Below are 106,461 nucleotides of genomic sequence, written 5' to 3' on the forward strand. Positions count from 1 at the left end.
TTACTCCAAAAACAAGTGTTATGTTTTATTTTGTATTATTCATTTTTTAAGTATAAGGTAAAATTATAAGTCTCGGAGTGTCAGTTAATGCTGCAAAAGATGTATAAGGCCTACTCTTTTGCAGCACTATCCAGCTACCGCGGCGAGGACGCCCTCCGAGAAGGTAGCCATATCAAAACTAAAAACAAAAAATTCCACTTAGATTACTGGTGGATCCAAGGGGCATAATTATCGAGAGCCAAATTTGTAATTTGTAACATAAACATGCCCTTTTTACCCAAGCATGCCCCTTGAAAGTGAGGATATATATATATATATATATATATATATATATATATATATATATATATATATATTTATATATATATATATATATATAGGCCCTATTTTTTTTGCTTGTCAATTTTTATGGACGAAATGACTTTGAATTTTTGGTAAAAACATTTTGTAATGCTTATGAAATTTGCATCGGGAAAATGTGCCCTCCATAGGCCCTGTCCCCCCTAAATCTGAGGTTGGGACCATTGGCAACGGAAAGCAAAAATTTAGGGGAGGGGGACCACCAAAATTTTGTGACAAGCCCCCCCCCAAAAAAAAAGGTTTATCAACCAAATTTTAGGGGAGACCCCATGAAATTTTTAGGGGGGTCCACTGAAATTTAGGGGGCACGCAGGAAAAAAAATTGACAAGCAAAAAAAAAAGGTTATCGACAAAAAAATTAGGAGGGGGGGGGGCGATTGTCCCCCACCTCAAATTTAGGGGAGACACGACTCCCCCCCCCCGCTGCCTATTTTTTTTTTTTCGGTCCCCCCTTTGATAACCTTTTTTTGTCAAAAATGTTGGTGCCCCCCCCTAAATTTTTTTGATTGCCGCCGCTAATAGTGCCCTCCCCCCTTTGGAAAATCCTGGACCCTCCCTTGCCTAGATATAGATGTTTAAAGAATTAATTATTTTGAAAGTCAGTGCCCCCGCCCCCCATGCTTTAGTTATCATGGCATAAAACTTATGTCATATCTAATCCTTATATCAGCAAGAGGTCAGAGCATACTATCCGTCACCAAACGACTACATTTGAGCCATTTTTTTTTCTCTTTTCTATTCTTTCTATTTTTTGTTGTTATTTAATCATTGTTTATTTGGATAAGCTTGGATCCGAGACTAACTGGGACGGTGAACGCACTTTCGTTCGAGTTGTGTATTTGGGTAACAATAGGCCGAGGCGAGAAAGGACACGCCCACAATCCCTCGTTCAGTGCCGAGCTCTGTGCATACGTGTCGACGAAATTTCAAAATGAAATTTGTACACAAATCTGTCACAATTCGGACCCACTTTAGCCTCAGATTAACAGATATTTAGATCTCTTTGGAACACTAAAAGTCATTCACTTGGGGTTTTTGAATATGCTGATTCAGGTGAGGCACTTTTCAATACTTTTAAACATAGATTTAAAAAATTAGATTTTCCTTTTAACATCCCTACTAGTATTCAACCCGTTTGGAGAGTTTCCTCAAATATATAGAAATATAGAATTTACCTGAATTTCAGACCCGTCTTATTTCCAAGAGCAAATGCTGGTTATTCTTTTTCCGTTATTTTTTTCTTCAACCAGTTGACTGTGTGCGCGGGCGATCGAATTATACGGCGACGGATTTTGGTACTAGTATTCAACCCGTCGGCACTAGTATTCAACCTAGCGATGAAAGATGGCCCTGTCTCTCAATCTGCCCTTGTCCCATCCGACTATGGACTAGACCATTTGAGATGAGACCAAACAGGGAATTAATCAAAGCCAGAGACTTACATAGATCTAGACCTAATTTAGCAATCTAAACCCTTTTGAGATTTGCTATCAATCCTCACTAGGTTGAATACTAGTACCATTCAGTGCAAAAGGCCATCGCCGCATAATTCGATCCTCCGCGCATACAGTCGACAGATTGACAAAGAAAATATTGACAACAGATTACCCTGGAAATAACAAAGGTGTGAAATTAAGATAAATTCCCTATTTCTAAATATTTTGGGGAATATGTCAAAATCTTTGAATTATGCCGGGTTGAATACTAGTACCCATACGGTATACTTCTTCATCATTGACGTCTTGACACTCTCTCCATAGTCTCATAAGCGACGGTCCAAAACAAAGATGGATTTCCCTAGGAAATCCATCTTTTAAAACATAAATGAATTTAAATTTATGAATTTTATTGATTTTTACACTTTATTTTATCAATAAAAAATTGATATAATACTGCTAATTATTTATAATCACGTAATAAATTTTAGTATTTGTAAAATAATATTTTTCATCTATAAATTGTTATTCAAAACGGCATTGCGTATCGGAAGTACGTAATACATAAGCGGTTCAAGGGTCGTCGCCATTGTATTTGCGTTGTTTACATGTGGATCGAGGGGTCTACTCGACATCAGTCTGGTAAGAAACCTTAATTTTTTATACTTTTCTAGTAAAAATTTTTAAAACCTTCCTACGCATTAGGCGTAGGAAGGTGTAAAAATCAATAAAATTCATAAATTTAAATTCATTTATGTTTTAAAAGATGGATTTCCTAGGGAAATCCTTTGTTTTGGACCGTCGCTTATGAGACTATGGAGAGAGTGTCAAGACGTCAATGATGAAGAAGTATATATCATTATTAATAAAAGTCATCATCATTGCGTCCTCGAGACTAGGCATGGCCTGGGACTGTTGCACGACGAGATCGAGATGAGCGATACGTAGGAACGGCCTAGCCTAGGACCATTCTTCCGAGATAGGACGATCGAAGATTGGCGACAAATCAGTGTTTTCCGTTTCATGAAGGCAATTTGTTTGGTCTTCCAAGACAAGTCAGAGACATTGTTTAATATCGATAGTAATTTAGTATGGGAAAAATATTTAGTCTTCATCGCCACCTGAACCTTTTTTATTTCGGAATGACGACTTCATAAAATCATATATTTCAATATTAAAATGGAGATCAAATAATGTTTTATTTATTACCAATTGTAGAATTGATGTATGGAGCTTACTTTATGAGAAAAAAAATTAAAGATTCAAAAACATAACTGGATAAAATCAAAATTTCATTATTTCCCTAATCTAGAACACGGTGTCCTTTTAGAGTCACCTTTCATCGATATTTCAACGAAAGAGACCCTTGTCCGACATAAAAATTTAATTAAGTAATTTCGACATTATTAGTTCAATATTCTGATTTTTTTATAGAATACTTATTTTCAAATTATGCGTTAAATGTTATTTGATGAGGTAAAAATAGGATTTGAATGGAGTAAACAAAATCAACGTGTCTGATTGTACGAGACTAAAAAGGAAAATATGAGAGGCTGCTTGTGAAAAATCTAATTTATTTATTTGTCAGATATAACAGGTGAGGTAAATGGGTACCGGTAGGAAGTAATTCCTTATAAAGCTGTGTGCGCTATGAACGCCTAGCTTAGCCGGGTAATATAGGAGCGCCTTGAGCACCTAACAAGGTGGATATGTGCGCAATATAAATACCCTATATTATTATTATTATTATAACGCAAGAAATACATATGTCAAATGTGAGTGTTTAGAGTATAAACATACCTTTGCATGACGAGTAACCGAATCAAGCAAAATATGAAAATTGCTGCAAACATGTCCAAGTGGGTAAAGCAGTGCTTTGCAATAGAAAAATGTGTAAAATAAATCTGCAATGGAAAAAATACTATTTAAAGAAATAATACTAAAAATGACAACGATCATACACGTTGGTCATATTTAAATGATAACTTTATGGAAGTTTATATAAGAATATAAGCTTTAAGAATAAAAAAAAAATATATGTTCAACATTTTAAAGGAGTCGAGATTATTTGCTTTAACATGACATAGGGGCCGATAACGGACTTTCCATAATCTTATTGCACTTGTGATGGGTTCGTAAGCTATATCTTAAATTCAATTAGCTATTTTGTTACTGCAGATTTTTTTTTTCATTCATCATCTCAATTTAGCACAAATCCAACAATTAATTTTCATTGATTAAAATTAATCTCAGGATATAAAAAATTATAATGAAAACAAACTAAAAATAAATAAATGATTTAGCATGTTTAGTAACATCTTAGTTTTGTATCGTTTTTTTTTTTTTTTTTTTGCTGAACGTTATAAACGGGTTTTTTACCATACATAATTTTTTTTTTTAATGTTGATTATCCAATGAGAAAGCATGAGGGGTCAGAGAGATTGCCGCCCATTTCAATATTTCAAGTTTAATTGAAAAAAAAATGGAAAATTGGAGAAAAGACGGAGGGAGAATAAAAGAAAACATACTGAAAATTATTTGGGCCTATTACCCAGAGAAGTTTTATAATGACTATAATGACAATTGTTTGGTTAATGTATCTATCCTCTTCATGGTTGCAATCAAGTTTTCAGGTAAAAATATGACATTTTTCAACTGGCGCTTCGTGCTTGCATTTTTGGATAGGTGAAAATTTTATTATTTCACGGTTCACTGCGAAAAGTCTTCGACCTGAAATTGATGACAACTAGCCCCCATATATAACAAATACCTTGGCGCCATCCCAGATAAAATGCATCAGACTGCAATCGAAAGGAATGACCCCCAAAAATATTTAAAGGTGATATGTCAGTGGGGCCTGTTTCATGAAATGGTCTTTGGTAGAACCGCTCTACGTTAAAACGAGATATCGCTCAACTGTTCCACAAAGCCGATTTGGAGGTGTCTTTCCAAGGACCATTCTTCATATCGCCCAAAATTGGCTTTGTGAAACAGTTGAGCGATATCTCGTTCTAACGTAGAGCGGTTCTACCAAAGACCATTTCATGAAACAGGCCCCACTGACATATCACCTTTTAACATTTTTGGGGGGTCATTCCATTCGATTGCAGTCTGATGCAAGTCCAGACTAGTCCAGACTAGACCAAAAGCTTCAGTCTCTGAATTCGGTTGTTCCTAGCCAGGAGGCTCTTAGTCTTAGAGAGTTAAAATCATATTGCATTCATCTACACGTACCGCCAAAAAACCTCAAACCGCGCGATTTGCGTGCTGTCGCCAAGCGAAAGACAATGAAATCAAGATGGCGACATAAACACGGTGGCAAGTTTTCATTGTCTTTTCATAACATTTTTCTTGTTTTTTGAATGAATTCTTGTTTAAAAATGAAATCAATATCGTAGAAATGTCGGAAATGAAGTTGAATCCCATGTACATGATTTAGGGCTAGATCTTTTAAAAGGAAAGTAGAAATCTCGGGGGCGAAAGTTTGAGGTTTTTTGGCGGTTGTATATGTGCGTGCGTGCGCTCGCATTGCTTGGCCAGGATATCGAAATTTCTAATCTAAAAGCCTTGATAAAAGCATAACTCAATGAACGTAGAGGGCAGCAACACGCGGCTGCCATTTTTTCCTCTCTGGCAGAAAAATTCAAAAAATAAGGAATAAATCATCGATAACGTATATTTTCTATATTTTCTTGGAATATGCTTAGTATCGAAAGAAAGATTAGAGTCTAACGAAAATAGCAGGCCATCGTTCAAGATAATATAATGTCATTTAGAATTTAAAAAAAATTAAAATCTAGACCTAGTCAAAATCGAAATTGCCCGAATTAGGCTAAGTGATAACACATGCAGGCTCGCACTAACACACTACCGGCGGTGAATGGGGATGATAGTAAAATGTCAGAAATTGTTAAATAAATCCCCAGAAACGACGGTTATTCCTGTCTAAGTCCAGACATGCCTAGCCTGGAGGCTTCTGGAGAGTAAAAGTAGTTCTACTGACGTAGGCTTACTCTCCATGAAGCCTGGGTCGGCATACCATTGGCTTACACGCACCGACGAATTGGGCAACTATAATGTTGCGCAAAAAATCGAGTTATGTTTAGAATGTGAAGTCAACACTTATGTAAATGGGCTACAATATTGGTTGGCAACGTTTGGCCAAAAATTGTTAGTTTTTGTCATAAAATGACTCTATAATACATTAAAGTAATAAAAGTAGAAGAGCGTTTTACTTACAGATGTTATTGTCGCCATCTTGTCTTCTTTGTGATTGCATGATCCTAGCGACGCAACGCGTCTATAGAGGGCGGCAAAATCATGAGCAGTGCCAACTTAGATTTTTTTAAATACTTGCATCGGCCGATAAATTTTATGAATCGTAAAATCTTGCATCGGCCGATAAATATCATAATATACAATACATGATATTTATTGGCTGATGCAAGTATTTTACAATTCTTAATACGTGACACCTTCTGGTAATCATGTTATGGCTTTTGGCATTTACTTATGATACATTTCTTTTCCATCTGTATGAATCTGTATTGTATTTAATTTATTTATTTATAATGTTTACGTTATATTTTGTTATGTTTCTATTTGTACATGTAAACAATCACAGTCTTTGGCTGCTTGCGATTGTATTTTAATACTTTTTATTGCAATAAAATCCAATATAAACCCCCTCAGAAAAGTCCTGATATTTCCAAATTAAATGTGTATTTTTCACCATTGTTTTCAAATTCTGTTTTCCTTGTTTTAAAATCTTTAATTATAGTCCTGAAATTCATTGATATTCTCTTTTTTTTTGGCTCAGAAATTATAAGAATTCTGAATATGTTTTGAGCAATTTTATAGATTAGAAACAAAATTTGTCTTAATGGTAAGTTGATGTCATGAATAATTTGTATTGGTATGGAGATATAGTGTATTGTAGAAGTTCGATGGTCTATTTTTGACAGATGACGAAGAGACACATTGCATGTGTTATTATATTATGTGGGGACGTCATGGTCTGTGGTTATGACTCTCTTCTTTCAAATAAAGAGGCTTTAATAGGAGGTAATAATAATTTGTAAACAAATTTTTGGCATTACTCCTATGTGTTTAAGATCGCATGCTCGATCTGTAATTAAAATCATAAGTCAGAAAAAATTGGAACCAGTGGGATTCGAACCTGCCATCTACTGCTTGCCGGGCAGTGACTCAACCACCAGGCTATTCTGGTTCACGGCTAAGTCATGATGAACTGGAATACAAATACCCTCGATCCTCTTCTTTCTGACTCATTAATATGCAAATGCAGTCCACTGTGAACAATAGATAGTAAATAAAGAGGCTTTAATAGGAGGTAATAATAATTTGTAAACAAATTTTCGGCATTACTCCTATGTGTTTAAGATCGCATGCTCGATCTGTAATTAAAATCATAAGTAAAAAAAAATTGGAACCACTGGTATTTGTATTCCAGTTCACCGTGATACCGTGAACCAGAATAGCCTGGTGGTTGAGTCGCTGCCCGGCAAGCAGTAGATGGCAGGTTTGAATCCCACTGGTTCCAATTTTTTTCTGACTTATGATTTTAGTTACAGATCGAGCATGCAATCTTAAACACATCTATAGGAGTAATGCCGAAAATTTGTTTTAAAAAAATTATCTTTTTTCAATCTGAGGGGCCTGGGTTCGATTCCCTGCCATGGTGTGTTTTCCTTCATTATGAATTTTACCCACATTATGCTGCACTCAACCCAGGTGAGGTGAATGGGTACCGGGCTGGATTAATTCTTTGAATGCTTCAACGCCTGTATTGCAGCACAGCTAAAGCCGGGGTAATAATAGCAGCGCTTTGTTTCCTCAGGCAAAAGCGCTTTATAAATCCAGCTATTGTTACTATTATGATATCACACATGTACATGATTATTGATCTTTTCTACCAGATTTAAAATGAAGAAATTCAATTTGTTCAGAAAAAGTGTAATAAAGCAACACTATCTCTTTTTGTTTATTTGTAGGTCCGTGGTTTGATATGTACTTGGAATCCAGAGCATCAAATGTACTCAACTTTAATCCATACTTCTCCTACACGTTCGATGATTGACCAGAGTATAATGATCAGGTATAGTGTTAGATTTAATTTGATTTTAAGCTTTTAAAGAGGTTCTAGTAGGAATAGGGGTATAATGTCATTGCAGGAAATACAGAGGAGCAATGGGAAATATCACAATCAGGACAGCCCAAATCGCCTATAAAATCCCCCAAGTTCAATGCTTTCTGGTGACTTTTTCTTTAAGTCACCCAAGATCTTCGGCACACTATATTCATGAGTATTTAGAAAACAATGCCATTTGGTAGTTCCGGTCTGGGCGTGATCAGAGGAAGGTCATTTGTACTAAAGTGACATGGTGGTTTGAAATTTAATGAGATAAGCACCAAATTTGACGTCTTGATTATTAATGTATTCTTCTGAATTTGGCCTTCCATTAGCTCCACAATAAACAACAATACGTCCACTAGCGACTGGTATTTCATTTGACCAAATACATAGTTATAACAACATGCTAATGCATTTAAAGTAGAAATGCAACAGATACTTTCATAGAGTGTTCATTGGTGTGCTGTTCTTGTCACCTTGTCTATTCAATTTCTTCTCCTGCTATGTATTAAGGTATGCTTACATAATATCTTGTATTGAAATCTGCCTATCGTAATAAAAGGTCATTTGACAAAAATTGCCCATGAAGTTACTACAATACGGTCTATTATTCGGCATATGTCAGAAAAATGATATTTTCATTTACCTTATGAAATTGCTTGTTTTGAAAAAAGTAGTACTTCAAATTTAAAGAAATAACTCCCTCCAGTTTAGCAATTGTCCAAATGTGAAAATAGTCCCTAAAAATGAAAATTATTTCCTACCCTAATTTATCAGGGTTCCCAGCCCATCCAGGAAATCAGGGAAAATTATTTTACTTTTTTCCAGTCAGGGAAAAAATCAGGGAATTTTATTTTTAAAATACCTCAAATCAGGGAAAAATCATGGAATTTTTTTATCAGCCCAAAAGTCGACAGCACGGTAGTCAGTCAGACTCTGTTATATTTTTTTATATGCCAGTCCTAGACGGGACGTATTATGGTATCACGCTCAGTGTCCGTCCGTCCGTCTGTCTGTCCGTTAACATTTCCTTGTAAACGCGATAACTTCAGTTTGACTTAACCTAGGCTCATATAATTTGGTGTGTATGGTACTAGCATGGATCCCAGGAAGCCTATTGATTTTGAGGTCAAAGGTCAAGGACACAGTGACCTATTTTCATCTTACCCTTCTGCACTCCTTGTAAACGTGATTACTTTAGTTTAACTTAACCTAGGCTCATATAATTTGTTCAACAAATTATATGAGCCTAGGTTAAGTTAAACTGAAGTAATTTTTGTTGTGTATGTGACTAGCATGTATCCCAGGAAGCCTATTGATTTTGAGGTCAGAAGGTCAAAGGTCAAGGACACAGTGACATGTTTTCCTCTTACCCTTCTGCAGTCCTTGTAAACGCGATAACTTTAGTTTAACGTAACCTAGACTCATATGATTTGGTGTGTATGATACTAGCATAGATCCTAGCAATTCTTTTGATTTTGAGGTCAGAAGGTCAAAAGTGAAGTCGCCACCTTCCACTTTTCTTGCTTGACCAATAACTCAATTTTCCGCGTTACAGATGGGCGTATTATGTGCTCGCCTTAGCAAAACAACATCCATTGATTGAATGGTTATGGTGGTAATAATTAGTTTTACCTTCTTGTTTCTATACTGAAAATACATAAAATTCACTGCAACAACTTAAAAAACATGCAAAACTGGGAATGGGTTCAAATAATTATCAGGGAATTTTTAAACTTCATCAGGGAAAAGTCAGGGAATTTCAGGAAATTTCTTGAAAAGCTGGGAACCCTGTTTTACCTGTTTATGTAAAATTAATTAATTGAACAATTGAAGAGCAATACTTTGAGTGATGAAAACTACATGTATGGATACAGTGGCATATTTAGGATTAATATGCCAGTAAGGGTCCCGGGGGGGGGGGGGCTCTATAAAAATAAAAACAAAAGAAAAATCTCATTATTTTCCTGCAGGGGTGTGAGGACCCAGGACCTGTGCCCCCTGGATCTGATACTCTGCGAATGATTTGATTCTATGTTTGGTCAAAATTAAACTGCCACATTACTAATATTTTCTTTGGGGTGGGGTCTGTTAAAAAGATGTGTAATGTGTTCTATCAAATCTGATTTTGTTCCACTGATCTGGGTCCCGTTTTCATAAAGACTTGTTATAATAACAAATGCACAATTTCTATTACCAAATTTAATTTCAGCCAATCAGATTGGAAGATATCAGTAGCTTTTAACTGCTATTGCAAATTTGTTATTATAACCAGTTTTATGAAATGGGCCCCTGATCTTTTTTATTATACGCCCATCCTAGACAAGACGTATTATGGTATCACGCTCGGTGTCCGTCCGTCTGTCTGTCCGTCTGTTAACTTTTCCTTGTTAACACGATAACTTAAGTTTAACTTAACCTAGGCTCATATAATTAGGTGTGTATGATACTAGCATGGATCCCAGGAAGCCTATTGATTTTGTGGTCAAAGGTCAAAGGTCAAGATCACAGGGACATATTTTCATCTTACCCTTCTGAAGTCATTGTAAACGCAATAACTTTAGTTTAACTTAACCTAGGCTCATATAACTTGGTGTGTATGATACTAGCATGGATCCCAGGAAGCCTATCAATTTTGAGGTCAGAAAGTCAAAGGTGAAGTTGCCACCTTCTACTTTTCTTGTCTGACCAATAACTCCATTTTCCGCGTTACAGGCGGGCGTATAATGTGCTCGCCTTAGCGACACTCTTGTTGATGTTTGATGGACCTCATAGAATAGCTCTTAGAATCTAATTTAATTGCCCGTGAATTTTTTTTTTTCATAGTCAACCTGCCTTTCACAATTTGAAAGCTCATTATTTGTTTTATTATGACCGTACATGTGATTAACCTGATTGCCTGTCATCATTACGAAGCTCCTGGGTTCTTATCTGTTCGTCCACTAACGTGTATGGCGAGCATCTTTGTCATATTACATGAATCTCTTTTGTTATCGTGTTCATCTATTTACTAGTGTATACAACTAATTTGATGCATCTATTGTGTGTTTAAAAATCAGATGGACTGCGTAAATACGTGGCACAGACTTTTGTCAAGGTACCTTACCGTTGTTTTCCATACACAGATGGCGTACTACAGGATGACGGGCAAGGTTGGTGCCACGTATGAGTGCTGTAGCACAGCCGCCTTCTAGCACGGCAGGACGGAAACCCTTCGATCTGCCACAAAGGAAACCTTCATGTGCTCCCAGGTATTCCAGAAGGATTCCTCAGGAGGAGAAGAGGAGACTACTACAGGAGTGTTCGGATAAAGATAACATCCTCACCAAGGAGGCTGCTATGGGTAAGTTGGGATAGGTTTAATCCTTTGATTAAAGGGGGGTCCAACCCAAATTGGAAGTTTGTTTTTTTGAGAGGGAAAAGGGAAAATCAGACAAGTATATATGTGCAATTGTGAACCATATCAGACAAAAAATGAGAATTTTATGAATTTTTAAAGTTGTAAAAATTTGGTAGTCACTATATATATGGAGACTTCAAATTGCTGATATCATAGTTATGTAAGGCAAGGACTACTCGTCCTTTTGATCAGTACATACAATAGATAAAATTTTATTTTTAACCAAAAGTTTAACTTCAAATTATATTTATCTTTCATGAGGACAAAAAAATGCTACTATAGTATTATATTTTGATTACTGCCCCTGATCATTAAGTACATGGCCTATGGCAAAGTTGCCCCTACCACTTATCCTTATATGTTGCCAATTTGAAATTTAGTCATTGAGATCTCAATTTAAAACAGCTGTAACTTTCTGATATTGCTTGTCTGATTTCTTTCAAACTTCCACCTTTCTGTTTTCTTATTTTTTTCTCCTCTCTCACACAACATTTTATGTCCGAGGTTGGATTCCCCTGTAAAGATAAAATCTGGTAATGGTAACAACAGAACAAAACAGAATTGAACAAAACTTACACCTAATTATAAAAACTGTAAATAAATAGCATCTGCCATACCATTTTTCAAGAAAATGTGTAATTACAGATTAATGAGCATTGAATGGTCACACCCCTTATCATATCTCTGAATTGCTTTCCCTTGAAAATAAGCCAACACTAGTACTCAATTTGCGAAGTTCACGCCATGGATTTCTTCTGAAAATACCTTACACTAAAAGAAAACTCTTTTTGGATATATGTAGCTACTGGAAGCCCTGTAATCAAATTCCAATTGTAATAAGGAAGGCCCAGTCTGTTCTTGTTTTGAAATCATCTAGGCATTAGGGAAGCATTTGAGTTGAATGTTAAGATGCGGGTTTCTTAATAACCCTATCTAGGCCGTGGTATTTTGGGAGATCATAATGGCCGGGGAGGGGGGGTTACAGCGTAGTAGAGTATCTTTGTCTATTGTCTGCCAGGGATATAGATACACAGGGGCTCGAGGTGATTTCAATAATAATAATAATGGTATAAATAGCTGGATTTATATAGCGCTTTTTGCGTAAGGATACAAAGCACTTGCTATTGATACCTCAGCTTTAGCTCTGCCATCACTGGCATTCAAGGAATTATTCCTGCCAGGTACCCATTCACCTCACCTGGATCGAGTGCAGCACTGTGGATAAATTTTTTGCTGAAGGAAAGCATACCATGACCATTTTGCCCCTGAAATGCTCAAATGAACACTGGAAGATGAAAAAAAAAGAACCTCAGAAAATACCCATTCACTAAAATGTTAAAGCTTTATAGTCAATGTTGCAGATTTAGGCAGGATTTTGTGAAAAGTAGCCCCCGAAATAAAAACAGAAAAAAAAATCCCTGGTGTCTGCAGTGTACAAATTGATCATATTATTCTTTTCCTCCAGGACAAGGATGGGATAGACACCTCTTCACTCTGCGAACGCTCGCTGCAAAGGAAGGCAAGACCCCGGCCTACAGCTTCATCAACCATATCATCCTCTCCACCAGCACTCTAACTGCACCGGCTATCCTGATTGGGGGGTTTGCACCCGTCGTTCCCAACGGTCTCGGGATCGGTTACAACGCTTCCGACGATTCCGTGGGATGCCACGTCACATCGTATCCCGATTCTTTGACCGGGAGCGACTTCGTGTCGTGCGTGGCTGACTGTTGGAGAGACATTCGTAATGTCTTGAGTAAAACAAATAAGCAATAAAGATAGTTGTACATACACGTAGCAGTGCTTCCCAGAATAAACAAAATTACTAATTACAGTTGAGGCCGGAAGTTTACATACACCCAGGAAATTCAAAGAAAAGTTGACACTTGCCAAACATCATAAGATTTACTGTATCTTATAAAATATTTGTGCTATCATGACAAATTTGATATCAAACAAATGAGTATGTCATGACCCTTCATCACATTGCTTTGTCATCAGGAGCTGAAAAATATTTAGGTGTCATTTATCCCCCCAAAATCTTCATATTTTGGACAAATTACAAATAAATTTTTTTTTTTTTTTTTCATATTTGTTCGAGTTACTTCTCAACACAAACATTTCAGATTACACTTTTTTGTTCAGTGGTGACATATCATGACAGAAAATGTAATATAAATCAAAGATTTGACATTACCGGTAATATATTTCTATGTTCGAAAATATCTTAACAAATAAAATAATACATTTGGCATGAATATTACTTTTTTTTTCTTCACAGAAAATTCCATCTAAGATATACTTCAATCCCAACGGCATCCCGATCATGTGAAAGATCTTAATACGCTCTTTCATTTGATACCAAGTTCGTCATGGTAGTATTCATATTTCTGAAGAAATAGTAAATTTTACGATGTTTGGCAAGCGAACAAATTTCACTGAATTGCATGGGTGTATGTAAACTTTTGGCTTCAACTGTATATATTATAACTTATAACAGGTAGATGTGTTGTGGCTCAGTGGATAAGTCTCCAGACTTTGAACCACAAGGTCTGGCAGGACGGAATCCCACCGCAGCACTCGCGTCCTTTAGCAAGGCTTTTATCTACATTTGCCACTCTCCACCCAGGTGTAGTAAATGTGTACCCAGTAGGAAGAAATTCCTTGAATGCTTGAGCCATGCTAAAGCCAGGAAATAGTATGCAGCATTTATCAAGCTCTGTATTTATTATGCATGTCATTATTATTTATTATTTATCACAAAATATTCTTGTACAGAAGGTGTAGCTTTCAGCGGCCTGTTGGATTAAAGCATCATAACTCCATCTCGATGCAATCTCTATGGAAAGCCAAGCTTTTCAAAACAATGAATGGCTGAAAAGCAGATGCATGGACTTTGTACCGGGAAAGCACAATCTATTCATGAACGATTATTGTCTAGCTTGGCTTTCCGTAGAGATTGCTTCATGCTGGAGTTATGTCGCTTTCATGAAACGTGGCCCCAGTGTTGTATATTTGATATTTCTCAGGATTTTTTGGCTTGGATTCTCAGAAGAGTTTTCAATTGCACCATGGTACAAAACCATGAATTATGCAGATTTGTGGAAATAATAATTCTTATTTCATTGCGTTCACTAAGAAAAGTCCAATTATAAATGTACACTTCTGCCAAAAGGGTGCCTAATTTAAGCATGATGTTTTAAAGCTGCATAAACGTTGGTTTTGTACCATGGTACAATTGAAGCTTCTATTGAGAATATGGGCCAGTATCTCTGTTATTTTAATGAAATATTGTGCAGTGGATTCATTATTCACAGTGCTGCCCTGCAACACCAGTCCCATCTGTTGTTTTCTGAATTCTGTGGTTCATGTTGACCACTGTATCCATGGGGAATGACTGGATCCAGTAGGGAACGGCTTTACTAGAGTTCTCATGATGCATCATGGGAAAACTACAAAAGCAGTGCAAGTCTTTGTTGTTTCTCATCATTTTTAGTTGAGAGGATTTTGATATATTTCATAATCAGGGTGAAATTTTGTGTGGATTCCAGAAATATTCCACCTATTCTAAAAAATGCTGAAGATTTGATAACTGGACATTTTCTTGCTGTGTTTCCCTGGTTGGATACATATATGTGTATGCTCCAACCAACAAGTCACAAAAATTGTCCTGTGCAAGGGCTTGCCAATGGTAGCACTTTTGAGTTATGAATCCACTCTTGTATCAGGCTTTCAAAAAGTGTAGTGGGAATTATTGATCCAAGGATGGTCTGGCAATTTCTATTTTGAATTGAAATAATGATGCTGACAATCCAACCAAGGATTAATAATTCCTACTATGCTGTTTAAAAGAAATGCCTGATATATCTGTTTAACATCCCTTAATTTTAATAGCTAGCGGTTAATCTACAATACATGTGATTCCTGTCGATGTGTAACCAATCTGGACTGAGTGTAGACCAAATTGACCTAAATTGATATTCTAGACCTCTTGCCTGGAATGGATCATGCAATCTCTCAAATGCGCCTGTCAGTGAGCTTTCTCTCTCGGGCAAGACCTGTGATGCATCGGTTCAAATTCTGCTGAGCGCGAATGGCTTAGGGCAGTGAGTTCATGAGTTAAGCACAACCAGGCGATGAAAGCGCAGTGCGCGATCTAGATTATGGTCCAGATTAGGGATGATTCAACAAGGAAAGATTAAAAATAGGATACAATAACAAATATAAGATATATATATGTTTCTTTAGAAAGTAAAGAGGGAATTCTTTGTGCGAAGTGAGACTGGAAATTACTATTTTTACTGAGGGGCAAAAATAGTGATATTGCAGCTCCAAACGAAATCAAATAATTCCCTCTATACTTTCTCAAAACCTGCATTATTTTATGTTATTATATTTTAATGTACATGTTTATATGTTGGGGCAGGTCCAAGCTAAATAATATTCTTCTATTGGAGATCCAAATTCTGATATATGTAGGATATACATTTTATTAAGCCATGGTAGTTTTTTTTTTCTTATCTCTATTGTAATTTGGAAATATATATCTTCAACCAATAAGTACAATAATTAAGAAGTATAATATTAGCTACCATTGCTACGCTGACGACATTCAGCTATTTGTCTCTGTTCCTCCATCCTCAGATGCGATTTTTGATGCTTGGAAAATATTGAACTCACAAAATGAAGCGCTGGATGAATTCCAACAGTCTAAAGATAAATGAAAACAAGACTGAATTCATAATGTTGGGCTCCAAGAATTCCTTGATGAAAGCCAATCACAATCAATTGGTTCTGCACGTAGGTGATAAAGTCATTCTGCCTTCCTCAAGTGTACGGAACCTTGGTGTTATATTTGATAGCAACATGTCCTTTACTGAGCAAGTATCTAGCATTGCAAAGTCAGTAAGATATCAACTGCGAAATCTTGGATTCATACGTAGTTTCTTGACTAAAAAAGCATGTGAACAATAACTACATGCATTAATTTCATCACGCTTAGATTTTTGTAATTCTATTCTCTTTGGAATTCCTAAACAGCAGCAAAACAGATTACAATCTCTTCAAAACTCCAGTGCGAGACTTCTCACTTTCACACCTAGAATGTCCTCAATCACACCAATTTTACTTTCTCTTCACTGGTTGCCTGTTAACATAAGAATTAAGTTTAAACTCATGTTACTCGTCCACCGAGTCATTCATGGTATGTCGTCACAATATATTAAAGATACGCTACATCTGTACAATCCAACTCGTACTTTACGATCCTGAAGTGACAATTTACTTCTAATTCCTCGTACCCGACATTCTTGGGGGGGGGGATAGGTCCTTCTCACATGCTGCAGCCAAGTTGTGGAATCAACTACCTCAGTCACTCCGCTGCATTAAAGTGCTTGACACTTTTTAAGTGCATCTTAAGACCTGTTTCTTCAACCTTTAAAGTTTAATGCCTTCGACAACTCAATCCAAATTTATTAGAAATTGGTTTTGTTTACATGTAAAGTACACCCTAAATCTTGTTTTGTCATCACTCACTGGTCTGACTGGCTGGGGCTGGTGCCCTTATATGCTAGAGCTCCTGTGAGTTCTGAGCTGACCGGGCTTGCCCCTTAAATTGTCGGTGAACGGAGCAGCAAGTAGGAAGGCACCAGCCCCCACCAGGATCTAGCTAGGAATTCCGGTGGGTGATGCAAAACTTCTTTTTGAAATTATGTACTCGGTTGTATTTGTTAAGATCTCTTTTTTGTTTATATTTGTTGTTGTTTGTATATATATATATATATAAGAAGGAACTGTTGCTGGGCTAGCGCCATGAGCGTCTCTGGACAGTGTGTGCGCTCAATAAGATATCACAATCATTATTATTATTACAGTTTCTTGATTAAAGACCATATTTTGAAGTCTCATTTAATTTAGGCCTTGGTCTAACGCTGTACTAAAATCAGGGGAAGCTGAATATGTTAAAACTTTGTTTGCTTTCATCTTATGTACTCTGGTGTTACCTAATGCTCCAATAATGAAGAAAAATGTTGTAATTATCATTCCCAGATGATTACTAATATTTTAAGTACCAAATGTGCTGATAAAACAAGTCTCTACCATTTGAGATACATGAATGTGTCACATTTTTTAGTCCATAGTTAAATCAGAACTAAGGATCAGAATATGCCAAAGTAGTTGAGGGAAATTTCTTTTAAACATTCTATGACGGTATGCAATAGCGATTGATGGTATTCTAACATATACATACTATGTACGAGGCCCAGAAAGTTTTGTCAATTACAGTGAACCCATTATGACTTTTGAAGATTGTTTTGATATTTTACATACTGTTGGTAACTTGTCTAGTGGTACTTGTACTTGTACCCCCCATGTGTAGTTTGTATACCCCTTATAGGTATGTTGATATATATATGTAGCTTCCTTAGAAACAAATGTTTCATAGACTCAATAGATATCTTGTTATTCTTCAATTATTATTTGTGAAGATTTTGAGCCTGTTTCATAAAGAGTTACAACGATCATGATAACTCATCCATTATTGTAACTAACATTGGAACTTTGAATGTGACTGGCTGCTGAGCCCTGTTACCATAGTAATTGCAACTTTCACTTGGAGAGAATTTACAATAGTTTTAAGTCTTTGACCCCTTCACTGAAATAACTGAAAAGTTGATGTTTTTATGGGGGTTCTGCTAACTTTGTATTGTTATTGGTCATGTATTGATTTATTTTGTATATTTTATGATATGTTCACGATGGGTATGCTAACTTCTGTTGAATACTGTTCATGTAGTGATATATTTTGTATATCATATATGATATGTTTTTTTAGCTTATATGTAGCTGGGACCTGCCCTTAGGCTTACAAACATCTGATGTAATGGGTGATATCAAGTGTGGTGTTAAGACCTGGTGTTGGTGTTGTGTCAAAACAAGCACCAGCTGTAATCTGGTTTTTGGACTTGATATATATCAGTGTTTAGATGAATATAATTTGGTGTTGAGATTTAAAATGTGCTACAAATTTTCTACACCTAAACTCTATCATGAAGGAGCATAGCCACCTGGGGAGCATTTTATCAAAATTTGTCTCCTGAAAATTTGTCAGATCTGAAAAATTTCTCAGAAAGGTCCCCTCATTGTCCTATCAAACCAACACTAGCACCCAAGACCACTCTTGAAATTGCTGAGATGATATATGTACATGTTTGTATCAACAGTGTATAATTATATGTCTTAATTATCTATTTGTTTTGAATATATTTGAATGGCAGCCCAGAAGATTTATTCAAGTGGAACACACCAGAGCAACCGACCGATCGATCGACGGGATGGACTCTGGCCCTCATGGATATGGATTGCTGCCCGGTCTGAGCTGTGGTCTTCCTTTCAAAATCACCCATTTTATGGCTTCACTACCAAAGGAACCATTTTTCATGATGCACAGTGAGGAGTAGATGATTCCATCATGCATGGTGCACCCCAGGCCCTAAAGTGAGTGCTTCAATTGTGATTTTAATCATTTGCTTTGAGTATTTGAGACAATGCATTAAGATTCCTTAGCAGTGCAGTTGCTGAGGGTGACAATTACAATTGTGGAATAGAATTATCTCAATTTTTTAACTATTTCACATTCTCCAGCTTACAGAGCATATTTCAATGGTTAAGCTATGTGTATGTCATATTCTGATCTTAAGTTGGCAGTAGAATTTTGGTTAGCATTTATCGGTTGGCTTTTACATTATGACCAAACAAGTAACTTAGGGGGACATTTTGCACGTATGAACACATGCTCGGATAAAATTTCTTAAAATCTGTCCCTCAAATTCTTCATCATTCTCCTGTCTCTCGTGATCATAAACATGTAATACCCCACCAATTCTCTTTTCCATTACCATACCCTCTCTCCTCTGCATCCTCGTTCTTTCATCCTCTCATTGAATATTCGCTCCATCCGTCAATCCCTCTAACTCTTTTCGTACGACTTTCTCTCTCAAAATCCTCAATGCCCTTTTCACTTTTGTTACCTTGCCTTATCCACCGCTTCCACTTTTATTTTGTCTCTCTCTTCTCCATTTCTTAATCCATGGATTGCAATCTCTCTGCACCTTCCTGTGCTATTCACCAGAGCCCCTGATTAGAAGAGTTTGGCCAATCCAGTTCATATTGGGCACATCATGGTATATACACACTGTACCTGCCATGATGTGACTATAAAGCAACTGAGTTGACTGAACTCTGATAAGATGGCTCTGCCACCAACCCTCTCTGCCACTCTCCCCCTCCATGCCCTTTTAACATTAATCCATCATGACTGATCAAATGTTCTATGAAGTCAAGTTTTCATCATTCAGAAGAAAAAAAATGAGTATAAGATACCGTCTTGCTCATAATACACACTCTTTTGCAAACATGTTATGATTGTCTTCCTACGAATTCCAACAAAATACTTCCATCGGGATAACTTTAACCAAAACAAAACACTTGGTCCTTCGCTCATGTCTCAAGCAGGGTAATTTCAATGTTCGGAACTTCATCTTTCAAGTATCCTCATACTCTATAAGGGAGTAGGGAGTGAAGTTGTAAAACTAAGGCATTGGAACGTAAATACTCTCTAATTGCTAATTGTTAGTGTTTAGGGTCGACGCTCAATCTATATGGGCTTGTCTGTCAAAATTAAAAAAAATAAATAAATCTGGGTAATGCATTAGGCCTTATGAGCATTGAGTGCTTAAAATGAGATTCCCTAATTTGTAAAATCTGTAAAGTCAAATTGTACCCAGAACTCTTATTTGTGTAACACTTGGTGAAGTGCTATGTCATATATAGAAATTTCGCGCAAAGCTTGGAAGACTGGCTCTTCTGCAAATTTTCTTCTTTGCCGATTATCAGAACTTGAGCGCCATCCGATAGATATTTTCACCAAGATTGTCTTTGGAGCAATTCTTGGACCACACTTCCTGGGTGTCACTTTTTCTTCTATCCTTGCATCGCATTTGCTGTGGTGTAGTGGTTCCTTGTAATCAGAGGGTGTTGTAGTTGCAACCCACTGAGACGATCGTGTGTTTTGGCAAGGCATCAGTTCACACTTGGGTCGTTCTCCACCCAGGTGTAAAATGGGTACCTGGTAGGATGTTAAATGTCAATTTTGTTGGATTAGCAATTAGAGAAAACTGACTACTCATTGCTGGTATACTCCTCAGGGAATGGAGATCCATTTAATCTGTGAAGTACAAAGTATTCAGTACAAACTTGGATGTCGTCCATGGATGGACCTCTGAGCTGTTCTGGCCCAATATTTCATGCTGCCATTGTTCCGTTGCTTCTTGCAGAGTTCCTTGACTCAATGTACCGTCTAATTTTGTGCAATGCTAAATATTCTACAACCCTGAATGCTGTTGGTGTAGCATTTTGGCCCCACTTTGGCTTGGTATCCACCATCGTGACTCCCTTGAATCGATGCCTTGACTCTTTCAATGTCGAGTATAATCTGCCTCTCTGGGATCCCGTAAGAATGGTATTATTGATTCCAACTGTACCCAGAAAAATCCTGGACTAGAAGTATCTTTTACCATTCAGAGACTACTTTTCTTCGGTTCCTGTGGATGTGAAAATAATGGCCCTACACCAACACCTGATGTCAACACCTGGACCTGTTTCATTATGACTCGCAACCATTGTAAATTTGCCATTATTGCAAATTCCCTGGAAAACCTTTTTTTGTGATTGGCTACTGAGCCCTGTTACCATGGTAGTTGCCATAATTGCTAAGTTACAATATTTGTATCTCCTCATTAAACTGGTCCCTGCTTTGTTTAAGAACAGTCATTTGCCAAATATCTTCAAGTTCTTAGTCTTAGGTTGACCCTGTTGGGTATATTATGGATTCTTCAGTGTTTAGGGGGCATATGGTTATGGATTCTTTTGATACAAGGATAGGTATTCATTTTTACATCACAGTCACTGCCTTGGTTTGGCAGTGGTTTCCAGGCTTGCTGGCAGTCTGTGTGTGGGATTGGTTTCCGCAAGAAGATAGCAGATGACCTTGTTCTACCAGAGACATTACATGTTACTTGCATTGAAGGTCATTCAATTGCTGACATATGTCGTACATGATTTTCTTTCAAGAAATTTAGCAAATTTTTGAGTCAGTAAAATATTCCCTTTTATTGCCTGTCTTTCTCTAAGTCCCTCAGTGTCGTTTTTCAATTTTGGTCTCTACGGCGCTCAACTGAAGGATATGAGTTGTGGACTTTGGGAACAAGTTATTCGTTCTGTGAAAGACCACTTTGATCTCAGGCATCACTGTAGATGTATCTCTGCTTATTCCTTGACCCACTCTATGTGTTTAAAGGATGGTTGATGGAATCAGACTGATCCACCTCAGGTTGGTTGGACATTTATGCTAGGCATAAAATTGAGTCTGCCCATGAAACCTGTTTTGACTTAGCTATTCTTGTTGTTCAAAGAATTGGACATTTATGCTAAACATGAAGTTGAATCTGCCCTTGAAACCCGTTTCGACTTTGCTATTCTTGTTGTTGTTGTTCTAATTGGACATTTCTGCTCGGCATGAAGTTGAATCTGCCTGTGAAACCTGACCCGACTCAGAGGTTTGTTGTTGCTGTTGTTCTTTCAAATGTGTGGTGAATTAGGAAGTCTTGCACCATTTTCATGCTTAGGGTCTTCATTCTTCCAGAAGATATTTCTGTGAATGAACAATGTGTTTCAAGGGTATTGGTGTTTTTGTGCATCAGATACCAAGGATGAGGAAGGTGTCTAAGACAACACTAAAAAATAAAGTCTTGCCAGTTGCCTTCATGCTAGATGAATTCCCCCACAATGCTTTGCGCGAAATATGACATTGCACTTCACCGCTTGATACACGTACCATGCTTTATTAATTATTACTTATGGAATCTGTAGTGCTAATGCTCTGGACGAGCCTATGGGTGAGAGCTGTATTTATTGTTCCGGTGTTATATTCCTTATTATCTCCTTGAGTTACGGGGTGGGAATGAATCATGCTGTTCCATTGCACGATCATCGGGTTATCCTGCAATATACCAAATGAGTAAATGACCAAGAAGCAAAACCACACCAAAACAAAAGCACAGAAACAGTTGCTTATTCTTAAAAAAAAAAATTATGAATTTTAATAATCAATCCCAAGACAGGTCATCCATTGGAATTCTTATCAACATAATCATGACATGTATTAATAAAGAGTGTAGTGAAATGGGAAGATACATTTGGAGTTCATACTTCTCTGACAAACTTTGTCTTGAAGAGCAAAAAACAAAACAAAAAGACAAAACAAGAACAAAGCAAAAATGCTTTTTAGAACATATTATCAGTCATGATAGATTTGTGGAGGGACATGAAGGGGAGATATGAAGCAGAGATGGTTTGGTAGTATAGGAAGGTACAGAGGGAAAGCAATTCATGGATGTAGGAATGGATAAGGGTGAGATATTTGTGGAGGTGGGGTAACAAAAGAGAAGGGATTTAGAGGGTTATGGGAGAGAGGGTGGTGTAGATAGAGTGATAGAAGAGATTGACAGATGGAGGGACAATGGGAGGAATAATCAGAGGGATCAAGGTAATGGGAAGGAGAATGGATGGAACATAGAGAAGATGATGGGGGTGTTAAGAGGGGAAATCAATTAAAAATCATCGGGGGGGGGGGGGTGGTTGAGACCACCTGATCAGAATGTGACTTCATCAACCACTCAAATATGCTTTGGAGATCAGAGAATTTGACACATTGTAATTGTTGCCCCCAGTAACAACTATTGAAGGGTAATTTAATGCATTGTCTGTTATACTCTTAGCAACTATTGAATCACATTTGAAGCACTTGACTTTGGGGAGGGGGCACATCATGCATGGTGGGGTTATCTATACCTCACTGTACATTGTGGAAAATTGTTTCTTTTGGTAGCGATGTCATAAAATGGGTGATTTTGGAAGGGAGACTACAACTTGGACCGGGCAGCAAGCCTATCTGTGAGGGTCAGCAGCCATCCCAAGATCAAGGTCACTTGCTCTGGATAGTTTCACTTGAATAAATCTTCTGGGCTGCCATTTTTTTTTGGTTATTTTTATTTCATAGATTTTGTGAATTCTACAATTCAGCAATCTAATAAAATCGCATGTGATATTCTAATATTTTGTCCATTTGTTATAATTATGTTTGTGAACATGCAGTGTATGCCCCGTAATGTGGAGAATGCATATTATTTGTCTTGGTTTTAAAAAGGGGAAGTCCCATCCTGACATCAAGCAGGAATTTGAGAGAAACCTGGCCCTAATTCACCAGGTTTAAACCAAGAGGGGGTACTAAATCCAGTGGCAGCACCAGGATATTCAAGGGGGGGGGGGAACCAATATTATGCGAGGGGGATGGTAAGGTCAAATTGATCCAAATTTTCCCCTTCATTTTTCTTTTTTTGGGGGGAATGTCTGGTTCTGCCACTGACAAAACATGGACTGTGCCGTTTTCATGTAAAATTGCGCCCAATTCAGCTTGTGCACTCAGTAAAGCCCAATAATAAATGTTCCTTTTTACGTAGGGTGCTAAATATCTGCTGAATTAAACTCAATTATACATAAAATCTGCATAGTCCATGGTTTTGTAACCCCTCCTGATTTAAACATCCCTTTGTGAATATATGAGCCTCAGAAGGTTTGAATTATTCAAGTTTTGATTTTGTGACGTTGCATGTGAGCTCATCCAAATGCCATTAACATGTACATTTAGTATAAATTCCACAAATTCCCATTCATAATGTGAAGAAAAAAAAATGCGACGACTGTAAACAAATTTGATATTTGGTTGGGAAATTTACAATGGAATTAATTTACATGACAAAGTATGGAGCTGATATTCACATGTAGTCACAAAATCAAACTTATCTTCAAACCTTTTAATAAGGTTTCTCTCATTTATTTTCCTTTTATTAAAGGGGTAGTTCATCCTGATAATATGTTGGTGTTCATAAATTGGAGAACAATAAATTCATAAATATTTTTTGGGAGGGGATATCAAATGACACATCCACCACAAATAAAATCAAATTCAATTTTTCAGAATTTATTGAAACCAACTTATCTGGGTGAACTTCCCCTTTAAATCCAACTTGATGCTCGGATGAACTTCTTCCTTTAACATAAGCAATGGTCTGAATATTGTATTAAAATTATTCAAGGCCTACTGTGATATCAATTTTGGTATAGAATTCGTTTGAATTATTCAAAGCTGAAATGCCAATTTCAGTAGATTTTTAAGTAACCATTTGATAACTTAAATATTTACAAGCTGTATGTGAATGACAACCAATGTAATTTCACCATTAACCTAAGTCCCACACAAAAAGACTGCATGTCATTTCATGGGTTTTTTTCATCAAATCTGGCATGACTTTTAAGATCAAATTTGTGATGCAGTACCAACGTTATGCAATGTTTTAATGCCAAATAGTTGATAAAAAACATGATTTTGTGTAAAAATTCAATTTTAATTCTGTAAGTAGCCAAAATTCATGAATGAACCTGTGCAGATTCAAATAGCTTGGGAAATATAGGTTTAAAACAGGTAAAAAGAAAATTACAGCATAATTGCACTTTGGCTTTCCATAATTTTAAAATTGAGTCAGACCATGGCTTATCTCTAAAGGCAAAATAATATGCATTCTCCTTATCATTTCGGCAGGCGGTGAATCAATGATGGCGTTGAGATGGTAGTTTAGAAAGTAACTGGCAATTCAATGAGGGTAAAAAAATAAAATCTTGGGTATTTTTATTTCACTTTGGAAATGAAGAAAAACAATTGTATTGAAGCCAATAGAAAATTATGGGGTCTCTTTGCAAGTTATATTAGTAGATTTATGGGGGGAAAAAAGAGTAAAAAATTGGGATCAATTGCTCTTTGCCTGTACGGTATAGATTTTGGAGATTCAATGTATATTTTCAGAAATTAAATCATATTCATTTCTTTGCTCATTAAAGTGAACTCTGCCTCTTGGAATTGCTTTTTTTTTCTATAAAAAAATACAATAATAATAATAATAATGCTCAATTCTTGTATAGTGCATCACACATAGCATAGCATGTCCCTATGCGCTTAAAGAAGAAATAGTGTAAGGTAAGAATAAAGTAATCAAGATATTTATATTGGACCATTAGTTCAAAGTTGGTATTTTATGCATTGAATAGATATGTTTTAAGGGATACTACTATACTACTTCATATCAAGGCCACCACAAAATCACTGCATGTCCTGCAATTACATAATCATTACAAATGGAGATGAGGGAATCTAAATAGTTACCAAAGAGCTTAAAATGCTGGAGTCTAACTTAGCTCTTGTAAAAAATTGTTGGTTTTTTTTTCAAGTTTAATATGTTACCATACATTCTAGCCAAATTCCTTCACGCTATATCACTGATGTTTTCTTTACTTTCAAATTTCTACAACTCTCATTTTGCTCTTCAAATTTATATTAATAAAAATACCACATAAAAAAACTGACATATCACAGCTTTATCTTTTGACATGAAGAACATTGCGCATAAAAGATAACGACACACTGATGTGCATCTCGAAATCAATTGCCAATTTGAGACTCCAGCATTTTATAGATCCTTCTATCATAGGCTATTGAAATGGCATTGGAAAATGAGTTCTAAAAATTTGAATTGAAAAATGGCAAGCATAAGGTGAACATCTGTTTTGCTTTAAAATTGAGTAAACATTTTACTTCTTTTATTTAAAAAAGAATAATCTATGTCACTATGCACTTAAAATTGCTTTGTATGGTATAAACATTCTGTTCAACCCGAATAATTATCTGTAATTTCAATAGAGCAGATATATGATATATTCCATTCCAGTGATATTCATGATTTTGCTAGAAAGTTTTTTTCTGGAAGTACTTTTTTGAAGAATGGTTTGTTTGAGTATTGTAAACTGTTTCCATTTTCCCTTTTCTATTTCTCAGAAGTGTTTCATGGTGTTCACCTTATGCATGGCATGCAGGGGGGGGGGGGGGCAATAGAGTGGCAGAGAGGGAAGGAATGGAAAGGGTCAAGTTACTGATGGAGTAGAGAGGATTAATGAAGATGGTTTATGAGAAATGAGTGTCAAGAGAAAACACATCTCAGGAAAAAAAGAGGAAACGGGGTGGAGGTGGAGTTACTCAGTGGGGAAAAAATGAGAGCGGGAGATTAATATAATGGAGAAAAAAAGAAAGAGAGAAACATGAAATAGGTTGGGAGTGTGTAAAGTTGTCAAAGCATGGTAAAGGGTGGTGGCAATAGAAAGAGAAAGAGAGAGAGAGAAACAGACAGAAAGAAGGTGGGTGCTGGTGCATGTGAATGTAAGACTGGATCGGAAATAAGACGGCGCGTATGAAGTGCTAGAAAAGGATGAATAAGAACATTTTTTAAAATACATGTAACAAAAGGGCGAGGGGAGGGGAGAAAGAACAAATTGAAATAAATACAAGCACTCGCAAAAAAAAAACAAAAAAAAACACTGATGTCATTTACTTCAATGTGAAAAAAACACAGACATACATGTATATAGAGAGAGGAACTAAATTGTGACCAACAGAGCTCAATTCACTTAATGAACACCATAGACATACATGTACGTATAAAAAGAGGAGCTCCATAATAATGTCCGAAAAGAGCTACATACCAAAATAGTGCACAGGTTCTGACAAAAAAACATTTGTATTGTCAGATTCCATGCAGACTGTTATGGAAAGCTATATGCAGAAAATAAGAATGATCCATATTATGATCGTTTTGATAAAAATAATTTTGTTGCCAACAATACATTTTGTGACATCAAGGAACTTGGTAACTGACAAAAAATGGATTTGACCCTGATGGATTCAGTAGTCTGAAGTCTAAATCTAAAATTTGACTTTGAGGGCAATATGCCATAAAGTTTGCATGTTCGAACCATTTATGGAGGAATGACCAGTTTCTATTTTCTAATTCTTATATATGAAAAGTTGTAATGATCTCAAAATACAATGGCTTTGGCAGTTCATGAAGTTGAGTAAGGGAGAAAAATGGGAATCAGATGTACAAAAAGGTTGTTTTTTATGGGATTGCCCATGGTTAGCTAAATATGACAATTAACTCTTTGACTCTATCGGTAACATGTTGCTTGCAAATTTCTGTACGTGTGTATCATGCTCTAACGTTTTGACTCACAAATTATGATTCATATTTACTCTAAAAACAATCTATTGAAATTTAAACAGATACCATAAACACCACAGGGGCACTTAATTCATGTACTATTTAACAGATCTAGATTTTAGTAAAAACAAAATAAATTCTATTCCTCCAAATGACACTATATTTGTCATTTCGAAAAGATCTTTTATCATTTTAACAGAAATTTGAAATGCCCCTTTGATATTATAAGGTATATCTATATTTGAGTTGCCAGAACTTTTTCAAAAGTTTACACTTTTTATTGATACGCACTGTATATGCATTCTGCTTCTCATCTGTCCCTACTTATATGTCCCAAGACCTAATTTCAGAGATAATAAAATGTCGGGCCTTCAAAAGGTTTAATATAAAGGAGCTACCGGTGAGCGTTTACAGATATCAGCTACATGTAAGTAAATACTGTAGCCACTTGGCCTACACCCACTTTGACTATATAATGTCCATTTGGTCTCATCCTGCATGTCCTACGTCTAGTTCTTCTGCAACCAGTAATACCCACTGGCAATTTGGTCTAACTGCCATTTAGCCACTTTACTGTTTCGTGTAACATCCACTTCAATAGTCTAAATGAACTGTTTATGAAACAATCTTTCATTTGACAAAGTAAATTATAAGTAGACAAAGTGTCAGTATGACCAACTGGGTATTAGTCTAAATGATAGTTAGACCGAATGGTAATTCAACTATATTGATAGTATAGACCTGGTGGGGTTAGCCTTATGATGTCTTGCCTGTATAATGATGTATGCACATTCTCCACTCACTGGGAGGAATATATATGGTTACCATGGTAACTGTCAGATATAGACATCTTGCCAGTGTTGACAAATTGCATAAAACGGTAATCAGGACCACATCAAATCCTTGGGATACCACACGTTCGTCTCAGAGATCAAAGTCAAACGGCTCAAACTGTTCTCTAAACGTCGAGACTAATTTCATCTCCTCTTCCTCGCTGATGCTACAGTTTTTCCAGTCCACTCTCTCAGGCAAGCCAAGCAATTCTTCAGCTGCCATCACCTCCCTGAAATGAAGGATAAATAGAAAAAGGAGGTTTCACTTCAAAGGTGAGCGCTAAATTAATCTAATACAGTCCCCAAGCTGATAATTTTCTATTCACAGACTCTTTGTAGGATTCTGATCAAATGTACTTTAAAAAAATTTGTATCCCAATTATTTTTCTTTGGCATTTTATTTTTTTTTTCTTCTTTTGTATTTAAATATTTTTCAACTTTTTACTTTCATTGGTTTTTCAATGGAAATTGTTGGCGATATGATTCCAATAAAAAAAGACAAAATCATTAAAAGTAGAAACAATGATACAGTTACAAACTTTGGCTAAAAACAAATTTGACTTGGATATGTTCATGTACAATTCATGTTTTTGAGCAATTGTGGGTCTGACATACACTTACAAAATGTTGTGTAATTTCACTCCACATAATTACCTGAAGGTCGAAAATTTGTTCTCAAAAAGTGCATGATAAAAGAAAGCAAAAAGTCATAGAGATCGACACAGCCTCAGCTTTTCATTTTACAGATTTATCATATTTATCGCGGACATTTCTGGTTAATAAAACTTTCAAAATGCATAAAAGAAAGAGGACTAAATCTTAACATATTGTGACTTTTTCTAATAATATCTTTTATTTGGTTGTCAATAATGAATTATGAATTAAATGAACATTCAATGAGTCATTGGAGTTTTTTAATGCAAATTCTAAAATTTGCAATTTGTAAAATCTAAATCTCAAAACTCATTTCATATAAAGTTAGAATATTATTTTTTTTGAGAGGAACTTTAAAAAGAAACGAATGCAGCAAAATAGAATGAGAAAACGTTCCTGTTGCCAATTTATAGGAAAACAGCAAATCAAATGTTTCAAGTAAACTTATAGTCATGATTGGGTTATAGAAACATACATCTGAAAATAATATATGAACTGATCCTTGTCGCTATATATACCTGCCAAAGTATAGAGGAAAGAATTTCTTTATTCTGTGTAAGATCTTCTCTCTATCATTCAGCTCTGCATAAAGGTGACCCTACAGACAAAATCTGAAATGAAAATAGACATGACTTAAAAATTCCGAAGAAATCAGACAAAAACTTATTTAAGTTTTAGATTTGATTAAAGGTAAAAGAAAGTATAGTTGCAGCAAACAATTTTCTCAAGAGAAAGTCTCTTAAATCAAGGTTTATTGTCACCATATTATCAAATATCTAGATCCGGTACATTAATGTAAACTTATCTTTGTGAAATCATGGTATCTTAGGTCAAAACCTATAATCTGAAGTATATGTGGGACAGTGCATTACTATTGCTTTAAAATTCCCCTATATTTGATGGAATTCTGTGCTTATTTTGCTAATTTCTCATCAATTACCCAATTTCTTCAAGAGCCATTTGGTGCATACTTTTTATTTATACAAACACACATGGTAATTTTATTGGATTTTGTTCAAACTCATTTGGAGATCATTACCACAACTGGTATTTATCTTTAAACTGTATTTTGATGGATTAGGAGGCATTGCTAATCTAGATAAATGCAAAGGGGCCCTTATAAAACAAAAATAAAAATATTGCTGAGGTTGCTAGATATGAAGCAATGCAAAATTAAATTCAAACGGTTGCAAAAATCAAATGATTTAATGTCCAACAAACTTTCACACGATAGGAAAGTTAAATACTAAAATATAATTCACATAAGTGACCCTTTACGAAAGATTTAGCCGGACTTTACACACAAAAATACATTAACTCTTACACGGAAGATTGACCAATGAGATTACAAAATTCATCATCACTGAATTATAGAATGCTTTACAGTGAAATAATTTGATCCAACTTCGATCAATATATTATAAAGCTGCCGTGTTTCTATCTGTTTTAGATCTGTGTGTTGAGGTATTTCGGCTAAGTCTAGCTTGTGTTAATTCCTCAGCGATCCTGAAGAAAACCTCTTTGATGTCATCTGCCTTCGACTTATCAACGGGAATGACCTGTAGGATTGCAGGGAAAATACAGAAAACCAACATTGCTTGCAATACAAAACAATTGAAATACAGGGATACAATCTGAGTTTAATATTTGTGTGAACATATTTCTAAAGACAAATAGGTGATTAGAATTTGTTTCAAATCATACTATTTCAAATGATTTCCTTTGCTGTCAAAATTATGAACAGTATTATTCACAGCTTAATAGGGACATTCTGCTCTCAAGTTCCAACCAATTTACTCGTAAATCAAAGAGTATTGCTTGACTTTGACTGATCTACAGTATTTTGCATTATGTAAGTATCTGTCTATAATCTAAAGTATTCATACATTCACTCATCCTTTCAATTATTCATTCTTTAACTTATGTATTAACATATCCATCAATTTATCCATCTATCAATCCACCCATCTATCCATCCACCCACACATCCATCGATCCATCCACCCACCCACCCACCCACCCACCCACCCACCCATCCATCCATCCATCCACCCATCCATCCACCCATACATCCATCCATCCATCCATATTTAACGAAATACGTAACTTTGCATACTTATGCATCGCTCCTGGACATTTGACGGGATTGGCGTAGATTACACGCGACTCCCTCGCCTTGGTATCTAGAACCAGTCGTTTGCACCTGGTCCAATGGAGTTCCTTAACTCCCTCCAGATCCCTTAACTTCTGGTAATATGATCTGGCGACCGCGTCCTTGATACGGTTTTTCGATCAAACAATGTGGGTTCCCTTGTTGTTTCAACCCTTGTCCTTGTTTGCCAATCTCCAGACAATTCCCAACTCCGACCAGTCGTTTGTAACGTCGCGCGAGCCATTTGCGGCAGCTTCTCAGGACATCATTTCACGCTTGCATTGTTGAAACGATCAAGTAAGCTGGCGATGATGCTCTCCGGACACTAGGCCGAGGGCCCATGATACTAGAAGTATCGCTACTTCTTGGACTCTCTTCAATGGAGTCACCTTAGACATCTTGAGGGCCGCCTTTTGGTGCTCTCCTAATTCCTTCACTTCCTTTTACTTAAAGGACATTCCTTCGGGTGAGGCCCTTTGCCTCCTCTGCCCTTATAAGGCAGCGGCCTCCGTGTCTTCTATCTCCCTATTTGCGCACTTTCTTTTTATTCTAGACATGCCTCCCTTCACGTTGAGTCCATGCGGGTCTAGCAAATCAAATGAATATATCCCACTTATTGACAGTAAATTATGAAAATACTTACTGTTATTTTCATTTGAACCCTAGCTCCACCAGCCCCTCGCCTTTCATGGCAACATGTCTTGCGTTCAGGCTCATAAGAGGAAATATGGACGCCAATTTGCGCGATGATCTTGGGATAGCGCGTACGTAGGGAGATGCAGCGCACGCAGGAAAAATTGTGTACTTTTATTCGGCGTGCAAGTTAATTGTAATGAACTAGCAAATCAAATGAATATATTCAGTTATCTCGTTAATAAGAAATTAACAATAAGTTTTTTTATAATTATATGCATAAATTATAATTAATGAAAAATTAATCACCCAGTGATATTCTTGGCTTAGATTGAAACCACTTTCCAATGTCATATTGACTGCTCCATATATTGCTGATTTATCGCGAGATGCGGCATCAGATGCCTGATTGTTTAATCATTAAATATAACCCATCGATTGATAAAATGCATCATCTATACAATACATGTGTGGAGCGTTGTGGCCCAGTGGATTAGTCTTCAGACTTTGAAACAGAGGGTCATGGGTTCAAATCCCATGGCGTAATTTCCTTCGGCAAGAAATTTATCCACATTGTGCTGCACTCAACCCAGGTGAGGTAAATGGGTACCTGCCATGAATTTATTCCTTGAAATGCCACCGCGCTGTAAAAGGCTGCAGGGCTAAAGCCAGGGTAATAATATCCAATTAAGCGCATAGGGACGCATTTGGCAGTGATATGTGCTATATAAGCATGTTGATATTATTATTACAATTTCAGTGATGGTTGGTTTGAAGTAATGAAGTCTTACAATCTAGCTCAATTAGCCTTTACAACAGCAGTCCTGAACAACAACAGCAATACAAAAGGTGATCTTGTTATACCGAGGTTTTTTACCTGACTGCTAAGAAAGCACGAATGCTTGTGAGCAAGCAACCAGGGGACCAATGGCTTAAGGTCCTCTCCGAGGGACCTGGTAATGAGGATATTTGCCTTACCAAAGGGCACTAGTGCACCACATGGGAATCAAACCCGGGTCAACGGAATCCGAAACCCCCGCTCTACCGACTGAGCTATCGCACCTCCCCCATATTGCATAGACCCTTAAAATTTGGCCCATATAGGTCCCTTTAAAGAGCCCAGTATTATATAACATATTTGAATGCTGAAGAGGTGAACAAACTTGTAAACACAATAAATAAAATTCAAAGCATAATGTTAATCTTAATCATTAACCTTTGAAATTGAAAACAATTGAAATCAAGGATTAAGATAATCATGTTAAGTGTAAACAATTGCATTATGTGTTTGGGTGCCAGGATCTACCGTCTTTGATATCCCAGACTCCCAAGCAAAGCTCCAGACCTGGGGCCCACTTTGTACCAGTTTTTTGTTACCATAAGAGTGCAGTTAGGCAGAACATTTCGGAGATAACGATAAAGGAAATGAAGGCAAATATCATGTCTAGTATTATAAAGTATCTTTCTCGCTCTCTTTGCTAGGGTTACGAACAGTCCATTTTTATATGCAAAAAAATTGATGGATTCAGGTTACAGACAGTAACATGACATAAGCAATTGCTTTATAAATAATAGTTCATACCTCCAATAAATTTTCTCTTCCTCCAGTGAGTATGCACGAGTACATGTACATGGTATATAACTTAGTTTATGTAACATATCGTCGCCGAATCCACGAAGTGGCACACGCGACCATTGATGCGCGAAATCACTTTTCGAGATATACGCGATTAAAGATCTTTACATTTTCAATTGCCAGTTGCTATAGGATTGTGAAGTTTAACAGAATAATGAATGCACATACCACTATAGCCAGGTATTTACTCCTGCTTCCAATGTAAAAATTTTATCGAATGAACATAAAATCTTGACATAGCAGTGATTCAAACACAAGCATGACATGTGTCGTTTTGTGGAAAATATTACTTCAGCGTGCGTAGAAACGGTGGAATATTTTACAACGGATTTTGAGGCTAGTGTCGTTTTTTCACTTTAATTATCTCATTAATTACAGAGAATTTGGTTCTAAAATTTCGGTGAAATGATAGACCATAGCCAAGGCATACTAAAGCTGAAAGATACTTGAAATTGAATACTAAAACCGAAAGATACTCAAAATATACTTTTCACATGATTTTGGGACGTTGTGCCATTTCGTGGATTCAGCGACGATATGGTAGATGTGACTTTTTCTAAAATGGCTGAATAAAATGAGAAATTGCTTGAATATTTTGGGAAATACAACCTTGTACGATGCCTCCTCTTAAAAAATATTCATCCTGGCTGGCTATTGGAACAAATGACCACTAGCTGCCATCCTCGATAGTTTCACATCTCACGATATCATGCAGTCAATGTGTTTATTTTCATACAAGTGGAGCACCTAGGCTCTGGCAGTCTTGCCTACATTACGCAATTCTATGGAGCAGCAGAGCTGAAGTTGAGAACAACTGAGATGAATAAATTATTCACAAAATCTCCATTAATATCAAAATATTAATGGATAATAGTAATAACAGTAATAATAATACTAAGTTCATTGACCCTAAATGACCTTTAACCTTGGTCATGTGACCTAAAATTCACGCAAGATAATCAATGATACGTGATTACCCTTACGTCCGGGTAGGTCCAAATACTTTGTAAGTTATGAAAATATTTAAAAAACTTAATCTTGGTTAAGGTCTCAATGTTGACGCCGCTGCCGCCGTCTGAAAAGCGGTGCCTGTAGTCTCACTCTGCTATCCAGGTGAGACAGACAATGCACACACAAAGAATATCATGGGCGCCAAAATAAGATTTCTCAAATAAAAAGAGACTAGATAATCATATATATGATCAATCATTATATTAACCATTTATTGCTGGTGCAGAAAATTCAACAAGAGAATGTCAGATATATGAAAAATATGAGACCTTTATAATATGACAAGACAATGAATATTGATAAAATTTAAAGAATAGACCAAACCTAAGAGAATAAAAAAATCTTTTTAAAAATTCATCTTTTAGTACAAAATGAACTAAAATTATATTGAAAAAATAATAAATAAAGATCAAATACATCTCATTTCAAAATATAAATTAAATTTCAAATATTCCACCGAAAATTAAAATAGCTGCATCCAAGTACATGATAATCATATTGTTTCATTCTTTGCTAAAATAGTTTCTGGAGCAAAATGGAATGGAATGGAATTGAGTTTGACATGCATCATTTGGCACTGAATTAATGCGCTAATAGCATTGCCTTATATGAATATTGACAAATTTCTTCATCTGCAAAATATAGCTGCAAAATGAACTCTTCAATGATTCAATAATCCTTTTTTAAAATATGAACTTACATCAAATGTCGCATTTCCCATTCCAAGCAAAAATAATTTTGCATGGTTAAAATCATCAACTATATGATATGTTTATGGAATGCAATTAACGCTGTACACATTAGTATATGTGAATCACAATTAACCTGCAAGGTTCCTTCATTTTGTTATAATTTTTGTTACTGTATAAAAATATAATTAGAATATACGGCACTTCATTTAATGAAAATATAGAATAGAAATACAATATACGATAAAATATAAAATTTCACCAATCAACCACAGTACAATCAAGATAAGAATGTCGTATTTCATGATCAGAAATATCAAAATATTAAAGTTATTTTTTTAAGAGTAAGAAAAACTAGTTTTTCACAATCTCTGTTATGGTAAAATGTAACTATATACTCCTACTGAATACCAATGATAATAAGCCAAGATTTAAGACAGCCAGTATGTTCTTTTCAATAAATGTTAATTCACGATGTTATGATTATGCTTTTAATGGTCAAATGCTTTTTCAGGAGTACTTTTACAGAAGTAAATATTGATGTTCAAAATCGATATCAATTATCTTTATACCACAAGAGCATATTGTGTATATAATGCAAGATAACTTGTATTCAAAATCAAATTGTCCAAAATGTTTTTACTGATTTGTAATAAAATCATTATACATTATGCACATGTTGTGAGTCTGGGTGTAACTCAATAGTGAATGAAAAAAAAATCACAAATGAGTACTTTTGAATCAATTTATATAAAAAAAACTGTTTTTACCTCTAGGCTGGATCAATCAAATCGGTGTATGCACACACTGGCCCCAATTCTGAACTTGAATTTGATTCAGACTCTGGTCTAGAGTTGCGGTTCAACTATGGATAGCCAATTGTGACAGGTATCTCTAAAGAGGACAAGTTCACTCTGTCAGCTCATGTTGACACTCAAATCATTCGTAACTGACTGGAAATAATTACTGAAATAGTTCTCTTTATCATTTAAACATAAGTAAATAGCCAAGTAGAGATAGGAAACATAAAATATAAACACAACTTTGAAAGATTTCCCAAATTTTTAACACAGAATTAGACAGTAAATTGCCAAATGAAAGTAGACGAGTTGGTGATTGGATGAATTTGGCACTAGACTAATTGAAAAATAAACCAGTTAAACCATGGCCTAAGTTAAGGCGTAGTTCAGAATACAGGCCATTTAAGCTATTATTGTCACCTACAACTGCGACTGGACATCGTCCTTCCCTTCTGTTTCAACGATGAAGATGTCGGAGGTACAATCCCCACCAGGGTAGCGCATTTCATGAGCCAGGGCGGGGCCCTCGGGGTCATCTCCAAAGTCAACCAAGAAGTCTTTGTTGACCGTCAAACCTCCTTTCTCAGTGTCGACGTCGAGCATGAGAAGCGCAGACCCAGTACTGTCGAGGAATATGACAAATTTAGAATTATGAATTCTAAGTGAAGTGTTCAAGCTTTGGACTGCAAGAATTTTATACAGGGGGTCGGGGTGGGTCATCAAATCAAATCAATTTTAAGATCAGTTTTAAGATCAAACAAACAGTCCTGGTGGAACCAATCATATACTATATCATACAGAGACTTTGTAATAATTGATGAGAATTTTTTTTATATTCCAGGGCATGTTTCCTTAATTCAAACTGAAACTTCTATAAGAATAAATTTCAAGAATGAGTCAACGGTCTTGTAAGCTCAGTATACAACACACCAATTCACTACTCAATACATATTTTGCATTATTCCATTAATCATAAACAGAACAGAACAAAACTAGGTATATACAATTAAAGTTAACATTACATTACATGGAAAATTGTAAAACAATGCAATATTGATAAAATCTGGAAAACCTTTGAAAAAGAGTACATATGGCAATTAGAAAGGCAAAGCCATATTAGTGCTGCTACCTTCACATTCTTACCACATTATTTATGTTACCATGGTATACCTCCACAATTTACGTTTCCTATCAAAACATTTCAATTTTTATATAAAAATACAATTATAGGCTACTTTATTTTCTGTATTGTTAATATAGTTATCTCAAAAGTATTTTAACAGATAATTAATGAAAGACCACGATCAGTTCCCTTCCCCTTTAAATAAAAACTCACTTCATGAGATCAGGATAAAACTGTTGGTCCCACACACTGTAGAGTGACATGGTGACATACAGACGCTTGCCATCCAAGCTAAGCTGGATCATCTGAGTACTTCCTGTGACCTTACGACCTTTGACATACAGAGGGTCAGGTTGTTTCTCCAGCTCGGAGTCCTCCGTGACCTTGACCTTGCTATCCGAGGTGATGGACCCTCCAATGAATATCTTGCGGAGTGAAAAATAAATCACATTTCCGTAGAGTAAAAGAGTGAATAACGTTTCCAGAAATTCCTTGAATATCTATTAACTTCGAGAACAGAGAAATGCCCCCCCCCCCTTCTGCTCAAACATGAATCTGCCCCTGGTTAAAGCTAAAGTAATTCACAAACAATCCCTTATGCTATTAACATACTTTCACGTTTCCCTTTGATATTAATATACTATCAGGTAAACTTGTTAAAGTCAACCTTCCATTACGGTACACGTTCAACCGAGTCACAGCATCTTTCTTAAACAGATTACAAAAATAAAATCAATAACAATGTCATATTCTACCCAGGATAGCCACTTCAATTCCGAAAACTTCTATGCCAATCATATTTCTGTGGTACTAAGATATTTTATTTTACTTAGGTAAAGTTACCAGTATATAGTGTTCAAACAACACACAGCAACATCCTCCTCCTGAACCTGCCATTAACTCTTACAAAAATATGAGGATCGCAATAGTTCTACGGCAGCCATTGCATGCTCAGCTCTGACACTCATCTTGCTTTGTTGCCTCCCTTCCTGAAAGAGTCTTTGCTTGGCCTTTAGAGCAGTAAACTATCAAAATATCGTTTATTCCTTTGGTAATAATAATGATATGCAATATTTATATAGCACCTAATTTCGTAGGTAATAATAATGATATGCAATATTTATATAGCACCTAATTCCGTTGGTAATAATAATGATAATAATAACGATTTGCAAAATTTATATAGCACCTAATACAATGTTTTCTAAGCACTGCATACTATCACCCTGGTTTCAACAAGGCTACTCTGATAGGGTGCTTGAGCTTTCAAGAAAATTCTTCCTATCGGGTATACCTATTTACTACACCTGCTCCCCGTTGCATAACTTGAAAGTTACCATTATGGTAACTTTGCCATGCAATGGTAATTTGCATGGAATCCTTGATTTTGATTGGCTCTTGATCATTGGTGGCATGGTAGTTACCACCGGATGGGAAAGTTACTATAACAGTAACTTGGGGCCCTGGGTGGAGAGTGGGTAAATGCAGATAAACGCCTTGCTAATGGACACGAGAGCTGTGGTGGGATTTGAACCCTGGACCTTGTGGATCATCACTGCCATGCACCTACCTGTCCAACAAGTTTTGGGTGGCTGGTGTCTGTGATGTCATACTGGCGGAGATCACCATGAAGCCAGTTACTGAGATACAAGAAACGATCATCCATTGATATCAAGATATCTGTGATCAGACCTGAAAAAGGGAAAAAAACAGGATCAAACAAGTATTACTATATACATATCACTATAAGTAAAAATGAAAGATATAAAACTCTGAGTAGAGTCAGGATGTTTGAGTTCAAATCTTTAATCTTAAATTTGAATCTTCAGGAACTAAAGATATCCAGATTGAGTATGTACAAGATGTATATTGTACAAGAATGAAAATTTGTGTGATGTCACGTGTGAACAACTTGACCGAAATCAGTATAGTGCGTCCCAGAAAAAAGGAAACCGGGATTCCCATTTCTTTTTGCTTCAAAGGCAATTGAATTATGATATTTCATTTAAATCATATAATCTAATTATTTCTCTTTACTCAGATAGCTTATATGAGACAAACAAGTCACGCATTCATGAGCAAGACAAATTTGAAATTTTAATGTCAAAACCAGGTTGCGCAGAAAAATTGGATAGGATTAGTTTGTGATACGACGACCGTGCTTATTAATGACGATTGGCTCATTAGCATCTCTTTTGTATTCTTTGTTAACATCCTCTCACTGATCCCTGTAATGAGAGTGGATTCAGATTCACACGTGTGTTTCTGAGCAAATCGTTTCTGATAGGCCTCAATATTTATGGTTTGTTATCTGCCATGTGTGAACGATTTGCTAAGCTGTTGGTTTCAAAATTAGAGATGAGATTCCACTCTTGCCATGAGTATAAAATTTTTAGGACAAACATATCTAATAATTGTGAAATCTATCTCTGAAAACGGGTTTCCTTTTTTGTGGGACACACTGTATATTCAATTTGAATTGCACCTTTTATAGCTTTTACTTATCCCTAGATCAGGGTCCCATATAGTTGATATGAAAGTAACTCTTGCTGGAATGTCAACTACCATGACAACAGTGAAAATTTTTCTTCCTGGGCTCCATAACACAAAGATTAGCGATCAATCGATCGCTAAATGAACTGACCAATCAAGATCGACATTATACACGCACATTTGGCGCAAAATACTGACCAGTAACCAATCGGAAGTTTTCTCTCATGTTTGCTATTCATCGCTAATCTTTGTGTTACGGGGCCCTGATTGACTCTTTAAATTAAATGGGGCCCACGGATTCATTTTACAGGTCTCACAATATATGTAACAGAATGTATGGTAAGGTCCCCCCAAGTCTGCGCAGTCCCCCTTCTCCGCACACACGTGTGTCTGCACGATTCAAAAGGAGATATGCAACGACCACAAACTTTACACTTGCATTTGCAATACATAGAAAGATATTCTCTTTAAAAATCTGACTCAATTAAATGGTGGAAAAGTAATGAATTTCGGGCATTTCATGTGCCAGCCTCAAAATGGAGCCTAGTTTTCTCATCAAAATTCCTGAATCATGTGTAAAGTGAATGGGTGCGCAGATATGGGGCACCATGTTCAGTCTGAAAATGAATGGCCAAGGTTTTTTCCATGAAAATAATATATTTCTCTCATTTTTTTTATGCGACTTTGGGCACACTTACTCATAAGAATATAGGGAACAATATCAACTGAAAATTATTGTTAAATAAAAAAAAAAATCATGATTAATCTTAAGTTAGTTGTTTGGTGCGCAGACATGGGACCCACCATCATATCATAGAAAATAAGCAAAAAGGGAAAAATGGGGGGTTTTATAAAGCCTATTCAGTATCCAAATTAAGAGGGGTTGTTTGTGTGTGGAAACACATAAATTTGCCATTTCTTGTAAATATTGCATTATGTTGTGTTAAATAGACCATAGCCTTTAGTTTACATGATAAAGGTATTGGTGCCACCAACAATAGAATGCATGACCGTACTATATTCCATAAACATCGCCAGTTGATTTGTATCTTGTTATAGCGCCATCTGCGTCAGTTATGCGGCTACACGTTCGTCCGACTCTTGACTTGATTACGGTTAAATAAAGTATTGATCACAACTACAAAGTTGCTTCCGATTCCTCTTTATATTGTCGTGGTGGCCGCTTATGGGATTCACTCACGCCTGAATTTTTTCTTATTCCACATTTGAAGGACTTTGCTGAGAAGGAAAACAGCCGGTTGCACCGTAAAAGTAAGTTTACCGTGAACGAGTAGTTGGTTAGATCTAGCCGAAATTAGAGTCGGTCCCACAGCCTTACAATGGCGTGCAGTATGCCTAAAGTACCAAAGCAATGGTGCTTGGGTAAAGTCGAATCAATTACATCCTTTGAAGGATGGAGACAGAATCTTTTGTACACCTTGAATCTTGATCCTAACTTTGCTTTCTTCCTTTTTGAGTCGGTAACATGGGGTAAGAAAACAAAAGCTAACCCCACAAGGGGTTTCATAGATGACAATCCCTCTGTTCCTTCAGAGTTGCGCAAAACTGCTCAACAGAAAGCGAACCTACTTGATCTTATGCTCGGTCAGATTGCTAATTTTTGTCCCGTCATCGCTAGAAATTCTATTGTTCGCAATTCCACTTCTTTGAATGACATTTGGGCCACTATTAGACTTCACTATGGCTTCCAGGCAACAGGTGCCCATTTTTTGGATTTTTGCGAGATAAAGCTGGAATCTGATGAGCGACCAGAAGATTTATATCAGAGATTACTTGCCTTTGTCGAGGACAATTTGTTGACGGCTGGTGGTGGTATTACCCATCACGGTGATCCCATCCTGGATGATGAAGAACTTTCGCCTACAATTGAGAATTTCATTGTTCTGCAGTGGCTTCGCCTTTTGCACCCTGACCTTCCCCAGGTGGTGAAGCAGAGGTACGGCACAGAACTCCGTTCACGCACACTTGCATCCCTCAAACCTGAAATTTCTCAGGCCCTTACTAGTCTTTTGGAGTCAGTTGAATGTTCCAGGGCAATGCGTACAGCGGCTTTTCCGCCTCGTGGTCGTAGTCAGACTGCTCCCCGGCGTACTCAGTCTCGAACCCCAGCGAAGTTCCGTCCTAGGTCTTCCAAATCTTGTCCACTGTGCGTTCAGGCTGGCCGTCCTAGTGACCATTTTTTGAGTGTCTGTCCTTACCTTCCAGACTCCGATCGGCAGTACATGGCAAAGGCCAGGCAGGTTGCCAAGATTTTTGATGATGGAGGTTCTGATGATTTTGACTTTGATGTTGACCCCCAGGAGTCATGTGACGAGGCTTGTTTGTCACCAGACCCTGGCCGTAGAGGTACCTCTTCCACACTTCCACACATTTTATAATCATCATGCTGTTCGTATCACCCTCGACAGCAGTGCTACTGGGAACATGATGCGTGCTTCTACGGCCCGAGTATTAGGTTGTAACGTGTCCTCCACCACCCGGGTCAGCTCATCAGGCTGATGGGTCCTCTCCGCTGCAGGTTTGTGGTGAAACTCGTTTCACCGTTTGTCGTGGCAGTCATGAGTTCCACTTTGAAGGATTGGTCATTGAGAACCTTGATGTTGACGTTTTGGCTGGTACTCCATTTATGGAAAGGAATGATGTGGCCATCAGGCCAGCAAGGAGGGAGATTTCCTTGGCTGATGGTACTGTGTTTAGTTACGGTTCCTGTAGTAAGCCTAAGGCTGGTCATGCAGTGCGTCGCGCATTTGTCCTTCGTGCCCCTTCTCAAACTACCACCATTTGGCCAGGTGAATTCCTTGAGTTTTCCCTACCTCCTGAGTTTTCTGCTGATGAGACACTTGTCTTGGAGCCTCGCTCGGATTCCCCTCTTACACCAATGATCACAGAATTCTTTCCGGCTCCAGGTGTTGTCTCGAGTGTTGCTGGTAGGATCCGCATCCCAAATCTCTCTCGCAGTCCTTGTGTTATCCGTCGCAATGAACATCTTTGTCAGGTTTGTCCAGTGGTTGTCTCAGATGGCAGTCAGGTTGCGCAAATTCCTCCTAGTCAGACTGCCCTTCCCTCTGTGGTGCAGGGAGGGCCGACCTTATCACAGCCTTCTCAGTCTGTTATTGTGGATCCTGATAATATCCTCCCCCCAAAGGCAAGGGGAGATTTTCAGTCTCTTCATGCAGAACATGATTGTGTGTTTAGCCCTTTATTCAAGGGTTACAATGGTGCATCTGGTCCATTCAAGGCCGTTGTGAACATGGGTCCTGTGCAGCCCCCACAACGCAAGGGTCGCCTTCCCTTGTATTCCCAGGAGAAGCTTGTTGAATTGCAGGGAAAGTTTGATGACCTTGAGAAACTTGGCGTCTTTGCACGCCCTGAGGATATTGGTGTTACGGTTGAATATGTCAACCCGTCGTTTCTTGTGAAGAAGCCAAATGGCGGCTCTCGTCTTGTCACAGCCTTTGCTGATGTTGGGCGCTACTCTAAGCCACAGCCCTCAGTTTTGCCTGATGTTGATTCCACTCTGAGAAAGATAGGTCAGTGGAAGTACATTATTGCATCTGACCTTGCAAGTGCCTTTTATCAAATACCTCTCTCTCGTGATTCGATGAAGTATTGTGGTGTTGCTACCCCTTTCCGTGGCATTAGAGTTTACACCCGTTGTGCTATGGGTATGCCGGGATCAGAGACGGCATTGGAGGAGTTGATGTGTCGAGTGCTGGGAGATCTATTGTTTGAAGGTGTTGTTGTCAAACTTGCAGACGACTTGTACTGTGGTGCTGACACCTGGCAGGCCCTTTTGCATAACTGGTCCAGGGTGTTACATGCACTAGCCTCCAATGGTCTTCACCTTTCTCCATCTAAGACTACCGTCTGTCCAAAAACCACCACTATTTTAGGGTGGGTTTGGTCTGAAGGGAACCTCAAAGCAAGTCCTCATAGGATAACAACTTTGTCAACGTGCTCATGCCCTTCAACCGTGAAGGGAATGCGGTCTTTCATTGGAGCCTATAAGATGCTTGCTCGCGTTCTCCCGAATTGCGCATCCTATCTGGGCCCCCTGGATGAATCGATTGCAGGTATGAAATCTCAAGACCGCATCTGCTGGACAGATGAGTTTAATGATGCCTTCAACAAAGCCCAGTCCGGCATCAAGTCTACTCGTACGGTTACTCTACCCCGGCCATCTGATCAGCTATGGATTGTCACTGATGGATCCGTGAAGAACCATGGTCTCGGTGCTACCATGTACGTCACAAGAGACCGGACGCCTTTCGTCGCAGGTTTCTTCAGCGCGAAGCTCCGTGGTCGTCAAATCACATGGTTACCTTGTGAAGTAGAAGCACTGTCCATTGCTGCTGCCACCAAGCATTTCAGCCCGTACATCATCCAGTCTCACCACCCTGTCTGCATTCTTACTGACAGCAAACCTTGTGTTCAGGCTTATGAGAAATTGTGTCGTGGCGAGTTTTCTGCCAGTCCACGGGTTTCTACCTTTTTGGCAACCATTAGCAGATACCAGGTTTCCTTACGTCACCTGGCGGGCTCCGCTAATGTCCCATCTGACTTCGCGAGTAGGAATGCTCCCCCATGCCATGATGTTCGATGCCAGATCTGTACTTTCATTTCACGGATGGAAGACTCTGTTGTCCATCTTACGTCTGTTGCTGACATCCTCTCAGGGAAGATACGCCTCCCTTTCACATCTCGTCACGCGTGGGGTAAGATTCAGTCTGATTGTCCGGCCCTCCGCCGTGCCCATGCCCACCTTACTCAGGGTACTCGCCCATCGAAGAAGTTGACAGGTATCCGTGATGTGAAGCGATATCTCCAGGTTGCCACCATCGCCCGTGATGGCTTACTGGTCGTCCGCCGGGATCATGCATTCTTGCCACAGCAGGAGTGTCTCGTCATTCCTCGCAATGTGCTACAGGGGATTCTCACTGCCCTACATCTTCAACTTGGTCACCCCACATCACACCAACTCAAGCAGGTTGTCTCACGGTATTTCTATGCCCTGGATCTTGATGCAGCAATTCAACAGGTGACTGTCGGTTGTCACAGCTGTCTTTCCCTCCAGAATGTTCCTCGTGTTGCTACTCCCCGTCTACAGGTGACCCTCCATGTGTCATTGGTGCGTCTTTTGCTGCGGATGTCATCAAGCGTTCCCGCCAACTCGTTTTCATCCTCAGGGAGAGTGTAACTTCTTATACTGTAAGCGCTTTGATTCCAGATGAACGCAAGGAGACTCTCCGCACAGCCTCCTTCAGCTATGCGCACCTCTCAGGCCACTTGATGGCCCTCCATCTGTCGTCCGCACTGACCCTGCGCCAGGATTTTCTGCTCTCCAACACGATGAGTCTTTGCGCAGTCAGGGCATCACTTTGGAGATTGGCCGTGCCAAGAACATCAACAAGAATCCTGTCGCTGAGAAGGCTGTCCGTGAGCTGGAAGATGAGCTGCTTCGTGATGATCCCCGCGGTGGTCCTGTTACTCCACTTGCGCTTGCTCTGGCTACCGCACGTCTTAACAGCCGTATCCGTGGCGTTGGTCTTTCTGCTCGTGAGCTTTGGACCCAGCGTGACCAATTCACAAGTGAACAGATTCCGTTGCGTGACATGGACGTTATTACCAATCAACATGAGAAACGGCTCTCCAACCATGGCCCCAGTATGGAATCGAAGGCACCCAAACGCCTATCTTCGATGGGAGAGTCTCTTGTTCACGTTGGTGACCTTGTCTACCTGCGCTCGGACCGGACTAAGACCCAGGCCAGACCTCGCTACCTTGTCTGCAGTGTCGACAACGATTGGTGCAACATTCGCAAGTTTGTTGGGAGCCAACTACGTTCTACGTCATACCGTGTCCGGCGCTCGGATTGCTTGAAGGTCCCCCCAGGGATTCCTACCTCTCATCCTTCTCGACCGAGGGTTTCTGATGACGACGACGACCACCGTGATGAGGAGTTAACCAGTCCCACTCCAGCGGATGACTCACAATGCTTGCCTAATGCCTCTGACGTTACTGATGTGCCGGGTGTCCCTTGCCCCCCTCCTGACCCCCCTGATATTCCTCACGAACTTTCTCACCCTGATGTTAGTCCTTCCCTTTCACTTTCTGGTCAGTCAGATCCCCCAGGGCCTTTTGACGTCACTGCCCCCAATAATGGCCGGCGGTATCCCTTACGCCGTCGTGTCCCCCCTTCGTATTTTAGCGACGTTTGTGATTGACTTTGGCCTGCATTTATGCCCCCCCCCCATTGCCTGTGCCTTGTCCAGCTTGCCCTTTACTGATGGACTCTCGCTGATGGACACTGTTTTTTCATGTATATCTTTTGTTTTTTTTATGCATTTTCGTACGCTTTACCTTTATGAGTGTATCTATGTGTGCTAATGGGTTCCTTAATGCGTCTAGTTTTTTTTTGGCGAACAAACAGACAAAAACAACAAGCCAGCTCGATTTAAATGTTTTGATTCTAATTTGATAGTTTATTGCTTTCAGGATCCTCACCTTACCAAACGAATACCTCTTCTTACTCCAGCTAGTTCGCCTTTTACCAATTGCTGCGCATTTTTGCGCTTGTGATAAATTATGCTGCGCATTTAATTTTTTTGGTAATTATTTTGGGTTTTGTTTGAAGTCCCATTAGTGGGTATGTCTTCGCGTTAATGTTTGCGCATTTGCTTTGCAGTTGTTTGCGAGTTTACACCTTTATAATATGACAATACTTTTACAAAGTTTTTCGCTTTGGATCTTTGCAAAATTCTTTTCATTTACATAAGGAAAAAGTGATTACGCCAGTTGATTTGTATCTTGTTATAGCGCCATCTGCGTCAGTTATGCGGCTACACGTTCGTCCGACTCTTGACTTGATTACGGTTAAATAAAGTATTGATCACAACTACAAAGTTGCTTCCGATTCCTCTTTATTGTCGCATGGTATTCAAACTTGTGATAGATAGGCATGCATCAGCAGACCCCAGTGGCCTAGAACAGGACAATTGCTTAAAGGGATGGTGCGGGCTGAAAGTATTTATAGCTTAATAGATAGAGTAGAATTCACTGAGCAAAATGCCGAAAATTTCATCAAAATCGGATAACAAAGTTATTGAATTTTAAAGTTTAGCAATATTTTGTGAAAACAGTCGACATGAATATTCATTAGGTGGGCTGATGATGTCACATCCCCACTTGTTCTTTCGTATTTTATTATATGAAATTAGGTTTATTCAATTTTTTTCCTTCAAGAACGAGAAAAATTGGATTGAAAACTTATTTAGTGCATTAGATATTTATTGCTGCAACTTATTTCATTATAAGGGAGACATATTATTCACACAAGTATGAAATAATGAAAAAATTATGATTTTATGTAATAACATAAGAAAACAGAAAGTGGAGATGTGACATCATCAGCCCACCTAATGAATATTCATGACTGTTTTCACAAAATATTGCTAAACTTTAAACTTCAATAACTTTATTATTTGTTATCTGATTTTGATGAAATTTTCGGCATTTTGCTCAGTGAATTCCACTCTATGTATATTTTCAGCCCGGACCATCCCTTTAATATCTTGTTCATATTTTGCAAAATAAAATATTCAAATCGAGCAGAGCCAGAGTCTAGTCAGCAAAATGAAATTCATCAGTTTCCATGCCTTCAGATCTAGAACTTCCTTTTATGTTTGAAAATGAATGATTATTCAGGCAATTTCTCAAACACATGCAAAATAGTGCACATTAAGCAACATCTTACTCTTTGTCTTGAAATAAATAATAAAATATGTAAATTATTTGCTTAGATATAGGTAATTGTTTTATACATATAATATAATATCAAAGAGTAAATATTAAACAAAGATATTAGTACTCCAGTCAGCCTTGAACTTTGATACATAGAACGTGCACATCTCTAAAATTGACCTTCCATTCACTCTATTATATAAATACACATATATATTTCAGTTTTATTCCAAGACAATAATGCAATGTGAATTATACTCCACCCACTAAAATGTTGCTTCTTGATTAGTGACAAAATTGAGTCATGTGATAAGAAAGGAGAGGTTTTTCAAAGTCTCGCTGAACTCTAATACTTTGATATATATATAAAGTCACAACTAACCACTTGTGGATCCAGAGGGGGGGGGCACAGCCGGCCCATGTCCCCCCTTTTGAGAGGCACAATCAAAATTTGTAATGTAAAAAAGCCGTTAAAACAGAAGTGTGCTCCAACTTTTGAAAGTGACCTTTTCTTTTTTTTACTTGTCAAATTTTTACTCAGGAAAATGTGCCCCCCCCCCCTTTCCACAATTCCTGGATCCATCCCTGCAACTAACATTGTCATATGGAGATATTTCTTTACAGCAATTTAACAGTGTTATGATACACCATGCATGGCTTAAATTAATCAAAAGCCGATCGCCATGAAGCCCTATTGATTAGCTTAGGATACATTTTGGGATTTTTGTTTTATTTTATGCTGTTATACAAATAATGAGCCCTTTTGAAACAATATAGCAGGCTTGCCCAATAGAATTTCAAGGCCTGACCATGTAGGCCTATTTTTTGTGGGCATATGTTTCATCCTGGTCGAAAAGGACCACCCAAACTCAATGTCTCAGCAAGTATATGTTCTTGCCATCTCCTGTAGAATCTTTCTCAAAACAACAATAACTCGTGGAAATTACAAATGAAAGAGGAGCATGCACATGAATTTGAGACAGTCACCCGATATTTTTTTAGTGCTTTTAGACACAGCACATTCAGCAACAGGCATTGAGGCCAAGTTTAAGAAAACCTGAAATCAATTACATGTACAAAATCTAACTAGATTTAATAACAATATTTGTTTCCAGCCAATTGAATAATACTATTTCAATAGTGCATTAATCAATAATAAAACTGAACGTAACTGTAAGTCTCCTTTTCATTCCTATCTTGTTTATTTGCCAGTGTCAGTTACCTCAAACCCTACAAAATTGGATGAACAGCTAAGCGGAAGAAAAACTTGGTATATAATGAAACCTTGCCCCACATATCATTTCTCTGATTGTGACTCACCTGGCATGTCAGGCAAGGCCCAATTATCCACCTTCTTGGAAGGAATGGAGATGACTTTCTCTGCTGCCCAATTTCCATTCTGAATGTAAAAAGAAAAATAATCATTAATAAGATACCTTAAATAACATATCATACAAATTTGATTCCTTCAATAATAATATACATAATGATATATTATTTACAAAAAGTGTTTTATTTCATCACTTTCAAATCATATAACTGTGGCGCCCTGATATATATTTGGTAATTTATTTCCTTGAGGCTTGGTCAAAACAAGTTGGGTAAAGTCTTTTGAATTCAGATTGTAGTCAGAAATATAAACAAGCCTTTGTATTTCATTCATTGTAAAGATCTGTTACGTATGACTGCCAATAAATATAGAATTTTAATTTATGTTTGACAGTGACAAATGCATATATGGGGCACAAGAAAAGGATGATAATATTTCACTGTAATGATATACTGCTATACAAGGTCCTACACAATTATAGAAATAGAAATAAAGTCTGATTAAAGTCTGATAATAGTGGAGGAGCCATGGTGTAGTGGTTCTGACTCTCGCCTTCTAAACAGAGGGTCATGTGTTCGAATCCCACCACGGTCTGGCGTCCTTTGGCAAGGCGTTAATCCACACTTAGCCACTCTCGACCCAGGTGCTAAATGGGTACCCGGTAGGATGTGAAAGTCATTGTAGCTTGTCCAGTACTGTGTGCGCCTCACCAGCAACTGACTGGAATACTCCCCCAGGGAGTGGAGGATGTGCACACATTGTGTGCAGGAATGACGGATTGAAATCGATGACCGGGGTAATAATATATCTGTAAAAGTGCTCAGACACGTCATTCCGATGTATTGAGCGCTATATAAAAGCGGATTATTATTATTAATGCAGCCTATGGGGGCACAGGATAAGAATAACAGAACCTAAAGCCTGCAACACACTACACAATCCGTCTTTGATGCATTTTTTAACAAATTGAATTTTGCATTAGATATGAAATTTCCAAAAAGTAGAATTGTAAATATTTGAATTCTGGCATAATGCTGGAAATGCTGAATCAAAATCCTGTTTAATTCTGAACTGGGCCTTGTGGTCAGAGTAAAGTCCAAGTCGGCTTCAAGTCGCAGCCAATGACGACGTCTTAATGATTTAGAATTGGCTAAATGCTTTTAATTCCTACAGGGAGGCTTGAAATAGGCTAGAATTTCCATTTTTGTATTCATCCCAATGTTTTGAACGAAGGTTGTTAGGATTTTACAAATTGGAATGTTCGAATGCTCTTACAATTTCTTTGATAATCAGATCACAACCGAACGATCGTACAGTGTGCAGTAGGCTTAACGATCCCCTCATGATAGTATATGGTTTATTTCAATTGGTGTAATGCCAATTCGTCCAATTACCAACTCGTCTACTATCATTTGGTCTACCATCAGTTCCTCCACCATCAATTCAATTCATTTTATTAAATCATTTAAAAATCAATATACAAACCAAAATATATACAAAATCATACATGAATGTACAGTATAGTTTAAATGATTGGGGTGCCCCTAAAAGCAAAAGCTTGATGAGTGGGACACCCAATACACATGGTCTAATTGCCTTTTCGTCAACTTACCATTTTGTCTATAACCACTTGGTCCAATAGCCATTTAGTCCATATACCATTTGGTCTGATTGGACCAAGTGTTATTTGGGAGAAATGAATGAAAATGAAATTGATATTAGACCAACTGACTATGAGACAAAATGGACATAGATGAACTGGTGATTAGGTGAGTGATGATTGGACCAAATGGTTAATGGACCAAATGGTTGTCAGCTAGACGAAATGTTGATGGATGGAATGACATTGGACTAAAAGAAGGTAGACCATGTGATGAGTGGATGAGTTGGCAGTAGATGAATGGGCAATTTACTGATATTATTTGGGTACAGGTTGATGATTTCTGGGACCCACTTCATTAAGACTTGTAAAACTACTAGTATTGCAACTTCCACTGAAACCTTGATTTTAAATGGTTGCTGAAGCCTGTTACCCATCGTCATAATAGCAAATAGTTACAATAGATTTCACACTTTGTGAAATGGGGCCCCAGAAACAAATAGGCCGTGGTTTTCACTGACAATTTTACTCTGAGCCAATCAGATGCAAGAATTTCAGTAGTTTATAACACTTTTTTTAAAATGAAAACCACTGATCAATGTCACTATTTGATTCATGAAATGCTCATGGGAACTGCGTAAGTTCTTGGCAATTTCCTCATCGCTACTTCTTGCGTTTTTAGTTCCCTATTCCCTTCCCTTCAAAATAAGAGGTTAAATATGGTGTGATTTGATAAGCCAAAATATTTGGCTTTTCTTTCCAACACTACAGTTCACGGCTTCATTATAAAGCCATACACAAACACTGGCAGAAAGCTCTATTTTTGGTGCCTTCAATTCTCAGTATGGTATTACAAATCAGTTCCACACAGAGAAAATAAGACACAGATAATATGCATATCATCTTGAATCTGGACGTTTTTGCTGACACAGCTGAAAATCTTATAAGCAAAGACTAGCTAGAGGTGTGAACAATAAAATAGATGCAAAAAAAAGCCTAGCCTAACATAACAAAAGAAGATTAAATTGGCCAAAGTTCAATAAGCCAGTTCGTATAGTTCCACTCTGCGCATGTTCAGAAGATTCTGCCCATGATCAGAGGAAGGTCATTGGTGCTAAAGTGACATGGTGGTTTAAAATTTAATGAGATAAGCACCAACTTTGATGTCTTGATTATTTATATATTCTTTTGAATTGTGTTTTTCATTCATATCCACAAAAAGCAATGCATCCACGAATGACTGGTTTATTTCACAGTTTGCCAAGTACATTGTATAACATCCTCTAATATGCATTCAAAGTAGAAATGCAACAAATACCTTCATATAGTGTTCATTAATGTGCTATTCTAGTCACCTGGTCTATTCAATTTCTTCATCCCACTATGTAAGGCATGCATACGTAATATCTTGCTTTGAAATCTGCCTATCTTAATGAAAGAAATGAAAGGTCATTTGACAAAAATTGTCCAGAAGTAACTACGAACTGGTCTATACCCCAGGTATAGATCTGGGAGGGGGGGGTGCAAATCCACATCCCCTAAAGTTGCAAAAACAAAGGACGCACCCCATAAAATACCTTCAGTTGGGAAAATAATGAACCTTTTTTGGGGGAGGTAAGCTTTTCAAATTTTGGGCACGAAAAGCACCCCCTTCAATAGGAAATCCTAGATCCAAGATTGTACTCCCATTATGTCTCATCTAGGTTTTACAAGGGGCACCAAAATAAGTTTAAATAATGAATAATAAGCACATATTAATTGTCCACATATATGCTGAACCTGGAGGAGATAGTGTAGAGATCAGAGAAAAAACACAATTGGGTCAACTTCACCAATTTTTATACACGGGGGGGGGGGGGGGTTGCACCAGGAGAGGGGTTTGAACCTTCATGGTAAAGTAGTGTCTTAAAAAGTCATCCATGAAGTCAGAGCATGCTACATATCATGTTCAATAAATTGGACTTATATCACGTCACATGCAATCTGAAGAGTACTCAACATGCTTTTCAACAAATTTTAAAGGAAATTAAGAAGAATCAAGCACTGAGTTTTATAGGTGTTTTTCGTGAAATGTTTGGATGATAAGATTTTTTAAAATTTATTCAGGAAGGCTGAACTTCTTAGAGCACTATTATAGCTAGTGTGGACAGCAGTGGTCGGGCCGAACCAGCACAAAAGATTTCTGACCACCAGTAATCATGAAAAACACTGCTTCCATCCACCACTAATTTCAAATGAAAAGTGTTTAAGAACTAACTCCTTCCAAAATCGAATTGTACTAGCGTTCAATTCCATCTTTTATTTTGTTTTATTTGCATAATTTACATTAAACATGCTTATATTTGATAAATATAATTTCATTCTCAAAGTTTGCTAATGTCAGATTTTTATCAATTTGATGTTCCTTCACTTTTGGCTTCAAAACCACTCACTTGGCCTGAAAAAAACTTTGTAATGTCATGAAATAGTGACCACCACTAAAATGAGTCTAGCTAGAGCACCAACTTAGAGGATGATCAAGTGAACAAATGGTCATCCCCCCCCAGCTATAGATAGTTTGGGTGTCATAAGAGGACTGAAAATGGAGGAACTTTAAGGACCTTGTAGCACAGTATTTAAACACCACTGATCTCTGTTTGTCATCAACCTCTTTATTTCCAGAGAGGCATTTCGACATATCGAACTGTAAATATTGATGTTAGTTTTGATGACTATGCATAATGTACATTTCTAAGCAGGTTTATATACTGGTACTCTGGGCCTACAGGCTTCAAGCAGTGTAAGATGCATGCAGTGATTGAAACTTGTAAAACAAAAAAAAGATGAATTAACAGGGTAGATTGGTGAACATAGTAAAATATTATAACAGGATAAGGAGTATTGGCAGTCAAGGTTAAGAAAGGAACAAGGAATACATAAATTTCTAATTTACCAACACTGGATAACAATGCAAACACAAAATGAAATAGATGTGTCTGTGATATGACCGGTATATAACCCTCTTCCATTTGCCCAATACTTTATGAAAACACTGAAAACATTAAAATTCTTTCAAAGAAAGTTTTGATCGGCCATCGATCAGCATGGCTTCAAATTTCAAATAGTATGCTTGCTTCGTTTATCTGATTTCCTAAAACCCTACATTAACTAAAGTTATATGAAAAATAAAATTGAACATCAATAGGTCACAGTTCTTATTGTTATCATCATAACAAATTTGGCTTTTAAAATAGCATTAAGAAATAGGCAGCAAAAATTGTTTTACAAACGCACACACACACAAATAATTGTAACTTGTCACCAAAGATAGCTAATTTCTTTGATTAAGCCATTTGCATATTATTCATTACAAAAAATAAAAATATAAGAAAATAAATTCAAACACATAGAGTGGTATTCTGATAGCCATTAGCCATTTTTTGTCATTTGTTGTCATTTTATTCAGTGATTAAAAATCATCCCTTATCATGTTGCAAAAAGTTGTTAAAAATTAATTGAGTCATGAAATGGGAATACAAAACTACAAAAATTTAATGTCTTTTAATTTATGAATTTTAATGAATATGGAAGAAGTATTAACATGCATTCAATAGAAGTGTGGTTTAACATTTTAGTTTAGACTTGGGTTAAACCTAGGTTTAAATATCATAGACATTATCAAAATAATGAAAAACTGACCAATTAATTTGAGTTTTCATGCATGAACAATAGTTTTTGGAATACTTTCTCCTATAAATTCATGCAAAAGATTTTGGCATCAATCAATCAAATCAAATTATCTAATTTGTATAATTCAAAATTACAAGCTACAGGGAGTTCATTTTTCAGGAGGGAATTAAAGATTTTTGTGACACTCTACCGTTATCATTTTATATGATCAAAATTTCACATTGATCAGAGATAAATTTTGAAATGTCATAAACTTGTTATTTTACATCGGATATAGATAAAATTTCTAATGTTATGCTTGTTAGATTTTTCTCTATTTATCCAAGGTCATCTTGCAAATATAGCCCTTTCAAACACATGTTGCTCCTTTGACCTTGATATAACAATTATCAAACAATTGGTCATAAAGAAGGGAAATGTAAGATAAAAGAAAGCATTTATCAAAATAAACACATACATCATATTGATTATTCCATCTCAATATAAATATTGATCATCCACTAATCAGGCACTAGACATAACAATGAGACTTGGACTTTGGTTTGTGAAACGTGTCTCGGTCTAGTCCTATAAATGGGTCATTTTTCAAATCAGGAATCCAGTTTAAAGGGAAATCCAGCCTTGGCCATAAAATGTTGTGTTGGGAAGGAGAAAAATAAATTAAACAGAATGGTGAAAGTCTGAAAGAAATCGGACAAGCAATAAGAAAGTTATAGCTGCTTTAAAATTGAGATCACTAATACTATGTAGATTTCAAATTGGCAACTGGGTAAGTAAATTATGACAAGGGGCAAGGACAACTTTCCCATAGGCCATGTACTTTATTAGAAGGGATTTGTGGTTTTCTCCTAAGTACCCATTCCCCTGGGGCAGTAATCTAAATATAACCCAGGTAGTATATTGTTTTATGTCATCATGAAAGAAATCTATAATTTGAAATATAACTTTTAGGAAAAATGACATTTTAGCCATAATATGTATTGGAGTACATGGAAGAGTAGTCCTTGCCTTACATCACTATGACATCCCATATGCGGCCAATTTGAAGTCTCCATGGGTATAGTGATTACCAATATTTACAACTTTTAAAAATTCATAACTTTCTTGTTGTTTGTCCAATATTGTTCAAACTTTCACCTATCAACCTATCTGATTTTTCTTTTCCTTATAAAAACAAGTTTTTATTTGGGTTGGATTCCCCTTTAAGTGAACTAACTGAATACAGTGCCCTTACACAATTTTGAACTTGTGTCAATCTTGCTGATAGCTAGTAACTACAGTAGCAAACAGCTAGCTATAGTACTGACTAGCAAGTGGATAGCTTAAAGATAAATGCTAGTTTTGGTAACGATATCAAAATGAGTTCGTACAGAATCCAATGAAATGACCACCAAAGTGTCTGTTTGTATAAATAAAACGCATGTGCCAAAGGATTCTGGAAGAAATTGTGTAATTGCTGAGAAATCAGCAAATAAGCACAGGATTCGGGTAGAGCGTCGGGCCCGACGCTCAAAGCAATAATTATACACTGTCCCACGTGCGCTTATCTGTGTTGGGGAAGTTCAGTCTGAACATTTTTCAGCGTAGATTTCAAGATTTCACAAAGTTCGGTTTATGTAACTGTACCAGATCTAGATCCTCGATGATAAACTGACAATTAAGCCTGGTTTTACAGACTTTCTCATGAAATCAGTGTTTACTGCAACTACTGGAATTTCTCTTTAACATGTTGTAATAAGCAAGCAGAGACATTTTCAAGCAATCTTTTAGAAAGCATGGACTGTTTGCTAGCTAAATCAACTATCTAGCTAGCCAACAGCTTGCGGCATCCTTTAATTTATGTAACAGATAATACTTGAAAATTGAGATTTCCATTCAAATTGTTTTGACATACAAAGGTTATTGTATAATCCATATACATGAATATTATCTACAGAAGAGGTGTAAGCCTGGACACAGGTCCCCTATTATCGTAGTTGCAGTTCATTTCTCTGAAGTGTTAGGGTTAATTACCTTTTTAGTTCTGAATATTTTTATCTTTGAATTATCAACAGAATCATTTTTTAAAATTAAAACTTTTTACAAATTAAGAGTTATTTTAATGTTTAAGGATACCCACCCCGAAGTATAGTTGCTCATATTACATACACACACACACACACACACAGGGACTGCAAACTATTAGCTTAGCACTTCCTCCTTTTTCAAAAAATATTTATTCATAACAATATCTCAATATTAAACTGATTGCTTAGATAGAAATGAACCAATGAAACAAAATACTAAGAGAATATACATCCAATTTGAACAGATCAGATGTAAGATTTTGTTTCATTGGCTAATCCTATAAAATTTTCAAGGGAAACAGTACTACTGATACAAATTTAAATATTATTGAAAGAGGCTCTTGCGAGTACCATTCAACCTTTCAAAAATGGTTTAAAGTGTGCAATCTAATGGGGTGTCACAAGAAACTTACATTTGATTGCAAATTAAGCATATAAACCCCACAATCAAGTGTAATCTGATGTTACAAGATGGCAATTCAACTAAAAGTCTTTGTTTAATCAAAGGACTTGCCCTTAAACTGGGGGCTGAAACTTACTTATTTGAGATTGAAGTAAACTCTTTGCAAAACCTCAACAAGTTTACAAGAGATTTGATGTATCTGAATATTCAAAGATCACCCAAAATTTGTGAAATTATTACAACTTACTGCGGTTTTGAAATATCTGAAGACGGTCGACGCCAAGGCACATCCCACAAATCCTTCAGCTGCTCTCGGATTATGAAGGAATCGAATCTCGAGGGGTATGGCGCCCTCGTCTCCCAGTGTGATCTCTTGAAGGTGTTTGTGGCTTTTCCAGTCCCATACATGGATACTCTTGCCATACAGATCTATAATGAAATTAATGAAGACCAATATAAATCAAGACTATATTCCAGACACATAAACAGAAGTCAATATCAACCATCGACCTGGAATACATAGAGGTGAACAAAGTGAATACTGGAATAAAATTAAAAAAACAGAGAATTGTGTACAAATTAAAAGAGAGATAGTAATATAATACATAAACTTAACTTTACTTTAACAATGAATAGAGAATACTTGTAAGACTGATATCAAGTCATTTTTCTCCATCTCATGCATGCTCCAGACACAGACAAATGGAAAGGAACTTTAAAATTTAAACCATTGGTTTAGTTCGGCTAGCTAAGAGTAGTGAACATCACTTTCGTATAAGCCTCTAGTCTACAGAATAAAGATACATGCAGTGCAGATGACAGATTAACTTTTCACAATTGAACAACTCATAAAGGTTTAAATATTTAGGCTTTAAAAGCAAGTGAACATAAATTGCATCATCAATAGTTGACACTTCTAAGTCATTCTTGGTATAGTAGTTATTTTTTATTGAAAAAAAAAATACATGGCCACTTTTTCCATTATCCTGTGTAAAATCAAAGATGTTTTCAATAATCTGAGTTTAAGCAAACTTTTGGAACCTAGAAACTTATATGGGACATTGATTCCTTAAATGACAATTTGTCTATATATCCTATATGAATTGTATGCATGCTGATGAGAGCAGATCTTTATGTTCACCAACAACAACCTTATTTCTCTTAAGTATGAAGAAAAACTGAAAGATTGTTGACAAAAGTGCTACCACTGCAGATAAACTTATAAGCTTATAGGCACACAAAACCAAAACCTGATAAAGATTATGGTTAGATTTTCAGAGACCATGTAATACAAGTCAAATATTAATCAGTGCTTTTGAATGTACTACTTTATATACGCCTCAGGATAGATGATCTTTCTGTACAAAAATCGAAAAATAAGATGGGATTGAGTGACATGATTTCTAAGTCATTTAGCTTACTGAGATACCCAAGACTTGGCTATAATTGACATTTGTATTTTCATTTCATTCATTTCCACTTCAAGATAAAAACATTCCATACATACATATCATTTACATACAAGGTAATACATGTGGGAGGATTAAGAAAAGCACACATATGGCTTGTTGGAAATGATCCTCACAAAGATACTAAACAAATTGGATTAAACTAAAGATATTCAAATTTAATTATAACATAATTCAAGATATATATATATATATATATTTTTAAGGAGGGAACGTAATAAAGAGAATATTAATACTATTTTGAAAACAGAAAATGAAGAAATTTAGAAATAAATAAAAATTATAAGTCAATTTTTTTGGGACCAGAAAAGCGTTCTACCTTTTGAGAAATTCAACAAAGGAAAAGTACAATTATGAATATCTCTTGAATTATCTTGTCTAAATTGTTTCGGATCGGACATTTATTTGACTTAAAAGTAAATCTACATGTATTCTTAAATCAAATTAACACTGGCATATTATCAAACTCCATTCACTGACTATATACCCATGTCAAAGACATGATCAGAGCTACACTAGACTACACTTAGCAGAAATTGTGTACTTATTCACAGAATGAGAAATGGAATTAAGATCCAGGGAAGTCACACTGTAGACTCGAGGGGCTAACAATTAAAATGCAAATAGAATGCGTTTGTTCTGCCCGCAAATAACAGGCATACATATACACTTTCCATAGACAACTGTTCTTATGTGTATTCGTGTGGTTAACCAGATTGTAGCACTCACATAATGGTTTTGGTTTAGAGAAAACAATAATAATTCATTCAATATATGAACAGGTCCCACAAAGAAAGCATACACACCACAAAGAAAATATACACTTGGGTTAAGGTTCCATAGAAAAATATACTCAACAGATTTCATATTATTTTTTTTTGTGGGGGACAAAATAATAAACGTCTGAATTTCATTTCTCCAGCTTGTATGCAAACAAGAGTCAAGTTTTGATAGATTCAAATGTCTCTCCAGTATTGGAGAAGGAGGGGGGGGGGGGCTAAGTTACAAGCATATCATTTTATTGTGAGCACCGGCCCCACCCCTCCCCTGAAGTAAAAAAATGCATTTTTTAGGTGACATCTCTAACAAATGTAACATAAAGACTGTTGGAGTGAAGTGCAAAGTTAGCCAACTGAAGGGTCCAAAATTATTTCTGGTACAATTGAGATTCAATGCTGAGATATTTCACAAACAGCTTATCGTGACAGATTATGCAAAGTGCAACGTATGTAATATTTGAAAAGGTGCAATGAGAGGGGGAGGAAGGGAAATAAAATCATTTGATAGTGACAATAAACAGCGACGGTCCCAGACTGGTAAACATTGCTGTCGGGCCAGTAACTTTTCAGAAATAGCGAGATTTACTGATCCAACGTGACCAGTCAAAAATATATCAAACTGATACAATGATATTTTCTTCTCTTTTGTAAATTTTAAAAATGGCTCTGATGTTGTGTGTGTGGACTTTTTTTGGGGGGCGGGAGGTAACAATAAGCAATAAAAGATAGCAAAACAAACTCTGGTCTTTATGTTTTTCTGTATTTTGGGGGACCAGTAAATTTTAGGTTTGGACCAGAAAAAAATGGAAAAACTGGGTATCTACTGTTCCGACATAATCAGGTCAGACCAGTAGAAAAAAAAAAGGGTGAGTGTGTAACCCTGCAATAAACCTCAATTTTAAACTGATAATTGTTGTATCATCTGATAAATTTCTATATTTGTAAATACATATTTATCATTTGCAGTAATAAATATATTAATAAACTAAAGAAATTATATGAAATTCAAATAATATTTGATCTAGAAAATCATGAAGGTAAATAGTGCACAAGAATTCAATATAATAATCCTTCTCTGAATCCAGCATACAGAAAGAGGGAAAGAGGCAAAATGCAAAACTTTAAAATTTTCATTTCCCCATACTTGTTACTCGTCAAATTACTGTTTGCATGAGGTATATCCCAACTCAGACAAAGGTCAAATGCTATCATTTCTTTAAAAAATAATACGACAAAAACAACCCTGACATCACGTGAAAAGCAAGTTCACGAACCTCAAAACTAATGTGTGGCAGCGGTGGGATCAACTGGTATGCACAGTAGTATCATTGACTGGGAGTACCATATAAGCTAATCGATCTATATTCACTAGGTCTAGGTCCTCTAAACAGTTTCAAAACAGTATTCATTTTTAGCTTACTATAAAGAGCATATAGCCACCTCACTCTTGCCACATTACAATCCACTACGGTACACTACCAAGATGGAATGTGCCGCTCTTTGGTCAGTTTCACTAAGTTTCAGTCTACAAGCTGTTGGTCTGCTTCTCAGGTAGTCTAATACCACATGGGCTAAACCCATTGGTCCACTTTCCATTTGGCCCAGTCATCATTTGACCTACACTACACTTGGTCTAAAACCTTCTAAGTTTAAACCTCATTTATTCTAAATTAATACCCAGATGGTCTAATTTCAATTTCATCTTTCCATTATTTAGCACTTTGTCAAATTAAATTTTGATTCATTAACAGCCAACCTGACCATATCAACTAAATGGTGTATGTTACACCATGTGCATACAAGACGAAATGGGTATATGAATAAACAAACTAGTAAATGGGCTATACTACAATTAGACCAAATGATTAGTAGACGTATCGGTCGTTGATGAACTAATATTAGACCATGTGAGAAGAGACAATGCAGAATGTAGGCAAAGCAGGGGTAGACCAAAGAGCAATTTACAAAGTACTTTTATCTGAATGAATGAAATGAATGAATTGGACATACTATTTGCATAATCAGCAGGATCAAATCCCTTGAGGAATGCCTTTGGAGCACCCCATTCGGTGCTGATCATCACATTATGATACGGTTGGTACCAGTAGTCATAGTTGAAGGGCGCGTGCTCTCCATGATGTTCCCAGTTACCTTTGACCTGGAAGGTTTCACCGTCAAGAAGCATGAATCCACCTGATGATCAGATAAAGAGGACAGGAATATTTTTACCAAAAGAAAATACAGTGTTACAAAATTACGGTGTAAGGGGGCACTTTTCAATTGGTTTGAATCATATTTATCCAATCGCCAACAACATAATTTTTTTAATAATTGTACATCTTTAGGTAAGTCTGTAAAAAACAGGTGTCCCCCAGGGATATATATTACTGCCGCTTTTATTTTTGTTGTAACTGCAATATGAATAGGAAGTACTTGTTTTTCTGGTTTACTGTGCAAGGTTGAATGGAGTTCAACATTTATCATATAATGACATTTTTTAATCCATTATTTTTTTATAAAGTTTTGTCAATGTTTCTATGTGAATCATTTACCTTGTACAAGCATTTGTAATTCAACCTTTCATTGTAGTAAGGAACGTTTCAATGTATTATTAAAAGACCATTGCTATTATCATTAAGTACTTAGTTTTGAATACTGAAAGTTTGATAAACCTATAATATTACATTTGAAAAGGGGATATGATGGAGGTATAGCTTGATTAGTCCTTAATAATGCCCAGACTCAAAACATAAGGAATAATGGTGGAAAGAAATATTGGTATGTAGACAGAAAAGGGAACATATGAAAGACGGAAAATAGGGCTAAGTATTAAAGCATAAAGATATACCTTTTCCTTCCCCTTTGTTGTTATAATCTCCCATGCAACTGATCATAATCTCTCCATTAGCAAGGCAATGGGTTGTATGTGGCTGAGTAAGTCCAGTTTTGCTACCAATATCGTCTGGTTCAATAGTCTGATCAACAACAAAAATATATATATAACCACAGATTAATAAACACAAATCAATACAGAGATACATGGTAACAATGACAGATAATGTGGTTACATCACCAAGTCATATTAGCTCAACAACAGGCAATATGGAAATATCAGGTCAATGTCAGGTCATATACGGCAACAATGTCAAGTCATATGGCAACAATGTCAGGTCATATGGCAACAATGTTAGGTCATGTGGCAGCAATGTCAGGTCATGTAGCAACAATGTCAGGTCATATGGCAATAATGTTAGGTCATATGGCAACAATGTCAGGTCATATGGCAACAATGTCAGGTCATATGGCAACAATGTCAGGTCATATGGCAACAATGTTAGGTCATGTGGCAGCAATGTCAGGTCATGTAGCAACAATGTCAGGTCATATGGCAATAATGTTAGGTCATATGGCAACAATGTCAGGTCATATGGCAACAATGTCAGGTCATATGGCAACAATGTCAGGTCATGTGGCAACAGTGTTAGGTCATGTGGCAGCAATGCCAGGTCATGTAGCAACAATGTCAGGTCATATGGCAACATTGTTAGGTCATATGGCAACAATGTCAAGTCATATGACAACAGAGTGAGGTAATTATGGCAACAAATGTCAGGTCATATGGCAACAATGTCAGGTCATATGGCAACAATGTCAGGTCATATGGCAACAATGTCAGGTCATGTGGCAACAATGCCAGGTCATATGGCAACAATGTTAGGTCATATGGCAACAATTTCTGGTAATGTGACAACAATGTTAGGTCATGTGGCAACAATGTCAGGTCATATGACAATATCAGGTCATATGGCAAGCATGTTAGGGCATGTAGCAACAATGTCAGGTCATATGACAACAATGTTAGGGCATGTAGCAACCATGTTAGGTCATATGTTAGGTCATGTGACAACAATGTAAGGTCATATGGCAACAACATCGGTTCATATGGGAACAATATCAAGTCATATGGCACCAACAGCTTGTCAGTTGGCTACAACAGCCGGCCATATGGCTACAACAGCAGGCAATATGGCAGCAACAGCAGGCTATATGGCAGCAACATCCACTGATAACTAATGATGGTATGACTACTAAATGATTTTATAATTAAACATCATTTATCATTTGGGTGAGAAAGTATTAGAGAGGAGTCCGCAGTGATCTGTTGCTTTGCTTAATTATCCTGTTCACTGGACTGTGATGGACTACAATTGATGCAAAGCTTCAAACGGTTTTTAGAATCTGTGATACAGTTATTTCTACATGACCGATCTCTTTGTGAATACAGTCTGGTCGAATGGTCTACCCAGGGAGCAAATAATTGAACACAACCTCAGTAGCTATTAAAATAACACTTTGTTTGAGGGGAAGAGACCAAAGAGTGCTAAAAAGAAAATATTAAAATATCAATGGATTCCTGTACATATCACAAGTAACAAAAATTACTTTACTTCAATACTTTTCATTACATTCTGATCAAATCTAACTATGATTTATCATACAGAAAACTATTTACATTTTCAAATTCAACAGAATGGTAAGAAATGGCATCACCATCTGTACTGTCATTATTCAAAAGTAAAAATGTCAATGTTGACTTTGCCTTACATGGAATATGCCAGGTCTTCTTGGATCAGTACCAGTATCGATGACATAGACTCTGGATGAGTAGAGAGCCGGAAGGATCAGGCGATTCCTATACTTGGTGTCATCCCCGAAGCAGCTACTGCAGGTATTCCATCCAGTGTGATGCAGCTCATCATCCAGATGGGGCATGTTAAGACGATGGATGATCTGTTAAAGAGGGTGATATGAAGTCATTGTGTGTCATCATGAAGCAGATCTTTATGCACCAACGGCACTTTCATGTTTGAAGTTGAAGGTTCAACTTTCAGCCCACAGCGCAACATGAATAACCTTCAGAAATAATGTGTCAATTGGATCACCACATGATTGATTTATTGATGGGTGGGTGGATGGATGGAAGGATGGGTGGATGGATGGATGGATGGATTGGTGGGTGGATGGGAGAGTGGATGGATGGATGGGTGGGTGGATGGATGGGAGAGTGGATGGATGGATGGGAGAGTGGATGGATGGATGGATGGGTGGGTGGGTGGATGGATGGGTGGGTGGGAGGATGGGTGGGTGGATGGATGTGATGGATGGATGGGTGGGAGGATGGATGGATGGGTGGGTGGGTGGATGGGATAGATGGGTAGGTGGATGGATGGGTGGATGGGAGGGTGGATGGATGGGTGGATGGATGGTTGGATGGATGAGTGGGTGGATGGATGGTTTGATTGATTTATCCATCGAACGGTCCATTCTTTCAGTGATTAATTGAATTGATTCATTCATTCATCTCCTAAAGCAACTCCAAATTCACAGACAATATGAGGAAGGAATACCATCAATCTGTATTAATCCATCAATCCATCCATTCTTTGACTGATTGATTGATTGATTGATTGATTGATTGATTGATTGATTGATTGATTGATTGATTCATTCATTCATTGATTGATTGATTCATTGATTCATTGATTCATTGATTCATTGATTCATTGATTGTATGATTGATTGATTGATTGATTGATTGATTGATTGATTGAATGTATTAATCCATCAATCCATCTATTCTTTGACTGATTGATTGATTGATTGATTGATTGATTGATTCATTGATTGATTGATTGATTCATTGATTGATTGATTGATTGATTGATTGATTATTCATTCATTCATTCATTCATTCATTGATTGTATGATTGTATGATTGTATGATTGATTGATTGATTGATTGATTGATTGATTGATTGATTGATTGATTGATTGATTGATTGATTGATTGATTGATTGATTGATTGATTGATTGATTGATTCATTCATTCATTGATTGTATGATTGATTGATTGATTGATTGATTGATTGATTCATTGATTGATTGATTGATTGATTGATTGATTGATTGATTGATTGATTGATTGATTGATTGATTGATTGATTCATTGATTCATTCATTCATTGATTCATTGATTGATTGATTGATTGATTGATTGATTGATTCATTGATTGATTGATTGATTGATTGATTGATTGATTGATTGATTGATTGATACATTCATTCAATCAATCAATCATTTAAATCCCCAAAAGCAACATCAAATTCACTGAAATTATGAGGAAGGAATACCATAAACCTGTACTAAAATCATTTGTGGCCCTTTTGGCAGAGTAAAATCCAAAAGATATGAACAGCAAACAAATTCTTTTTATGAATTCCAACGGTTTTTGTGTGTGCAATATTATTGATTCCAACTTCTGAAAGATGTAAAAAAATAATTATATACATGTACCTACTGTTTATATTATTGATTTCAGCCTCTGAAAGACGAGCAAAAATAGTAAAACTACTGCTGGGTGCTACATTACTTTTTCGTAGCACTTGCCCTGTCGGGCAAGTAAATTTTTAAATAGTTGGATTATACTTGCCCAAAAATCTATTTCACTTGCCCGAAAAAATCCTTGAAAAAAAAAGTTTTACCTCTTCAAGAGAAAGTTTTGCGGTTTTATAAACCATTGACCTTTTTTGACATAAACTGATCTACCTTGTTATTGCATTTCTTTTTCCAAAGTGATTTTATCTTGCCTACCATGACCAAAATTAGGGTCAATATCATATCATATCGACCCTAATTTTGGTCATTTTACTGTGAGAATTTTTCTTGCCCAATTCGGGTAAGTATTTTTGGTCTTTACTTCAAAACACTTGCCCCGACTCTAACTTCTACTTGCCCCGGGCAATCGGGCAAGTGCTTATGTAGCACCCTGCCTACTGTGTGTGCATGAAAACTTTGCATCTGTACAATATTTGTTTTCAAATGACTTATAAGTGACATAGTTAATTTAATCCACATCAAAGCAAGAAATTGAATATATTCTTACGTATAAAGAGTTACCTTGTATTGGGAATTCTATGACAAAGGACCATATACCGGAAATATTAGCCATCTTAACAGGATCTTGATAGATCAGATAGTTCAAATGCAATACCATATGTTTAGAATATTTTAAGGTAATATTTATTTTCTGCCATGATTCAGATCCATTTTCAAAACTACAGGTAAGCCAGCTGTTCCGAGTCACTCACAAGGTCATTGAAAAACATCATACATGTAGCTTGGCTGAAGGTCAAGCACAAGGTCACTGGAAAATGATCTCTGGACTTGAAATACCATACAGCCTGGGCTGGTATTCATTGATTGACTAAGTATTGCTTGACTAAGTAAATTACTGAGCATTTTTACTCAAATAAGCAAAATGCTTATCCTCTTATTCAGATCACTTCTCAGTATTTTACTTTATCAAGCCAGCTTAAAGCAAAAAGCAAAAAGCAAAGCAAAAGCAACTTATGAATAACCACTGTGATGTCACAAGGTCTGAGCCAAATAATGCGCAATCTGTACATCTATCTATGCGCAGAATTGATGACTGCATGTATATTGCAAACTGCACGCAAGCCAGACTTAAGCCATGTAAGGGCGGACTTAAATTTAAGCAAAATACTTTTCACTAAAAAACAATTGAATTGCAAAGGTGGATACTAGCAAGTATTTTACTTATAACTGAGGAAAATACTTCAACTTCTGGCTTAGGTATGGAATTGAATGTAACAGCTCAGACCATTGTACAATATTCACCTGACAGAAGGTTGGAGAGTCGGGGTCAACATCAACAGTGGCCAAGAAATCTGGCTTCTTGATGGGGGTGTTCCTACGCACTGCTGTAACATACAGGAGCTTCTCCCGAGGGGACTTCATGGCGGCCTTTGGTGTGGGGTAGCCGGGTCCCTCATTCTTGCAACAAGCACCTGGAAGAAAAGAACCGTTAGTGAGGATATGTGTTTTAAGTGAAGGCCTCCCCCCCAAAAAAAAAATGAATAAAATAAATGATGGAAAAAACAAGAGATAAAATATTAATAAATAATAATAACAATAATAATAATTATAATAACAATAATTATAATAATAATAATAGTAATATTATTGATATAATATAATAATAAAGGTAATGAAATTAGAATAATGAATATAATACAATAATGATATCAAATGATAATAAATAATTTAAAAAAAAAACGAATGAATACATTTTCAAAAAATGCCATGGGCCCATGAAAGAAGGAAATGAGAATCTATTAATAGTTTATTGATTCTTTGAGGGGAGAGGATTAATGCTCAGAGGGTTGGTATGATATGAAGACAAATCTATAGATCAATTTAGATTTAGATGTTATATTTATCATTCTTTCTGTCAGCAAAATACAAACAAACTTACATAGTCAAATATTTACAGAATTTTCAATCAAACATGAGTACAAACAAGTACAATAATAAACATTATATTCAGTAAATCAGGGACTAGTAGTAGTGGTACATCATGTCTTTATTAAAGATTATGTAGAACAAAGAACCGGGCCTGGCAACCTATTAGGTTAGCCAGCAAGTTTAATTTACATTTTAAGAGCAATTATAACGTAGCAATTTAACATAAACAATTAGAACTGACTAAACTGAGAAAAAATGAAGTAAAATGAACAAAACAGAGGACAATTTTTAGTATTTGTGCGTGCAGCAGGGACTCCTTAGATATCATTCAAGAGTCATGCATGCAGCCATATCTAAAAAAAAATAATATAAAACTAAGTGTCTGTTGGCACAATTTTCTCCTTTAGTCAAATTTGAATTCGAAATATAAATGTTTGCAGGTTCTACTAGGATCCGTTGGGTTACAACAAACTTCCCGCGGTTTTTGCCTTGAAGCCAGTAATGTGTAATCTCCTTACACTTTACAGGAAAAAAATAATAAATTTATAATTTACTAACTCTCTACATTCAAGACCTTCACTAATCACCAAGCAAAAGTTTGGTGATCCATTCATCCATCCATCCATCACAACATCCCACCGCTGCCATAAGAATGAAAGGCTACAGCTAATAGCTGTATCATATGATACAAGGATTAGCACTTAATCATCTAAATAAGGGATGGATTTAACAGTTTGATTACATTGATAATTTTGTGCAATCAAGTATACAAATAAATTGTATGATCATTTGATAAGCATTTTTACCTGGCCCATGTATTGTATAAACAGTTTGTTTATAAGTGTATCACTCACAGATCTGCCACTGAAATGTTTGACACCCATATACATTCAAAGGTCTATTAAATTTGGCATTATTCAATGTATTTTAATTTACAAAACCATTCATAATATCGGCTGTTTATACATCATTTCAAACTCCATGAGCTATCATCAAAAGAAAAAGAATCAAATTTGACCAATATACAGTGCATCCCAGAAAAAACGAAACCGAGATTTAGCGATGATTTATCATAACTTAATCGCAAATAAAATAGACAAATGACCTACCATTTTAAAGCTTAGAATCTCCTCTTTCATCTGAAATTACTTAGATTATTTCTCATTCACACATGAGTGCGCAAAAACAATTTGAAAAGGGTATACCAAAAAGTCACTTGGCGGGCCGTATCTGGGTTTTAAAAAGAAAACCACATTTCTAAAAAGTTCAATATCTGCTCTTTAATTTGATACCTCAATTACAGAAAATGGTCAAGAAATAACAAAGTTCTGGTTATATGAAATAAGCCTTGAATTTCAATAATTTCATAAAATGAAGAGGTTTTACAGGCTAGCGTTCAAACTCACTCGACACTCCGTTTTGTTGATGATCAGCCATGCATTAAGTCTTTTGTTAACGTGCGATAGCTTCTGTGGGAAACCGGTGAAAACACGTTTATTTAATGAAATTATGGAAATACAAACATTGTTTCGAGGGATCATAACTTTTTTACTACTTGACCATTTTCTGTGATTTAGGTATCAAAGAAAAGAAAAGATATTTAACATTTTAGTCATGTGATTTTCTTTTTGAAATTCAGATACCCCCCGCCAAATGAGTTTTTGGCATCCTTTCTTCGAATTGTTTTTGCTCAATCATGCGTGAATGAGGAATAATCTAAGTAATACCAGATGAAAGAGGAGATTCTAAGCTTTACATTGGTAGGTCATTTGTCTATTTTATTTATGATTAAGTTATGATAAATCATCGCTAAATCTCGGTTTCGTTTTTTCTGGGACGCACTGTATAGTTCTCATAAGTTAAGCAACATGTACAATAATATTGCACTAAAAGTACCACTTTTAATCAATTTTATGCTAATTACCCTCCAGCTTACACTATCCATCATAACCTCTACCATAGACCATGGACCAACTACAAATGCATAGACATCACAGTAGACTTGGTGATCAATCACAATACTTCTTGCTATAATGCTGCAACTGTCACTGAAATTGCCTACTTCATGTAGATAAACAGACCTTGTACAGTGTAAATCAAAGCTGACCCCCTCATGATTCCCTCCATTTAACTTGAATGACACAGCAAACTATCATTCATTCTTTCAATAAACTTCCCATTTACAAGGATAATTTGTCTAAATCTAATGTCTTGGGACCATTGTCAATTTAGGCTGTTCAAATGTGCATATTGAAAGGGGAAGTTCTCACTGATGAAAAGTTTGTTGTAAAAATAACAGAAAAAAAAAATCAAAAAATATTGGTGAAGGTTTGAGGCAGGGGCGGATCTAGGATTTTCCAAAGGGGGGTGCACATTTTCCCTGAGGAAAAATTTGACAAGCAAAAAAAAAAGAAAAAAAAGGTCTTATCAAAAAGGGGGGCACACTTCTGTTTTAACGGCAGTTTTACATTACAAATTTGAATTGTGCCTCTAAAAAGGAGGGCACGGGCTGGCTTTGCCCCCCCCCCCCTGGATCCGCCAGTCGTTTGAGGAAAATCTGTTAAAGATTAAGAGAGTTATTAGAATTTTAAGTTTTTGATTTGTGCCGTCAAATACAAGCAGCTGTTGGCTAACATAAAATGCATAAATTATTTTTGTTCAAATAGTTCATGACAAAAAATTTGATTCTTTTAGGAGCGGATGTGAAATGATTTGTCTGTTGATATACAGGAGGTACAATAAAAACTATCGGGCATTTTCATTTCTTTGAGAAAATGACTTTTCATTGAAATTTTACTCCACGATATGTGGGAAAGCTGGAGCTGGAGCATATGTCATGGAACATATCAATCACCCGAATATTATCAGTAATTAGAAATGCAAGTTTTTCTCCCAGCTAGAAGAACAGTTCATTTTTAAAAGAATTACCAATTAACCTACAAAGTCCTTTTCATGATTCCCAAATAGTGATGTACTGTAAACCGTTCTATTATAACATTTTGCCTAGTCTGTTAAAGGACAAGTCCACCCCCAACAAAAAGTAGATTTGAATAAAAACAGAAAAATCCAACAAGCATAACACTGAAAATTTCATCAAAATCAGTTGAAAAATAAGAAAGTTATGACATTTTGAAATTTCACTTTATTTCACACAACAGTAATATGCACATCCTGGTCGGTATGCAAATGAAGGGACTGATGACATCACCCACTCACTATTTCTTTTGTATTCTATAATATATGAAATATGAAATATTCTGCTTTTCTCCCCCTTGTCATAATGTGAAATTGAGTTTTATTCCTGCCTGAACATGTGGAATTTACATTGTTTTAAAATTATGTGGTTCAGTCAAGTTTTACATTATTGTCAATTCTGTAAAAATTGAAATATTGTATAATTCAAACAATAAAAAACAAAAGAAATAGTGAGTGAGGGACATCATCGACTCTCCCATTTGCATATCACTGAATTGTGCATATAACTCTTTTGTGAAAACTAAGTGAAACTTTAAAATGTCATAACTTTCTTATTTTACATCCGATTTTGATGAAATTTTCAGCGTTATGCTTGTTATATTTACCTCTTTATTCAAATCAAATTTTTTTCTGGGGTGGACTTGACCTTTAATGACAGCGGACCCAGGGTTGACCAGTCGCTGGCTGGGGGGGGGGGGCTCAATGAGGAGCAACATTTTAAACCAATCTTTTTTTAGAAAAAAAAAGTCAAAGGTCACATTTTTAAATTTCCAGTGAAAGACATTCACAGGCAACAAAAGATGGATCATCACTCCAAAGAGTCCAATCAACAACCGCCCCCTCCCCCTCCTGAATGTATGAATTCAATCAATTCTACAATAACTTCAAAATCAATGACAAATTACTAAGAGTTATTTTAACGTTTGTGTTCTAAAATATAGCTTGATAAACTGCACTGGCAACGCCCAATAGGCCAGTCTTGCTCCATTTTAATTAAACATTGATACATCATGTACGTGAGTCTATTATCATATCACATCAATACATGACATGAACATACCCGGGGGAACATTGAAGAACCATCATGCGTTATGAACCACCACAAAAACAAGTCATTTCAGTTTTACGACACTAAATTAGTTTTGCAAGCATGAAGGTAAAGTTCACATCACACATTAGTAAAGCATCAATTTAAAAAAATACCTGAAGTCTGCATCTTTATTGTGAATTTCGGGCTAGACCTGCAGAGAAGCTCTCAAGCGCAAATTATTCCTCAGAACTCCAAACTCCGATCAGACGACCACCAAGTACCACTGATACGACTTGTTCCCAAGATCTACAGGCTCTACTAATCGCGAACTGCATACGAGCGGCGCGGCGTTATTTGTGAATTGTGCGAGCTAGGAGTGGGGGCTCGACGGTATGATTTGGTCTTATAGCCACACCCCCCTCTTGCCTGAGCATACAAACACTGATCAGAGATCATATCCGTACAAACCATTTGTGAAAATCCCAGGGACGGCGCGGCGCCACACAGAGCCCGGATGGGTGGAAAGGCGATCCCCGGGGGGGGGGGGGTACTCTACCAAAAAAGTACTAGGTATGTGCCACGGACGAGACAAAATACGGGGGCCCTGACAACCGGGCCTGACAAGTAGTTTTTTTTTCTATAAAGTTTGGTCTGTGCCTTGGCTTTCTCGAGAGATATAGGCGATTCCATCATTCGAGCTTCATCAAGCAAAACACTGAAACCTATTTTGTATTGCTCTCAAACTTCAAACAAAAGTTTTCTTCAAAAATGATTTCTTCACTTTCATTCATGTTGTATTATGGATGAATATAAAGTTATATAACAACACCCAGAAAGAAAATAAAATCAACTTTGGATACTTTATAAGTATGTGACTGAAAATTCATTTACTGAATCTCGATCGTGCTGGGGAGAATGATGTAACAAAATGTGTGTGTGTATATATGTTTTTCACCATGACTGTATTCAACTTTTTAAGCACTCTATAGGCCTAGTCATTTTTAGGGCGTAATATTTTCTCGACCTTCATTTTTGTAACCTAGTAGCTCAGGTTTAAGTCAAGTCAATGTTTGCTTGTGCCTTTATTATGATTCTTGCCCCCTCTCTCCTTCCCCGCCCCCCCCCCTCTTTCTCTCTCTCTCTCTCTCTCTCTCTCTCTCTCTCTCTCAATTTGTCTTGTCTATAACTGTCTTATTGTACGCCTATAGCAATTTTCGAGAAAAAAACATGACACTGCAAAGAGCTCTACATTATTAATCCCAATGCAAAACACAAGCATTGGCGTAGTAGAACTTTTCTTTTCCCGCTTTCTCCCGAAGTGATAAATCGATCATGAGATGAGATCTTTGGTGATCTTTTTGTAACCTAATGCAATTGCACAAGATTGCTATAATCAGCGGCGTAACAGGGGTCGGTGGCCAGGGGGGGCAAGAGCCAAAAATTTCCCGGTCATATCATGGAACAGGCAATGGCGTCATAAGGCAAAAATTTTGAGGGGGCGATATGGCGTGTCGGGCAAATATATATATATATATACATGTTTATAAGCAAGCGAGCGAAGCGAGCGAGCAAAATTTTTTGACATTTTTATTGCAAAAATCCAATTTTGTGATAGATTTTGACATAATGTTAAAAAGATGATATCATATTTCACCCTCCTCTCTTTCCTTTTTCTCTCTTTTTTGTACGCCACGGTGAACAGGATTTTTGTTATGATTGTGAGCATCAGGGCGAAGCTCTATATGCTCGAGGGGGCCGAGTATGGCGCTTCTGGCAAGAAGTAGCTTAATATAGGTCCCGAGCGAGCGAAGCGAGCGAGATAAAAAAAATCACCTTTTCATGAAGTTAGATTTTAACGTGATATTCAGAAAAATATAATACACTTTCCTTTCTTTCCTCATTTTTTTTTTGTTTGGTTGTAGAAATTTTGGGGGCCATGGTCCAAACTCATCCATATAACAGTGTTTTATTGGTGGGGTCCAGGGCAGAGCCCCGGAACCTCTTGATATCAAAGCCATTTTAAACCTTACAGATGGCCACTTATTTTAATCAAATTGCGTGTATATTTATAAAGCTTTAACACAACACATAAATTCAATGCAGTTGTGTATCGTAATCATCCAAATATTGTGAGGGGCACACTATAGCAAATGTGGGAAAATTTGTAAAAAGTCGCCTTCCACAGGGGTCCTTTATTGAAATCACTATAATACATATATTTTGACAATACATGATTGAATAATTAACACAGTATATGACACACAAGTTGAATATGTACAATAGAATATTCCATGAAATTGTCGTAACATTTGTATAAAAAAAGCAAAATCAAAGTGCAAAGGAAAGAAAAAATCCATGCAAGATATATATATATATATATGTATTTTAGAATGATATCTGAGAGACTTAATGTAATAAAGTAAAAGATGACCACCTTTTTATGAATTTCTTCTCTTTCAGATTTGTTTTATATATATACTTTTCCATACCATAATAAGATTTTATAAGAAAAAAAAATGGCCTGTTAAAATGAAATTCTAATTATGTGATAGATTTTTACATCATTATAGCAAATATCATGTCATATATTTTTTTTCATTCATCCCATTTCGCTGCCTCCTTTTTATTTCCCCTTGGCTGTGGAACCACCCCCGGTACGCCAGTGCTTCAACGTAAAGCTTAATGCAGGAAGGGTCCATATAGGGGCCCGTTATAGAACCCATGTAAGGTTACAGATGAAGAGCCCCCACTGCACGGGGTCTTGACTCTTGGACAGAGCCTTTGGAGATTTAGCAAGTTCATGATAGACTTTCATACGACATTATGCTATACCATCCATTTGTCTTCCCGCTCGTTATCTCAATCCTCGGCAGCCCGGTAGTGTACGTTATCTTTTCCCTATTCTTTATTTTCCAATTCAGATTTTGGCTAATTCCATTATGCCTTTATTTCCCGCTTTTGTTTGCCTTTTTGTCATCTTTAATTTATTTCCCTGTCTTACTAATCATGCTAATGTATTTGTATATCGGGGCGAATTGTTCTTTCTCACTTGTTCTTTTTTCCTTCCTTTTCCCGTTATCTTTCCTTTCCCTTTCCCCTTTCCCCATTTTTCTTTCCTTTCCCTTTCCCTTTCTTCCCCCTTTTTTTCTTTTTCCCGTTTTTTTTTTATTTTCCCGGTGAGCTCCGCCAGGGGGGCAGCTTGCCCCCCTGCCCCCCCGCCTGTTACGCCACTGGCTATAATTGTCCATCATAGTAAAGAGAATGTCCAACAACTTCAGAAATGCTCATTAATTGGCGTAATCTTACCAAATTCGCTAAAGAGGGGCATGGCAGAAAAGCAACATATTTGGTGCGAAGAGGTGAAATCGACTTATCGAGGGACGTGATCCAAAAGATGATAAAAATAGTTTCGTAATATTGTAAATAAACATTAAATTACTCCCCTGAGTGATAACATATTATATCTCGCAAAGTTAAAATACAACTTTATGTACGGTTGACAGAGTCGGGTTTTTTTTATTTGAGAGATAAATCATCTTGTCATCTTTGTTTTTATTTACATAAGTAATAAGCCTTGAATTTGATAGGTTTCATCCAAGGTGGGTGCTTGAGCAGTGGCGTACCTAGGATTTTCCACAGGGGGGGGGGGGGGCAAAAGCAAAAAAAAAAGGTCTTCAGGTTTGTCAGGGGGGTAATAAAGGTCTTCAAGTTCGTCAGGGGGGGGGGGGCAGGGATACGTACTTTGCATGGGTTGGGACTCGTCAGGGGGGCAGACTGCCCCCCTGCCCCCCCCCCCCCCCCCCGTCGGTACGCTAGTGTGCTTGAGCCTAAATGGGCCGGGCGTGTGGATATTATCAAATTAAAAGAGCATTCGTACTATCGAAAATGAGATAATTCGACTCCATCCCAAATCATGTATCAAGATCGACTTTATAAATGCTGCAGTGGTATTTGATACTTTATTTATACGTCCTGTGACGTCCACCATTTTTACGAATAGGCTCCTAATTAATACATGTACATTATGAGACATAATCTTTTTAAGTTATGTATAAGATGTATATGTCTATGCCTTGCCCTAAGTAAATGTTTACTACAGTTGTCACTCAACGGAAAAAAAAGTTGATGGCACTGAATAAAGTTTCCGTACAAATGGAATTTTATGTCAATATAAAGTCGATCTATACTGAATGATTAAAAAAAAAAATACATCTGAAAATTTAATTCAGTGAAAAGAAATAGGTCATAACACAAAATAGAGCATGAAAAATACCCTAAACCACCGGAATGCATGACTTATATAGACATATTGTTTTTTATGCCATCTTCCGTGACAATATTCTCAAAGAAGTAAATTGAACTTTTTTTTCATTTGTTTTTTACTTAGGATGATTGCATTTGACCGCGTAGATTGTATTTTCGGGAAATTTGGGAAATAAATCGATGAGGCACAATGCTTTCCCGATTTACGGTGGTTGTGTTTTTGTGTTTTGTTTTAGTAGAGCCTGGATGATAAGACTAAGCTAGGCCTCCACCCCGAACAATAAACAAGACCACGATGAAGACCCTGGGAACTGTTAAAGGGGCGGGGGAGGGGGAAAACCCCCTCTTGCTTCTAGTGCAAGACGTTTTGTCTCATTACGTCATTCCCGTTATTATCAGGCATGGATCAATTAGGGGTCTGGGTTGCTCGGGGCAGATCGAGAACCTTTTCGAAATTACTGTCTCTTTCCTTTTCTTGCTCTCAGACAAAGAAAGACAGCAGGAAAGTGCCAACAATTATGGCGATGGCATATTTTACTTCTTTTTTTTGCGGCCGGGGAGGGGGGTATCCATATTTTTTGCTCATTTAGGCCTACACGTTAATCTTGGACCCACCCTAGTACCCACCACCGAACTTGACCGGGGCCGGTTCAAGACTCGGCAGGAGATTTCGGCGGAGTAAATCTAATCGTATCTACAGACAGTATATATACAAAGTTGTTCTGGCCCCAAAGGTATTTGTATGTCGAAAAACGATCTTCATTTTCATTTATTGTTTCTGCAATTTTTCAAATACAAAATAACATAGTTCATTGCAAAATATATAACAATAAGAAATATGAAGATGTTAATTGTATTTTCTATAACATAACGATCGGAAGGCTGCAAGGGTTACCACTATAAGCATTGCTTGACTCTGTGGCAGTAGCGTACCTAGGATTTTCCACGGGGGGGGGGGGGGGGGGCAAAACCGTCCGCCCCCCTGCCCCCCGTCTCTGTGGCAACCCCGGAAAACAATTACAAATTGTATTTAATTCTACTTTCTTAATGTGAGAGTATAGGACTACATGTGCATAATGAGGAGGGGGGGGGGCTCTTCACATCGATGGTTTTAACCTCACTTCTGTTTCAATAATGAAAGTAAGCTTGAAAGTACGTACTGCAATGTATCTGAACCCACACTGAACAGAGCCATTATGGGTGATTGGGGGGGGGGGGTGTGACACGATTCTGGGGAAAAGTTCGGCCTGCATGCGATGAAAATGTGCCATGCATTATTTGAAAAAAAAATTGTCTACAGGCGATACGGTTTTTTGTCGTACCGCTTTTTTCTGAATAACAATAACAGCAACAAAACGAGGGAGAAAGAACTATTGGGCCAATTGAACTGAATATCTTTTACATAATAGTAAATGGCCTTCTAGACACATAGATGACATGCAAGAGTTGGAGTAGTTACAATAATAAACCGTTATCTGGAGATAAATACTAAGTTGGGACCTGGGAATATACAATGTAAAAACTGTGGTGTTAAAACTGACACCAGCTGGTGTTAATAAAGGACCACACCCTGAGGTGTTAAAATTACACCCTAGAGATTGAACACAACACCAAAGGGTGTAAATGTAACAACCAAATGTGTTATAATAACACCTATAGGTGTTAAACTAACACTGTCAATTTAACACCGGTGTAAAATAACTGGTGTGGTCCTCTATGTACACCGGTTAACACCACAGTTTTTGCTGTGTACCCGCCATCAGTGGCCAACTGAGGCATAATTTTTTGAGGTGGCGGTAAACACGGCATATGGGGCAAAATTTCTAAAAAGCTGCAAGCGACCGAACAAAAAATTTGACCCGTTTTCCTTTTTCCTTTCTCCCATTTTTCATAGTCATGATTTTTTTTTTTTTTTTTTGGGGGGGGGGGGCATGGCCACCAAGCCCCCACCTGTACACCAGTTCCCGCCATATAGATAGATGGATGGATGGGTGGGTGGATGGATAGATAGATAGATAGATAGATAGATAGATAGATAGATATAGATAGATATATATACAGATACATAGATAGACAGACATAATTATATAGATATATAGATAGATAGATAGAACCACAGCCAAATGATTGGGAATAGAGAGGGATGATGTTGTTGTTTGTTGGAAATTGATGGAGACCAGTCATATTTGACTATTACCGCCAACTCGTTTGGTCAACTATTATTTTCTTTCTTTTCTTTGACGCGTCCTTTATAATCGTTCCTCTCCTTTTTTTATTTTATTTTTTTTTAATAATAATTTTTATTATTATAAAGGCTATCGTATCTTACAGGTTACCGCATGATCCCGTCCCTTCTAACGACACCTTCTTCTTTGTTGTTCTCCCCCCCCCCCCCCCCGGTATACGAGGATCAGCGGCTATCCGCAGGTTGGTTGTTGTGTTGAAGCAATTTCTCTAAACAAATATGATGAATTTTAAGAATGTATCTGAGGCAGTGGGTCATGACATTGGCAGCAAGAGTGACAGATAGGTGCGAGGAGGGTAATAAGATATTAGTGGCAAGGATGAGGGGATGAGCAGAGGTGAAGGCTTGGCTAACTGAAGCAGGGAGGCTTAGAGATAGGACATGTTGAATGAGAACAGACCGTTGGGGTTTGAGGGTTGGGCAGGAAGCAAGGAAGTGGGTGGAGCTTTCTTCCTCCGTTAAGCAAAGTCTACAGGTGGCGCTGGGAGACTTGCCTATGGTCTTCAGTCTTTGTTGTGTTAGGTAGGTGCCTGTCAGAAGTTGGGAGCGAAGTCTTGCAGCAATACGGAGGTGTGAAGGTAGTGCAGGGGGGAATAGACTGCTAGGGCTTGGAAACGTTGAACATTGCTTCCAGAAGGTAAGAGTGTGCTTCTCCTGAGTGGCATCAACTAGGCCAGCATTGTGCTTCTTGAAGATGGCCTGGCGGCACAGTCTTTTCCAGGTGAGGTAGTCGAAGCTCAGGGAGCCAGACAGGATGGCAGGCAAGCTGTATTTGGCGATTAGCTGCTTCCAGTAGGAGATGAAAGGGACATCGGCAGCGAGAGCATTTAGAAGTATTCTGTGCTCAAACCTATCGCTTGGTAAAGTAACCAGTTGCCCGAGAGTCATCAAGGTGTTCAGGTCGATCTGCATAGAGAGAGGGATGATTCCGGTAAGGAGAAAGACTGCCTCGTTTGCTGTGCTTCTGGGGAGCCCTAGGAACTTTTTGAAGAGAAGGGCCTGCGCTGAGTCTAGCTTATCCCTGGACCTCTTGGTAACTCTAATGGCAGCAATGCCATATAGCATCCTAGGAATGCAGTAGGTGGTCCACAACTTGGCAATGGTTGGGGGCCAGAAGTTGTTTCTTGAAGCCGAACCACCTAGCAGAGCGAATATGGAGTTATATCCCTTGGCAATGATGTTCGGCGCAGGATCTTGAGATGTTGAAGATTTGGTGACACCAAGATGGGGATGCTGACTGACTTCTTGAACTTCCTCTTCATTCAGGTACCAAGTGTGCTTGAGGTGGTCTTGCCCATTAAAGACGAGGATTGCACTTTTTGATGGGTTGATCTTGTACTTCCATGTGGTTGCATAGGTATGGATGAGATTCAGCATGCATTGAAGTTCTTTGGCTGAGGAAGCTATGAGGGCCACATCATCAGCTAGAACAATTACCCCAGCATACAGGTTTTGGCAGTGGCATCCAAGATCTTTGTCTCTTAGCAGCTTAATCAGGCCATCAATAAAGATGTTGTAGAGAAGAGGGGAGAGGATTCCTCCTTGTCTCACACCCTTCTGAAGAGGAAAGGAGCAGCTGGCATCTCCTTTCCATAGTACTCTGCTGGATGCACCATTGTACATTTCCACCAATGTAGACTGAGCCTCCAGTGGTATAGGAGTGTCAGCTAGCCTTTGAAAGAGGCCAGGGTGCCAGACACAATCAAAAGCTTTAGCAGCATCCAAGAGGGCAAGATATGTTGGCTTCTTCCGAGATGTATTCAGCTCAATAAGCATCTCAAGGGTCAGTGAAGCGAGAATACAGGACTTTGAGGCTTGGAATCCAAACTGAAGTTCGTCAGGTGTTTTGACTTCAACCAAGGAGTCCTCAATCTTAGGTTTTAGGGCAATTTCCAAGAGCTTTGATAGAGTTGGGGTCAGGGAGATGCCTCTGTAGCTAGAGGGTTCGCTGACCGGTTTGCTCCCTCCTTTGTGCAGTGGAATAATCTCTGCTTCCTTCAATGACGCTGGAAGATGTGCCAGTTTGATGGAGTTTTGGAGGAGAAGGAGAAGAAGGCGACGGAAAATTGGACCTGAATGAACCAGATGCTCAGAAGTTATATTGTCGAGGCCTGGGGCTTTGTGAAGCTTGAGTTTCCTAATGGCTGTGTCAAGATCATGCGAGGTGAGAGTAAGCAAGACTTCTTCTGCACCTTCTGATTGAATGGAGGGCAGGTAAGGGGAGTGCTCAGTCATGTGTTTGGCTCCTTCGTAGTTGGTAGCAGTAGGATCTGAAGAGAGATAAGATTTCCAGCCCTTGATGACATCCTTGCCCTGAAACAGGGTCTCCCTGTATACCATGAACCGTCCAGACATCGTCCTGTTTCTCCGGTGTAGACAGGGGGCTCCCTTTGGGATACTCTATAGTCTTGAAACTCGGAAAAGAAATAGAGCAATAAACTGTTAATACCCTCCCCTCCGTCTTATATAGCAAGGGTGTTCAAGTAACATAAATAATAGTTGGCCATGTAATGGTACTGGAACAAGGAATGGAATCACGCCATCTATCGTCACCTATCAGCGGCTTTTTGGGTGTAAATCCATGCAGTTTGTTTTGTATAATGGTTTTTAGGTTGCCCCCCCCCCATGGAGCGCCCAGGGCTCACGCCTTATTAATGGGGGGGGGGGGGTCCGATGTCCGGACCCAATAACAAATAATATATATTTTTATATGGGTTATATCATGGACTTAGAACAAATCTCATGCACCAAATAGTATTGTGAAAATTTATGCGATATATAATTATTTAAAATACAGCTAGTGTCTGAAATTTCGTTCAAATAATTGAAGAAATATGAAATATAAGGTTCATGAAATTATCATCTTATCCTGACAAACATTCCGTCCGGACAAATTTACAACTGGATATACCAACAACTTGGTATATGTAAGCTAGTGACTTGCATGGTCTGTACTGGGAGAAATTGTGCCACCTATATACACGACTGGTGCTACAACCTATTTTGGAAGGAAATGGCATTTAAAATATTTTAGTAATATAAATATATGAAAAATAGTCTTATTGGAGGTTCAGAATAAATCTATCATACTATTAAATAGTTGCAAGTCTTTAGTTTGCAGCAAGTAATGGCCAAATTTTATAACAACTGTAATTAAAATGAGATTGTATATATAGCTGACCCCCGAGCTGATCCTCAGATTGTTGTGAGGTTCTGAATTAAATCCACTTTTATAACCATCAACTTTCACTTGAGTATTTATTTGACGATCATTTGACGATTCATTACCCAGGAATCTAGTTTATTTCATGAATTGATCATCTCAGCAATAGGTCCTAACGTTTTATTTAAAATTTGGGTCGTAATATACACTGTAAAAACTGTGGTGTTAAAACTGACAACAGTTGGTGTTAATAGAGGACCACACCCTGAGGTGTTAAAATTACACCCGAGAGATTGAACATAACATCGATGAGTGTAAATGTAACAATCAAAGGTGTTGTAATAACACCTATAGGTGTTAAACTAACACTTTCATTTTAACACCGGTGTAAAATGACTGGTGTGGTCCTCTATGTACACCGGTTAACACCACAATTTTTGCTGTGTAGGTCAATCGTAATTGTGTGCGTGTGTCAATGAAATAAATATCAATTGTTTTGAACACTGACCAATTATTCACAATGGCCTGGTTTGTCATTCTTTAAGTGATTATAATACAGGAAATGTCATCAGGATATTATAATTCCTTGCCTATAATTATAGAGTCTGGTGAGATAATCAGGTTTTAAAACAGTCTTTGTCATTTTTTTTAACCAAAATTTATTTCAATGTCGTAGGAATTGTCATCTGGCATTATGAATGTCTGGAATCTCCTGATTTTCATTTCTTTTATTTCCATTTTCAACATAACATAACATAAGATTAACAAATACTTCACATTATTTGATAACAAAATATCAAGTTTAATTCACATAAAAATAAGTTTGATAAAATCGAAAGTGGATGTTATAGTGTACACAATTATATTTTTTTGCGTGCGATTGAAGCCAGTCACTCTAATGGTAAGTTGATTAATTTTTGAACAATATTTTTAAAAACATTTTATAGTGACGGGCCTAAACAACTTGGTTAAAGGACAAGTCCACCCCGACAAAAAGCTGATTTGAATAGAAAGAGAAAAATCAAACAAGCATAACACTGAAAATTTCATCAAAATCGGATGTAAAATAAGAAAGTTATGACATTTTAAAGTTTCTCTTAATTTCACAAAACAGTTCTATGCACATCCTGTTCGGTATGCAAATGAGGGAACCAATGACATCACCCACTCACTATTTCTTTTGTATTTTATTATATGAAATATGAAATATTTTGATTTTCTCGTCACTGTCATGTGAAACAAAGTTTCATTCCTCCCTGAACACATGGAATTCCATTATTTTCACATTTTGTGGTTCAAGCAAGGGGGTCCTAATTGTCAAATTCGTAAAGATTGAAATATTGTATAATTCAAACAATAAAAAACAAAAGAAATAGTGAGTGAGTGACATCATCGACTCTCTCATTTGCATATCACTGAGTTGAGCATAGATGTTTTGTGAAAAATAAGCGGAACTTTAAAATGTCATAACTTTCTTATTTTACATCCGATTTTGATGAAGTTTTCAGCGTTATTCATGTTTGATTTTTCTCAATTTATTCAAATCAACTTTTTTCTGAGGTGGACTTGACCTTTAAAGTTCAGTAAACAGCGTTTTGTAGTTTCATTCAATGTCACATCCTTTTAATTGATGTTGTTGTTTTATACTTATTGGCAACTGGGCATGCAGCATCAGAATATAAGGAGGGGGTACAAGTTGGCCGAAATGCGGGTTATTTTCTTCTCCTCAATGCATCATTCAATTTTGAATACTCATCTTTCCGATATTTTCTTCTTTCTTCTCTTAATTTTGTAATCGCTGGACTCTTGGAGGCAATCAGTAGTCCTGTTCTGCAAACGTTTGTTCAGTGGAATTGGCATTTGGAAGGAAACTAAAGGTTTGTTGTGACGATTGGTGTTGTGTGGGAGGGGGGGGGGGTGTTGTCTCCAAACAATTGTTGAACTTAAGTCAACATTTCCGGTGGGACTCATCAGCCCCCCTCCCCCACATCAAATCGTCTGGGAACACCAGCACTAGCGTACCTACGGGGGGGGGGGGGCAGGGGGGGCAGTCTGCCCCCCCTGACGAGCCACAACCCATGCAAAGGACGTATCCTTGCCCCCCCTGACGAGCTTGAAAGACCTTTTTTGCCCCCCCTGACGAGCTTGAAAGACCTTTTTTGCCCCCCCTGACGAGCTTGAAAGACATTTTTTGCTCCCCCCTGACGAGCTTGAAGAAGCTTTATTTGTGATTGAAGTGAAGACCTTTTTTTTTTTTTTTTTTTTTTTTTGCTTGTCAATTTTTGGGGCGGACGGTTTTGCCCCCCCTGTGAAAAATCCTAGGTACGCCACTGAACACCAGTCAATACTACGAGTATTTCACGTGTATCATGATCATACGACTACGAGGTAAACGTTGACCACACCCCCTTTTTCTCGCCCTAGCTGTTTTCGATCACGCCCCTTGAAAAAAAATCCATCATGAGAAATGCCCCCTTCATTTCACATTATTGGAATTTTGGAAGTACGCCAACCAAAACAGATGAAAACATCAACACATGCCCTTTGTTTGGTTTTATAGGACCAGCGGGTTCCACGTTTTCATTTTTGGGATGAGTCATACCTCGTTACTCAACTTCGAAGGATTCCCAAGGATTCTTCACTATCTATTCTTCCAACTTACTTAAACGGGCTCCTCAGGTCGTGAGGTGAGCTAAGCTTCTTTTGTATATTGTGTAATATAGGCTCTTGTGATTGTTTGCATTCGTAAGATTAAAAAAGAAGCGAGAGGAAATAACTTTTCAGGCATGACCCGTTCCCACTCGCTCCAAGGCTAAGCATAAAAGATCTGAGTAATATCGTCGTCACAGTGTGCACCTGTACCTGTCTGCGCAACAAGCTACCGGTGTTCCCCATCATTTCCCACCTTCACTCGCCCGCTTCATTCTTCCATCAGTTCGCTCGATCGTACGCGTTCGGATCGGTCGATCAAAGGAACCTCTCGCGCCGGTATCCAAGCACTTATTATTTTGTTTGAAACAAGTGGAAGAGGTGACGACTATTGCTCCTAGTTTTTATTCCGATTCCATCTAATTTGTGCTTATCCGAGGCACTGCACAGGAACATACATGAGTATAACTATTGCAGAGTGAGTTTTCCGAATCTTCTTCCACTTTTTAATTTTTGTCTGTTTTTTTTTTCTCCAACCCTTTCAAACTATCTGTCCTAGATCTGGTGAGTGCTGTCACGCCAGCTTCTCCCCCTTCGCTTTCGCTGGTCTGGCCGCCTGGCTGGCCTGGGGTCTTTGACCCCTGTTCGTGATCTGTTTACCGTTTGACTTTTTGACTCGAGATTGAATTATCTGAAAGAAGTGTTGTTATTATAATGTTATGGAATGTGGATGGATAATCTTGCATTTTTATGACTGACTATTTTTCCCCCATGAATTTTAGCAAATTGTTTATTGTGTATTGTAGAGATTTTTGGACTCCTTAAATTGGAGTTGTGTTGATGGTGGTAGTTTGACTTGAGTTTAATTTATGAGTTTAATTTATAACTTATTATGGTTTGAAGAAAACTAATGATAAAGGGAGAAAGAGGGGTGCAGGAGAACGAGGAGGAGAAAGGGAAATTAATTGAATGTGATGCTATAAAGGGGGAAGGAACTGAGTAAAGCCTGATAATGAGTGTGGTGTCTGCCAATGACCGAACCTAACCTGATATGGTTTGCCATGTATGCCCTTTTCCCCATTAAATTAATCAATATTTTTTTATGATAACAATATATAATATGATAACAATATATATAGAATATAACGAGCAGGAATATCAGTGAATTGTATTTATTGTCGATGTCAATGCTATCTAATGGTGAACAAATTATAAGTTCTCCAAAAGGACCCCAATAAAAAAAGGAGATGGAATTAAATAATAAATCAACAAGGTAAAAGTCCTGTCTCTCCCGTCAATCTGATTCAGATTTAGGCCTCAACACAAATGTCACCCTGAAAGATATACATTTATTTTGCTGTTCAAGATATGGTGGCAAACAACTAGACGTCGTCAACACCTTGCTTGGAGCCATTGCGTCTCTGTGACTGTTCGCTTTGATTATTCTTCTAATATTCATTGGTTATTTGTATTGCATTGAAAAGCAGAAAACCGCAGCTGCCCAATACTATACTCTTACACGCTAACCAATTACTGTATGCCCTTGCAAAGGTTAACCTAATTATACTGAACATTGTAAAAATCAATACCAGAGAAACAAACGGTTACATTTATATGGAATGAATCACTATCAGCTCCAACACTGCTTGGTCAATGGTGCGTGGCAAAATGAAAAGTTTAAGTGAGAATTCAATGACTTGTTCTATTGTGCGAAATGGGCGGTCAACTATAAAGTAATATATCTGTAATATTCTGTTATCGTTTGGTTGATTCATTGCCATTAGGGTGTTATTTTGTATGATTTCTAATTGAGAGAACCAAAAAGTCTGTAGATTCACCATTCAATCTGAAGTATTTTTTAAAGCAATAGTGATAATTAGACTAATAAAAATTATGAGAAAGTAAATAGTTAAATAAGAATGTTGGTGCATTTTAGTGATTATCACTATAGCAATAGTTAATGCTACAAATATTTTTATTTTTTTCATTAATTGAAAAAATTATTTCTCCAATAGTTTGAGAGTGGATGTTGATAATTACCATAAGGGTTTAAATCGGATATTGTCTCTAGAAAAAGTTTTATGATTCCTTTCATCTGCAGGATTTCCTGTTTTTAAGTGTTTGACAAACATGATTTACCACATGGTTTAAAATTACATTTAGATGATTATATATAAGATATATGTTTTGGGTTAAAAGGGCAGTCAAATTCTTGATAATTCCTGTGTAGGTTATGGAAGCTGAATGATAATTTTTAATTTTTTTAAGAGTATACAAAATTTACAAAATTAAAATATAGCTTCCCATTCATTTAAAACTTATTTTTATTCTTATGATATCAATAGCTGTTTACACTTTAAGGAGGGACCTTAAAATAATGATGCTTGTCTCTCTATTCAGTATTCATAGATGTGAATAATTTCATGATTCTTTTTCTTTCCTTGATTTATGATATGAAGGAAATCTTGTTTTGTTTCCTGCCATTGTCTTACCATGCTGTTTTTCCTGTTTGGATTCAGATGGGATCAGAAAGAATTGAAAGTGATTTGAAATGGTGGACAATGTCTTCAATTCATGTTGATAACATCTAAAAAGTAATCTGACAGTATGTTGGACTTTAAACTACAGACGATCTTGATATTTGCTTTATTTCCTTTTTATTCTCTATGGCTGATTGGATGTACACGATCTTTTATACCCAGCATTTGTTCAGAAACCAATCATCCATATTTTCCAACTTTTCCAGATGTGGTTGTTTTCACAATTCTATTGGATATGTAGCCAGTCGAGTTGCAAGTTTTGCAGGGATACAATTTTCTTCTTTTTCACTGTCTGCATTATTCAATTTACATGTTTGGCTGATTTGTTTGTTTCTTTCCAGGATCTACAACGCCATGATTCTCTGAAGCGTTGTACAGGCTGATTCTAACTGTTGGACCAAACTAAAACCAAAGATGTGTTACGTGATCATCACCATCCGCTCGCTCTTCTGGACACTCCTAAGTGTTTCTATTGTCCTGGGTCACCTGGTGGCCTTGATGACATCACAGTGGCTTCTAGGAGAAGAGAGAACTATCAGCAGTGCCAGCAACCTCTATGGCACCGAGAACACCACCTCCCCTCAGGAAGTGGTCGGACCGGTAGAGACCTACACCCCTACCCTTGGAATCTTCATGAGGTGTGCAGAGATATTCCGTGCTATGGCAGTGCATAAGGGAGGATCCAAGCTAAACGAAGTGGAATGCACGTCGTATATCAATAACTTCATGGATTTACCGAGCGGGTTCTGGAGAGCCATGGTTATATTCTATGCTGCAGGGTTCCTAATACTTACAGTTGTTGGCTTCCTTTCCGTGTTTAGTCTCTGCTTCAGGAGCCTGTGCAAGAAAAGTCTCTTCACCGTCTGTGGCTTCATTCAAGCAATAGCAGGTATGCTTTTCATCGACACATTGTGTTGAAAAGTTTTTGAATTGTACAAAGTTGGCAAAGACAAAAGTAATCTTTACTATGCAGAATAAGGAAGATGTTAAACCTCTTCTGAACTTGTTGCCATTGCAATACTGTCCTACAACATTAACAATGAAAATATTGAATTTAGTAAACAATCCTTGTGGAGAAAAAAAATGCTTTTGTCACAGTCTTCAAATTATCACATTTTAATGTGATAATAATGAACTTTCTGTAAGGTTGTATGACCCCAAAGTGCAAAGTGTGTCCTGCTTCAAAAAATTATTTCATGTATACCGTGATATTTGGTAAAGAACAAATAGAAGGGAAACACAGAAAAAGCTCTTATACATGTCTCTAAAAATAGATCCATGCATAGAAACCTCTCAAAATCACAGATCAGAGAGAATTTACAATTGTTTGGTTTGCATTCTTTTCCAGCCCATCTTCATTCCTACTGTGATGTTGAATTCTTTATTAAAGGAGCCATAAAACTGTTAGTAGATTATCTGCCAAGCAGAATTACACTGGCATGCCACTGTATGTATAATTTACATACCCATGCAAAATTTCTCGTAAAATCCTATGTTAATTCAGGAATCAGATATAAATCAAAATATGTGTACTTAACAATGCCTTAGATTACAATCTTAATAATGATAATAATAATATACAAAATTTATAAAGCGCTTTATACAAAAGTTTCAAAGCGCTAAGAAAGAAGGGGAAAAAAGAATACAAGATATCTCAGTAAAAGAACAACAAAGAAACTAAATATACACTGTCTAAGTTCAGAAGAAATTATATATTTTCTTGCATATTTGTTTAGTTTGGAAGTAGATAAGTTTCTCACATGGTAATATTTACAAATGTACATTTGTTTACTCCATGTCAATAATATGACGGGTGACATCTGACAATGTACTCTCTCAATTTGACCAAATTCCTGAATGAATGTTTCATTGTTACTCTGTAAATTAAACTAAAACCCCTGAATGTTGATCCGGAATGAACTGCTGAAAGTGCAGACTGTATTTGTCATTTTCTCTGAGAGAATCGCCTACCTGTAGTAGACTGTATTTTGTATTCTTTACTTTCATTGATAAATGGAGTGAGTTGTATTATCCATTCTGGTGGATCATTATTCCTTCTGATAGTACCTGATGGGTTTCATCATCCAAGCGGTCCTTTGGGGGTGCCTCAAAGTCTCAAACAATTCTGCTTGACTAGCATTCAACACAGAGAATATTGAGTGTCTGTGAGAGACTGAGAGGCAATTATAGATCAGCACTGAATAACAATCAGAAATCAATTTTATATTTTGTGTTTGCGTATTTGGGTGGAACCTTCTTGTGATGTTGCATTGTGTGGTAGGCGTAGGATGGCTGATGAGGTACTTGTGTTATACTGGATTTGGAGAAGAATCAATGAATATCATCGGCCCTTTGGGTTTGGGATCGAAACGTTGACTTTAATAATTCACTAAAAGCCATTTCCATTTAATCAGAAGCATCATAATCTGACTGACCAAAGGTCCTTGAATGTGGTATTGAGATTTGGCTGAACATCACCTTCCTCTCCCCTTTCTCATGCATTTTGGAGTAGCTGCTGCAGTCACACTAATACAACTGGCTCCAAACCAACAGATAACATGTCATTTCATGGCTTTGCCAGTGTGACTGAGGCATTGGCTAAGTAACAAATCCAGTATTGTGTAGGAGAGACAAAGTCTGCTGGGCAAACCCTTCACTCGAGTTACAGACCTACGGGTCTGAATGCGCAGCCTACTCATGCCTTGTGTACTGAAGGCCCTGAATTGAAACAGCAAGTTTTGTATGTGCTAGTCTTTGCGTGGAGACACACTTTTTGATCAAAGTTTCAATCAGGGTCTGTGCCTGCAGACTAATGTGTGAGTACCATGCATGAGAGATGATGAGCCCCAACCCTTAGAATTTAATGATGGTTCCCCCTTTTTTTTTTTTGGGGGGGGGGGTCTTTTGTTTAGGTTTGTTTTGTTTGTATGTTGTCATAACCTCAATCATTTGTGAAATCATTAAGGAAAAGTTATTTCTCCATGATGACATGTGGCTGGTAGGGGTTAGTTGCTAGTCTGGCCCTTCTTTACATTTAATAAACTTTTACAGAAATTACTTTCTGTTCTCCTTATTTATTTATTCTATTTACTTATTTATTCATTCATTTTGTTTTATTAACCCAGGGTGGTCTCTTCGGTGCAAAACTGCTTTACAAGAGAGCCCTGTTAAAATACAAAAATAAACTTATTCTGGCAAGAAGGAATTCCTCCTAAATAGCCATCGAGCCTTCTTATAATAGATTTATTATTTAACAATAAAAAGTGCTAGCAGGTTTTGCACTCTGACAGATTTGCTTATCATCGGTTCAGGCTGTTTCCCCCAGGTTGGTCTCTACCAAAAATGGAAAGCACATTATGAGGGAATGCGCAACCATCTTGAGATTTGGAAGGTTTCCCCTGGAATGTCACCTGGGAAATTTCCTCAAGTTGAAAAGTTCACTGGCCCTCGATAATCCTGTAAGAAATTTGATTTGGTATTAGGTGCCAGTATCCGATCTCGTAGCTCCCAAGCACGCTAGTTTTATCAGGTAAAGCTGTGATAAAATTGTTAAAGTTTTCCTTGAAAATCTTGCGGAAATTTTATGGTACCTTTACTGCTTAATGTATATTAATGATCACATTAATAAAGTTAAGCACATTGATAATGATCAATTACTGCTTGTGCATCAGGATTGTGGATCAGTAAACTCCGAAGTTTTCTCTCGTCTACTGCTATGGTCTTTCAGAATTCAACTGAAACGTAGGCCTATTTCATGTTCTTTTTGCTACATGTAGATTTTTAATAGGATGATGATGATGATGAAGATCAGTTGTGATTTCCTATCCTGCACAAGTTCTGTTGAGTGCCTTGACAGAAAATACATTTCACATCGCACTTGTTGAAATTTGAAAGCATGTACTAGGCAAATGGTGTGTATCATCTGTTCAAATTATGTTTTTATTTACTTCATTTTAAAGTAATGCTTTTGCAACTTGAGTTTGGTGATCTCTGAATCCATTGGAAGTCATAAAATTGGTTCACCCCTGGACTCCCACTGCAGAATCTTTATGAAGAGGTCTGTCTCATTGTGTCAGATGATTTCCTTTATTCCCAGGAAATGATGAGTAACACCCCTCTTCATCTCTAGACAATCCAACCAAACCCTATTCTGTATTGTCTGGTAAACAGGCTTTCCCTTTATGAGCTCATTCTGTGGTGAAAGTTCACCTTTTTTTCCAAACTAATCCCTCTGGATTTCTCCTCCACCCTGGTGCTAATTGAGAGCTATTCACACCCAAACTGTCTTGTCTGTCATGAAATGATTGTTAGTAATTCGATACAGTCTGCCTCTTTTTTACAATGGTGATTAAGGCCTATTAACTTGATGATTGTCATAATGACAGTTAAATGGAGTTACTTTCATACTTTAGTCCAGATTAAAATAAGATTTTAGAGTTACTAGTATTTTTAGTTTTGATATCGTCTGGAAGGAAATAGACAACTGTCAATTTACATACATGTAGGCTTATATAAAATGTACCATTACCATAGGCAATGTATTTGATACTTTAATGAATGGACATTTGAAAAAAAAAATAGTCATATAAGTTTACTGTTTATTCAGTCAACCTTCATGGTTTGAATTTAAAAAAATCTGAATTCAATTTTAATTTGATAACTAAATCATATCCCTCTTTAACTTTGGTAAATCCTCCCCAAAGCATATGTCTCTATTCCATTTCATTACTTTATTATATTAATGTGCGATTCCCAAAACAGTTGTGATGTGAACTTGTGAATGATGTAAACTAAAAATGTGTTTTATTGGTTGAATTGACCAATTTTAAATAAAAATCATATTCGGGTGCCCAAATAAAATAAAATATCTGCATATTTTTGTCTTGTTTTTTTTTCAAATAAAACACCTTCTCAAGCAAGGAATGGGCTGAAAATTTTAGGGTATAATCTTTGCTAGTAGCTTTCTGATATTCAGTCACTAAATATATAAAATAAGTGCTCAAATGGCTGTTCTTAAATGAAAATAAAAACACATTGATTACCGAGAGTGGTCACTAGAATTAAATTTAAATCCCAACTGCCGGAAAAATGTCATATTTGAATTCTAACAGGAAAGAAAAGCTTTCAGTGACTACATGTACATGTACTATGCTTTTGTAATATTGTAATCTTTGATGATACATAGCTGACCCTTTACCAAAGGCCTATGTCTTTTAAATCAGATTTGGCAATCCCACTTCTCAGGAGCTCAATTAATTAGTAGCATCCTCTTAAAATTTGGCATTATTTGGGAACATTGTCATGATGGTGCAAGCTGTCATTTTAAACATCTTTCATATGCTTATATAAAAACAAAAAGGATAAGACCTGCATACTAGGGTCCAAGTATTTGTCAAATAAATATTGTTGACATTTCAGATCATTATGAAACATCGTTTCAGTTTAATAAAGCCACAGATCCTCCTGCTTTGATATCTCTTTTATCTGCCACTTACTAAATTATTAAAATTTTCAAGGAGTGTTTCAATTCCCTTGAACCTAAAGTACAGTTTGGCAGAGGAAAACAAAGGTACTGTTGTAGATCTCCACTTCATTCCTATTCATGTTGTCTTTAGAATGGGTCTTGTTTTCAAAGAGGTCCGTACTCTCCATTAGGTATCACTGACAAATGTTCTTCTTCTTGAGCCGATTTGAGTATCTCGCTCTTATCTTCAGGCATGAATAGAATAACAAAAAGCTCTTTGGTCATCATTCCTAGATTAAACCAGAATTGTGTTAAGACTTCAAGAGCCATTTGAATTGTTCAAGGAGGAAAAAAACGAAATGTACAAATGTATGTCGATATCAATGGGCAAAAATTAAAGGACAAGTCCACCCCAACAAAAAGTTGATTTGAATAAAAAGATAAAAATCCAACAAGCATAACACTGAAAATTTCATCAAAATCGGATGTAAAATAAGAAAATTATGACATTTTAAAGTTTCGCTTAATTTCACAAAACAGTTATATGCCTATACTGGTTGGTATGCAAATGAGGAGACTGATGTCATCCACTCGCTATTTCTTTTGTATTTTATTATATGAAATATGAAATATTCTAATTTTCTGGTCATTGTCAAGTGAAACAACAATTAATTTCTCCCTGAACATGTGGAATTAGCATTGTCTAATACTTCATGCATATGGTTCAGTCGACTTGGTCCTTATTGTCACATCTGTAAAAAATGAAATATTGTATAATTAAAAAAAAAAGAAGAAATAGTGAGTGATGGATATTATCGACTGACTCATTTGCATGACACTGAGTTGTGCATATCACTGTTTTGTGAAAAAAAGTGAAACTTTAAAATGCCATAACTTTCTTATTTAACATCTGATTTTGATGAAATTTTCAGTGTTATGCAAGTTTGATTTTTCTATATTGATTAATATCAACATTTTTCTGGGGTGGACTTCACCTTTAAGTGTTTTTACGAAGGCCTACATGACTTAGTTCATGCACACATCACGATTTTTGACAGATTTGCTGAATTGAATGAAATGATATAAATTTAAGGTTTGAGTCATTTCTGTATTTGTAAGTTCCATCTGATGTGAACTGAATTGGAGAATTTACATAATTTCTCATTGGTAAGCCTTATATTCAAATTGACATTTTGCCTTTTTGCTTTTTCAAGTTATTTATATCTTTGATCATTATGATGATGTGGGAATTCAGACTGGCATGCACTTTTTTAGAATTACTGCTGCTTGATCGAGCTTTTGTAGGGTATGAGCATGGACCTACTAGTAGGTCCATGGTATGAGCATGGACCTACTATATATCACAAGTCCATGGATTGGTGTTGACATAGGGACCCAATCAAGCCTCCTGTGTCTATATAATATTTTGTATCATGGAGAATGAAGGGTGTTTACAGAGCTTTCTTGTTTAATGAAAGGCACTCTTTTATGGCCCTTTGTTTGCGACCAGATAGAAGTTCAAAGATTACTTCTCAGCAAATATGCACAGTTCCTGTATAATCAGCAGATTGGAAAACTAAGAAGAACATGTGTGTCAAACCATTCATGCTTTAGGAATCACCAGGAATGGGCAAAAACAACCCAATTCATCTGACCTGAATGTTCAAACATATTTTAGTGGTTGAATTCAAAATAAACATAATTAATTTAGAGTTCGCCATCTACCTTTCGACTGTCCGGCACTTGCGTATTGCGCTAATCAAATTAGTCTGATTACGGATAGACATTCTTCACATCAGTAAATGTTAGGAAATATTTGAATATTTCTTTTTCAAAATAAATACTTTGCAATGTATCAGCATGGCATACATGTAGAGGCTGTTCTCACTGCGTTCCTAAAACTAGTTTAGTGGGAACTAGTTTAATGCGTAGTGAGAACGGTCAAAGCGGTCTTGGAAGCGATCTTCCAAACCAGTTTGGAAAACCACCTCGGGATGTAGTTTTCAAGATCGCTTTGCCTCGTTAAACTGGTTTTAGCGTAAGTGAGGACACAACCGTTCTTCGGGTAACGATCTTCGCACATTTTGAGCGCGCTACGCCACACGACAGGTGTAGAATGCCTATGCTAAGGTTTCGAATTTCGCGCGAAACGTGTCACCCCACTGAGAGCGTTTCCATAGCAACAAGAGCGCTTTACGTGAAGTGATTTTGAAAACCACTTTCGTGTGATCAAGTGGGAACGCTAGAAAAGCGATCTTCCAAAGTGGTTTCCTGAATCGGTTTCCAGTAAACTAGTTTTAGAAAGCGTAATGAGAACGGCCTCGTATTGTACATTTTAGGCCTACAACATCTTGTGAACTGTGGAGCTTGCCAGCAGCCATCCTTTAAATAAAAAGTATGAAAATAAAATACTATGAAGGATTGAATCGCATTCATACTCAATGTGGTAAATCAGGTTATTATGTCTGAAAGGAATTAAAACATGATTAAGAATTGCTATAATTTCAGGTAACATTTGGGGTATATGTTCATATATATTCAAAGATTCAGTTTGCTATTTGCTTATATTAACCTTATTTTATGAACAAGGGCAATTCCACACTAGAAAAATCAGCCATTTTCAGAACACTTGTCAACCTGCTGTCTGAACAAACAAGGAACTTCAATTTATTTTGTGGTAATATTAAAGTACTACTTGGGTAGTCATGTAAAAAAATGACAACCAACAACAATATGTTTTCCATTGATGAATTAGGGATTCACCTTTAATTCTCCCTTACTCAAACATTTTTTGCTGGTTATCCGTTTTTCACATCACTACCCGCTTTAACTTTATCATTGACAAAAAAAGAAATTTTAATGGCTCAAGCATTCAGCTAGGAGACTATAAATTGTCAAAATGTCCCGTGCGACACATATGGAATTGCCCACAACATGATTATACAGGCCAATTAATTGGGGCCATAATCTGTAGATCAAATTATTGTCAGTGTCCACGCATGTACCTAATATATTTCTGTTATTAGGTTGATTGGCTGTATTAGATGAAACACAGCTACATAAAGAATTTCAAACTGTGATGGACTTAACTGATCTTGGAATACTGCTCTGAATATAGGCCTACATGTAGCAATCAGATAAGATAATGAACAGAATATTTTGAAGGAAAATTCAAAAGTCATAGGGTAGGCCTGTGCCTTTAAGTTCACTATCAACACCCTTGATAATGAGATAAGAGTGAACTTATTCTGCTCGGCTACAAAACGTACAACACATGGTAAATCTAGTTGTACAGTCTTATTTTTTTTTACTGAGAAAGTTATCCTCATATTGAAGTAAAATCATGATAACTAAATGATTCTACATGTAGAAGGGGGAAAAACAGGGAAATGAGAAAGCAGACTTGTGTACTTCAACTCTTGTTAGGAAATGCCCGACTCGAGTCCTCATTTAGAATTGATCTGCCCCTTTTGATGTTCCCCTTTAATTGTCTAGTCTACAGGTTTATCAATGTCTGCTCCACTTTGTGCCACTTGATGTGTGTTTGATTCCAAGATGATGAGATTAACTCCAATTAGAGTATTTTCCCTGGCTTTCACTCCAACCAGGGACGTCCCTGCCCCAACCTCCCATTTACCATGGAGCTTACCATGGAGGTGATGAAATCAGGGAATGGAAAATAGGATTTGGGATTTATTCCCATCGAGGGTTAAAGATTCATTGCTTTTGCAGACCAACCCATTGGAACTAATAGCTCGGATTTCCACAGGGTCCTTGTTTAATTGTATCAGATTCGGCTGAGGACTTGTGAAATGAAATCTCCCCGAATTCATTTCAGTCAAGACAATTCCAAGGCTCGTCTGGCCTAGTCTATTTCATGTTTCTCAGGTTAAGGTAAGGTAATATAATAGAACATGAATTTCGAGATTGCAGTCTGGATGAATAATTCCTTGAAAGATTTGTTCTGCTTCTGTGCACTCAGATGTTGCTGGAGGCCTTGCCAGTATTAGGTTGCATTCATTTGCAAACCATTTGTTGCTACGAAAAAGAATCAAGGAAAGGATTCTGATCAGACTGCAATGTAAGCTCAGATTTGTAATAAGTCCATGGATTTGTTTAGGTGAAGTTGAACCAAATAAACTGTGGGGTCTTAAGGTCAAGGGCTACAGGTCAAATTTTATGAAGGATATACCAACATTTACCTGGGGCTCTTCTACTAGATTTCTGGCAAAGGTCTTGAATAAGGGCCATTTTGCTGAGCTTGTGCGTGTTGCAACTCAATTTAGTACGCCTAAATAAGGATAAAATAAAACCTGATTTCTTGACAGGATATTTAAGCAAATGATTAACAAGAAAATTTGCTTTGAAAAAAATGTGTTTAAATTAAAACCTGAATGTTGCAAGTCAAGTTGTCATATCAAAATCTTAGGGCCTATTGATTCATGAATACCTGTAGGTCTATAGCATACATGTATGATAGCTTACATGCAGGTTTATCTCATGAATATTTTGAAATACCAGTTCACGTTTGTATTTTTTTTTCTTGCCCGAGGTAGCAATTTACAGCAATAATGGCTGATGTTCTGCACATAATGTTTACAAGTAAAACCAGGCATCTTTCCTCACCTGTCAGTGTATGCTTGCTGCACATGTGTTCTGTGAAAGAATTCTTGAGAAAGTACAACCTGATAGCTTGGAGCATGGACCGTCCATGCTTGGAGGGACAAGTGTTCTGCATGACTCAGTGTAGAGACTGATATCACCTCTCAAAGGAGAATGCATAAAAAAGAATCTCAGGTAGAACTGTTTACACTATTGCTGTAAACGAAGGTTGACCTGTAATGACCAGAAAAGTGTCTTGTGATACCCCACCCTATTATCCAGTGACCTGTGTGACCCAAGAGTCCCATGATCCTGATAAAGCTGAGAGTGCTTTCACAAAAGTATTTAATTTTTTGATTACCGGATAACCTTGAAATAATGAAATTAGAAACACCTTGCAGATTTTATTTGTGTGCAAAGGCCTATGCCCTTTAACATAAAAGGGAAAATTGATTACATAATTATAAAGCGTATCTGTAGATTGACAAATTATAGTCCTAAAGGTTACCAAAAGCTTAAAATAAATTGTAGATATTGAGGGTATCTCTTATTACATGTAGCACACCAGACAAGCATATGAAGTCATATGGGGGGGGGGGGGGCTGATTGGAATAGATTTGACCCCCAAAAAATAAATAAATAATTAAATAAATTAATTAATAGGTAAATAAGTAAAAAAATATATGAAAAAAAAAATTAAATAACTTACAGATCAAGCCAAATACTCATATTTTCATGTATGATTATGAAGATAAAAAACAGTGATAAATGTTCACTTAGAGATTAGATATCTGCTTGAATTTTTTGTTGAAATTCCCGTTCATAACATAATTCCCACTATAATAAGCCTGAGTAATTAATATAAGAATTGTAATAATGTTGAATACCCTTGTGAACCTAAAGTTCCTTTGATACATGTATGATGATCAGTGTGTGAACACCGCTTTTGATGTCTGTATCAAGTCCATGAAGTGTCATATTGGAGATGAATAATATGCACCTGTGAGTATTATGATTTAGTAGGGCTATTTCCTGGCATAGCGTCCAGCGCAAGACAGCTGGAGCTTTTAATCTAGGTCAAATCAATTTGACAAATCTAGGGTCAATGAATTGTGAACACTTTTTTGGAAACTTTTTTTTGGGAAAAGTTTTTTCCCCTCTAGTTTTAGCATGGTCTCTAGTAGGTCCATGGTTTTAGCCTGGTTTTAGTGAAGGTTTCTGTAAAGAAGTGAATACCTCACATGCACACATTGCTGGCGTCAAAATTTACCTTTTTCTGGAAAATATAGAATATGAAACCTCAGATCCCCAGGTTTTCCAAAAATTTGTCAATTTACAGCACATTCCGTATTCTTCATGCTCTAAATCCCCTGTCCCTATTCTTTGATGGCATGATTGTAGATTTACAAAACATACATTTGTGATGAAGGAAACTCTGTTTTAAAGTACACAGGAATGAAACCCTTTAACAACAAGATTCTGATGCAGATTAAAGGAGAATGAAACCCTTGAAACCAGCTGAATCCATATCAAAGAGAAAAATCAAAGAAACATATTGTTGAAAGTTTGAGGAAGATTGAATGAATAATAAGAAAGTTATGAGCATTTGAATATTGAGATCACTAATGCCATGTAGATCCTCCAATTGGCAATGCGACCAAGATCTGTGATGTCACACACGTACAACTCCCTCATTACTCTAGTACTTATTTCACTTATATTCTCACTTTTATAGAGTCTATCACAAGGTGAGGTGTTCTCTTTATGAGAGGACAAGTACAGAGGTTTCACAACATTATATCATTGGTGAATCGTTTGTCATATGATTAGAATGAGCAAAGAGAGATGTTTTGGGGTATATTTTCAGTGTCCAAAAGGGGAGAGTTGTTCATCTGTGACATCATAGATCTTGGTCGCATTGCCAATGGGAGGATCTCCATAGCATTAGTGATCTCGACATTCAAATGCTCATAACTCTTCTATTGCTAGTCCTATTTTACTCAAACTTTTGTTGATCTTATTCGTTGATTTTTCTGCTTTCACAAAAGCTAACTTGCTCCAAGCGTTTCATTCTCCTTTAACAATGTTACTTTCTAAGTTAGTATTGATTACAAATTGTTTATATTTTCTCATTTGAAATTGAGAAAAAGGAAATATATCTAGCCACTCGTGTAGGCTACATTTAGAGTTCATTATATTTAGCTTATTGATCATAAATTACAATGGTGCTTCACCAAATTGAATCTATAACTCAGGTTTGATTAAAACTTTAGTCTGAAGTTTGGTTTGGCTATGGATAGCCAACTCCAACACTAATCTATACCTGTGCAGATTCAATTAATCATTTGCATTTCACTCTTTTTTCACTCAAATAATTCATAATTATTGTTTTAGAATATTAAAGGTCAAGTCCACCTAAAAAAAAATGTTGATTTGAATAGAGAAAAATCAGACAGGCTTAATGCTGAAAATTTCATCAAAATCGGATGTTTGATAAAAAAGTTATGATATTTAAAAATTTCACTTATTTTTCACAAAATAGTTATATATGCACAATTTAGTCACATGCAAATGCGAGAATCAATGATGTCCCTCACCCACTATTTCTTTTGTTTTCTATTGTTTGAATTACACAATATTTCAATTTTTACAGATTTGACAATAAGGACCAACTTGACTGAACAATAAAATTTTAAACAGTGGTAATTCCACATGTTCAGGGAGAAATAAAATTTTGTTTCACAGGACAATGAGGAGAAAATTAGAATATTTCATATAATAAACTACAAAAATGGTGAGTGAGTGATGTCATCAGTTCCCTCATTCGCATACTGACTGGGATGTTACTGTTGTGAAATTAAGCGAAACTTCAAAATGTCATAACTTTCTTATTTTACATCCGATTTTGATGAAATTTTCAGTGTTATGCTTGTTGGATTTTTCTCTTTTTATTCAAATCAACAGGTCTGTTATTAGGGTGGACTTGTCCTTTAACTAACATACTGTACATGTAGTTTAACCAAGGGACACATGAGTAATACACAATGTTATTCATTTCAGGCTTCTCATGATTTTAGCAGAGTTGAACGTGGTCCAATTTAAACTGGATTTCAGAATATGGGTCTATAGGTCTACTTGATAAGTATGAAAGGGAGAGTATATTTAATAACTATTAATGTCAGTCAGTCGTCTATGATAATGTCAATCTATCAAGTAGGATGAACAAGACTTTGGTAATATTCATACTGTGTCATAACCACATTGATTGGTTGTGGTCATTATGGTCATGAGATTGGTAGCTCTCTCAGTGAGGGTGAGAGAGCTAGTGTGTGTGCTCTAGTGTAAGGGAAGATGAAAAGTGAGGGTACGTGACTCTGTGGGGATGTGTGTGAGAGAATAAATGAATGGAGTGTGTTGTTAGGGAGTGTGGGTGTGTGTGTGCATGAAAGGGAGAGAGAGAGAGAGAGAGAGAGGGAAATGAGTGTGTAAATATGTTAAGAAGGGTGTAGGGGTGTGTGTGCGTATGTGCATGAGAGGGAGAGGGAGAAATATATTGAGCAAGTGACTGTTTTGGAAGAAAGGGTGTGTGGGTGCGAGTGTGGGTGAATGAGAGAGAGAGAAATAGTTTGTAAAATTAGGTAAGGAGGGTGTGCATGAAAGAGAAATAAAGAATTTAATTGAGTATGTATATTAAGAAGTGTGTGCGTGACTGGGTGTGTGGGTGTGTGAGAGAAATAAATGAGCGGATGGCTGTTTAGGCAGTAGGTCCATGGTTTAGGTAAGGGTGTGTGTATGTGTGACGGAGAGAGAAAAAAGGGAAAGGAATTGAGTGTGTGACTACTGACTGATGAGTAAAGAAGGGTTTATGTGTTTGTAACATAAAGAGAATGGTGGGAAAAGTGTGTTGGGTGTGTGGGTTAGGAAGGAGGGTGGATGGGTGTGTGTGAGGTCATGTGTGAGGGATGCTAAATGGATGATTGGAAAGTGGTTCCTGATCCCAGGGGAATGGATAGCAAATGATCCAAGCCAATTTACTTGACACATCATCCAAACTACTCTCAGAAATCATTTATTGACTTCTTACTTTCTCCAATCATCTGGTCAAAAGTAATCCTGAATCGTTACATTCCAGTCCATTTCATTCAAATTATCTTTTCTTCAGCTGTCTATGATTTCATGAATTTCCAAATATGAATAGGTAGTCTGCTGTTTGAGGCTGGCAATGCTGTATTTTAGGGAAAAATTTTAGGCAATACTTTTAATCAGAGAGTATATATTATTCAAAGACATGAATGATATCTACAGTGAATCTGTCTTACTTTGTACACCTAATGCCATTTTGCACCATAAACAGAACTCGACGTACACTCAACGAAGGGTTTGTAATTCAAGACTGACCTGTCTTTATTTTAGAATCATTCTATCAAATAGAAATAGATAAAATTTACGGATGAATGACTGTCATAAAGCCAATTACAAAACGAAGATGCACTCAATAGGAGTAAGTAGTAGGTCTACCAGTATAAATATGTAAAAGAATTTTATGTTGATAAGCCTATTTAGTTTTCAAATTCAGAATTAGTGCATGTAAATTGATCGATGTTTTCTATGGGCATTTAATAAATAAAATTCTTGTTTAGAGTAGTTTTTAGTTTATTCAATATCCGAATCCTTTGGCATTTCAAATACTGCCTCTGTTCAAGTTTTTACTTAACACTTCAATGACAAATTAATAGGATTGCACAAATGAAAAATAAGTATGCCTTTTAGGAAATTATGCCTGAAAGGCTGCTGATACTATTCAATTAAAGGTAGCCCTGAGCGAGTTAATGAAAGGAAATCTGATTTTAGATTGATTTATGAGCAGCTAAATACTTACCATGTTGAATAGAATGCATGGTTAGTCAGAGCTTAAATAGGTGCCCTGATATAGTTCCGCAGTAAAAATGTGTGTTGGTTGGTGCAGAAAGTCTTTCTGTGGTTATGCCTTGGGCCAGATTATCCATCTTGATGAACGCAAAGTGCAAGTGATATTTTTCAATATTTTCTTGGTTTTCCGATTCCCATATACAGTGCGTCCCACAAAAAACGAAACCGAGATTTATCATAACTTAATCACAAATACAATAGACAAATGACCTACCATTTTAAAGCTTAGAATCTCCTCTTTCATCTGGTATTACTTAGATAATTCCTCATTCACGCATGAGTGAGCAAAAACAATTTGAAGAAAGGATACCAAAAACTCATTTGGCGGTCCGTATCTGGGTTTTAAGAAGAAAACCACATGACTAAAAAGTTCAATATCTGCTCTTTAATTTGATACCTCAATTACAGAAAATGGTCAAGAAATAACAAAGTTCTGGTTATTTGAAATAAGGCTTGAATTTCAATAATTTCAATAAATGAAGAGGTTTTACAGGCTTGCGTTCAAACTCTCTCGACATTCCGTTTTGTTGACGATCAGCCATGCATTAAGTCTTTTGTTACCGTGCGATAGCTTCTGTGGGATACCAGTGAAAAAAAGTTTATTTAATGAAATTATGGAAATACAAGCATTGTTTCGAGGGATCATAACTTTTTTACTTCGTGACCATTTTCTGTGATTAAGGTATCAAATAAAAGAGCAGATATTGAACTTTTCAGTCATGTGATTTTCTCTTTGAAATTCAGATACCCCCCCCGCCAAAAGAGTTTTTGGTATTCTTTCTTCAAATTGTTTTTGCTCACTCATGCGTGAATGAGGAATTATCTAAGTAATATCAGATGAAAGAGGAGATTCTAAGCTTTACATTGGTAGGTCATTTGTCTATTTTATTTATGATTAAGTTATGATAAATCATCGCTAAATCTCGGTTTCGTTTTTTCTGGGACGCACTGTATTGCTTATAGAGGGTAGTTATAAAGTGCCTAAGTCTGGCTAGCTTTAGCTGAATTGAAATTCGTTAAGTGTGCTTGCATAAAAAACAACAACAGAGTTTGAGTTATTTTTGAAAGACTGATACAGTATTTTAATGTTTTTTTCATAAATAACAGGCAAGGTAATGAATAAATTATAACATGGCAATGTTAAATTGAAGATAAATGCCAGTTCTGGTAACGATCTCAAAATGAGTTCGAACAGAATCCAATAAAATGACCTCCCAAGTGTTTTTGCATGTGTAAATGAAAAATATGTGTCAAATGGCTCCGGGGAAAAACTTTGTAACTGCTGAGAAATGAGCAAATTAAGCACGGAATTCCATAAAATGTCAGGTAGTTTTCCAAGCAATATTAATACACTGTCCCACATATATATGCCTTTTTGTGTAAGTGACTACCAGATCTCGATCTATGATAATATGGTGTCAGTTAAACTTGATTTTAAAGATATTCTCATGAAATAATTGTTTGCTGCAATTACTTTATTTTACCTTTATTAAGCCACAGGCATCTTCATCAACCCATTGTATTCAGTTAAGATCGACTTCAACAGTTGGAAAAACAATGAAAATTAGTCAAGCCCAATGCAGTAGTAGTCAAAATAATTTAAATGCAGCAGTAAGTGGTTAATACTGGGTAATGAAGAAAGGAAATCAAGGATATTAAGAAATCCTGATACTCCTAGGTCATGGTGTATTGCTCATTGAAGTGAACTTGGACAGTCATAATAATAAAAGTATACCTTGTGTGACGGTGTAGTGCCGGTACTGATGATTGCAAGTGTTTAAAAAAATATGGACAAATCTACTTTGCTAGTCCACTGTCTGGATTTTTGTATATCCCGCTTGTCAGCTAAAAATCAATCCAAAGTCATTCCACAAATAATGCTCAAAAAATTTATACTGAATACACTAAATATGGAGGTTTACACTGTTGATACTCAAAATTTGTACAAATTGTTAAATGCTATATAAACAGACTAGCCGGTTCTGTTCTCACTGTAACATTTGCAAATATTTTTCAGCGTTCACATAGTAATGGAAACATTATCACATAGGAAATGAGTTCAGGGTAAAAAAGGTTTAAATTATTATAAATAGCTGATCTTCTGATTCACAACATTCAAATTTATCTGCAATTTCTTTTTATTGGTTTTTCATTATTATATGAATATGAAGGAGAACAGATGGACAAAGGCAATTAAGGCGTTCAATTCATGTAGCATGTCCCAAACTGTACCCTCAAATAGTACGTATTTCGCCCTCTGAAAGTGGTTTAGAAACGGAAGCAGCATTAATTGAGTGAGTCTTAATCTTCACAAGGACATTAAGTTAAGCCTGTGAACATAATTGGCATTTGGCAGTTTCATCATTTCATACATGCAAAGTGACCAAATCCTTATTAAAACTACTCTTACCATTAAAATGTTTGCAATATTTCATTACGACACTCTAAAAAACGAAGAGCTAATTTAGCTCTTAAAGAGCGTGTATAGTGACTGCACTTCGGAGTGCTGATTTTTCTCGTTCCAATTGGAACTAGACAAATCAGCACTCCGAAGTGCAGTCACTATACACGCTCTTTAAGAGCTAAATTAGCTCTTCGTTTTTTAGAGTGTAGGATATCAGTCCTTTTAGAACAATTATTGTGAGGGAATAATTGTGATATTTCAATTTGAATGCTGAATAATGCATTAATTTACTGAAAAAATGTGAAAATCACTGATTCTGTTCAAGATTTATCACCTGGCTTTAAGGAAGAAGTTTGTCCTGATACTTGAAAAAAAATTATTCCAAGAAATATGTAGAAAGATACAACATATCACAAATCACAATGTCAGAATGATATCCCATGTGCAAGATCACGTCAGTCTGTATAAATAATTATGATAGGTTGGTTTTTATGGACATTGTTCTTGATTCTTATTTACTTCTCTTTTCAATGCATACAGATTACTTTAAAAATTTGTTAAGAAGAGCATGATTTGATATTGAGATCCCCCCTGACTCATACCCCTCTAGGGTGAAAACCTTTTATTAACAAACAAAAGGGTTGATTTGATGAAATTAATAACATTTTCTTCCTCACTCATCAAGGATGGCAGGGTGCTATAAGGTGCCTTCATACTCACTCGATCACAGAAAATGTCTAGTATTCTTTTGCATGATTGGGAATTTGCACCCAGATCAGAAAATACCAGGTATTTACCAGTATGAAAGCGAAATACTGCTGAAAGAAACGCCCATTAGTTGGTAGTTACTTTTCAAGATTATGAGAATTTTGCGAGAGGCAGGAATTTTTGCAGTGCTTGCTTATTCATTTAAGTATAGTGCTGGTGGGTGTACACACAAAATGAATGACAGATCAGGTATTCGTAACTAGCATCAATAAGTTCTCATCAATTTTACAGGTATTCTTGTGATAGAGTAGGTATGAGAGCACTTATATTGTCCATGCCAATGAAGCAATTTGTTTCACCAATACCGCAGTTTGCAATCGAACACTTCTCTCATTGTTTGGTCTGAATGGAAGCTGATCTTTACGGCTTAGTTGACTTTCTGAAAACCATTTATCTCCCGATTGGGTTGTCATTGTTGGGAATTAATGGAAGGGAAGGTCCCCAGGGTTCAGGAATGCAGTCCGCTGCACTAGAGGGAGAAAATGTCCTAATTGTTGCCTAGAGTAAACTTTGCTTACTGTGCAGAATAGAATACCAAGCAAATTCCATTAATGCGAAAGTCGGGGAGAGGTAATTGTACTTTTCAGGACAGTCTTGTTCTGAATCATTATTTGTTTTTTATTCTTTAGCCAGACAATGGGTCTAATCAGGCCTGATTATAATAAAGTTTAAGTAGTTAATAATGGTTATTTCCTTCCCTTCATTCTTAACAATCCTTTATATTTTTTGTTCTTTCCATCCTCCAGGTTTGCTGATCCTGCTAGCCCTGGTCCTCTACCCAGCCGGTTGGGGCGCGGAGCGGGTCCAGGACCTGTGTGGACCCGAAGCTGCCCCGTTTCAGCCCGGGACCTGTACCATAGGCTGGTCTTTCTTTGTTGCCGTGGGCTCCACGGTGGCTACTTTCCTCTCGGCAGTTCTCTCTGTTCAGGCAGAGATTGCAACGTCCAGCGATGACGTGCAGGATGAGATCTTGAAAGGAAAGTACATTATATGTCTACCTTGATAGTCTACAGCTGCATGTGGAGGGTCATCATTACCAAACAGAACTAGACCTTGGGACAAGGTGATGTTCTTTGAACAATTATGGTGGTGATAAACAGGATGAACAAGATGTTTATGTTCATGTTTCTTTAAAGAAAGATTAGACTTTTCATTATTGTTGCTTGTGTGGACATGTTACTAGAAACAAAAAGGTCCTTTTATCATTTGTGATGATGCCATTCTACATGACATCACTGTTATTGTTGTTTACTTGGAGGTGTCATAAACAGGGCTGATTATCAGGGAATAGGAATTCATCATGTCATTATTTCAGCTAAAGACTTTGTAATAGATCTTAAGTCCTATGCTTTTTGTTCAGTCTTCATGGTTCAAAAATTAAAGCCTTGGATTCCTAATCTGAAATCTCATCCCTTATGAGAGTCTTGCCTTTGATATTAACATAATTGTTATTTTCCCTACAAGATGTGTCACATTATTTTGGCTACCTGGTTACCCATAAATCAGTCAATTTTGTACCTTGTTTCCATTCCGTTTGGCCTTTCTTAACTGATCGTGAAAATTTGTTGAGCCAGCATCCAATTTTTTCTTACAATCAAAACGACTGACTGACCTCAAGATCTGATAAGATCTGACACGATCACTATATGATAACTCCTCAATTTAGACCACAGTTTAATTGTGGTACAAATTGTGACAAAGGGGAACTAGGTATATGAATTGATTTGTTTTTTACTTTCACCGTGGCGAATACTAAAAAAACACATAAAAATGAAATGGATAAAGCATGGGATGTGTCATGTATACATGTGATGTTAACGCCAATCATGATGAGATCTCAAACTTCCTCTGTGAAACATGAATGACGTTCTGGATCATTTACAGGAAGATTGTAGGTTAGGGTTTCATGGATTGATGATCATGGCTTGTGGTTCTTTTAACCATTATCCATGCGCAAGGATGTTTACTCAGTACATGAAACCCACCATTCCTGTTCAGACTGTTAAAATTTGTGGTATAAATATGAGCTAAATGAACAACTAGATATTTCATAACCCAGTTCAGACTTTAACATTCTTCGTGTAGAAACCAGCAAAATAAACCGCTTAGATACTTCATAACCTACTTCTGACTATAACGTTGGTAATATGAATAATTAGTTAATTCTTTCAAAATCTAGTTCACACTAAAATCATTAGTATAAATATCAGCTAAATGAGCAACTAGATGTAATAACAAAGACTTTAAACAAATCAAAGTAAAGTTGGTGAAACTAGATGTGTCCCAGAGATTTGTTTTTTTAAGATTTGACTAGCTTATCTGTGTTTTAAATACTCTTTACATGTAGAATTAATTTATTTTTACATTGACATAGTGTATCTATTCACTATATATTCTTTATGTTTCACCACATGAAGTTTGTATAAATCA

General features: G+C 36.8%; 3 protein-coding genes across 4 annotated transcripts; 2 read left to right on the forward strand and 1 right to left on the reverse strand.

Annotated features, from left to right (window-relative positions):
* Window positions 1-1,223: 1,223 nt before the first annotated feature.
* On the forward strand, window positions 1,224-15,010 carry LOC129257781 (carnitine O-palmitoyltransferase 2, mitochondrial-like). Its single transcript, XM_064096445.1, has 4 exons — window positions 1,224-1,413; window positions 7,811-7,914; window positions 11,076-11,293; window positions 12,816-15,010. Exons 3-4 carry the CDS (start codon window positions 11,116-11,118, stop codon window positions 13,124-13,126), a joined length of 489 nt encoding a protein of 162 aa, XP_063952515.1. The 5' UTR covers window positions 1,224-1,413; window positions 7,811-7,914; window positions 11,076-11,115; the 3' UTR covers window positions 13,127-15,010.
* A 19,665-nt stretch (window positions 15,011-34,675) lies between these two features.
* LOC129257778 (methanethiol oxidase-like) lies at window positions 34,676-71,645 on the reverse strand. Its single transcript, XM_064096446.1, has 10 exons — window positions 71,178-71,645; window positions 66,372-66,541; window positions 63,277-63,462; window positions 61,520-61,646; window positions 60,682-60,864; window positions 56,671-56,852; window positions 48,676-48,754; window positions 38,672-38,793; window positions 37,315-37,526; window positions 34,676-36,600 (listed from the first exon to the last, which is right to left on the reverse strand). The coding sequence occupies exons 1-10, from the start codon at window positions 71,188-71,190 to the stop codon at window positions 36,399-36,401; spliced, it is 1,476 nt and encodes a 491-aa protein (XP_063952516.1). The 5' UTR covers window positions 71,191-71,645; the 3' UTR covers window positions 34,676-36,398.
* An 11,602-nt stretch (window positions 71,646-83,247) lies between these two features.
* LOC129256516 (LHFPL tetraspan subfamily member 2a protein-like) lies at window positions 83,248-86,807 on the forward strand. 2 transcript variants are annotated; one of them, XM_064096447.1, is made up of 2 exons: window positions 83,248-83,362; window positions 86,206-86,807. In XM_064096447.1, the coding sequence occupies exon 2, from the start codon at window positions 86,279-86,281 to the stop codon at window positions 86,780-86,782; it is 504 nt and encodes a 167-aa protein (XP_063952517.1). In that variant the 5' UTR covers window positions 83,248-83,362; window positions 86,206-86,278; the 3' UTR covers window positions 86,783-86,807. The 2 variants fall into 2 exon arrangements, with proteins under 2 accessions (XP_063952517.1, XP_054750674.1); XM_054894699.2 differs by lacking the exon at window positions 83,248-83,362 and adding an exon at window positions 83,379-83,802.
* Window positions 86,808-106,461: the final 19,654 nt, after the last annotated feature.

This window comes from Lytechinus pictus, chromosome 3, assembly GCF_037042905.1.
Source record: "Lytechinus pictus isolate F3 Inbred chromosome 3, Lp3.0, whole genome shotgun sequence".
Classification (NCBI taxonomy): domain Eukaryota; kingdom Metazoa; phylum Echinodermata; class Echinoidea; order Temnopleuroida; family Toxopneustidae; genus Lytechinus; species Lytechinus pictus.

Bases quoted from the DNA above. Each gene is read 5' to 3' on its own strand.
- LOC129257781 (XM_064096445.1), top strand. From the start codon at position 11,116: ATGAGTGCTGTAGCACAGCCGCCTTCTAGCACGGCAGGACGGAAACCC. The intron at 11,294-12,815 runs GTAAGTTGGGAT...CTTTTCCTCCAG, and splicing joins CACCAAGGAGGCTGCTATGG to GACAAGGATGGGATAGACAC.
- LOC129257778 (XM_064096446.1), bottom strand. The intron at 63,463-66,371 runs GTGAATATTGTA...CCTCTTTAACAG, and splicing joins ACTCTCCAACCTTCTGTCAG to ATCATCCATCGTCTTAACAT. The intron at 56,853-60,681 runs GTATGTCCAATT...ATTTCATTATAG, and splicing joins TCCTGCTGATTATGCAAATA to ATCTGTATGGCAAGAGTATC.
- LOC129256516 (XM_064096447.1), top strand. From the start codon at position 86,279: ATGTGTTACGTGATCATCACCATCCGCTCGCTCTTCTGGACACTCCTA.